This window comes from Phyllostomus discolor, chromosome 7 (genome assembly GCF_004126475.2).
Source record: "Phyllostomus discolor isolate MPI-MPIP mPhyDis1 chromosome 7, mPhyDis1.pri.v3, whole genome shotgun sequence".
NCBI lineage: Eukaryota > Metazoa > Chordata > Mammalia > Chiroptera > Phyllostomidae > Phyllostomus > Phyllostomus discolor.
In genome coordinates, this window is record NC_040909.2 from 13355823 (window position 1) to 13500001 (window position 144179).

Sequence of the window (144179 nt, forward strand, 5' to 3'; positions counted from 1 at the left end):
TGCGGGCCACTCGGAGAGCAGACGGGATGGAGCCGTTTTGAGTCAGGTAAGCAACAGAGCCCATTGGCGTGGTAGAACCTAGTTCGAAGCTGGACAGACCAAGTACAAATCTGTAATCAGCATCCCACACTTACCTCCCATGTTTCTAATTAGAACATGTTTTTCTGACTTTTTCCCAAATCTGGAAACCATCCTGATGGTATTTGTTTATTTATGGCAGCTCTAGGATCCCAACTGATAATGACACTCACACAAAGCTGGCTGGAATGTATATTGTAGCCTGGGACTGAGGAAGGATTCCCATTTCTATGTTTCTGTAATTGGCCAGCAAATGTGTAGGACCTGGGAATGTGACCCAAGGTCCTCATCTCAGGCTCGGCTCACAGAAAATGCCCCCGGAAACGGGATCAGACAAAAAGACGAAGCAAAGATGGAACCATGACCAGGAAAGAGATGCATTTGGCCAGGATCTCAGATGGTTTAATGAAAGCTGTGTGTTATTCAGCCCTGATATACACTGTAATACTCCTCTAAGTCTGTGGTTTAACTACTAGAAAACTGAAAATATTTCATTTGATATTTAAGTTCAAATTAATATATATGTTGCCTTTATAAACACCTGTGCTGAACTACAGGAGTGCATTCAGGTGTGCAGAGGGTCCTGGCTGGTCTGTGCAGAACATCCTGGCGTTCTGATGAGCTACGTCTGGTGGCTCGGGTCTGAAGGTGTGGTACCTTTGCAGGGGGCGCCCGTGGTTACCAAAGGTCCCTGTCAAAACAAGGTATGCCCCAAGGACACCTTTATTCTTAAGTTATAACAACACTTAATCTTATGAATTATTTGAGAAAGTATAAATAATTGCCATTTTCCAATACCAACTCCTAATTGCACACCCGACTGTGAATACTTTGAAAGGAAAGACATCCTCTCCTCTATATATGTTAATACTGAGAATCATTCAGAGCACATTTGAATTCCTGAAGAAAAACAGATGACGGACTGAAATTTTAAAAACTTCATGTATTTTACAAAATAAAGTTCAAGGAAAATGTTTTTGCCTCAGTAAAGCCTTATCGAATGGCCGGCAATGAACGTTGTAGAGATTGTTCAAAGGGGGACTTGCTTTTCCTCCATGAAAGCATTTCGCTAGAACATGTGAAGAGCCAAGTTCTGCAGCCGGCAGAATGTATGCAGACCCTGTGAACTTATCCCACACCGGAGCTCGCGTGGACACGAGTAATTTGGATAATGTAGTTAAAACTTGTTGATACAAGCCCTGACAAAAACAAGAGTATATTTGAAAAGCTACTTTCCCGTGTCATACTGAATAGTTGTGAGAAATTACTCAGAACAAGTCCAACTCATCATGCAGATTTCCTGGCAGTAGAAATAGATGTACAGCAGCCCGGAGATGCGGTTTCAACGGGACCTTCCCTGGATGCCCGCCGGACCGGATGCCCCAGTGACGGATGCTGCTGAGTGAAATCCGAATAATTTTTAGACAACTTGGCTTATGATTCTTTTGTCTTCACCCAATAGCTTGTGGTTTCTTACATTTTTTTGGAAAAAATTTTTGGGGATTTTGACAGCTATATTTCTTTGTCTTTTTCTTTCTCTGTCTTTCTTGGGCAGGGAGAGAGGGAAGAAAAATTACTATTCCAAATCCCATGAAACTACATTCGAAGAGAAAGAAAACAATAGTTCTCTTTCTCGCACAGCATTCTTAGACAAATTTGAGTTTTAGAGGTGCCCTCTGAGCTCTCTCCCTCGGTCATCAGAGGGTCTGCAGATGGTTCTATCTGCTTCATGCAGGAGTTTATGGCTAGCAAGACAAGACACTCTTAAATGTTCCATCAGGACTAGGGTACAGGATTAGTTTGCCAAGAGAAAAAGAAAGATGGCCTTTTAAAAATAAACGATGATTGTAAAATGACCCCATTGTGGAATTTGCAATTTAAGAAATGGGCTGAATACTGAAAGTTAAACTTCTGTCTTGACCTTTCCATTTCAGACTTTCTTTGCTCAAAAGAGTCCAACGGTATCCTTCATGCAATTCTTTCTGGACACACACACATATGTAAGTATGTGAAATGACTTAAGCTATCTCAGATGCAACAGAAATCCTCAAACCGTCAACTCTCTGCTCCCCCAGAATGCCACCATAGTCTGGTCCTCTATTAAGGTCAGGAACTACCCTCACCTGTACAAAGCCACCATCTGCTTCATTCCAAAGCCAAAACCTAATCATTGCAGTGGCCTGAGAGTCCCTTCAGATAGTTCAACAAACATACAGCTAGCAACAACAGTGAACAGATCAATAGAACAAGCTGTGTTCTAAGACCCAACCTTGGGTTTGGAAAAAAAGGAACATGAAAAGGAAGAAAATTGACATGTATGGAGTCTACTCCATGAGGCATTCTAATTAATCTTACTAATTTTATCATTCCAGATTTTCTATGTGGTAGGGACTATTTGCAGTTAATACATTGTTTGGGAACCACCCTGACTGGTATCAGAAGGTGAAACCCCCGCCTAGGCTAAGGCTAAGGGAATGCCCTTGGAACCGTAAGCCAGCAAGGAGACAAAAGCTTATCTCCCTGGCAGGGGCACTGCTTCATTCATAACTGAATCCCAAAGCTTGGTTGGTTAGCCAAAGACGGGTAAGATTCCCCAAGGGGGGAATGACCTAAGACAGGCACGATCACTTGGGAGGCCCCCCAAAAGAAGGACTTTGGCAAAGGGCTGCAGCAAAAGGGGGTGATGGACCCTTGCTCCTTGGCTTTGACCTAGCCTGAGTTCTCATCATCTGGGAGAAAATCTCCTTATTTCTTGGTTGCCTTAGTTCCCTTGCTCCACCTAAGCCTGAAACAATGACAGGGTGGTGCAGCTCTGTGCTGAAAAGGGCGGATTCCCTGGGTGATCAGGCCTAAGAAAGAACATGTAAATTACTGTGAAACCTTCTTTGTTTAGAATGCTCTCAGTTGAATGACAAGGGTCCTAGGAGGAAGTCTTACAGCTCTTTTACCCCGACTCAAAATAGACCCTCAGATTTCCTTGTTTTCTATGGTTCCTTACTTCCCCCTAATGAGTACTGTACTTTACCTGAATTATTATGCAAAATGAGCCCAATAAAAGCAGGTATGGACGGTAAATTGGCGCACTCCCCACTAGAGGGGGTGGCCATTCGGTCCCTACTTCTCCACAGAAACTAGTTTGTCTCTGTGCATGTTTTTTCTTGCACGTTCCGTTGAGCCTTCCGCAGCATTCCGTGATCACTGCTGGCCGGTGACCCACGCATCAATACATCATGGTGCTACTAAATGGCAAAGGCACTGTCTCCACATGAAAAGTAAAGTTCATTCAACCAAAGAAACATTTCTGCCTTTACTGTCAACTTGAACCAGAACAGGTGGCAGTTAAAAATGGGATTTTCCCTGAGGTTGCTACCGCGGAGCGGAGAACAAGGCATTGCTTTCCATAGATCACACTTGGGCTCGTTTCAGGCAAAACCATGAGACACGTGATGTTTGTCTTCATCTACTTGGCTTTTCCCACGTTCCCACTTTCTCTTTCTTGTTTCTTCTCTTGCCCTCCTCGAGGAAAGAATCTGCCATCATCATTTACTGCTTAAGGCTTTTTCAGTTCAGGTTTTTCTTAGGTGTGCCAAACAAGTTTTTTTAGCACTCGGAGACTTGCAGGCACCTTGGAGGGATAACTGGGGAGCAGAACTGCCTTTGTAATTACATAAAATGACACCTTGAGGCCAAGCGTGGGATGCTACAACCGAACCCTAGAAGGGCAGTGGCAGACCCAGAGGAAGGGACTGGACGAGTCCTAGCCTCTCCTGCTGCAAGCATTTGCTGGGCTCTTCCAGCAGTCTGTCACCAAAGCCCCTCCCACCCCCTTCAATCAACTGTGCAGACAGAAGGCCTCACTGTGGGCCAGACCGTGGTCCAGACCGTGGGCCAGATCTCTCTATTTCTCCAGTAGTAATCTCAGCAGACAGCAACTTCCATCAGCCTATGTTAATGTACACCCCGAATCCCATCACTCTCCCCTGTCTCCATCTTACCATCTGCTCCAGGCCTCCATTTCTCCCGGACAGCTCCAAGAACCTTCTAACTGACCCCCCAGCCTTCATTTTCCATTATTATAATCTGTTTCTTTATATGATCAGAGTTGAAACTAAAATCAGTCGTCTCACACTTCTGGTTTAAACCTTCAAATGACTTTCCTATTTCTTTTTCCTAAATTTCTCTGCACGGCCAGCATCGTGGCTACCCTTCCTGTCTGTTCTACCGCTGCCACTCCTGTGCAGCCGCTGACTGCCTCGCTGTACTCAATAACGCCAAGTATCTTTTCCCTCGGAGCCTCTTTACTTGCTGCTCCCTTCACCAGGGATGTGGTCCCTCTCGATTTTCATATCTCATCCTTATTTTACTACATTTCTGTTCAAAAATCACCAGATAAAAAAAGTGATTCTTAATTCCCAAGCTAAAATAGTTCCTTGTCTTCAGCCCCTCTGTAAACCTGCTTTATAAGATCTGCATTTTATTGTCTTTATAGCACTTATATTTTTAGGAAGTTATAATATGTATCAATTCACCTACCTGTTTTTGTTCTTTCTCTATTTTCTCAACTAAATGTAGATGCATTCATTGCATGGACGTTGTTTTAGTTACAGAGTATCTGGTACATAGTACACAGTCAATATACAATCTGAATGGATAAAATATTTTAATATAACATACATAAGAAATTCTTATGAGACATTTTATATAAAACTCTAAAGAAATAAGTAATCAACTCAAGTAAATGCCATCTAACAATTATTCTTCATAAATTAGATTGCATTTATATTTTAACTTCAGCTAACCTGAACCACCTGGAGAACATTTGGTAAGTTTGTTCTCTTTCAAATTAAACGGTGCCCCTGAGACAAGAAGGTGAATCTACACTTCCATCAGCCCTTTGCTTGCCCTGCTGGGAAACTTCACACACCAGAAAATGTGTCTCAATCAATGTTTTATTTATTTACAGTTCTCAGATGCATGAGAAGTTACTGCTCTATCTTCAGGGCCTAGAATAACTTTGGGCTCAAATTTACACACATAACTATAGAAGGAGTAAGTCACTGTCACATTTTGACCTGGATAAAATGCAGTGGGTAACAGCTACACAAGATAAGGCCATAATAATTATAATAACACAGCATTTTACAATATTTTGAAATTTAATATGTAACCTCATTTGATCAGAAGAGTCATGCCTTCTGTTTTCATATTTCCAATAAAGCAAATCAAGGCTCAGCAACTTCAAGTCTTAGGGACTTGCTTAAAAGTCCCTAAGAAAAGTCAGGTTTACTCCTAGGATTGAAATTGATGGACTCTTAATCATTCACCCCTCTCATTGAATAGCTGATCTCCAACATATTTTCAAAGACTTCTCATCCTCCCCTGCAGTTCACTATTTAGTTCCAAATTAAGACTCTCTGAAAGGTTCATCTGTGGAAGTGGAAAATGTGTGAAAATTCCAGGCATGTGGTCTCACTCCTAATGAAAGATTCCACTTAAATAAATATAACAACCAGTAATTACTTACACCTTCTTGATCATTTTCAACTTGACAAGTTTAAATAAGGGGAAAAGGTTGACCAGAGAAGAGAAAAAAAGATACGAAGCTCAGCAGTTTTTGAATCAAACAGCTACAAATGTGTCATAAACTATGGACCCTACTGCAAAGCTACAGCCTCACGCAGAAGACACCAAATTTAATAAGAGCGCTATCAACGGGCATGACTCAAGGACTTTCTTCAGGAGCTGATTCCATACAGGAAGTATCCCTTCAAAAAAACCCATTTTAGTAAACAGACACATGGTGAAATAATTATGCTACCTTACTCCATGTCATACAGTAGCTTCAGGCTTGTTCTGAAAGGAGCACGGAATTCTTTTACTGCAATACTTCATGCAGCTTACGCAGCCACACATGAATTGCATTGTTCTCCCATTGGAATGTTCAGAGCATCAGGAGAGTAGGAAGAGCACTTCGGTCTGACCTCTTAAATGCAAGCACTGCTAAACTATTGGGACTAATTTTCTTTAGCTTCTGCCAGAATGTCAGGTTTGTAGTAATGAGGTTCTGTGATATATATAGCTAATGCAGGATTCAAGCTAATTTCTCCTGCAGTTTTAAAGGAAGGATTAAAGTGCTTTTAAGCATATATCTTTACAGTGAAAAGATATTTGACATCTTTTAAAAATGAAAACAGGATAGACATTGAATTCTATTTACTTAAGTTTCCAAATAGCTTTCTTCATTGCTTGTAATTTCGCCTAGAGATTTAGGTAAATAGCTGTATAAGGTATTTGCCAAATTGCATTTTTACTTTCAACCAGGTGATTCCAGAGTATGGATCCTTCAAAATCATATTCCCAGGCTCCTTAGACACAGTAAGCAATAGTTTTAAATGAATATTAAATTTGAAACAATCCGATGTGTGAATAATATAACTGTGTTTTCTCCAGTTGCACAGCCCTAATTCCTACATTTTGATGCATGAATTTAAAGGTTCCTTGTTATTCTCACAAGAATATTCTTCCAGCTCCTGGCCCACACAACATACCCGAATCCAACGAGTTCAACAAGAAGTCACCTAGAATCCAGGTCCCTAGATTCCAGAGTAGTAGAGCCCTCCAAAATACCTTTTCCACTCCAAGCTCAGATTCCTGCACCTATTAAAACACAGGATCTTTCAGGGATCCTCCAAACTTCTCTCTCTGAATTCCTACAACTGGCCTCTGCTCAAAAAAAATGTTATTTGGGATTTGTGTGTATATGTGTCCTCCCGTTTTTATAAGCTTCGCCTTAATTACCTGCTTTCTCACCTCCCTCCCTTACTCCAGGAGTCCGTTCTCATGAAATCCCCTCCTTTCCCTACCACCATCCACCTAGGCCTGGCAATGGGCTGGGACAACTCCACTCCAGTGACAAGGAGCATGAACTTTAGATTCAAATTGCCTATGCCAATCCTGGCTTCCTTCCTTACTTGCTTACTGAACATCTTCATGCCTAAGTTTCCTCACTCTGAAATGGTAATGACGGTCCTGGCCAGTGTGGTTCAGTGGGTTGGGCATTGTGCCAAAAACCGAAAGGTTCCCAGTTCAATTCTCTGTCAGGGCGCACGCCTGGGTTGAAGACTGGTCCCAGTTGGGGCTCATGCAAGAGGCAACCAATCGATGTTTCTCTCTCACATAGATGCTTATCCACCTCTCTTTCTCCCTCCCATCCCTTCTCTCTAAAAATAAGTAAATAAAACTCATTTAAAAATAAATGAAAGATGTTTTTATGGATAAACAAATGGAGCAATAACTACAAAGAACATAAGATAATACTTGCCACAGAGTAAAGGCTTGACTTAAAAAAAAAAACAAAAAGAGCCCTGGCTGGCGTAGCTCAGTGGATTGAGCACAGGCTGCGGACCAAAGTGTTGCAGGTTCGATTCCCAGTCAGGGCACATGCCTGGGTTGCAGGCCATGACCCCCAGCAACTGCACATTGATGTTTCTCTCTCTCTCTTTATCTCCCTCCCTTCCCTCTCTAAAAATAAATAAATAAAATCTTTTTAAAAATTATAAAAAAAACAAAACAAAAAGGATGCTTAAATCTACTCCAAATACTCTTAATTCAGGAAGTCATCCCTTCTGATATTTATTAATCCTTCATTCTTTATTTTTAAATGTAAAATATCTACAGCATAATTTATTGAATGTCAAAGGAAAAAAATAAATTGTCTGAAATCCCATCAGTCCTACTAATAATCTTATATATCCTATACTTTTATACTTGCTTGTACTCTTTGTTTCTGTACTGCACAAAAAGTTTGCACCACTTGACCCCTGTTGTCAGAATTGGAGACAACTGGGCATTTTAGATACAGTTCAAAGTTTGTTTATGTTCGCTCCATGGAACCTTACCTGTAATATCATTTCAAGGGTATACTCCTTGTTCTTTCCACTAGATTATAAACTCATCAAAAATAACTGCTAAGTTCTTCAACTTCCCTAATATCTGTCTCCAGTGAGTTGGGTATCAATTATTCTTATGAGCTTCTCAAATTGGATTGTTGAAAAAGTTCAGTGAAGTGGAACTGGCTACTGCCAACGCTACATCTAATGAGAATATACAGCTGCAAACTTGAGACCTGTGAATGCCTTCTTCCTGAGCATTCAGATGGACTCAGCCTTGCCCGGAGTTCCCACTCCTTCAGTAAGATGTCCTCCGTCGCTCTACACATCTGTTCTGCCACAGGTGATTCTGCCTGTAGAAATAACATTATTCAGGGAACAGTGAGCCGTTCCAATAGCAAACAAACCCAAGTGAGAGTTGTATTTTTAGCTGATGATGGATCTAGAATACCATCCAGTCTCAAACATTTGAGCACCCATTTCTTGGCCATATGAAAGATATGTAAACAGAGGGAATTTGTCAAAAGAGACTATTTCCAACAATTGGGATTTACCAAGCATCTACAACTTGCCGTATGAGATTAGCCATTTGGCTAGAATAAAGAAAGGCTGGCAGATCTCTGCTTTCATGGAGGTCACAGTAGTGACATGGAGACAAACATAGTAGAGCGTGACAATCACTTGTCATTTTCTTTAATGTAGTTAACTAATTTTTATCTGCAAGGCCTTAGCTGGGTACTTTGGATGCAAAAACAATTAAGACTCAGTCCTCTCTTGTCAAGGAATTAGCAATTTAATGAAGAAAATAAAAAAAAAAGCAAGCAGACAACTTCTGTTCTGGGTGTACTGCTCTCTCTATTCCCTGGATGCTCAATCTGTGCTAGACACTCTGCTAAGTCTTTACCGAAAGACACTCATCTGTTCTGAGCCTGTCTTCTTGCTGCTCTGCTGCATGCACCTACAGCTACACTCTGAGCCCTGAGGGCCAATAACTGCTGAGACGTGGCTCACCATATTCAAAGGCCAAGAAAGGAAACAACAGTTTGCATATTGGCCTGGTCCCTACCACAGAAGTCTCAAGATCTTGTAATTCTCTAAAGAAACCCATTAATAAAACTGAGTCAAATAGAGTGCTGGAACTAATCTTTCTTATTTATTTTCCCTACCCTCTTCCTGCAGAGAGGAGATACCTTGATGAACAGTCTAGCCTGGCCTAAAGAAGGCTAACATAAAATAAAACCCAGGCGTTATCATGAACTCTTTTTGGTACCAGCTCGCCCAAAGCAATTGTAAGTAAGTTAATTAGGAATCACTCACTCTCTACCTCCCAAATCTTATCAGAAAGTTAAAACTAAAGGAATATTGGAACCTTCCAGTTTACTTTTATGGGTGTAGAGAGCTGGAAAGATGATCACTTCTTCCTCGACATCAACAGAAAAGCTGGGAAAACTGTAAGTTTATGACTTTCCTTATAACTATGAAATAACTGAAGTGATAGGACAAACAAAATCTAGGCAACCTGCAGGAGAACACAATGCAAAACATGAGTATTGTCTTTCCTGGGGTGGATGAAACCATTCACTGGCAAGAAGAGTTTAGCTAGAGTGCTTGGTGAATTGTTAGCAGCCACGTGTGTGAAGGGTGGAGAAACCCTTGGTGGCCACAGCAATTGGGGTGTCTACACCCTCTTGCAGATTCATTCTTCATGTTCACCAGTAGGTGCTTACCAAAGAGATTAGGAAAAGTCTTAAAAATATCCCCTTGTTGTACATACCTGGGAGAGGGGAGTAGCAGTCACTGCAGGAGGGACATGAATGTCCACCCAAGTGATTCTTCCCTATCTTTCCTATGAAAAGAAAACCTTAAGCTAATAAGCACTGTCTTCCTTGGTGTACTTACGAAACTGATTACAGCTGGAGAAAAAAAAAATAAACCTATCTCTGGTGGAGGGTCAACAATGCAAGCTGGGTCCAGATCAACAGTTGGAAGAGAAGCAGGAATACAGAGAAGACCACACCCCAAGACCAAAGGACACATGCCTAAGACCAAAGCTTTATTAGAACAAGAGAAAACACACCCTACCATTGCTTTCTAATGCTCAGCTAGTAAGCACTGAGTAGGAAAGAACAGCAGAATACAGCTGGGACAGGGTAAGGAGAGGAGTGACAGCTGGGAGAGAGCTGCTCTTTGAGGAACAGCACAAAGAAGAGACCTGAAGAAGGGGTGGAGCTGATGTTTGGCTAATCAGCCCCCACATCAGACACTACTAGTTATTACTAGAGAAGTCGGAACTCAATGATAGACTGTGTGACACATAACAGAAGCCCACTCCAAACCCTCCAAAGTAGCTCACCTCTTGACTAGATTTACTTTAAAATCCAAGTATTTGTGGTGAAATAAAAACAAGAAATATATTTCAAGCTATGTGAGAGTTGTATGAATTTTAAAGTTTAGCATCCTTAAGTAAAGTTTTTTGGGGACATACTCATGTTAATTTATGTATTATATATGGCTGCATTTATGCTATAACAGGAGAGTTGAATAGGTATGACTGAGACTATACAGACAGTGAAGTCTGAAACAGAGTATAAAAACATGAAGATATGGCTGAATGTTGTGATAAATTTATGAAGGACACACCAACCCAGAGATCCAAGATACAACACTCAGAGAATCCAAGCAGCATGAATATGAACACACACACATTCAAATTGCTAAAAAAAAATAAAAATCAGAGTTTTGAAGATAGCCAAAGATAAAAGCTACATTAGATAGAAAAGAACAAACAAGCAAAGAGAATTACAGTACATGTCTCATCAGGAACCATGAAAGGCAACGGAATAATATTTTTCTTTTTAACATAAAGGAAAAAAAAATGTCAGCCCAGAATTTACACCCAATAAAACTATCTTTAAAAAATTAAAGATATTTCCAAAACACACACCGGGGAAATTTATTGGCAGAGGGCTTATTATATATATATAATAATCATGAACTCTTTTTTGTACCAGCTCGCCCAAAGCAACTGTAAGTAAGTTAATTAGGAATCACTCTCTACCTCCTAAATCTTATCAGAAAGTTAAAACTAAAAGAATATTGGAACCTTCCAGTTTACATTTATGGGTGTATATATATATATATATATATATACACACACACACCCATATATATATATATGTATATATATATAAACAAGTTTAAATAGTATTAAGGCAAAGGCAGTATGATATCAAGAAAATTACACAAAAACTGGAAGAGTTCTTGAGGTACAATAAATGAATGAAAATCAAATATTTTTGCCAGCTAAAGTTTCTCTAACAGGTAACTCACTGTCTTAAAAAATAATAGCAATGTGTGCACATGTTTAGAGCATATGAAATAGTGAGGTGCATGATAAAAATAGCTCAGAGGATGAGAGGAATTATTTGAGAATGCATTCCTATAAGGTCTTTATACTACACATTAAGTAGTACAATCTTATTTGAAGATATTCTCTGATTAAAGGTGGATATTGTAAATCCTGCAAATATCAATATGAGGTATAAGTAAGTCAGTATAAAAGATAAGATTGAATTATGAATTACTGCTCAATTAATTCAAGAGAAGGTACAAAAAGTTAGAAAAGACACACAGAGAGAACAGCTGGTAAAATAGAAAATATTAATAATTAGATTAAATTTTAATGGTCTAAATTCTTAGTCATAGCTCAGACACTGTCAGATTGGATAAAAAAAGAAGAATCAACTATATGTTATTTATAAAAAATCAATTTAATTATAAATACATAGATGTGTTAAAAGTAAGTGGTTGGAAAATAAATAGATTGTATCACTAACAAAGAAATCTGGAGTGACTTATAAGTCTCAGAAAAGGCTAACTTTTAAAGTCTAAGAGTTGGACATTAGACTTGAGAAGGAGGTATTCAGAGATAAAAATGGACAATAACGATAAAGGTGTCAGTGAGCTGTAAGATAAAACTAGAGGAATTACCCAAACTGAATGACAGAGAAATAATACGGTGGCAAAAAAAAGAAATAAGTGAGCACAGCCTCCCTCGGTGACCGACAGAACTGTGACAAAAGATCTAACATTGATGTCATCAGAGTCCTAGAAAGAGGGGAGAACATGAATCTGAAAAAGACTGAAAAAAATTAGGCCTAAAAATAGCCCAAATTTTACAAAAGACTGAATCCTACAGACTCCAGCTGAATAAACTCCAGATGGAAGGCAAGAAAAAAAAATTCCACACCAAGTCACACAATAGTCAAACTTCTGAAAACGAGACAAAACAAAAAATGTTGAAAGCAATCATAGAGAAACAATGCTTTAACTATAAAAAGAACACATTTCTAGTGACAACATATTTTGTATCAGAGACCATACAGACCAGAGGGAAGTGGCACAATATTTTTCAAGTGATGAGAGAAAATAACTGTCAAATCAAAATTGTAAATCACGGTGGGGGTGGGAGAAAAGAAAGCAAAGGGTATCGACTACATGGTGACAGAAGACTAAACAGGCGATGCGCACAAAATAGAGTGTGCAGCTGCCATCTTATAAAGTTGGACAGTACTTGAAATGGATATAATGTTATTAACTAAAGTTGTCCCCCAAAAATTATTTTTAAAAATGGAAAAAGTAGTATCCCAGGTTCGATTCCCAGCCAGGGTACATTCCTGGGTTGCAGGCCATAATCCCCAGCAACCGCACATTGATGTTTCTCTCTCTCTCTCTGTCCCTCCCTTCCCTCTCTAAAAAATAAATAAATAAAATATTTTTAAAAAAATGGAAAAAGTTATAAATCTGTGAATACATCTTTCAGGAATTAAAGGCAAATCAAAATGTTCTTCAGTGAACAAAACTAAAAGAATCTATTACCAGCAGACCGCCACCAAAGGAATGACTGAAGGAAATCTTCTAAAACAGAAAGGACAGGATAAAAGAATCTTACAACATCAGAGGAGGAAGAATGATAAAAAGAGTAAAAATACTCCCTAACTTTGGAGAGGTGTGCTGCCCTGCTCAGTGTGGTTTTGTACAAATCTCTCAGTGAACGGAGAAGTCCAGGATCCTGTCACTGCACCGTAATCACTTGTCCAATGAGGGCTTCCCATACACGAGTGTTTTTGCCATGTTTGCCATTTTATCACCTCCTCCACACGTACATCACTTCATGCAGTGTCTGTTATTAATGTCTAGCCTCTTGGCAAAACCACAAGCTAAATGGAGCAGCTCCTAACATCTCTTAGCCTCTGATCCTTCTGGGAGAACCATTCAGGAAGTATTCTGATTACTTTTATGTGTTTCTCCTTATAATTAAGCTCATTTTTTTACTCCAGTCTAGAATTCCATAATTTTTTTTGTTTTATACAAACTTATAGTCTATGTAAACATAAAATCATTATCACAAACAAGTCAAATTAAAAAGGATTTGTATCCATGTTAAGCTTGCTTCCCTTCAAATGTGTTGCTAAGGTAGGTTACATTTGATGCAGACATTATAAAACCTAACAAAGCCTGTTCCCTTATCAAGAAAATTATAAGTCTAAACTAAAAGTTATTTAATATTAACTTGTTCTGGGCCATTCTTGTGATTCTGTTTTAACTTAACATTACTATAAATAATAGTAGTAACAAAAAAACAAAACACTTTCACTTATAAGGAAAACTCAGCTTTTATCCCTCAGTTGCCCTTACCACAATATGACTCTACAGAGCAGACAGCATGCTTCTACAAGAATTGGGCAAATCACCAGTGAATTGCATAAGATCAAATACTATTGATTCCTAGGTAGCCATATGGCAGAATCAGCTTCTTCAGCCATATCTGGAAAAAACTGGAAGATATAATTGTTTCATCACTGAACATGTATAACACAGGAATGACACTAGGAAGAACAACTCTGTTTTGGGCTTGCATGAATTCTGTGTCATCAAATAATTTATGCGTGGCTCCATGGTTTTGAGTTGAAGCTAGCCGTACAAGGAGTTAGAAGGAGGTAAAGCAATTCCTCAGTTTGGAATTTCCAAGCCAGACTTCCCCAAATAGTGTTTTACAGTGCACTTCAAGAAAAAAAATCCAAGGAAGATTCTGAAATGTTGTGCATAGGCCCCTCTGCAGTTCTGTGACTAATACAGGGTTTGGAAAAACCCTGAAGTGCAGAAGCCTGGTTCACATCTGTGCTTGGAAGGTGCATGAAGACAAGAATCCGTGTCAGGCTCTGGTAGCTATATATTATACCTAACTAAATAGTGGTATTCTCCCCTTTTTCCACTCACGCTTTCCTCACTTAAAGGAGAGTTGGCTTTTTCTGTTCTATGGTTCAGGTTCTTGATAACTCCAAGGGTCGGTTTTGTCTCTGTCTGTCCTGGGCTACCTTGGAGGGTGAGGTAACTGAGGTTGGCTGGAAGCACAGAGGGTGAATAAGTACCAATGCTACAGAAGAGCTTAAGCGAACAGGCAGAGAGGGTTGCTAATGGCTACATCAAGGACGGTGGACAAGGACAATGTAAGGCAGGATCCAGAAAGCAGGTGCTGCTTCTGCCCACCCAGAGGTGCAGCACTACCAAGCAAAAATAAAGTCCAGCTCTTGACAGGGATGGCAAGCTAACGCCCCATGAACCTCCAGAAAATCTGTTGGGTCACAGAAGCATAAGGGGTTCAGTAAAACCAACAGAAACAGGAATGATACTTTGAAAAATAACTGGAATTAGATTTCGTGCCAGTTTTAGCAGGTGAGAACCAAGGTGGATTTTAATTTCATATAGGACATTTTATTGGTAACCTTCCCTATACATATTGCAGGTACTCTTCCCCCTAAGTAGATATTTATTGGGGTTTTTTTGCCTTATTTCCTTTCTTGTTTTATTGTATTTTTCTCTCCATTCTAAGAGTCCCCTCACTCTTTTTTTTTAAGAGAAACTTTATATTTGAGCCAAGTCAAGAGTCCCCTCAAGCTTTGAAATTTATGTCATAGGTGTTTAGTACTAATGCTTGCCTATGCATGTGTCTAAAAAAATATACAGTGTTGTTTTGAAGATGTGTTTTAATTTTATGTGCATATTATTGCACTATAAATCTTAATTTTATTCATAACTTTTTTTACTCAAAAATATGCTTTTAGAATTGATTCTTATTATGGTGTCTACATATAACTTGCTTTTGACTGCTGCGGAATATTTCATGGATGCATCTACCATATTTCATATTTCCATTACTCTAGGCAGCCTCTGACTCCCACACTACCACAAATGATATAGTGAGAAAAATCCTTATACATGTTCCCAAAAGAACACGTATTTGATCTTGTCTGAGGTGGATTTCAGGGAGCAGGACATATGAGAACGTGAAGTTATTAAGCACTCACAACGTCACTAAGGAACTAACATCAGAAGTTTACTAGTTCTGTGAAGCCCTAAAAGTTCCTATTTCCCACCACTATCCATATTTGCAAAACTAGAGTATTTACTATTGACCAATGTGATAGATTTTTACTGCTTAATTTTTTTCTCTGATTAATAGTAAGAGAGAGCATGTCTTTATATGCGTACCTGCCATTCAGGTTTCGTTCCTTTCAAATTGCCTAGTACCATTTTGCATGTGGGAAGAGAGGGGAGGATTTGAGCATGGGTGTGTGTTGCATATTTGTTATAATTTTTTCAATATTTATTTGAGTATTCTATTTATTAATCAATAGTTTCTGAACGTTTTTGCATTTTTTAGTTTTATTTAAGAATTCACTTTCTACCCTAGGGTCCTAAGGATGTTCCTTATCATTAAGATGATCAACTCTTATATCTTCCTCCTACATAGAATTAGAAGCTTAGAACAATTCCTTCCAGTCCTTCCTACGTGATAATCCACTAGAAAATATTACTGGAATCCTGGGGTAAATGTACGGTGCTATTCTCTGATTTAGCTGGAAGTGAGCCTTCAGGGACACTGGCTACATACAACCAGCTGCTGCCACCTCTTCTGAAAGGCAGAAGATACCATCATCATAGACACATGTCAACCATTGGGCATACCAGTGGGCCACTCACTATTTCAGCACCCTCTCACCTCTGTCTCCTTCATCTCCAATCACTGCCACATTGGTAGCATCTGGAATTCTGGTTGCCTCAGGTCGCCAGTGCTGGGCTGGTACTGTTTCATTGTTTTGTGTGCAGCTGATGGGGTTAACAATGGCTCCCCTTGGGGCGGAGCAAGCACCAGCAGATAGGGAACAGGGAAAGTGCTCACATAAAGCCTGAACACTCCCGTCTGCTACCTGGGTCTTCAATGGACGTGTCCTTCTCCTCTGAGCAGCAGTTTCCTGCACACCTGGATCCCAAACCTCCTGCTGCCCCAGGGGCTTCTTGTCTCCCTCGTTTTTATGTTAGTTAGTATTGCACATCAAATGTTGAGTTCGGTCAAAATAATAATCCACTATTTTGCAAACTTTCAAAAACAGGAAACCTTTTCAAGGCCCATATGCTCTTTATACTTTATGAATCCCCACTCTTCCTAATGTCTCAGTAAAAATGTTTGCCTGATAAAGGTTTATTTATTGGCTTGATTTTCCTTGCTGCATCCTACTTCCATCCAAACCAATGGCTAGACAATCACTGTCTCCTGTGAAATTCATGGGTATTACAGCTTGTGCATAAGGGTCTGAGAAGAATTCAGTAAGGTAATAAGTAAAACGTGTGTTTGCTGACACACAGTAAGAGACCAATACAGTCATGCGATCCAGACATTTTTCTCCTTCTAGCACCTCATAAGACATCATAAATGTGAGGGTGTCTAATAAACATTTACTGAGAACAATTTCCCTCTGACTATTCATGTCAAAGCTATCCTCAATAGAAGACCAAATAAAATTAGAGCTAACATCACACATCAACTTTTAGATTCTTTGCTTATACCACCATCCCAAAGTGGGGGACAGTTGGATTTTTATTAGCATCCCCACTCATTCCTTTCCTGTTGAAAAAGAAAACATTATTCCTTTGATCTGACAAATGATAACCCAGCTTTTGGCTTCTTTTGGACAGTCTTAGCTATGATAGTCCGTGACCTTCATTAGATCACACTTCACCAAACTTGACATCTTTAATGTAACTTGTCATGTTTTCCTTCTATTAAAGGCATTTTTCCCATTTCCAAGGCCACTCCAGACAAAATGTGTACTAGTTTCTGCTAAGATGTTGGCTATTTCATATAGTGCCCCAATAAATGTACTAGTTATTTGACTCTTGATGCCCTGTCAAAGAGACTTGGCAGAATAATTGCATTCAGTGTAGAGTGAGACAAGCAGAGAATTCCAGAGGTCCACTGAGAGGCTATGGATGGAGTATAGATGGTAAATTACATGTAGAAGTGGATTCATTCTCATGGAAAAGGCGCACAGTATATGCTAAGTGAAAACAGTTGGTTTCAAGCAAAATCGTGAGAATCGAATCACATTTTCATTTCAATTCAAGCTCCTATAACAAGAATTTCATGTGCCGGGTGACTTAACAAACATTTATTTCTCACAGTTCTGGAGGCTGGATGTTCAAGATCAGGGTGCCAGTATGGCCGTGATTAGGAGGAAATGTTCTTCCTGGTTTCTGCACATGGCCAAGAGGGTGAGCTTAAGTCTCTTCATTTCCGTGGTAGGTTACCAACTGCATCATGGGTGGGGCTCTACCTCCATGACCTTACTCAAACCTAGTTACTTCCCAAAGCCCTCACCTCCACATTTCATCACATCTGTGGATTGTGAATTTGGAGGGCACAAACATTCAGTCCATGGCATTGTAAGTACATCAATGTGAAAGGACTTAATTGTACCAAAAGAGAGCTGATAGCTTAATTGAATGGGAGTATGGATAATTTTAATTATCTTTTTTCTTTTAATCTATATTTCAAAATTTTTCTATAGTATTTCTGTGTATAGTATTTCACTGTATTAGTTACCTATTGCTGTGTAACCACTATCCCAAAACTTAGTGACCTAAAACAATAACTATATATTACTGTTGTTCACAAGCATATAGGTCATGTTCTGGGAAGTTCTGGTAACCTGGGCAGGTGTGGCTGGTCTCAGCTGGCTCCCTAATAGTCTGCTGTTAGCTGGCTGGTTGTCTGCACCTGGCTTGTCTAAGATAACTTCACACATGTGTCTGGTAGTTCAATGGGTATCAGGCATGACCAGCCAACATATTTCTCATCGTTCAACAGGCTGGCCCATGCTTGTTCACGTGATGAAGGAGAATTCTGAGAAAGAGTGAACCTTAGTCTCAAAACTGGTATAAAACTAGCTTGCCCCACATTTTAGTGGTCCAAGCAAATCCCAGCCAGCCCAAATTCAAGAGGAAGAAAAATAGCATTCACCTCTTCACTAGAGAACCACAGTAACGCTTCAAAGGGTCACAGATATAAGGAGGTACATAATCATGGTCATTTTGCGAACAACCTGCCACAACTACCTACTTTATACAAATTGAAAACAGTAAGATAAAGCAGTGTTTCTTGCATCTCAACTGCCCACTTGCCTGCGGAGAATAGCTGCCCCACTATTTTGCTGGTCCATAAATATTTACAAATGCTATGTTGAGGGCGGCCGTAAATACCTGTAATACCCTTGTTTTGCTAGGATGGCCATCCTGCTCTCCTGTACAGCAAATATTTGCATGTATTAGGCAGTACTTGTGTGGATTTGGCATTCCAGTAGAGATAACCCCATAATAGATTTTCTGAACTCAAACCTGCTCCTCCATTTTTGTCCCACTGCCTATGAATGGCATCACTACAGGCAAAGATAGCCAGAGGTTCACAGTCAGGGACTTGCCCACTCTCTCTCTCACCCCACCACCTTGCTATCAATCTCACAGAGGATGCCTTGCAACTATTCTAGTGCCCATACTCTCATTTTGTTCCCCACTGACAGAACTCCAGCGGAAGTCCTTATCACTTCCCTTCATGAGCTACTGAAACAACATCTTGACTTCGCTCTCCAAGTACATTACAGCCCATTCTGGTCCGCCACATTCTTCTCTGCCTTACTATTTTCCCAGGAACAGCTCTAATGTTATTGCTCCACTTGAAACTTTTACTGGCTCTCTTGAGACTACTGAATGTAATTTAATTTCTTTAGCACAGCCATGCCATTCCTTTAGAGTGTTTTGGGGAATGTGAGCATATTATATAAGTTATATTAATCTCAGTTATCTCTTCAAATGGGGTTTTAATATGATCTACTCACTCTGAGTCTGTAAGGACTAAGTAGGGTAATGTATAGAAGGCACAGTGCCCGAGGAATAGAACGGGATCTCTACAAGTGCCATTTATTACCAGTGTTTATGGACTGTGCATTCTAGCCCCTAATGTATGTATTTCTTGAAAATGTCACATGTTCCCCTCTCATCCCTGTGTCACTTCAAAATGGTAGCTATTCTGTTTCATGTTTTAAAATTTGTATGGATGTGATTTCTTCTCTCTGTGATATATATGCCTTTCTCAGATCTCTCATCACATATTACTGTGAATGGTACTTAATAAAGTCTGCCACACTGCTGTATAGCTAAGGATAGATAGATCAGCTTGAAGAAATAAACTGGAAGAAGCCCAGAGTGAGCCCTTTTCTCTCAGGATGGCCATGCCTTGGAGAAGGCCTGATGGTCCCAGTGGTCAGTGTGGCCCCTACCCAACACTCTTTTTCTCATACATTAGATCACCCGCCTCTCCTAAGAAACTGATGATCTCAAACTCCATTAGGTTTCTCATGTAGCCAAGGTCATTTATTCTGCAGTCTGCCCATGAATGTCAATATGTCTGCTCCTAGCTCACCATATACTAACACTGACTGATCAAAGAATAAATGTCCAGGAGGACCAGAGAAGGTAGCTGGAGAAAATACACCTCTGTAACATTAGACCCACAGCTTACTCATCTTAGACAAAATCCCTGAATGTTAACCGAACTATTTAGAACTCCATTTGTCAAACCCAAACTACGGTTTCTCTTCCCAGTAGACCGACATTTCCCTGAGAAAAGGAAGCTTGTGTTCATCAAGAGGCAATGCTGCACAGTCTAGCACAATGCCCACACAAAGGTGCTCCAGGAACAAAGGGTGAATCACACGTGATTCCACAACTTATATTTTACTCCCCACCCCTCTATTTGGCGAGGAGGCTAACAGTACATTATTCTGCAATGTAAGCCAGGCAGCAGCCCCTCACAAGCATCACCATCAAGATCATATGGCACAAGTATTTGCCAATGAGAAAGAAACTTTTGCAATATTGGCCTGATTCCATGAAACCCTCCCATGGTTTTCAAATGCTCTTAGAGTAACTCTGAACTATACAGTTCAGTCTGATGAGGCTGACCTCACCTCTACTGTTCTCTGTTTTCTTTATTTCAGACTCATTGCTCTCCCTTCTGTTCCTCGAAATCATGCATCTGCATCCTATTGCTTTGATGTCTCCCATCGCTGGAGCTGCCGTCCCTGAGACCTTCAGAGGACTTCCTACTCTCATCATTCCGACCTTCCATAAGAAGTTCTAATGCTCCAGGATAGTCTTTTTAGAGAATCTGTTACAACTGTGTCTATTCATGGATTCCTTACCAGATTTCCTTTCCCTAAATCCCACAGCCCTCTCAGACACTTCCAGATTTTAACTTCATAAATACATGAACAATGTTCCCAGGGATTTATCATAATGCTTAGCACATACTGGGGACTAAATAAATAATTGATGAGTGAATATATAAATGACCTCTAAAATTTTCATAAGTTGACATTTTCCTCTAGAGTAATGGTAACTGTGATATATTTTTGATTGCCCAAAAGTCAAGACTGGGAAGAAAATTATAAACACAAATATGAAAATAAGATAATTTCACCAACAGGAAGAAGGCTCTTTATTTTGAGATCATATTGAACCATCTTTTGCACTCTGTTTAGGTGACAGCTTTTGACATCAGCTGTGTTTCATAACTACAGTTTCAAAACCTATTTTCACTGCTACTGTTACCAGAGAGAGACCCAAAGACAGGGGGATCCCCCAAGCTTCTTCCTCAGTTCTTGCCTTGCTTGATCCCAAGAGATGAATTCAAGCGAGAGACAACATGTGGAAATGAGATAGCAAGTTTATTTATGAAACACACACAAGTGTTTCTCTATGATACACTTGAGCCGAGGCTACAAATGGGCACTCAGCTAATCTGGATGTGCCGACTATTGGGGTTCAAGGGTTATTTGCCTTAGTTAGCTCCTAGGTTCCCCTCCTTCCCTCCTTCTAAACCTTGGGAATAATGTACAGCTACAGAGGCTTTCTTTTTCAGCTAGTAAAGGTTCTTTATCTTAGAGAAATTGCTACAGAGGCTCCCTTTCCCAGGACAGAGTTTCAAGGACCCCCCTCCTCCTGCACTATCTTTGCTTGTGATGTTCGGAACACCCAGCAATCTTATCCAACCAGGCTCGGGGCTGCTGAGTCAATGGGTGAGACATGTCTCCCTTCCTCCCTGCCTTGGTTTACTACCTATTCTGCCTAACACTGCCCACCCAGAAAAATCCCTACAGATCAGTTCTCTTACCTGTATGGAGTCCATAAAAACCTATGGCAGAGGTGAGATCCAAGGGTAAAGCCCTAGGGTATGAATTTCAATCATCAACCAAAAGTCAAGCTACAAAGATGGACTATTCTCTCTCTATAGCACATCTGCACAGAAAAACTTGTGTGACTTGTAGACCCAGGCACAGTTATTAGCATTCATATCACACACAGATATGCTCATAGATTCACATCCTTACTCACACGTGTTTACATTTTGTTCATCTTCAGATCACACAACATGACACTCAAAAGTAGAGCACAGTTTCACTTGAGATCACATATGTAAGTATATTCGTTTATTAGGGCTTCACCACAGCCTGTGCGGCCTACGCAACAGAAACTTATTTCTCACAGTGCTAGAAGCCTAACCTATCCAGTGGGCAGTTCTGGATTCTGGTGATGCCTCTCTGCTTACCTTCTCCCTGTGTCCTCACGTGGTCTTCCCTCTCCGCACAGCATCCTCGGTGTCGGTCTGTCCTAATCGCCTCTGCTTATAAGGACACCAGTCAGATTGAGTTAGGGTCCCCACTAACTACCTCATTTTGACTTAGTTACTACTTTGAAGGTCCTATCTCCAAAAACGGTCACATTCCGAGGTTCTAGGAGTTAAGGCCTCAGCGTAAGAATTCTGAGAGGATACAGTGCACTTAATCTCTTCACCTCAGTGTGCAGAACAGGACCGTGTTGGTTCCGTTCCCTCCCTTCTGTTCTCTGCTGCCACGCCGCCCTTCCTAGTGGCCCACACCCCGTTAAGCTCATCAAGTAGAGAAACTCTCGTGGATTTCAAAGTGGGCCTTCTCCTTAGAAGACCGCTACAAGATCTGAGGAAAACACAGATGGACCGACTTACTGAGGAGTGCAAACAGAGGCTCTAGCACCCTCACAGATGAAGTTCCTTCAAGCGCTGCACTCACCAGTCCTCATGAGAAAAATCCTGACCGCTTTGGTTGAAACCCTGCACATCCAGCCTGTAGCATGGTCATTATTCATGGCCATACGCAAGAGCCTTATTTGTGAGGCACCCCTTTGTGATTTTAATAAGAACCTTGAGGAAACGCTGCTTATAATAGGCCAGCAGGAAGCTCTGGTTCAAAAATTTCAGGTTCCCAGGGGACCCAGACCCTCTGCACCCTAAAAGTGGCAAAAGCTTTGACAGACTCTCAGACGCTGTGCTCACGGGTGACGAGTAGGCCTCTGGGAGCTCTGGCCCATCAAAGGAGCGGGCTCCAGCGACAGATTTTCCTGCATTTTAAACCACGTAGCCCCCTCCCTGGCATCAGCACTGAGACAGTGCGTCATGAGCGTCAGCAAAGACACTGTTCCTCCGTCAGCAGAAGTGGGAGATGACTTTATTAAAACGTATTATCATCATTAAGACTTATGGGCTGTGGTACAATGTCAAGTCAAGGGCCAGGGATACTTTGGCTGAAGAAAATGTTTTTTGAAGTAAACATCCTCTCTTTATATTGAACAAAAATCATTTTTAAAAAAGCAAGAAAATTGAATAGCCTTTGTTAAAAAATATGAAATGTTATTAAAGCTAAGATCCTATCAGAGGAGGCGCTTGTACATTTGGCCTTGCACTGAAATAAGTTAGCATGCCGTATGGGTGTATGTCACGAGACGGGGAGCTTTGGAAAATACTCCACTGTCTTCCAAACTCCAAATTAGTCAAGAGAATTCTGGAACAGGGCTTTTCAAACTGAGTGATGATGGGTACTATCTGCTGATGGTATTGTTGCTTTGTTTTGTTTTACTCCCAATCCACCGCGGACTGATATTTGAGCAAAATGCAATATAAATGAGCTATTAGAAAACTGAAATAAATCCAAAGATAAACAAAATGACATCCACACTTAGTTTTATTCCTAGATGAAATAGACATTCAATTACTTTGCCACCAAGTTTCCAACTGCTTACTCCTGATTTCTGTATTTATCTCCTTATGGACTGGTGACAAATAATTCACATAGTTGGGAAAATGTGACAGTTATTATTTGTGAATAGATGCCCTCGGCCCAGCCAGCTGAGTATCATCACTTTGAGAAAACACGCTTTGACAGCCACTGTTCAAGTACTAAAATGTATGTTACACGGGTAAAGAGTCCTTAAAGTAATTCTCTTTAAAACACACTTGGTTTTGCAATGATGGTCTTTAGTATTGTTTTATGTTTTTGTTTTGGGTTGTTTTTGCTTTTCAAGGCAAACACATTTAAGGCATCATTAAGTAATTTTGTCTGACTTTTATAAACTATTTACTATGAAAGAATACATTGATGAAAGCCTGGATGGATGGATGGATGGATGGACAGATGGACGGATGGATGCTGTGTCTAGACCGTCTAATTTCCCTGAAAGTAAGAAATTGCTCCTCCTCATATTTCTTTGAATTTAAAGAGAAGACCTTGACTGAGAATTCTCTACATCCTATCTCGTTTTGACCTTAAATCCCAGCTGACACTTGAGGGTGGAGAGTGAATTACAGGGAACTTCGCAACCCATGACCATTACACCAGTACAATACGCATTTGCCTCAGAACATTCTGAGAATGTGCCTCTTTTCTAACATACCTAATAAAAAATTGTGCTAAATCATCAGAGCTTTTAGCTCTGCAAAATGCTAGACGCAGTTTTCATAAGTTAGATGAAACTGAAATAGATGAGAATGCACCATACCACTTACTGTGAATGTTTTTCTACAAAAAGTGTACGCAGCATTGCACTTCCAGGATAAAGCAACTGTGTGAAGGTTATACAATGACAGAGACTGTGCACTGCATTGCTTGAATGAATCTTTCCAGTGCCTCTGATCACATTAAATCCTGTGCATATACACCAGCACATCAATACTGCAAAGCCACTGTAAAGTTCCAAAACCAGATGAATGGGATGAATGGCATTAGTACCATGGAAGGTGGTATACTTTCTGGCTCTTCGTTTAAATGCCAGAATGAGCTTTCTGCCCAAATCTTCGCTTGGAAACTGATGGGGACAAGTAACAACAGCTTCAGGGCGTCAGATAATTTCCCTGTGTTTTAGTTATCTTCATTCCATCTCTCTCAAGCAGTGTTTTCTCTTAAGGGGCTGTTATTTACATTCCAATTGTATCTTTGTGACTGATGCACTAAGAGGGAAGTCAGAAGAATGAAAAAAAAAAAAAAGGAAGAATTGTCTCTGGCAGGGATCTAGAAAGGTAGTGTGATCTGGCTTCTGTTTCAGTTTTGTAAGATGCCAGCAAAATGTCCTTCTGAGCAGACAGAGGCCTTCCTCCTGTCCCCTAGGCCTGCTGTTGTTCCTTTATAGGGCTTCTTGATCCTGGACACACACTTCCAGGGACTGTGTACCATCATGTGGCAGGTGCAGTAAGAGCAATAACGGGCCATAAATAAAAGTAAACATAGCCTCTTTTCCTATCCTTTTGGAGCACCAATTATATCCCTTGGTAAATAAACTAAAATGGTATTTCATGTAAAAATTAATACATGTAGGGTAGAATGCAAATTGCATATGCATACTAGGATGAAAACCTCCATGTTGAATAAGCTACTTATGCTTCTAGCGTTTCCCCCAGGACCCTTGGGCTGCGTCTTCCTTTTTCTCTGCTGGTAGGAGTATGTGATGAAAAGATCTGGGCATTCCTGCTGGGGAAAGGGTCCCTGCAGCCCTGGGAAGATGACTGTGAATAATGGTCCCCTGAAACCAGGGTCTGTGAACTTTAATTCCTGAGGCGGTTCTATTAGTTAGTACCATGGGAACACAGTGCTGTTTTCAGACTTCTTGTCCGGGGTCCCAGCTCCACTGTGCCGCTGCCAATACTGGCCTGGCCTCATCTGCTCTACTTCATCTACTTCATCGACTTCATGTCCCATGAGTTCCTCCAGGACTTTTTTCACACCTGATGTCTTCATCTGCATGGGTTGCCGTAACATAATACATAGACTAGGTGGCTTAAACAATAAAATGCATTTTCTCATTGTTATGGAGGCAGGAAAGGTGAAGTTCAAGGTTCTGGCCGAATCAGTTCCTGGTAAAAGTTCTCTCTCTGACTTGTGGATGGCCACCTTCTTGTTATGACTTTACACAGTGGAGAGAGAGAGACAGACACCGAGACAGACACTGAGACAGACACGCAGACGGACAAGGTCAGGTAGGAACTTCTTCCTTTTCTTTTTGGGGAGCCCTTTATTTTGTTTGATATTTATTAATTATGTTATTACAATTGTCCCAATTTTCCCCCTTTGCCCACTCCACCCAGACCCATCACTCCCTCAGGCAATCAGCACACCATCATTCATGTCTATGGGTCATGCCTAAAACTTCTTTGGCTACTCCATTTCCTATACTGTACTTTACATCCCCATGGCTATTCTGTAACTACCTATTTGTACCTCTTAATCCCTTCATCTCTTCCCCCATTCCCCCACACTCCCCTTCCATCTGGCAACCATCAAAACATTCTTTGTATCCACAGTTCTGTCTCTGTTCTTCTTATTTGCTTAGTTTGTTTCTTAGACTCATTTGTTGATAGATATTCATTTTTTTACCATTTTATTGTTCATAGTTTTGATCTTCTTTTTCTTAAATAGTCCCTTTAACATTTTATATAATAATGGTTTGGTGATGATGAACTCTTTTAGTTTTTTTCTTGTCTGGGAAGCTCTTTATGTACCCCTCTAATCTAAATGATAGCTTTGCTGGGTAGAGCCATCTTGACTGTAAGCCCTTCTAGCCTGCAAAGTTTCTTTTTTCTTTTAAAATATTTTATGTATTTATTCTTAGAGAGAGCAAAAGAGAGGGAGAAAGATAGGGAGAGAAACATCAATGTGTGGTTGCCTCTTTCACACTCCCTACTGGGGACCTGGCCCACAACCCAGGCATGTGCCCTGACTGGGAATCAAACCTGTGACCCTTTAGTTTGCAGGCCGGCACTCAATCCACTGAGACACACCAGCCAGGGATAGCCTGCAAAGTTTCTTTTGAGCATCAGCTGATAGCCTTATGGGAACTCCCCTGTAGATAACTAACTTCTTTTCTCTTGCTTCCTGTAAGGTTCTCTATTTTTAACCTTTGGCCTTTTAACCACAATGTCTCTTGGAGTGGGCCTCTTTGTATCCATCTTGTTTGGGACTCTGTGCTTCCTGGACTTGCATGTCTATTTACCTTCACCAAGTTAGGGAAGTTTTCTTTCATTATTTTTTTTTTCCGGATAGATTTCCAATTTCTTATTCTTCCTTTTTTCCTTTTGGTACCCTTATGATGCTAATGTTGGATGTTTGAAGTTGTCCCAGAGAGTGCTTATACTATCCTCATTTTGGGGGATTCTTTTTCCTTCTTGTTTTTTCTGATTGGTTGTTTTTTGCTTCCTTGTGTTCCAAATCATTGATATGATTGTTGGTTTCATCCATTCTACTCTTGTTTCCCTGCAAATTGTTCTTTATTTCAATGAGTACATCCTTTGTTCTGATTGGATCTTTCCTATGCTGTTGAAGTCCTTACTAAGTTCCATAAGCATCTTTATAACCAGTGTTTTAACTCTGCCTCTGATAGATTGCTTATTTCATTTTGTTTAATTATTTTTCTGGAGCTTTCATTTGTTCTTTCATTTGGATCATGATTCTTTGTCTCCTCATTTTGACAGCCTCCCTGTGTTTGTTTTCATGTATTAGGTAGAGCTGTTATGACTCACTGTCTTGGTAGTATGGCCTAATGTAGTAGGTGTCCTGTAGACTTCTGGTCAAGATGGAGGCATAGGTAAACACAGCTCACCTCTTTGCACAACCACATCAAAATTACAACTAAAATATAAAACATCCATCAGAAATTGAGTTGAATGGAAGCCTGACAACCACAAAATTAAAGAAACCACATCCATCCAGACTAGGAGGAGGAGTGGAGATGTGGAACAGTCTAGTCCCACATCCACATGTGGCGGATAAAAATTAGGGAGGGATATTTTGGGAGGGAAGAGTCTTAGACCCACACAAGGTCCAACAGCCCAGGGTTCTAGTATCAGGAAAATAAATCCCCATAACTTCTGGCTGCAAAAACCTGCAGGGATTGAGTTGGTGGAAAACACTGTTGGAGTCCCTAGCAGTTCCTTTTAAAGAACCTACACATGGACTTACTCGGACTCAGTCCCTCTGAGCTCCAGCACTAGGGTAACAGCTTGAAAGGCACCAGTGGCATATAGGGAGGAACTGAAACATCTGGCATCAAGGTGAGAGCTGGGGGACAGCTTTCTCCTAGACAGAAAGGCAGGCAGAGGCCATTGTCCCTTTTCTGAACCTTCCCTCCACAGATCCACAGAGCCAGCCGGTGGGTGCCAAATCTGGGACTCCAGCAACCTGACAAACACCATTTGCCCAGTCTCGAAGATCCCCTGAGACTCTGTCCCACCCAACTTACAGGCCCACCCAATCTGTTAACAGTGATTCTCCCTCTTCTTATATGGCCACCAACATCCTAGATTAGGACTCTAGCCATATAAGGTCATTCACGTACTTCCTAAAAACTCTTATCTCTGGATTACATCACGGGGGTTAAGGGCTTCAACTTGTAAATTATAAATTGAATTCAAGTTCATAGCACCTTGTAGTAGCTCCTCCACCAGAAAAGTCCACCCAATAACTCAACACTCCTGCTTATATTAAACCATCAGTACAAGAAATAGGAACTTGCCATGGAGGGGCTAAGAACACTCCTCTCGGATACAAAGTGCACAGAGATGACTTCAGAAACTGATCCTTCTGATGAGAATAAGGATGACCAAAGCCAGAGCAAGCCAGCTACAACAGGGATTGGATACTGACCTCACAAACACTGACCAACATGAAAAGATTTTCACGATGTACTAAGTAAAAAAATAGGGTGACAAAACAGCATTCAGCATATGACCTCTTTTATATAAATAGTATGTACTAAATATACTCACACTAACCACACACACGGACAGAAAGGTAAGACAAATAGATGCACAGACAGACAGAACTTCTAAAAGGATATATCAGAAATTGTTAACCATAACTAAACTGGGAGGAGGGTGAGAATGATTGATGTGAAGACCAAGGCTTTTATTTTCCATTTCATATGTTCGTGTTCTGTATGAATGGTCTTTGCATGGACTAATAATAAATAGGTTAGTAGGTCTCTTGGTAGTAGATTTAGAGATTTGAAAAACTTTATATCATAAAAAAAATTTTATAGAGTTAAAAATAAAAGTTTAAAGAAGTTGAACACCCTTAAAACTCTTTAACATGAAGGTTCACGTGGGAACATCGCTGAGGACATGGGAGATGCCCCCAGGAAACACTGCTCCCCACCTCCAACCTCACAGCCCCCACCCCACCACCCCCACCCTCTATGCCATGAGGGTCCCTTTGTGAAACAGCATGGGAGAGAGATGGACCACAGGACCTGGAGTGAAACCCCAGGGCTGGAGCCCTGCTTCTAACACTAGTAACAGTATGAACGTACTCATTTTAAAACACGGAACATTACTTTTCCCATTTGTTAAAGATGTATGATATCTGCCTCACAGAGCTCTTTGAATTTAAATGATAAAATGTATATGAAAATGTCTTTCAAGCCATAAAACAATACATAAATATTATTTAAAATTAGTGAAACCACATTATAAGAAGCAGCTTGTAATAGTAGTAATTAGGATTATCTTCTTGGTTGTAGTTAACAGGGAACTTCTTTAAACTCAGTTTTTCCCTTTGATACATAATAGCTTTAGGTTATCTGTGCTTTGTAAAAGTATAGGGAAGAAAAAAAAGGAAAGGAAGAAAGGAATGAAGTTAGGGAGTAAGGAAGTTGGAGGAAGGGAAGGAAGAGTAAAATTCCTTCTAAAGAAGATGTTGGCCTTGCTCTTGTCAATGGAAAATTGGGCTCCTTTGGTCCCCTTATAAACACACACACACACACACACACACACACACACACAAATGCTAGCAGATTCTTTAGCAGTATCTAACATGTAATATGCATTCAGTACAATTATTTTTTCAATGAATGGGTATAATCAACTTCAGATGATAATAATTTGACTAGCAAAAACCCCCTTGTGCATGACATAAATTGTCCTGAGCTTGCAAAAATTATATACGAATGGAAATTCAAAACTAAAGTAAAGAAAAGTGAACTAAACCCCTGGCTGAGTCTCCTTTATATTACATACTCCAGCTGGGGCCAGGACATGAAGGTGAACGGTCTAAGGTATGGTGCCTCTGAACAGAACGTATAATTAGTCATCAAACCAGTTAGAAAAGCCATTCATGATAAATACAATACAACATGCCAGAGTAAAAAAAAAAAAATTCTTTCTCCTCAATAGAAACAAAAGTGAATAGAATAAAAGTTATTAAAAGTGATTTTTCCACTGCAAAATGAAAACTGTCTTGAAATCTACTATTCTGTCAGGTCACCTCCCTCGTGTCTCTTTCTAACCTCACACAGAAACATTCCTTTCATTCAGGATCGTATATTTGATGTTTCCATTTTTTTTCTTAGTTCTTTTGAAAAAAAGAACAAGGAAAAAAATTTAAGCTATCTTCCTTTGTTCACTTAAGATTTTTTATGAAACACATTATATATTAAAATACAAAAAAGAATAAAATAGGCACATATAAAACTCACATATCAAAATATGGCAACACTTTACCTGAGGTTTTTCATTCTTACGATTTTAAGAAAAAATTAACAAATGTATTTTTTTCTTTATCCTCTTAATTTATCATTTTTCTATTTTATTAATTTGTACCTTTATACTTTATTATCCTTCAATCTACTTTCTTTGGCTTTATTAACTTATTGATCAGTAAATGATTAAAATAAAATTTTTAAAAAATTTACTGATCAATAACTTAGCTCATTAATTTATTTTCCTTCAGCTTTTTCCCTAGTATATGCCTTTAGGTTTACACAGTTCCATAACATTGTTTATATATTGACATATATTGTTTTCATTGAGATTTTGCTCTAAAAATTTTGTAAATTTCAATATGAGTTCCTCAGCCTATAAATTATTTAGGAATAGAGAAGTATTTTAAATATATGAGAGTTTTTGTTATTTTTTGAATATTATTTGATCTTTAATTTTAGTCAAGTCTACTTAGAATATTTCATTTGTATGTTGCTGAATCATTTATATTTACTTTCCTAATTTCTTCCACATGAATATGAAAAGATGTATGTGAACATCGAAGCCAAAGCACTAATCAGAATATCCTCACTTGCAGAGACCTTTGACATCAGCTTGCTGATCATGGCATCCTTAGAAAAAAAACAGATGGGAAATCTACTGATTCTTACTTCCTCTATAAAAGTGGAAGAGCTCTTGAACAGATATATAACTTGAATAACCAAAATGGAGAACCCTGGGCCCTCAATCAATTCCCTGACTTGAGCCACTTTGCAAATCCAAGTCCTCCTGAATTAAGAAGGAACAAAGTCCACTTGAGGAAGGACCTTGGAACACCAACAAAAATGCATATTGTTAATCTTTCTCTTTGCTTGCCCATAAGAACCTAAGACCACTAACCAGGGTGACCGTGCTTTATTAATCAGGCATTTTGGTGATTATTAGACAATCTCTGAACTGTAATCCCAGGAGACCCAAAACATCACTGTGGTCCACCAATCAGAGCAGAAGCATAAGAAGTGAGACCACCAATGGAGGTTTAGCTCAGATTCATCTCACAGCAAGCCCAGTGTGTTCCCGACCCCATTCTGTGCTTATTTCCCGAGTTCTGGGATGTATAGTTAGAATATACACATTCAGCAACTGACAGAATCCCCACATTGGTTCTCTGAGCTGTGGAGTGAAGGCTGCTGTGTTGGGAAAGGCCAAGTGGCAGCCACTAGAACTGCCCTGACCTACAACAATAGTTCAAACAAAAGCAAGACCATCATGCTGGAGAGACTGCACAGATTAGCCCCATCACCACTGACTTGAAGATGCTGGAGTGGGGATCCCCATCACATCCTCATTCAAACTCACCCATGTGACCTGTGAGAAAACAGACAGGCCTTGGGCTCAGGGCTTTTTTTTATTTCTTTCTCTGTAAAATGCAGCTAGTTATAGCATCTCACATGGTTGTTACAAAAAATTAAAATGTTACAGAATTGTCAATTAATGTTAATCAACTTCCTCCTTGAAGATGCTGGTGGGTGACCGATTTTGCATTCTCTATTTCTTCTACTCTTTTTTTCTCTCCTGCGCTGTTGTTCACCTATTCATCATCTCATCCAACATGTCTAACCACTATATGTCAGACAGCATGAAAGGCACCCAGAAAACAATGAATGGCAAACCCTACTTAGCATCTATAACCTTATAGTGTACAACTAGCAAGGAAAGAGGCCAGGAGATGCCAGGCAGATGAAACATGCAGAGGGCCACAGAATGGAGGTGATCTGGGGTGTTCAGGACCAAAGGAAGACCACTGTGACTGAACTATAGTGAATGATGGAGAAAGATGGCCATGTTCACCCTACAGAAGCTGGTGGGGCCAGTTAAGCCCCGCCTTCCAAATTTCTCTTAGGATTCTGATTTATTTCTCTTGAGCAAAACAAGACACCATTGAAATAAATGAAGTCAGCATTTTCCTCATTGCCTCAATAACAGGAAAATGAGTTATTTTACAAGTTAAGGGTAAATTGATTAGATATTATTTGACACCTCTGTTTTCAGAATAAGAAGTCAAAGTGTGGATAGCTAAGTGCTATTCCCCCAAATCACACATGCCTGCCTCGTACAATTACCACCTGAACCAGAAGTACTGAGGGCAATGGTAAAAGAGAAAAGTTCAAGTATGTCACCGTGTTATTTCGTGTCTCCCTGCTGCTTGTGTTGTCATCCAGGACAAAACATAATCAGACAAGTCGCTCAGAGTTTTGTCTGACCCAGAAAATCATGTAAGTGATACACTGAGAGATTAGCAAAATCACAGAACGGCAGCTTCATTTATTAATGGTCTGCCTTTAGTAAAAAAAACAAGGTTCCCACCCTGGCTGGCATAGCTCAGTGGATTGAGTGTGGGCTGCGAACCAAAGTGTTGCAGGTTCGATTCCCAGTCAGGGCACATACCTGGGTTGCAGGCCATGGCCCCCAGCAACTGCACATTGATGTTTCTCTCTCTCTCTATCTCCCTCCCTTCCTTCTCTAAAGCTAAATAAAATTAAAAAAAAAAAAAAAAAAAAAAAACAAGGTTCCCCTATTTTGAAAAGGTTCTGTACTCACTGTCTCTAAGTCTTCCTGGCAGATGTGCATGACTGAAAATCTGTATAACCAAATGAAGAATTAAAAATAAAGGCAGATCCATAAGGATATGCACTTGTTCAATAAAAAAAAATATATACACGAAACAAGGTGGATTGCAGAGAACCAAGGACTTATAGCTGCAAGATTTAATTTCCAACTTTAGCTTTGCCACTTTCTATTTATGCCACTATAAAATCTCCTGGCTATTTCATTTTTATCAAGTCTCTTCTGCAAAGTACTTTTAATCATATTTAAGTTACCATATATTTATGGAAACTTATCACTAGAAAGTTCCCAACAGAGCATGAAGTCACTGACTCTCAATCCCTCCTGTGTAAGCATGGAGAGCGTGAGGTCACAAAGCGTGAAAGGATTTGTCTACAATATACCCACAACTTCAGGCTTTGAGTTTCATCATGTTTCCAATGTATCACACACTTATTAAATGCAAATCGGACAATGTGACAGGTCTGGGGGCCTTACTAATATCACATCATTCTCAACATAACCCAATGATCCTTCTACTGTGAATAAAGAAATGGAGGATTATAAAGGTAAGAAAGTTGCCCCAAATGATATAGCTAGTCAATTTACTTGTAATCTGAACCCAGGTTTTTATTTTATCTCTTGCTTCTCAAGTTCCGAAGCATCGGATTGCCCACCCTGCACTCAGTTCTTCCTCATCTTTGCCTTTGTGGCCCAGCCTCCCTGCACACAGAGGGAAGTGTTTTTGGAAGAACGATATGGCTGTTCCTGGTCCCTGCACTGCTCTCAGGGAGGTCTCGGGCTTCATTCATATGGAATGTGCTCCAATTAATGTCTCAAGTTTGTGCTAGTCAGCTCCACAGTCACATTAAAACACAGAAAATTCTCTGGAAAATTAACAAGTAGGTGTTTTGTTCAAGCATGCATTCTGAAATTTCATGTCAGAGGACAGAGGGCAATGACAAAAGTTAGCATCTGCCTAGGACTCTTCGATACTTTCACATGCATTAAACTGCCAGGGAGCCCCACAGAGTGTGTACCATTTGAAGGCTGCTGGGAGAACTGAGGAGTTTGAAATGGCAAAAGGCGAGCAGGACCTGAGACAGCTTCACCTAGCATCCCACTAATATACCATGAAGGCACATAAGGAAAGCAACATTTGCAGGAGTGAAACTAAAGTCAAAAAGATCACCCGTTGCCAAAACATTATTTCACCAATGGTAACAATAGAATGGGGTTACAGGAAAAAGAAATAGTGATCTAAACATACATTTGGCTCCAGAAATAAAACAACTCTCACCCGTTGAAAGATGGTAAAAACATATTCTTAAGTCAGGCTTTCCTGAATGGAAATTTCCATGCAGTAGCTCTACTGGGAAGAGCCTTTAGGAGCGACACCTGTGAGGCAAAAAGGTTTAGACTGGGGGTGTTTACTTGTCATGTATTTATCAGCTCTGGAGCCCAAATGGCTCCACGGAGATGGTCCAACTGGGAACAGGGCTTCTGCACACCCACGCTAATCAGCCACTGTATCCTGGCTGCCCTGGGAAGCATACTTGACCTTTAAAGGCCGAGCTTCACTCAGTGATGGCAAATTCACGGCTAGGGACCTTGAGTCATCAGCAGTCAGTACTCCCAGCAGCTGGGAGAATATGGGCCTCTGTCCTGAAGGGGACATCTGGGATGTGCCCACAGCTTTCACTGCCGGAACACCTTCTCTTTCCATTTCTCACCGAGAGCTCCCTGTCTCAGGCTGTACCCAATGGAAAAATTTGGAACTGGATATTATTTTTGAGGCCTTTATCCCATCTACCTACATGTATTCGGAGATGACAACTTCTTGAAAATAACAAATGACAGGGCACTTTCAGAGAAATGAAAGTTAGTGTTAAGTCTTTGGAGGCAAAATCTTCAGGAATGAAATATTTCATGATTATGTGGAATGTGGGAGATTCCTAGAAACAATGCATGATGGTGCTGATATTTTTACATGTACCCACTAGTTTACAGTTTAGACGACATCAAGATGGGAGACAATTCCTCCAGTGTCCAGAGCCCTACTAGAAAACTGATGCTAAACCTTGGTAGCTGGACCAGCAACTATGCACAACAATACTCCCAAGATCAGAAAGTGAAATGACCAGAGTCCTAGTCAAACATCGTGAAGCCACAGCCAATACCTCCATCTGCATGTAGTGCTGGAAACACTGCGTCTGGGAAGATGCACCCTCATTTCACATGAAGGACGAGCTATGCAGGAAAAGACACTGAAACAGGAAACTGGGAGCTCTGTCCTGGACAGTAGAATAATAGCTCAGTATCATCACCTGTAGTATGGGAAGAAACTTGGTAAAGGAAATGGAAATCCACTATAAAAGAAGTAGGTAAACAGGTAAAATAAAGACATTGGGAACCACAAATAGTATTAAAAAGAAACAATATTTTTTTTTATTTAAAAATTTTGTTACTGCCCTGGCTGGTGTGACTCAGTGGATTGAGTGCGGGCTGCAAACCAGGAATCACAGGTTTGATTCCCAGTCAGGACACATGCCTGGGTTGCAGGCCATGGCCCCCAGCAACCGCACACTGATGTTTCTCTCTCTTTCTCTCTCTCCCCCCCCACCTCTCCCTTCCCTCTCTAAAAATAAATAAATAAAATGTTTAAAAAGTTTTTGTTAACTGACTTTTGTTAAAGATTTTAATTATTTATTTATTTTTTAGAGAGAGAAGAAGGGAGGAAGAAACGGAGAGAAACATCAATGTGTGCTTGCCTCTAGCACAGCCCCTACTGGGGGACCTGGTCCGCAACCCAGGCATGTGCCCTGACTGGGAATCAAACTGGCAACACTTTGGTTCAGAGGCCCATGCTCAACCCACTGAGCTACACCAGCCAGGGCTAAAAAAGAAACGGTATTTTAAAATATAGGCTAAATATTTTATAAAAAGCAGCAATATGGCATACACAATTGGGTGATAAAAGAGTGTGGCTGAGATAAGGAATGTGCCCACAAAACTAAGCTCACAGCAAAAGAATTAATATGCACACACAGGTGCACGGGAATCCTTAAAGAAGCAAACACACACGGACACTAAGGCCACACATGTGCAACTCAAATCCGAGGATTTCTTCAAGCTGCAGAACTGATGGTTCTAATATGCCGGGGAGCCAATGGCATCACTTTCCCTTCACCCAAAAGCAAACTCTTTCGGCAGCTGCACCTCCATTTCCCCTTGCCCTGACCCTAGACACCGCCAATCTGCTTCCCCTTTTCATGGACGTACTTATTATGCATATTTCATGTAAATGGAATCACACAGTATGTGTGACCTTTCGTGTCTGGCTTCTGTCACTTAGCATAATGTTAAGTTTCATCCATGCGGTAGCATCTGTCAGTACCGTATTCCCCTTTTTGGCTGAATAATATCCTATTGTATATATACTATATTCAATCACTCATCAACTAATGGACGTTTGGGTTGTTTTGGCCTTCTGATTATTGTAATGCTATAACCATACATGCACAAGTATTTGTTCAAATGCCTGGTCTGTTTTCAATTTTTTGGTATATATACCAAGAGTGGACTTGCTTCATCATGTGGTAATTCTGTTCAGTTTTTGAGGGACCTCCAGCTATACTGCATCCATTTTTGTGACCGACAATTACAAAGAGATCAGGGAGATGCATAGCAGAAGTTGCCTACCTGTTCTACAGACTCAGGGGAGAGTTACAAGAAATAGTGATACCCGAAGTGGAATACTAAGGATGAGGAAAAATTAGCCAGAGTGTTACAGAACAGAGAGGGGTGGGAGGGCACTGAATGATATGAAAGACTAAAAGATCCCCCCTTTTTCTCCAGGGGTTTCTCCCCACCTACTGGGTTTGGTTTGCACGCCACCTGAGGAAAGATGTTTCTCAATGCCAGAGATCAGTGAGAAGGAAAGGAATTTATTATTCATTTGAAATAACACAAACTAAAGTTCCCCACAAATGCACACAGTCCTCCCAGCACCTCCATGTGGCAAAAGGGAGCACCTCCAAAGCTTCGTGGTCCTGACTCTCACCCAAGCCTCATGGTCCCAACCAAGACACCAAAGCTGCGTGGTCCTAAACAGACGCGTGGTCCCAAAAAGAGAGATGCCCAATGGCTGTCGTGCCTCCGATTAAATCCCAGCGCTAATCTTCCTCTGCAGCCCCATTTCCGGCTCCTCCCACAATTGGCCACAGCTGCCAGCATTCTGGGCAGGTGTGGCCCTGTGGTGTGGAGCCAATTATCTCCAAGCTCTTCTGGACCCTATTACAGATCCCTATCTGGGGCTCCCCACTTGGCTGCACCCTGTTACAAGAAGAAATTATGGGAAGATGGGTGACAAAAAATATTCCAATTAGTATGAATCATTTCAAAAGCCTAGCTCATCTTTTCTTGAAAAGAAAAACTAGACCCTGCCTTGAGCTGTCAGAACTCTGTAAGCTATGAAATCTCTCCTTTCAGGAAGAGATTTTTGTCCACCTACAAATGACCCAAATGCCTCGTGTATAGTACTGAACAGATCCTCCTAATAAATATTCTAGGTAAGCTGGTCTTCACACTCCTATGATGAAGGGAGAGTGTTTGGAAGGCTGGTTGGTTGCTTGCTTGCTTTCTGTTCCTCTGAGTCTATTTATTGTAGATGAATACTTGTGAAAAATATAATTAAAATGTCCAGCAGTGTCCAATTGCTAAAATAAGATTCTTTTTTTAGAGATTTTTAAAATTTATTTTTAGAGAGGGAAGGGAGGGAGAGAGAGAGAGAGAAATATCAATGCGCAGTTGCTGGGGGCCATGGCCTGCAACCCAGGCATGTGCCCTGACTGGGAATTGAACCTGCGATGCTTTGGTTCACAGCCTGCACTCTATCCACTGAGCTATGCCAGCCAGGACTTAAAATAAGGTTCTTAATGTAAACTCACTTTCTTTATCTTATTGCGGATAAGTAACAAATTCACCCACCCTTCGTCAAGTAGCACTGTTCTAGGCAGTAACTTGGATTGCTTGTCTGGCACCATCTGAGCATCTACCTGGACCAGGCCCATCACAGCCTGCTCACCCCCTCATACGAGCACCACTAATCTAAGCCACCCCAGTTATCTACCCTCATCCATGCATGCACGTTGCTGGCCGCTTCTCTCACCCCTTTCCATTTCCCCCAGCCTCTCCAGAGTGCTTTCTGAAGCTCAAGATGTAAAAGAGCAGTAGGACCCCCTATGGTTGTGTGGCGCACACATGGTTCCTATTCCATCTCTTCCTCGGAATTAAATGCTGATTTTGCTCAGTACAGCAATGAATCATTACTAGTCTAAGTCAGCCATGCCATTCACCTTCACCTTTGACAGATAAGGGATTTCCTGGCATTTTTTTTCAGTAAGCTGTGTCCATCTGACACAATTCTAACCACTGAGTCAGTAAGGGAGGCCTCCTGAGAGACTTTCGGGGAATTCATTTCACTGATGAAAAGCAAGACCATTTGGGAAAGGCCACCCCACAGCCACCCCCAGCTTCCTACATGTGAATGTTCTTTTAATGTTGAAACATGCAGTAGAAAGCTTAAAAACCAAAGCCAAGCGACCTAGGATGGCAGAGGAGAAAGGCAGAACATATTCTGGGTCACGATGATGCTGGTGGATGCCTGACCCTGTGTCAGTAGCTCTTTAACATCACGTTTTGCTATGTGGACAGAACTCCAACTGATACAACCCCCAGTCTCCACCTTGAACTTTCTCTAATAAAGAGTCGGAGGCACTCTCTGGAAGCTGCCTTCCTTCCCTGTAGATCTCGCAAAGAAAAAGAGTTTCCCCCTCCACACCCCGCGTGTCTTGGAGCTCAAGTGTGCAGTAGATACTCCTGGTAGTACTTTTTGATCAGAGGTTAGCAGGTGTTTTCTGCCATGACACAACGAGCAAACGTTTTCAGCTTTGCCAGGGATAAGGGCTGTGGCCACGGCTCAGCTCTGCCGTGGTGGCTCCAGACCAGCCGCTGACGGTGCGTAAATGAAGGTGCCTGACGGTGTTCCAGTAAGCCGTGATTTCAAACACAGCTGGCGAGCAGGATTTGGCTCACAGTCCTTCGTCTTCCAAGGTCATTCTGTTCTGGATAATTGTTCTGCCTCGTTCCTTCAAATGGTCGTATCTTCTGAAACAGAAGTCGGTCTGACAGCCGGCCTGCCGATGTTTGCACCCTCCGATCAGTCCCCCTCCGCCCCTGCAGTCCCTGCACAGCTCTCCTTGCCATCCACTGCTCCTTCTGCCATTTTTTTTTTTTGATCACTGCAGAAGGCCTAGCTTTTCCCCTTGATCTCCTCAAAAGAAGTGTTTTTCTTTAGAAATTCCTCTGTAAGTCCCACTAATAGTCCAAACCTACAATGGATGTAGTTACCGACGTCAGCAGCACCTCTTTCAAGCCTTGCAATCTAGACTTCTAATTTCAGATCCCTATTTCTGGCCGCGCCAGCTCACTTCCTCTAGTCCCCCATTCCAGGAGGTCTCTATCTCCACTGGAACCATGCACACCTCGCCATGTCCTCACCTACCCAGGGCACAGTCCATCACCCAGAACTATAACCAGCACCTGGCACACACTCTTAATTCCCCCTCCCCTGTTTCCATTATGACATACCCCTCAGACAGTAGCCAATCATGAATAAAAATCAAATGGCTAATGTAATGGTTAACTGTATGTGTTTAATTGCTTTGGCTAAGGGAGACCAAGACACCTGGTAAAACTTTATTTCTGGATGTGTTTCTGAGGGTGTCTCCAAAAGAGATTAGCATTTCAATCAGTAGACCAAGTAATGAAGGTCCCCTCCACCTCCACACTATTGCTGGTGGGCATCCTCCAACCCCCTGAGGGCCCGAATAGAACAAAAAAGGCAGAGGAAGAGCAAATTCACTGGCTTCTGCTGAAACATTTACCTTCTCCTGCTCCTAGCATTGATACTCCTGGTTGTCCAGCTTTGGGACTCAGACCCTGAGCACACCACTAGCCCCTAGATTCTCTGGCCTCCAGACTTGAACTAGAATTTCATCACCTGCTTTCCCTGTTCTCTTACTTGCAGATGGAAGATCCTGGGACTTCTTGGCCTCCATAATCATGTGAGCAAATTCTTATTTTAAAAATCTTTCTCTCTCTTTATATGTATAAATAGATATAGATATGGATATGGATATAGCATATATCTATATCCTATATCAATATAAGATATAGACATAGGATATAGAATATAGATATAGGATATAGAACATGGATAGAATATGGATAGAAATATGCATAGAATATTTGCATATAGAATATATCCATATGGATATATGGATATCTATATGCATAAAATATGGATAGAATATATTTCTCTGTCCATATTTCTCAGTAGGACAGAGAAATATGTCCTACTAGATCTATTTCTCTGAAGAACCCTGATGAATATAACTGCCTAGGATAGATACTGAAGGAGCTGAAAGTGGTTGCAGAAAATCTCCAAATAGCGCTGATGGATAGTTCTCATTTTTTCACATGTATAGTCATGGATCTAGAATGAGCACTGCCCCAAATCCTACCATGTTTCCTGAGTAAGCCCACTTTTTCCCTTTCTCCAAGGCGACTACAGTGTATCTATCTCCTCCTCGCCCCTGACATTGACCTGACATCACTTTCGTCAGAAGTCAAATTATTTATTTATTTAAACAGTCAAATTCATAAAACAGTGGGGTTGTTACCATTTCTTCCCCCCAAACCTGTGACTCTTCCCCATCTTTGCCCTTACAGTGTGTCTTCCCCTTACAGTGTGTCTTCCCCTTACTCTCCGAGGGCAGTTTCTTGTGGGGGATGAAAATACAGCGGGGCCTCTTGGCTTTAAACCCCAGCTCTTCCACCCAATGGCTGTGTGAGCAACAAGAAGGCACTTAACTTTTTTACACCTCTATCTTGCCTTCATTTTGTTCAAAAGCAGTGATAGAATCTCTCTCAAAGTATTTCTGGAGACTGAGTGAACATTATTCAAGTGCTTAGAACAATTCCCATTGCACGGTAAGTGCTTAGTAAACATTAGATATACTTCTAATTCACTACTACAATGAAAGAGACGCACTTACTCTTATACAGAGTGAACTTTTCTTGTGTTCCAGATCTATTTCTAACTAGTCCACTCAGGGAGACCACAATAAAAGCTGAAATGTATACAGGCTACAGCAAGAGCTATATAAAAGATGCTTTTAGCCCTGGCTGGCATAGCTCAGTGGATTGAGCGCGGGCTGCGAACCAAAGTGTCGCAGGTTCAATTCCCAGTCAGGGCACATACCTGGGTTGCAGGCCATGGCCCCCAGCAACTGCACATTGATGTTTCTCTCTCTCTCTCTTTCTCTCTCCCTTCCCTCTCTAAAAATAAATACATAAAATCTTTAAAAAAAGAAAGAAGATATGTTTAAAAAAAAAGATGCTTTATACATATACACACATACACACAGAGATTGTGATGCAATTGGAACAAATGGATATAATTTCTGTTATGATGTTAGATTTCTAAATAACATCTTTCTTCCTTTATTCTTTGTGTGCTTTTATGTTATTTTAGATGGGTTTAAAAACTATGTCATTTCTTGCTCTAATTATCTTGTATTCTCCTAGTATCTGATCTTAAATGTTGAGTTTTAAGATGAGTAATCCTGAAACAAGTATGGGTCCAGCCCAGGTTGGTGTAGCTCAGTGGATTGAACACCGGACTGCGAAGCAAACAGTTGTTGGTTCAATTCCCAGTCAGGGCACATGCCTGGGTTGCAGGCCAGGTCCCCAGCAAGGGGCAAACGAGAGGCAACCACACATTGACATTTCCCTCCCTCTCTTTCTCCCTCCCTTCCCCTCTCTCTAAAAATAAATAAATAAGATCTGTAAAGAATTAAACAAAGGAAAATATCCATCTTTATTTTTTTAAAAAGTGTGGGTCCAAATTTTATTGGGTCTGAAATGTGTATGTGTAAAATGTACAATATGCACAATGTTAAAGGTAAAGTGAGTTCTAAGGCCCATGCAAGCAAGAGGCCAGGGAGCTTACGCTGTACTGGCCTCTCTGTGAAAATCCTCAAGAGCCCTAAACCCAGGGCGTCATGATCTGGCACATGCTGATGAAGGAACACAGCTCACTCGAGGCTGCGTAAACTATGAGTGGCCGAGCGGGCTCTGTCCCCAACCTCCTGGCCCTAAGACCAGCGTTCTTTGCCTCCATTTTCCAGCTCCCACTGTCCTTATAGGCAGAAGGAAGTTGACCTCTTTTTTTCAGCTGCCTCTTTCCCAATATTTACACACCTCAGAGGTACGATTTTCCAGTAGCTGCTGCCACTAGAGGTCACATGGGAAGGCTCTCATTCTCACTGAGTTAAGAATTCCTAGGGAATTAATAAGAATTACTGTGCTGAGCACTGAAACGCGCAACTCAAGTGAGGGGGTGATGATTCCTGGGCAGGGCAACCATGCAATCCGCAAAGCCGTAACAGCAGGTGCCTTCAGATCTCCTCCATCCATCTCTGTCCGACCACCCCACTCACATAAGGAAGGGTAGTCAGCAGTTCTAAGAAGGTAAGAGAATAGCTCAGTGGATTGAGCTTGGGCTGCGAACCAAAGTGTCGCAGGTTCAATTCCCAGTCAGGGCACATGCCTGGGTTGCAGGCCATGACCCCCAGCAACCGCACATTGATATTTCTCTCTCTCCCTCCATTCCCTCTCTAAAAATAAATAAATAAAATCTCTTAAAAAAAAAGAAGGTAAGAGAAGCAAGCATGGGGCACGTTAACACATGCTGGCACGTGTCGCCACTTCCCCGGCAGCACAGGGAAGATTGCTGCCGCAGGGCAGGAGGCAAAGAGCAGTGGAGCTTAGAGTCCTGAACGGAGTGGTGGTAAGAAGTTGAGGGGACTGGAAATAAGAGAATGTTTCTAAAAATAAGTCCAGGGTTACAAAAAAACAAGACCAGGCCTCTAGTGGATGGATGCACAATAATAGTGGAATAATAGATGGACTCACAATAATAGCATCCTGTTTACAGAGGAAGGAACCACAGGCACGGCAGGGATGCCCTTCAGGAGACCCTGCGGCCGAGAATGTCTAAAGGGTGGGCACGTCGTGCTAACCTGGGACGCTTCTCTCCCGAACAGACGGACCCCCTATGTTCTTCTGACCCAGCTGTGACTATCATGGCACCATGAAACACTCATTCATCATAATCCACACCGTCATGGTACAAACACGGTTGAATAAAACAGTACCTATTCTCAAGCTGCCAACTATCCGATGGGAGAAATGTGAAAGAGCAGGATGGCTGATTTCAGAGACCATTTTGTTTCAGGACCCTGCAGCCATTAATGATTCGCACTGCTCTTTGTTATGCTTTTATGTAAATGTAAATCCCTGAAGAGAAGAGTAATATCTATTCCTTAATGTGTGCCCAAATATAATTTATGGAAGTGGCTCTTCTGGGATTCAGAGTGAGTCAAATCCTCTCTAATCCCCTCATTGGCTGTGGGCTATGAGTTACTTACTTTCTCGGCTCCTTTGTTTTCTCACCTACAAATTTAAACTAAGGTGTAAGGCTTAAGGAACTATCCTGTGCGACAAGCTTCAGGTACAACTTGCTGCAGAGATTTCTTAGAAATGTGACGCCCTTCCTCCTGTCTCACCTTAGGCCCCATCCCATCCTTGACCATCCTTGGCCTGTCCTTCCTTCCATTTTTTTCAAGCTTCTCGGATATACTTGCTTTCTCAAATGATGAAATGATGCCTTTCATAAAAATGATGAAAATGTTTGTTGCAGCTCATTTATTCAAATATTTCTAATTGAAAGAAAAGCTCCAACTATTTAAATACTCCATTAACCCAAAAATGTTCCACTCAGAGGGCACAGATTTTAAAAACATATCGTGGCAGCATTTGCATCAGCAAATGTTACTGTGCACCTACTATGTGCAAGGTGGTACACTAGAAACTGGGGAGAGGAATATTGTCATTAAATACAATATCTGCTTTCCAAAAATTTATAATCAATAAAGGGAAGCTTTATATTATAAATGTAAAAAGAGGCCACAAATAAGGACAGGCTGAAGGGGCAAGGAGTCAGTCCGTGTGGTGCTGAGTCACACCGAAGCCCAAGGCAAAAGAAAAAGATCAGTAAACAGAATCTGTCTTCGTTTAAAATTTTGATATATTTATCATTGATTTTTTGTATCAGTTTGACTTTTTAAAAATATTGCACTAAAACATTATTTATCTTGGTTACCGAGTTCTTTGTTCCTCTTACATTTTGTACATCTGGGCAAGGCTATTTTGGATTTAATTGTACCCCCATCGAAATGTACAAACTGTAGTCCTAAAACCCAATGTGACAGTGTTTGGAGAGAGGGCCTTTGAGTGCGTAATTAAGGTTAAATGAGGTCATAGGATGGAGTCCTCAACCAATAGGCCTAGTGTCCTCAGGAGAAAAGGATGAGACACCAGGAAAAAGACCGTGTGAGGACATAGTGAGGAGATGGTCCTCTGTAAGCCAAGAAGAAAGGCCTCGGGAGAAACTAACTCTGCTGACACCTTGACCTTGGACTCCCAGCCTCCAGAACTATGAACAACAAGTTTCTGGGGTTTAACCCCCACAGTCCATGGCATTTGTTACAACAGCCTAGCAAACTAACACAGAGGGTAAGAAGAAATTTCAGAAAAGAAGTTGCATTAAGTTTAGTTTTAAAGATAAAAAGAATCTGGATAGTGAACAAATGAAAGATTATTCTGGGAATTCTAAGCTTGGAATAGAAATTGGGAAAGATATCACTGAACATAGACAGTATCTTTGAGGAAAATGTTGTGTCCCGAGTTTATAAGCATGAAACCACACAGACATCAGAGCTGAACTAGCCTGTGGCAGGTCACTAAGTGCCTATTTTTGTAAGGCCTGCGAGCTAAGAAATGTTTACATTTTTAAATTGTTGGGGAAAAATCAAAGGAGAGTATTTGTAACATGTGAAAGTTATATGGAATTCAAATTTCTGTGTTCATAAATAAAGCTTTATTGAAACAAAGCCATGAACATTCATGGGAAGAAGGGAGGGGAAGAATGGGAGAGGATGAAAAGAGGAGAGGAGGGAAGAAAGGGGAGGGGAGGGAAGAAAGAGACAAAAAGGAAAGGAAGAGAGAGAAAAAGGAAGGGCATGAAGAGAAGGAGGAGGAAGGAAAGAAAAGATATCAAACTAAAAGGCTTCTATACAGCAAAGCAAACTGACAACAAAATAAAAAGGCAACCACACAAATGGGGAATGATATTTGCAAACAGCTCTGACAAAATATATAAAGAACTCATACAACTCAACACCAAACGAACAATCCTATTTAAAAAAAAAAAAGAGCAGAGGACCTGAACAGACACCTCTCCCAAGAAGACATACTAAAGGCCAACAGGTACATGTAAAGATGTTCATCTTCACTAGCTCTTAGGGAGATGTATCTCTTTTTTTCTCTGACATCCCATAAGAACGACAGCAAAAGTCCTTAGTTTAGCATTGACAAAGGTGAGTCTGGTGCCAGGCTGCTCTGAAGGCTTGTCATACTGCAGCACCAGCAGCCCCGCTGCATAGGCTGCTGTGGTCAGCCATCAACGCTGGCGTGGGCGACACGTGCTCATGTTGTCACGACACAGAGCTCATTATACTGAGCACACACAGTACACAGTCTTGGACAAAGTGCCTCATTTGCCCACTATAATGGATGGTGATCTGGCATTTCAGTGCTCATTAAATCCCCATGTCCCAGTTGACACCCCAGAGCTGAAGTCACCCATAAACAAATTTCTAGGCGGATCATTAAGAGTGAATGAGTTATCACTTTGGAAGGATGTTTGAGAGAAGTGAAAGCACCACTAGGTCCAAACTTGAAGTGGTAACGAACCTGGTATCTAAGTAGAGCCATCTTGCCAAAAGAATAATCATGACAAACATTGATGCTGTGAGTCTCTTAGAGCAATCATTTGCATAACTCCAGGATGCCCAATCAGGTAGTGAGAGCATTACTTCGTAGACCTTGAGGGCAATGGCTTCTGCTCTCCTCAGCCCCAAGCTGCATTGATGAAGGTGGTCTAGGCTTAGCAGCATCTTTCCACCCTGGACCGAGCCTCCCAGAACCACCCCAGACTCTGCCAGTTTTATTTTTATGCAACCCACCACCAGATGCATTTTCTGACATTGTGATCTGCAAAGAATCTTTGGTCTCTCTAATGAAAAGGTAAGGTTTGACTAAAGTAAAGATGATAGAATCAGAAAAGTCTGGATGACACTCTGTTTTGCCAGGCACTACTTTGAAGGTTTCTGGGAAGTTACCTAAATGTCTGGGCCTGCTTTTCTGTAAATAAAATAGGGTTGAAAATAGCAGCCTCCCCAATTTGCTGTGGAGATGAAATAAAATAAGGTAGGCAATCCTCTGAGCTCAGAGCCTGGCACAACTTCGGCATGTACACATTTGGTATTTTTCACACAGTTCTGGAAATTTTAGGAACAACAAAAAAATGGAGGATCCCTGGATCAGACTGTATATTGTGGAGATACAGCATAGCTTCTGTGACTTTTAGAAAATGTCCTTCTGTGACTGTCTTAGCAATGTGAACATGTTTAATATTTTGAAATGGAAAAGGCAGGAAATAATTTATATTATTTTAAGTATATACACATATATACTGTTAAAATAGAGAAATATGGAGTATTTACAATTCATCAGTATGTGATCAGTTCTCTGGGTGGTAGAATGTTACAAGGCTTTTTGCTAGGAATGAAGAAAAGAATGAAGTGTTGGAACAACTAGGCACACTCCCTGCCTTCTCAGAAGCTGCAGCCCCTGCATCCAGGGCTACATGTTCCATCTGAGGACGGGGTGATGGACCAACAGTGTGCGGCCTGGGCATTCTGCTTTCGGGAGAGGAGCTGATTTGGGGTGTGTTCGTTTTCTAGCAACCCGCTGCAAAGCTCTCTAGCTCATTTCTTCACAATGGAGAGCCCACCCGGCATCTCTGCCCCACTCAGATCCTCTCCCTGCAGCCTCAGGGGAAGTTCAAGGGTGGAACTGAGTTCAGCATGGCAGCACATATTTTCACACAGCAGTGAGCCAGCGGACCGTCCAAGACCACTCAGTCCTTTCATCATTCAAAAGAAACTGAGATATCACCAAGGTCAACACTGTACCCTGTGACAAAAGTAACGCCCCTCTCCCAGGACCAACTCATACAGGTACAAAAACCCTAGCTTTGGCACAAATCTTAAACAGTTCACGGAACTCCCGATGTCCATCCGTGAGTCCCCGGCATGGCTCACGGACCTTGGGTGAAGAGCTACCTCCATGGAGAATGTTCAGTAAGAATGGGAGGAGAAACAGAAGTCTTTTTTGATCAGCAAATTTCTCAAAATCTTTTAGCAAGGAAAAAAATCTGCTGAAAAATTTACCATATTTTCAGCAACTCCTTTTGCTTAGTTCATATTTTCAGAGATCCAGGCAGGTGAGTAATTTACTTCCAGGTAAAATCCATCATTTCCACACACCAAGCACTTTGTTAGTGCCCCTGGGGCTCTGTGCTATCTGTTTGATATACCGCATGTATTCCAGCTGGAAGATACTTCGAACACTTGGTAATTTAATAATTGCTCCATGCTGGTAAGACCAACTAAAATATAAACGTTCTGTCTCAAAGAAGTGATATAATAACATCCTTAATAATACCCACTTATAGTATATAAAACAACTCATTTTTAATATATACCTAAGGGTAACTGTCACAAGTACATCTGTTTTAAATAAGTTTTTGAAATTTCAAAAATAATTTTTCAAAAAATTAATTATATGTTTGATATGAAGTTTGCTGTGGGTATTAAAAGTTCATGGTTATAAAACAATTTGGAAAACAGTATGAAAAAAAGGATGTCAAACTGTGTGTGCAGAATGATTACCAAGATAAAATGAAATAGCATGTGATAAAGAAGAAAGACCAGAAGAAATACCCTAAAAGTTACTATGTGTTACAGAATGCATAAGAGTAAGCTGTTTTTTGTATTATTTTACTAGTTTTCCTGTGACACAGTTTTGCCACTTTTACAACGACACAAAGATGTTTTAAAAAAATAGCCACGTTGGGCAGTGACCCTCAGCTTTCATCTAGACCTTGAGTCCAGCAGCAGCGATTACAGTTCCTCTGTGCCAGGCCCTGGGGTGAGCATGCTTAAATGCTTTACCTCCTTCATTTTCAAGAAGTTCTTTAGATTTAAAAAAAAATGTTGCAAATGACAAGACTTAGACTCTAAGAGAGAAAATGGACAAAAATCCATGCTTCTTTTTTCTTCACCATATTTGTCAAGTTTTCGAAAACTGATATAATGCTGCCTCAAAGTTGAGAAAAGTACAGGTCCTCAGTGTGGGCTGCATCCCCTACAGGGCCACGACGACCGTGACCTGTGTGGGGAGGCGTGGCAGAGGGTAGAGCGCAGCCGCTGAGACTCCTGAACACTTGGCTCTTCTAACACGTCATTTCTCCTAACATCATGAATGAACTGAAGACACAGAGAAACCTGACGTCACAAGCACAACCACAAAAGATCATACAAAGTTGACATTGTGGTAATAATGTAATGCTTGTCTCAGAGGAGTATTTTTGTTTGTTTGTTTGTTTGTTTGTCTGTTTCCTGTTCCTAAGATGGGGAGAGGGATGAGAATAAACAAAGTCAGGATTATTGAGCAGCTCAGATGTGCCAAGAAAGTTAAGGGTTTCAATGTGTAGATAGGTTTGTGCAGGGATGAGATAGATTGGTAATTATATTATAACATCTAAAGAGGAATTTTTAAAAATTCATTTCTAAAGAAAGGCCCATGTAATACCAAGGCTAAAACCCCATTTACATAATGTAATATAAAATGCATAACTTTATCCATAAATCAACATATTTATAGTATAATTGTGGCGCACCAGATATTCTGACTCATTTAAACACCAAAGCATATTTGTAACGGGCAGTGAGCATGAGAGTACATAACCTTAGAAGGGAAACAACATTCAAAATTTTTAAATGTCATCATTTGACTCATTCTTTATTTGTCATTCTTTTTCTCTGGCTATATGTACTTTATAGGAGAGTATTTCAAGGCCAAGTTTGAGAGACTCTGAAATGATTCTGTGCAGAACGGAGCAGACACCATCTTGCAGAGCACTGTACCTCATGCCCTGCTCTTTGTAGGACTAAAAAAATATGGGAAAAGCTTAAAATATCTGACATTCAACACTAATGCTACCTACCTCTCTCCTATGTTCCTGAGGGAGGAAAAATTAAAAAATACATGAACAAAAGCATCAGGGAATATTTTACCATAGGATAGATATATGATTGAGAACGATAGCCTGTTTGTGTAAATTCCATGGATAATTAACATACCAACTTGTTGCGCTTCATTCTTTTCTCATCACTTGACACACTGAAGCATCTGTGTCTGGTTCAAATGTAGGTGCCCACAACTTTCATTTCCATTTGAAAATAGTTTCTCTCTTACTAGTTTCTCCATTGTAACAAACTGCACAAGTGCATTCTCTCAATGACTGTTCTGCCATGTAGTCTGGAAGGCCTCGCTCTTTCTCCTTGGTGTCTGCTGGCAGTGTTCTGTCTGGCCTTGTTCGCTTCTCCATATGTCATCCCATTAATCATTTTATCACTGACTTTCTGGTGGTTCTGGCTACAAGACCTTAACTTCTGCTCCCCCTCCTGGCCCCGCGTTTACTTTGCAGCTGCAAAGCGGAGCTGCATGAAGCGTGTGGGCCAATGGCATGTAGAGGAATTGGCATCGTGGATGAAAACATAAGGAGGCCAAGGCCAAGAGAGCTGTTCCCTAATGTCTAAAGGTTTTTCATGTAACTTCTGCCTTCTCCGTTCAGGATCTTTCTATGAGTTTATTCTGAGTTATTTTGAGAACTGGTGTGAAATATGATAGAATCGATATTTCCTGGTTTTCTTTCTACCCTGTTTTGCAAATACAGCAAGATAAATTCGACATGAACTTGCTTTCCTAAAAAATTCTCGATGGCGCACTCAGAGAAGAAACCGTGCATAGGTGTCCTGTGCGTCAGATTCTATGTTCTCATTCAACGGTCATAGCCAGAGAAAGCTATGGTGCAAATAGTTAAAAGAATACAAAATTCAAAGGTCGTTTCTGCTTGCCTTAAGTAGCTGTTTCTTGATCTCGTTTGTTTGTTTAAATAAAAAGGCTCCCAGTGTGGCCACAGCGTTACGCCGGTTGCCCAGTCCGTCTGCACTTGGACCTGTGCTCCCACCAGGCACACCCCAAGATCACCCACGGAATACGTGTCCATCAGGGGGATCTGTCCAGTGAGCGAGCACAGACCCCAAAGGCTTTATTTGGCATGTATGTTGAATGCTATATATCTTTCTGAAAGATTAATAGAAATATTATAAATATATATTAAAATGTTGATATAGTATCTATAATGTCCTACAAAACTAGTGTTTAAAGAAACACTTCTTGGTTACTGCTACCTATTGTTTTAGGTCCAAAATCAAAGTTCTGTCCTTTGTTCTAAGAGTAATTAAGTCACAGTGACAGTTATCAAGCATGTGTCTCCAGGGACTGATGTCTCATTCACGTCTGCATCGCCGCACCATGCCTGCCCTGTAGCTTGGAGTCAGTGGTCACCTAACGCTGAATGCCGCAATGGGCACGTGCATGAGCCACTGACTAGAGCTTGGAGACACATGTTTTATGTGGGGAGAAAAAAGAATGTCTTCAGTTATTGGACTTAACATATTAAACTTTTGCACATATTAAAAAAAACAAATGCACAGGAGAAAAAGGTCAACAGCATATTATCACATATTCAGATGACTTGGCACCACTTCTGCCCATAAGGCACACCGAATTCTCAACTATGTTTCAAAGAGTTTGTGTATCTCTCCCAAGCGCACGTGTCCTAACCAAGCACGTGGACCTGCCGTATGTTTCGAGTTGCAAAGTTACGAACCCTCTGAGTAAGAAGGAACACTGCAGAGTTAAGACAGACCAACGAGCGCCTCTGTGTTATAGATGAAGTAGCTGCGTCTCAGATGGTCCACAGGGTTTGCCCAATGACACCCAGGAGAAATTTTCAAAGCGGTGTTTTGTTCTTTTTCCTGCATATCCAAGAGTCCCTAGCACATTTAATAAGAAATGTGATACATTAATTAATTATATTGACACCAATACCATTCTTACAAGCTACTTTCTAAGTCAACCAAGCTTAAAAAGTCTATTATCTGAAGACAATAGAAAGAAAACATTTCCTCAGAAATTAACTGGACTACTATGTAACTTCCTAAGAAATGATACACGGCAGGGGTAGCTTGCAAAAGGAAACCAGGCGGAGTGCATGTCCGTGAGAGCACAACCCTGAGAGTGGGCCACTGGCCAATGGCAGCAGGCTCCTCAGCTCCAGGAGACCCTGCTGCGACAGACGAACTCCACTCTGGGTTACTTAGCAACCCAGAGCCTCATCCGACCCTCAATGTTTAAATTTAAAGAATCAGAAAAACTTAAGATCAAGTGGTTTCAATATTAATATCAAAATGTAAACTTTGCGTAAATATATTATTATATGAAACAAGAGTAGTTATTTACTTTGATAAAAGGTAGAGTGCATTGTATTTACATGACAGTTTGAAAATAACATGTAAGAAAAATAAAGACATGGGAGAAGTAGCCACATTTATCATAATTGCAACTTTTCACATGAATCTCAAGCTTTCAAAACAGTTTAAAATGATGTAAATATAGGAAGTTTTATAAGGGAGTCAGTAATACTCATTCAATGGTTAAATAGGACTTTCTACATGCACAGTAAAATTATTGTGAAATTTTCTTAGAACATAAATATAAAGTTAAGTGAAACTTAATGGCAAATCTCAGTGAATGCCAAGAGCTAGAATATGTGAAGGCCGTGTTCTCTGTCACAAGGCAATAAAACTGAGAAAGAATAGCAAAATTTCAACCAAAGAGCTAGAGAAGAAAAAGAGAGACAACTTTGAGGACTTTTATTTTATTCTGAGAATGTGAAAGAGAAAAGATCCATGTATTTATAAAGCCAAGGAAGATAGTTAAAAATAATTTGCTGTCAGAAATATGTACGAGGAAAAGAAAAATCTGAGAACTGAAGTTGAAGTGCAGCTTCGGGTAGAGCAGTAGACTTGATGCTGAAAAAAAAATTGCGTCACCGAAACAGAAGGCAAACAGGGACAGCATCTTAGCATGAGATGGAGAAAGCTAAAAAAATATGCATTAGAGAAGAGGTGAGAGTTATGGAGGACAGAAGACAGAGCCAAATGATCCAGTCTAGGTAGGCGAAAATTACATCCATTGCCAATGAAGCACCTGGTGGTGAGGGTACAGTGTCCCTCACGGAAAGAAGAAATATTCTGTTTATACTGACATGCAAGTTAAAGGGCACAATGCTGAAAGCATTAGCAACCACCTCAGGAATAAATGGAAAAGGTTTGACTTCGAAACCATATGTGAGAATATTCAAGATGTTGGGAGCATTGAAGGAAAAAGCCAGTATTTGCTCAAAAAGGAACATGTTAATTTTATGTAGGAAAATTGCTTCTGTGTCATTGAAATTCCTACAGTCCCATGAATAGGAGACTAGGTATATGAAATGGAAATGCTTCCTGCCCAGGCACTTCTAGGCCTCCGCTTACGTACGGATAAAATGACGGGTGTTAGCCCAGGGATCTTCAATTCCTCCCCAGCAGTCACTGTCAAGGCGTTGGAGACCACAGACATAGATATCCACATCCACCCAAAATGAAAGACTGGCAATGACAATGCCACTTCTTTCTTTTCTCCAACAATAGCTAATATTGATTGAGTGCTTATGTGCCAGATATTATTCCCATAATTTAGTTCTCACAACAATTCTCTGAATTGAGTATGAGGTCAGCCGCACTCAGTTTTCAAAGTGGAAACTGAGGCTCAAAGGGCTTGAATAACTTGGCAGAGGTCACGGCAAGAAGGTACAGAGACATGTCTTTAACTTTTAACACGGTGGGCCCCTGCTCTGAGCCACCAGGCAAGACTGCTGCTCTACGCTGTTATTTCTTAGGATTTTAAAACATCATTGTACCCCTCTCCATATCACCATGATGCCCACTAGCTCTCTTTGCATGGAGCCCTGAGTCTCCCGTGATCTAGGTTTCTGTAGCTTTCTTCTAGAACTATTTGCTGCCAAGTGCACATGAGAGCTGCTTCAGCGTGATTGAGTCAATGACGTGGAGATGCTTCTTTTATGACTTGGTCCTCTCTCGTGGGGGCTGGTGTGGGTTCAAGAAAAGGGGAAAAGGGAAAAAAATAGAGCTCAGGAATTCCCAAATTGTGTTCTGGGGAACATCAAGTAACATAAACTTTAAACTGATACTTTACGGAAAACATAGAGTTCCACAGTCAATAAAATATATGTAAAATGCTGGATTACATAATATTTAACCAATTTCTTTAATAAGAAATTTCTCAAAACTCTTACCATGCTGTTATGTATTAGGCAGGATTCCTCTACAGTAGAAACTAATCAGAACACTTTGGAGAGTGTTGAGTAATCCAATTATTAATTTATTCAAATAATAATTTCATGACGATCTGCATGAAAATTGATAATACTATCCTTAAACTGGAAGCTTGAATTCTCTGGGTACAGTAGCAGAGCGGTAAATCGTCAGAGAAATGGAACTACTCTCCCTGTTTCAACTGCGACAGGAGATGCACTATATATAAACAGCTAAGCTACCTCTTTATTTTCTAAAACAAAGAAGGAGCTGTTTTGGGCCACTGAGTTCAGCCCTACACATTTGTTTCATCCTTCCTGACACAGACTGTTTATACGAGTCCCGGCTGCGTGTGAACAGGCAGGATGGGAACAGGAACTCCATTACGGGGAAATCGCTGGAGCATGGGTGAGCCTGACTCAGGTGTGTGTGTGCGTCAGCTTCTGAATCCCACCGCGAAACGCGCCTTCTCGCCAGAGCCAGGGAGCAGCCTCTGCTTATCTGCAGAATCAGGCATGGTTCGGGCCCTTCCATTTAGGCTGTATTGAAATGTCTCTTTCTCCCTTAGAGCAGGGAGCTATTTATCATAATACTGCCTGTCTAAGAGCACAGAACATCCTGGCTCCTTCGTAACACTTGAGTAATCCTGGTGATCAAGCTTCTGAAAGCAGTCTGCAGTAGGTCATGTCATCACCGACAAGTCACCATGGGGAGTAGGGGAAAAAAAAAAGGACCAAAAGACTGAAATAAAGTAACTGCACATTTTTCCCAAATGGAATATATATTGTACAATAGAAAGGGCATGTATGTGCATATATATACATATTATACATGTATATTTATATGTATAGACTATATGTGGTATATGTGTATTGTATATAAGTACCTATATAAATATATATGCACATACTATATACATGTACATAGATAAATTCCCATTCACAAACCAAAGCCCAGCTGACGCATCACATCCCCATAGGCCCCCCTTACCCACACCCAGATAAAGTTAATGACTCCTTGTTTTTCACGCCCTCAGGACCTTCCACATCCTTCCTCAGCAAACTCAGCACAATGGCCCACAGCTTAGGACAATGTTTATATGTCTTACTGACACTGAATTCCTGATAAGAGAAACAATGGTTTCCTCATTTTGCTGTCTTCCCACATCTAGCACTGTGTCTGGTGGGCCTTTGATAAATATTAATTTGTAATACAATTTTATGCATTTCCTTTTACATCTTTGGGCCTCAGTACATTCTTTCCAAACCACAATGCCTCGGTTTTGAAGCTTTTCCACCTCCGCCATTCTAGCTGTGTGATTGTGGACAACCTAGCTTAAGTTTCCATGCTTTGTGACTCATGTCCTACAAAACAGACATAGTAATAATATTTTGACTTTATAGGATCGTGCTAAAAAGCAAATGAGTTTGGTTATGGGTGGCGCTTAGCACAGTCCCTGACAAGGTAACAAACCCTGACACCAGGTGAATGGCACCATCATCATCGTCACCACACCATGCCTGTGCTCTCATTAGCAGCATGCCCACCTCCCCCTAGTCCTTTCAGCACTGTGCTGTCTGTTCACGTGTCTGTCACCCTCACACTGTGTCCCCACCCTGACATAGCCTCAAGGTCAAGGACTTTGCCTGTCCTTATGTATTTCCCCAACCCCAAGATTAATGACTAAACACTTCTCAGTTAATGTTTATTAAACCAATGACTGAATGAGTGGAAAATATATACTTTAAAGCATTAGAAGGCATAGAGGAAAATATTTGGCCCCTTTAACAATTTCTTCAAGGGTGAATTCATACTATAAAAGTACTGTCTGTCTGTACTGACATCTGTCCTCTGCACTCACTGAATATGGGACCAATGTAAGACCAGGGTTAATATGGCCAGTAACTTAGAAAATCTGTGGTTGACCTAATGAACTCCTCTCCAGACCAACAGCCTATAAAATACAGTATTATTATCAACTATGTCAACTTTTACATGTCAGAGCCCCTGTTACTGTTGCTTTTCAGTAGGACGAGGGTTTCAATCTACTGAAGCTGCCTTATGCGCCCTATTCTCCTTATGCAGAAGACGAATTAGGGAATTTGTTCACATGATTACATCATCCTCGCCACTTCAATCCCACACTCCACGCATCTCCTCCCCATGATCTTGGAGCGAGGTGATGCAAATTTGCCTAAGACGTGGCAGTCAATCTGCCTCCCACTCCTATGTGACAGGTGGCCCCCAGACAGGTAGGCTGGTAGAGCTGGGCATCCTTTCGTGCTGTCAAGGAGCAACAGCCTCCTGCTGCTTGATCGCCACAGCGGCGCCATCGGGTTGCAAGTCTCTCTTCCTTTTCATCCCCCTCGCCGAGAATCTTTCAGGGATTTGCTCCTGTTGTGAACAAGGCTGTTGCGGGTTGGCAGAGCGCAGCCGTGGTCTGCTTATCCCAGCGAAGTGTGTTTCCATCTGTGTGGGGCATCTGCCTGCATTCTGTCACCTGACTTGTCTTACACCAGACACCCAGACTTCCCTGAGGGAAGGCAGGAAAGAAGCTCAGGATGAACCTCTGCTTTACAGGGGGCCTGGTTCTATTGTTTCTGTCAATAGAGCGTTTCTCAAACTTGAATGTGCTTACAGATCACCTGGGCTTCTTCTGAAAATGCAGATTCTAATCCGTAAGTTCAGGTGCAGGCCTGTGATGCTGCATGTGGAACAAGCTCCCAGGTGGTGCTGATGCTGCTGGCCTAAGCCGGACAGTCTCAGGAGCCAGGCTCAGGTCAGCACATCTCAGAGCCCACCTGGGCTCCTATCTCTGGGCTCCATGACATGCCGGCTGTGATTTCCTCAGTGTACTTGGTAGTGCTTTCCTGGCATTCCAACCAGCTATGCACGCATCACCTGAAACTGGGCCCTTGTTACCCTAAGCTTCGGTACCTCCAACGCTGAAACATACGTGCTGAGCTAAATCGATGAAAAGGAACAGAAACAAAACTCAGTGCAATTTGCTTAATTATTACTAAGTCAATACATCGATTAACAGATAAACTGTTAGCCCTGTTTTATTTCCTTCCTGATTTAATATTTTGTGATCCTTGGAGCTTCCAGTAAAGGAATAAAAAAGATGATTAATCCCACTAAATCCAATTTATTTCAACCTAGCATATCGATTATTGAACTAAGTAGTTTGGAGTCACCGAGATGAACGGGTGAGGCTTTTCTTTCGAGGGCTTTAAGACCCCACAGTGCAGTGGAGGCTGACACGGGCGGGACAGGTGGGAGCTACTCTCACAGTCGTGTTACTGCAGCACAGAGGGGCGCAAAACAACTTCAATTACATCCACTACGTGCTACCGGATAGGCAAGAGGAAAAAGAGCTTTAGGGTCTTGCCACCCCAAGGGTAGCCCATGCCCCCGTAGTATTGATACCACTTGGAAATTCAGGAATAGCAATTCTGGGACCCTCCCCCAGGGCTACTCAACCACAGTCCAAGAATAGGCCAGCAGTCTGTCTTTCCAGGCCTACTGGGGGGGGCTGTGATGGACAGTCAAGTTGGAGAACCACTGGTACAGAATACGTAAGGTATTGTCTGTAGTCAATGAAATGGAAATGCAAGCGAAGTAGAGTAGTTCTATGGGACACACCTATAATATGAGCCATATATGCATTTAAGTTTCCTAGCACTGCATTAAAAAAATTAAAGAGAAACAAATGTAATTAACCCAACATAACCAAACTATTATCAATATGTAATTAATATATATTTTCTAATGAGAAATATTACACTCATGCTCTTTTGTAATGAGTCTTTTGCCAGTAAATTCTATAAGTGCATTTTGCACTTACAGAACACCTGCATTTGGACTAGTCACATCAAGGGCTTAGTGGTTACATGTGACAAGTAGCCACCATACTGGACAGCGTGGCTTCAGATGCCACTAGTTCAAGTGCGATCCCTGGACCACCAGCATCAGAATCACCTAGGATATGAATCAGAGCCTGCATTTTAGCAAAGTCTCCTGGTAATTTGTGTGCACTCTGCAATTTGATGAACACTGCCTTTGAATGTAATGAAGTCTCCACTATAGAAAGGTATTCCCCGTCTTCTTGCACAGCAAAGGCTTACTGAAGTAAGCACATGCAGTGCCTCTCTGCACTTCCAACACTCTGCTGAGTACACCCAGTCCTGGGCTCTAAGACCACGCCAACATCTAGGAGTTCGAGACATCGTAGAGGGAAGACCAACATTCCAGCCGGGAAATGCACAGACTGTTTGAGAAATCCCTCAGAGTCCAAAAATACCTGAATTTCCACATTTGTAAGTGTGCAACCCCCTCACCTTCTTCCTGCGTATTTGCTCAGGATTCCATGAAAATGTAACTGTCACACTCAACACTAACTGTTTTGGACAGACATTCACAGTGTAGAAATTTCTTCTCCTGAGAAGAGTTGGTCTTAGATAGAAAAGGATAAGGCAGAGTTCTGGAAAGATCCATTAAAAAAAAGGAATCAGTTATGCAGCTGCCCACAGGAAAGACAGATCACATTGTAAAAATAAGCAGCAGTCGAGGTAGGTGAAAGGTGTTATCTCAGCATCTGGACTGTGGGAGGAAGGAAAACGATACACCGCTACTGTCAGCCCCCAAGGTTTGTTGGTCGAGAAGTGACGCCCTAAAGGGAGACGATGGGAGTTTTCAGTCGACTCCGCCCTCCTGTAGCTTGAACCAGAGCAGTCAGATAACACCGTTTCTCAGCGATCCAGGGGCTTTTGCTAAAGGACTCAGTAAAAGTCTTAATTTTTATACCACCTGTTGGTGTACAGTTCAAAGACAGTTGAGTTAACATGTCTGAAAGGACCTGTTCTTGGTAGAAAATGAGGGAGTGAAGGGATAAGGAGTTATTCCTAGGGAAGGGTCACCAAAGAAACATTTTGTAGGGTTCATTCGCTATAGTATATTTCCACTCTCCGTTTAATGCCCAGACTAGGTTCTCTGGGAAATGCTAAAAGACTGTGCTTCTTGGAATTTGGATACATTCACTTAGCCATAAAGGGCTGAGCACAAAGACACGAGTTCAGCTACAGATGCATCTTTGTGGCTAGCCCCGTGAAGAACAGACACATTTGGGGAAATTAGTAAATGCAAGTTTCTGCTTTTTGCTGGTTCATTCAAACAACAGGTAGCAAATCCCTTTTAAAACTCCCATAGAACTTTTTAGAAGTCACCACAGGCTTCCGTTTTCAAGAAGTTTTCCTGTTGATGTCGTTACAGGCAATGCCTTTTTAGGAAACAAGTGGTGTCTCTTATTACTGCTCAACACATTCCCAAAGCGCCAGCTCTCATTTATGCAGCAGAAGTCAAATTAAATTATTTCTCTTTTTTTTTCTCCCTTAAAGGGCCCAAAGTTGTATATAACCAAACCACGTAGAACAGAACGCCCTGTAAGTGCTGGATGAGAAATCAGAAACACAAAACAACTTCAATTACAACCACTGAGACCAATTTGGGCCTCTGGCAGGCAGGCATACTTATTGGTCACGTACAAATTGCCGTGTTTAAAATGCAATTCAGTGATTCCTCATGTGCACAATCTCACTGAGACCATCAAACAAGCCCGTCCCATCAGGGCAGTCTTCACTGTGACTTGCCTCTGGTCCAGGCCCTTAGGCACCCCGGCCAACTTATACCCATGCCTTACACCCTTGCTGCGTCCACGGACATGGGTTTCAAGCACTACCTGTCACTGTAGACCCTGACCCAGAATGTCCCCCAGGACACCAACACACACAGACACATAGCAGCAGCTCACACAGATCCTGACTACCGGAGGGGCCTCAAGCTTGCTGTGCAGGCCTCCACCCCACTGGTGCGAGGCTGGGTTTGGCTTTCTCCCTCATTCTTCCTCTCCAAGCCAGACTTGAGTTTTCTCAGGCACCTTCAGACTAAGCCATGTTCTCTGGACCCTGAACGTCCTTCTGTCATTAGGAATGTATTTATGTTGTAAATAGTGGCAAACTTCTCCATGGACAAGAAATCGTCCTTCTTAAAGGGATAAAGAGAAAATTACAGAATATCAGAACTCCATGCTTAAATGGCACCCTTTGGTCAAATGTAAGAATCGCCATAAACTCCCAAACACCTACCAGGTAAATGAATCTTCTATATAACATGTTGGAAGAATCAATATATATCAGTACGTGCAGCATTACATTTTTCTCAAAGGACTTGGCTTTCTTTTTTAAAAAAAATATTTTATTTGTTTTTATTTTTAGACGGAGGGCAAGGCAGGGAGAAAGAGAGAGAGATAGACATCAGTGTGTGGTTGCCTCTTGTGCATTCCCTGAGGGGGACCTGGCCCGCAACCCAGGCATGTGCCCTGACTGGGAATCCAACCAGTGACCCTCTGGTTTACAAGCCAGCACTCAGTCCACTGAGCCACACCAGCCAGGGCTCCAAGGACTTGGCTTCCAAGTATGTAGGGAAGGGTGACATAGAACAATGACAGAGGATACTTTTTTAAGCTGTAACCCTCTTTTACATTTCTACAACATGCCCCCAGGGTGAGATTGGAGAGGAGGAGTTCTTTCTAGAAGGCAGTCTGGTCTCCTGGCCCCAAGAAAAATGAGTTACATCCTTCAAGCGTGTTGTGAGTTTCCTTGGGTCTGACTTGGAACGATTCATGTGAAAAAATGAGAGTGGCTGCCAGCAGCATAAACCATGAGAGCAGCATGGAGAAGACAGAGACCGCGACCCAACCTGGAGACAGAAGGGAGAGACAAAGGCTTGCGGCTGCTGACTGCCCTTGGGCCAATCTCATGCACTGCAGAGTCTCAGCTCCCCATCTATATCACGGGCATGCATCCGCCTCCAGGACAGACTCTGGGTTGCAGTAGATAGATGACCCCTCTCCAGGCACTGTAATAACTGCAAAGCCCAGGCTGAGTAGTAGTTATAGCTGCGAGTGGATGGAGCTATTCTTTTGATATTGGAGTTGTGGACAGAGGCAACCTGGTCCCGTTCTCCCAAGGCCCAGACATCAGGAAATGAAGCTTTAATTCTCAGAAAGCTCTGTCCTGCTCAAAAAGGATGTAGATCATGAGCTCAGAGAGCTTGCCTTGACTTTGTGATCACCATCTGTAACTTCTTACAGCCAGAACTGATCATAACACTGCTGTGCACAGCCAACTGAGAGCCAGGAGGGGACGGGGAGGCGTGAGCCCCGCGCTGGGCCACGATGGAGAGAGCAGCCAACCCAGTGGCAAAATAGCAGCATGTCCTTCCTGGGGGGTAAATTCATAAAGAGGGACACGTGTACTTCGGCACAATCTAAAGGCACAGTAGGAACAGCATCTAACATATTATTTACAGTTTCTCAAATGTAAAATATAATACTACACTTAACAGAAAAGTATCATCTAAATGAAACAATTCGTTCACAACAGTGAAAGGGAAGAAAGATGTTAGTGTCAGGCAATTGATGTACATTTTCATTCTTTTTTTAAGATTTTATTTATTTTTATTTTTAGAGAGGGAAGGGAGGGAGAAAGAGAGAGAGAGAAACATCAATATGTGGTTGCTGGGGGCTGTGGCCTGCAACCCAGGCATGTGCCCTGGCTGGAAATCGAACCTGCAACACTTTGGTTCGCAGCCCGCGCTCAGTCCACTGAGCTACACCAGCCAGGGCTTCATTCTTAATCTTTACTGCAACTTGGAAAGGAGAGTATGATTGTCTCCATTTTACAGATGAGGAAACGGAGACAGCAAATAAGTGGACCAAGTTTGAACACGGACCTGTCTCTGAAGCATGTGTTGTCCTAGCAACACCACCACTGGCACCACCACCACTGTCATTCTCTCCATGTAAAGCACAGAGAAATAAGCACCCAAAAGACTGTAAAGAGCACATTAGGAGAGTAAGACTGGGAGAGATTAAGTCTTTCTTGATTTATAGAAGGTTTTAAATAGAAATGATGGGATTCAAGCAGGGCCTTAAAGAAAGCAGACAACTGACTATCTGGCTAAATATTCAGCGAGATAAGGACCTCTCCTTGGTTCGGGCTTGAGGAATTACCCAAACCTCTCAGAACCGGTGAGAGTGGCAGTGCTGCTCAGGGATTGCTCAAAACAGGTGTTCCGGGTCTGCCTTCCCCACAGACAGCTCTGCAGCCCTCTGTGCAGGATCTCTGCACAAGGGAAAAAAAAATGACATAGCTTCCGCCCTCCACTAGAAAACAGGTGACAGAAGCTGGACACCCCTGACAAGCGAAAGCCTGGGAAACGGGTGTCCGTCTGGCTGACCCCAGGTCTCGGCCTCCAGGAAAGCAATACGGACCTCCCTCAATCCCACCAGGACTGGGCCGCAGAAGGCCAGAGCCCTGCCTGTCATCACTGCAGTTCACAGGACGTGGAGGTGCCGGCGCCATCCGAGCAGGGCCTCTGTGGTCAGAGAAGGTCCTCTGCGGAAATCGGGTCATGTTGCTTGCAGGAACTGTGTGTCTGCCAGCCAGGCTGTCGTTTAATGAGAACCATGCTGTCATAAATATGCATGAGCTGCTAAATCGTGTCCAGATGCGGAGAACACCCTATGGACACTGGCTGTCAATTTCGCCCAGGCCACCCAATATACCTACCTAACAGTGAGTATAAAAGCCCTTAGCTATGTGAACTTTGCTCCCCATTTGTTAACTTTTTCCCCAGCATCTAACATATTCTTTGCTTCTCTAAATGCTTCTACAGACATTACAACGGTATTATTCCAGTCCAATCTCCATTGTTCCCTGTGATAGTGACTCTGTATCACATAATACGTTAAAATCCTCAAATCGCCCCCACGCTAAATTTGAAAATTCCACAGTTTGGTTAAGAAATAAGATATTTAAATTAAGGGCTTGAAATTCATCTCCTTCTTTCCTCTATGTATTTATTATATAAAGTTGCCAAAAATTAGGCCTGGGAGATGGGGAGAGAAAGGGATGCAAGAGTCTGTAAGGAAGAAGCCTGAACAATTTGCCTGGGGAATCTTGGGTGTGTTAATTAAACTCCCTGGGTGGAGGTCTTTCCATCTGTCAAATGTGAATGATAGAATAATATCCCAAGGATTTTCATATGAAGAAAATATAATAGTGCTTCCGAACGTGTGCTTCTCAAACTGTAAAGGATCAAAGGAATGTAAAACATTCTATGTACGAAGAAAGCACATGAGTTGTAAAAAAAAATAATGTGTTTTTGCAAAAAAAAGAGTACATGCTGAAAGACAGCGAGAAACAGAAAAGATTCCTATGAAACATGGCAGACGACCTGTTTGTGTGTCTTTTTTTTTTGCAACAACCTCTAATAAAATAACACCAGAGGAATTTCACAAGGCAACAAGACCAAGAAGAAATGAGGAAATGGCAATGGTAGAGAAGGGGTTGGACAAAATGTTTGGAAGTTAGAAAGCAAAGGGAAGGTTGGTACGAGAGGTAACCTAGTAAATAGCTCTAAGTCCTTTAGCCTTTGGACGGGAACATCGCTGAGAAAGAAGAGCCCAACCTTCAGTCCTGAGAACGGCGTAGCACTTGGAGGGGACAGGCCACAAGGAAGGTGTGAGTGAGGCGTGCGTGCGACCACAACTGAATTATTGTGACAATGTGCAAAGTGAACCCTGAGGCCATCACCCACTCACACTCCACGTGAAGAGAAAATGAGGAAATTCTTCCCTATGAGGTCAAAGTGCGTCCACAGGAAATTCCCCCGACAATGACATTTGGTGATGACTCTCCAGCAAAAAGTCATCGCTGCTTCACATCCCTTTACAAGGAAGCCCCAAGGCTCATGAGTCGTGTGCCTGAACACGGGGCTTTGGGTGAGCATTTCTGCGCCTCTTTCTTAAAAAGGAAGTGGGCAGCCAGAGTATTAACAATTGAATAAAGTTGGCAACATAAAGAAATGGAAACCAAAACAAAGAAAAATAGAAACCCAAAAGAAACAGGGAAAATGTCAGCATGAATTGGATAAATAAAAATAAAACAAATTTCAAACAATGACTATGAGGGATAAGAAGATATTACAAGAGCAGAATGCTGTAAAAACCGAAAGTAATGGTTAAAAAAAAAACCTCATAAATGTTGAAATCTTCTATCGGGAACATTTTTACAAGGCAGAAAGCTCTGCATCTCAAAAGTTTAAGGACACTTCCAGAAAAGGAGAATAAGAGAGAGAAAGACTGAAAAAAGGAGAGGCATGATAGGAAAATGAAGTCAAAGGAACACACTCTACACCTGGAACTTTCACAGTGCTGTACATCCCATATAGTCAACTGAAAAAATTAAAGGACAAATGACAACATTTCAACTAAATAATAATAATCCCAAAAGGGGAGAATAGATATGGAATGATCAGAAGGGAGGAAATTATTGCAGATAGAGTACAAAAAAATTCCCAGTACTGAAGGACGGGAGTAATCGAAAGAACAGGACTAACTGAGGTTCCAAGGCAACACACACACACACACACACACACACACACAAACACACCATGCGCATCAGTGGTATTTCAGAACAGTGAGGACACGGAGAAGACTCAGAAAGCGTTTAAAGGCGAAAAGGTGGGTCACACAGAATGCGGCAGGATTCAGAACGGCGTAGGACTGTTAGCGGCATACAGGAAGCTAAAAGAGAATGAAGCATCCTTTCCAAAATTCTGATCTTTCAACTTGGAATTCTTACTCAACCAAACAACCTAACAATTAAGAGTAAAGTAAGGAAAACTTGAAACGAACAACAGCAACAACCCCTTTCTTTCCCTAGCCTCTCTGAAGGACTTACTGGAGGCCACGGCTGCCCAGACTGAGCGAGCCTGTGTAGGAAGAGACACATGCAGGGAGTGCCACATTGGCCACAGGACTGTGGCGACAGGGAGCCAGTCTCTCTTGGAACAGAAAGGGGGTGATTTCTGGGAGCAGGTGATATAACTACAGGTCCTCTCAGACAAGCCGGTGTTTGATAGATCTATGAGCACATTTGAGGAAAAACTTGTAGGAGGTACATAGCTTAATTGGTAAGCAAAGTAATCAGATAAATATTGACTCCAACATATATGTAAAGTTATATAAAAACAGAAAATCACTCCGTTTGGCAGAAGACAGAATTTATATAGATATAATGATGTAAACTCTGTGATTGGGAGAATGAACGGGGGAGAATCAGACTAGGGACAAATGCAGATAAAATACATTTATATAAACCATAACAGGAAGTTCATAAGGTCTGAACTTGATGAGTACAAACACCCAGCACAGTCACACTTTTTAGGAACGCGGAGATACAAATCAGGAAAAAAAATTAAAAACAGTAAAAAATGTGTCTCCATCCTGTATGAGTCAAGAGTGGGCAAAGGTTTTTCACTTGAAGTGCTTCCGTGCCTATTGATGTTAATCACTGTTATATAATTTGATAAAAAGATAAACACTTTTATCAGAGCTGGGTTTGATTCCCGGATGACTCAGCAGTGGTGACCTTGGAGAACATTTTTAACTTCTCTGTGCTTCAAGGTCTTCATCTGTAAAATGGAGATGATGATAACGCCTAACTCCAAGAACAGTGACAAGAGACTGCCTATGAAAATGCATAAAAGCGTAACGGGATGCCTGGCATTCTGTAAATTATCAAACAAAAAGCAATGTTATCATCATTTGTACCTCCTCCTCTTTGTCTTCCGGCTCCTTTCTCTGAACTAAGAGCTTTAATTGAACAACACCGGCCAATCAGGTTCACAGTGGGCAGAACTCAGCACACTGTCTCAGCTACCACTTCAGAGCCATTTGGAAAATATATAGCTGTTTTAATCCTAGAAGCTTAGCTGTGTACTAGGTCTACCTAATGCAATAAAATGAAGACAGAGTAAGACGCTCAAAGAAAATGTTAAGACACCAAATAGTGTCTACAGGCTATAAATTATTTCCTAAGGAAAGTAATTTTCCAAAGGTCAGGGCTATGACACATATTCTGTCAACAAACTCCACAATGCAAAAGTTAGATTAAATGTTACCTAAGCTACTTCTTAAAAGATATACACAGAAATAGCTAAAACGAGTAAAGAAACCACTTAACATTTAATGTTCCTTTGGAGTATTGAGGCCATAATGTTATGTGGGCTAACTGTAATTGCTCCAAAGTACAGTGGTGCTGCTCAGTGCAGGAAGAAATGAAATGGAAGATTCCAAAGCACTGCTTTAACTGTTATAATGAGAGAAGTTAAGAGTCTGGTTATGCTGTCCACACGCTAGTCTCTTTCTGTATTTTCCGGCTCAGTTTAGGCAGTGTCAGCCTACTAATGTTGCCTGCACAGACCCACTCCAGCCCCAGGAGGAGGCCCAGGGGGAAGCTTCTCCCTGTCACCGGATTGCTGATCAGGGCCCTATTTTACACTGAATGACAGCATGAGAGGAGCAGAAATCCCTGGAGAAAGCTGCTATGTTTGTCTCCACTGCAAACACAGTGACTCTTCTTTGCAGCTTACACAACACATCATTTGAGATTTCTCTCCTATTCGAATCCACTGATGTATCCCTGGCATGAGAGAGAGAGGTCTGAAGGTAATGGCTCTCACCCCCAGTCCTCAGACACTGGCAAGTGAGAGACGATGCTTGGCCACTAAGCTTACCCTTTGTCCACCATAGCTTCCATACACCATATTTAGGGTCTCTTTACAGCATGCTCTTGTGTTAGCACAAATCCCTGTTTGATGGCAAGAGGAGCTGCTGCTGTCACTGTACCAGCCTAGACAGAGCTTCTTCTGAAACTTGCAAAGCAGCCAAAACTAACTTCTTTTCCAAGCTTTGAAAGTTCCAGAAACTTTCTTTGGAATGCACATACACAGCCCCCTGTATCTTCTGACTTTCTCTGTGAAGCCTATAGCACCATCATCCCCCAGGGAAGGAAGGTACTTGTGTTATTTTTAGCCTTGTTCAAAGCAAGAAGTTTCAGGAGCCTCAAGAGAGATTGAAGTTTCCAGGAGCGGTGAGTCTATGTTGCAGAATTATTCAGATATTCAAAGAAGTGGCCAAAAATGGAGACAACTGTACTCGAACAATAAAAAAAAAAAAAGGCCCTAAAATGAAGGTCATTTTCAAAACAGCAATTCTCCCTTTACACAAATTGAAGTATATTGCCCAAGATTTATCTAATCATATGTACATAAATGTATATGCCATGTTACAGATATCCTACTGTGCATATGGATTCACATCTATCATTTATTGAGCACCTACTATGCACCTGGCTCTTTGCTCTAATCCTCATGACAGCCCAGTTCAGCAGTTGCATTAATAGTCTCATTTATTGAGACAGGATGATATGCCCAAGGCCATGAGACACATATATGACAGCACATATTCAAACTTTGGAAAGCCCGTATTAACCTTTCTTTTTTTGTTGTTACTTATTTATTTTTAGAGAGAGAGGAAGGGAGGGAGAAAAAGGAAACATCAATGTGTGGTTGCCTCTCATGTACCCCCTACTGGGGACCTGGCCTGCAACCCAGCCATGTTCCCTGACTGGGAATCGAACCAACAACTGTTTGCTTCACAGTCCAGCACTCAATCCACTGAGCCACACCAGCCTGGGCATTAACCTATCTTTCTGTTCTTGTGCTTTAATATCTTGGGGTCTTGCTGGCCTGGGGAGACTGCCCCCCAACCTCGGCGTTAGCTAATCCCTAAAGAGAGCAAAGGACTGGCCAATAAGCAAACCTTCCATGTGCAAACCAACCAGTCTAGAGCCCTTACCCCACCCACCTTATTTGTCTTAGCTCTTACATTCACGGCCACCGTTTCCCTGCCCTACTCAGCCCAGGACCCGGTAACAACTAGAACAGCCCCCACACGCAAGAGTCCACTGAAACCAGCCAATGCTAAACCCGCTTACCCTGCCTCACCAATTCCTTCCCACAGAAACCACAGTTAAGGCTTTTGCCCATATTTTCCCCTAGTTCCTTCTGCCTCTTGACTGTCCTGTGCTTCCCCCATGGGGCCCTGCATGATACGGTGTGCTCCTGCTCATGGGACCTGTAACAAACTTTCTTTCCAATGTCAGTCACCTCTGATCTATTATTTAGGCCTCACCATACCAAAATAATAACAAAACCTGCATTTAAAAATAAAGCTGACTCCAAGTTCAGTACTTACTCATGGCACTGGCTTTGCCCAAGGCTTATTATGTGCTAATCACGCTACCCAATAGGATGTGGACCAGAAGGGGGCAAGCAGGGCACCTAGGGCATGAAGTCTAAGGGGCCTCCCACTCTCAGGTCCCTGACCCTGCACTGACAAACCTGAGAGCGAGTTCTGCTTCACCTGGGCACCTCACGTGTCTCTCTTTGGTCTCAGCCCTGATGCCCCTGGGTAACAGAGATGAAAGAGCCAGGTTTTGCCCTCAGTCTCATGGAGGAGAGAGATGAGGAAAGCAACAATCACAGAACAGTGTGCTGGCTACTGTGCTCGAGGTTTGCACTGGAGCTGTGGGAGCCCCACGGAGGGGCTGCAGACTCTGTGTGTGGGTGGGAAGGCAGGAAGCACCACTGTGGATTCTTGGCAGAGAAATCCCTTAACTGGCAACTCCAGGCATGGCTCCCAATACTGCAGGGGCTGTGGGGGCAGATGCGTTAGTATACGTATAAATAAAATGTTCTTTATTGGCAGTGGAATTTTTATTTCCAAGTTCCCTGAGACAAATTAGTTAAATTACAACTCCCTCTGTGAGCTTTCAAACATTTCGAAAGGTCAATTTTTTTAATAAAGTGATATTTCATTATGACTTTGAAGGCTATCAAAATTGTCCTGGCTCGGATGATAAATTATACCATTTTCCCATCTGTGAATGGCTTTAAGAACATGGAGGGACAAAACAGAATAGCACAGCATAGCACAACACAACACAGAATAGAACACTTCCGTTAAAACTTCTGGAAGTCTTAGGTGTTATTTAGTCAACGCTCTCAACGGGTAAGTGTGAACACTCAGGATCTGGGAGCTTACATAATTTATATACCATCACTAATTAAAGAGTTGAGAATTGAATAAAGCTGTCTTGACTCCACGTTGCCCCAGATGCACTGGAAAACTTTCCCAAACAACCTCTTGAATTAATTGGGCTTTTTCAATTCCATCTACACCTCATCACAGCTTCACTGATGTTAAAGCCAAAGACGAGGTGCCTATACTACCAACGACTAATTTTAAATCATGATTAACATCAGAGGCAGACTGAGTAGTAAAATTAAAACATCTCCATGACTCTTATATTATTAAGGTGAGAAAATGTTCCTATATAAAGATCATTTGCTCTCTCTCTCTTTCTTGCCCATCTCTTTCTCCTTTCCTCCCCCAGCTGCATCCTTCCTATATGAATGGTTAAGAAACCACCCAACCCCCTCTGCTATTTCTCTCTAACCGGCAGAGAATGATAGTTTCCATTTTGTCATGGGTCCATGACTTAAGTTTTGAATTACTCTGTTGAAGTCCCAGCCAGCTGGAAGCCTCGCTCTCTGATTCCGAGGAAGTACATTGCAAGTCTTCAACACACCAACAATTACAAAAACAATTTCGTGTTGAATTTCCCCCAGCTGCAGCTTGGAGGACACCTCAGGTGGCGTGAAAGAAATTAGACTGTCAAATTGCTTTGTGCCTGGGTCAAGCCAACCTTTAAATGGTCAAATCGCAAAAGTCAGGATGCCGAAAGTTAAGCAAACCACACGGGGCGCTGGGAACTATAATAAACAGCTTGAGAGCTAATACAAAACCTGAGGTTGAGACTTAATATGAAATCTCTATGTGGCTGTCCCCACAGTCACTTTATTACCAGGGGCATCTTCCCCAGCAGCTCCACCCACGTGTCAAGCATGTTTGAGGTCTGGCCCTGTACTATTATTTACTGAATCAAGGAAACCTCTACATTGGCCAACTGATGTAAGTGAAATGGAAACAAAAAGTAAGTGCTGGGTTTTGAGGTCGAAGATACTCTGGGAAAGGGACAGAGTGATTAAATTCATACATTGTATTGTGTGGACCAGAATTCAAGATAATCTCTCTTGTGGATGGTGTGATCCAACTTCAAACACTCACTTAAAGAGTGAATGGAGGGAAAGAAATATGTTGGGACAAATCTATTGGGATTAATCAGAGGGTTGGGTCATAAAGCAAGAGAATAGTTTCTACATCTACCCTTAGGCAGCTGGGTCTATGAGCAAGGCACATACTCACATTAAGTAGTTTGTATGGACTGAATGTTTGTGTCTCCCCAAATTCATGTGTTGAACTCCTAAACACTATGTGATGCTATTTAGAAATGGAGCCTTTGGGAGCTAAGTGGGTTGAGGACACAGTAGGAAAGCAGGTCCCTGCAAGCCGGGAAGAGAGCCCGTAGCAGAAACGGAATCAGATGGCACCCTGACCTTGGACTTACAAGCCTGCAGAACTGGAATAAAATAAATTCTCATCGTGTGAGTCACCCAGTATATCGCACGTTGGTATGGCATCCTGAGCACAGTAAGACAGCTTTTGGTACTGAGAGGTGGGTGCGGCTATAACAAATACCTAATGGAAGTGACGTAGATGCGGGTAAGGGAAGTGCTTTGAGGTTGCTGCTGGAAATGTGGAAGATAAAGGAGATTTGGGCAAAATCTTGGCTGGAAATGGGGAACACGTTATTGAAAACTAAAAGAAAGGAGATCCTTGTTATAAAGTGATGAAGGACTTGGTTGACATGTGTCGAGGGTTTTATGGAAGATCAAAACTGTAAGCAATGAAATTGGAGATTTAACAGAGAAGAATTCTGAGCAAAGTATTGAAGGTGGGGCGTGGGTCCTCCTTGCCACTCACAGACCAATGCAAAAGGAGAGAGACCAACTGAAGGCAAAACAGTTAAGCAAAAAAGGAACCAGAACCTGAAGATTTAAAAAAAAATTATAAGCCTACCTGTATTGCTAGGTTTCGGACTTTCTTGGGGCCTGTCGCCCCTCACCTATTTCCCATCTCTCCCTGTTGACAGAGAAAGTCCGTTCTGTGCCTTTCCCGCCGCTGTGTTTGGGGAGCATAGAACTTGTCTTGTCTGAGGTTCCCAGCAGCAGAGAAATTTTGCCTGAGGATGAATTATACCTTCAGTGTCACTCATGTCTTATTTGGGTGAGATCTTAGACTTAAGACTTTAGAGTTGATTGGAGGCTCTTGGGATGGAATTAATGCATTTTGTATGCAGGAAAGATAAATTTTTGGAGTCCAGGGACATGATATTGTGAACTCAATATTTGTTCCACCCCAACCACCTCCAAGCCAAATCATATATTAAAGCCTTAATCTCAAATATAATGGTAGCTAGATATGGGTCTTTGAGTGGTAAATAGGGTTGGATTAGGTCAGGAAGGTGGGATCCTTGTTATGTCATTGGTGGCCTTATAAGAAAGGGAAGATGGACCACTATCTCTTCTTCCATACACACATGCTAAGGAAAGGTCATGTGACAACACAGTGAAAAAGTGACCATATGCAAGCCAGGAAGAGAGATCTTACCAGAAATCAATCAATGGACACATTGGCCTTGAACTTCCCAGGCACCAGAAATGTTAAAAAATTAAAATGTGGTATTCATGGCACCCAGTCTGTGGTATTTTGTTACGGCAGCCTGAGCAGGCCAAGATAGTAGGCATGGCTTTGTGTAACCAGTTTTGACGTAAGGTTAGACACCTGTGGTAATTCTTGACATCATGCCCAAGCCATAATCCTAAAATAAAGCGGGGGGGTGGGGGTTCTGGAAGAAAGAGCCACACTCGATAGAAAGGATCTATAGAAACTGAAGGGAGTGAGGAGATCAGGTTCCTCACTCTCCGTTAGCCATGAAGAGCTAGCTTGCAGCTCCCATGGGAATTGCTGGCAAGAAGCTGGTGTTGGAGACACAGAAACATGCCCATTGGCTGGGGAGATTGGGAGCCTGAAGTGAACTCAGGTAGGAAGGATACAATCCTGAGGATAAACATTTCTCTCTCTAGGCCCATCAGGCACAGAAAAACGATCAACTAGACTGCCTCCAGAATTAATTTCTATAGGGAATAAAAGCAAAGAAAATTGCTTTTTTAAAATTTTTATTTCTTTTGCCCAGGTAGGGCCTGGATGAAGAGAATCCTGTACCATTTTAGGCCACAGAGACACAATGGCTTTTTCGGGAAATCCAATGCATGGATCATACTCAAGGATGCGAAATAACTCAGGATGAAATTTTATGAAATGAGACCTGAAAATGGAGATGTTAAAGCTAATTAGAAGAAGCACGTAAGAATAAACTCATCACATGCTTGCTTTGGCAGCACACATACTCAAACTGGAATGCCGCATAATAAATTCATCATCGCAGCTAGGACCCTATCTGACCCTATCAGTCATGTTCCGCTGCACCACATTTGTATTCCACTTACCTCTTCGCAGGCGTACACTTGGAGAGTGAGCTTCTGCAGATCAGAGCTGGGTTTACCAGTCTGACTGTGCTGGGCAAGCTCTTTCTATACACCTGCTGGCTGGTTGGGGCCCAGCCTTCACTTCGGTCTTCCCAGTCTTCTCTCAAGCCCATGAGCCTCATGCCCAGCTGGGCTTGCCTTGTTATGGTCTGTGTCCTCATTACACTACGAGGGCGGTCGTTCAGTATCTGTGCAGCAGCTCTTCAGCTGGTCAGCTGCCCGTCCTCAGCCCGTACACACAGCTGGATGTCCATGATTCTCAACACTTCACTTAAAAATGGACTTTAAGCCCTGGATGGCATAGCTCAGTGGATTGAGTGCGGGCTGCGAACCAAAGTGTCGCAGGTTCAATTCCCAGTCAGGGCACATGCCTGGGTTGCAGGCCACAGCCCTCAGCAACCACACATTCATGTTTCTCTCTCTTTCTCCCTCCCTTCCCTCTCTAAAAATAAATAGATAAAACCTTTTAAAAATGGACTTTAATTGCCATAACCTGGGCATCTCTACCTCGTTTCCCCTAGTTCTCATATGAGAGCTCCTTCTTGGATCTGATTTCAATCTCTGCCTGTGTGACAAACAGCCAGACTGGACGATGTACAGGAACGCTTGCCTGGGGCATTCCAATACGCTATACCTGCGTTGACATTCGCTATTCTTCAGAATGTGTTAGAAACTCGGTTTGAGTTTGTGGGCTGTGCAGCCTGGTTTCTCTTATTTTGACTGCACTGAATAATTATTTAGAAGATCTAACTTAATTCAGCCAGGGACAGAGATTGCCAGACAAAAAACACCGGGTTTGAGTATCAGACAATAAAATGATTCTGTGGGTACACATTTCTGTAAATCTGGCTAAGCACGTGGAGAAAAGCAATGATGGTCTGAATTGTGCCTGAAGTGTTGTTTCCCCGCATCCCTCTATTAAAAAGTACATATTTCTGATAACTTTATTTTCTGTCTAGTTCCAAACCCATGAAGCACATAAAAATTGATTTTACTTATTTAAAAATAAAAAACATGAACGTAGCCCAAAGTAATACATGTAGACAGGTATTAACTCCCTGTGTGTCTACTGAGCACCCCTCACTCATGGGCCCACTTCACAGAGACAAAAGCTTTAACCTTTTCTCCTCGAAGATGATTTTGTTTGTTTGTGCTTAGATTGTTCTTTAATGTGCCCATTTTGGGGATAGTATTGATAACCCCTCTGCTCAACGTAAATTTAGCATTCTTGTACCTATGCCATCTTGTCTTTCTTGTCCCCCACCTCCTGATCTTTATGATTCTATAAATATTTTAACTTCGATTTCAGCTGTCTCCATAATTTTTTTCTCTTTCTATTTTTTTATTTTAATCATTGTTCAAGTACAATTTTCTCCCTTTTACTCCCATTTCAGCCCACCCTCCCAACCCTCCCCACTTCCCTCTCATTACCACCCTCCCCCTGGTTTTTGTCCATGTGTCCTTTAAATTTGTTCCCGTAAACCCTTCCCATTCTCTCCTGAAATTCCTTCTTCTCTCCCCTCTGGTCACTGTCAGCCTGTCCTCTATTTCAGTGTCTTTGGTTATATTTTGCTTGTTTCTTTGTTTTGTTGTTTAGGTTCCTGTTAAATGTGAGATCATATGATATTTGTCTTTCACTGCCTGCCTTGTTTCCCTTAGCATAATGCTTTCCAGCTCCCAATGTCGTCTTTTCATCCATTGGAGCGTTGTATCTGGAAGACCCACGTCATACAGTGATAAAGAGAGAGCATTCCTCTCCCGCTCCAGGCTCTGACAGCCCCGCTCTGCTTCGTCAGGGCCCAGGCGGCTGCCTTCTCTTCCCTGACCTTAATTACATTCTGTGCTCAGTCTCTTGATTTACTCCAGCATTTGAACACCAATAAAGCTCCCTGGAACTGAGTTAAAGTCCTGAGCCATCAGGCAAGTTCTTACCCTTAGGAGCTGTGTCACACTGGGCATATCACAAGACCTTTCCGGACCTCCACTGTCCTCTATGCATAGGTGACTATTTGAATTTAAAGTAAAATTGAAGTTGAATAAAATTTAGAATGAAGTTCCTCTGTCACACTAACTGCATTTCATATGCACATTTACTACACGTGGCTAGTGGCTACCACGTCAGACAGTGCAGACAGGGAAAATTTCCATTTCCACGGAAATTTCCACTTCTGCATTGCCGGATGGAGGGCTGTCAGTAGGTGAGACGAGGAAGATGAACTGGATGATCTCTAAGCTGCCTCCTGCCTCTAAGCTTCTAAGGCTCTGTAACTGAATGAAATCTTCCCCAGAGTTGCTGAGAAAACCCTGCCGAAAGCCAAAGTTGGTTATAGGTGCAGAAAACAAGTACCAGGTGAAGAAGAAAAGATGTGTTTGCAGGGAAAGAAGGCTCAGGCTACAGGGAAAAAAAAAGGGATAGCATCCTATCAGAGATCTGCTTCAGAATAACGGGAGGGGCAAAGATACCAAGTGTTTAGGCACAGTTCACACGCTGCCTGGGTATCACCGTTGACGGCGGTCTCACTCAAGGCTGGTCTAGCACACATCATGCCGTGTCTCGTGTTACCTCTTCAGGGGCTTTCCCCTACTTAGCCATTTTTGCTTTATACTAGACTCACACATTGGTACTTTAAAACAAATGAGAACTGTGTGGACCCGAGCAGACTGTGACTAGTGCCATCAAAGTTGAAAATCGGGATGACTCAATTTTTGCTCGCTTCACTATATTGGTCATTTTGGTGGCAGCGGCCAATATAAGCAAAGAAATGATGTATGCAAATAAACTCCACAAATAAGAACAAGTTCAAGGAGACTGGTTCTGTGTGTAACATGCTTGTTCCCATGTCAGACACCTGGGGATGCTTGGTGGAACCAGCTATCGCAAGTTCTACCCAGGGGACCAATGTGTCACAGAGCGAAAGGGTGTGTGAATCCCTGTGTCAGGGAGTAGCCTTCTCCTGCGCAGTCATCCTCGAGTGGGGCCGTGCTGACCCTCCAGCTCTCAGCTCTCACATATGTGGGGAGGCAGATGGGTGGGGACAGGAAAGAAGAGATGGAGAAAAAGAAGGAGTTAAAAAGATATCGTAAAAGAAGTAATATGTAGAAGGAAGAGGATTACTGATGAAATGAATAACCTCTAGTTTTCCACTATGACAAAAATAGGCAAAACGCCATTGTCGGCACGGCAGCAATATGCCCGTGGTGGGCACTTCAAGCAGGTCTCTAGAAAGATTGACATTTCTACTTCCATGCTATCTTATTTGCCATTGCACCCCTCCTAAGCACCTAGCACAGTGCCTGGCACCTGTTAGGTGGCCAGTATACGTGGAATGTAATCAGTCCCATGGCATTCACCAAGTGTAATGTAAGTACAGAGGTGTGCTGACGGTCAGGAAGTTCCATAACCCCAGCATCAGGCCCCCCTGTGCCCCCACGCCAGCATACGGACTGGTCTCAGCCTCTGCAGGCTCTCCAAGCTTCCCTCCCAACGAAATGGAGATCACATCACATTTCAGTACACGCGGATTTGGTTTGGGGTTTCGGTTTCTGTTTTCTCTTTTAGCAATGCAAACAACAAATCTCTAAGATCCTAGACCAAGACATTATTAAAATGCTATGAATATATTTATGAAATGTTTTACCTCTACCGCCTCGGCTTTGATAAGTAGGAGACGGTTAAAGGCAATGAGGGTAATTTATTTGAAAAGCAAAATTCAGAAATAACAGACCAAACAGTTTTCCGTAGTCTTGATCGTGTCACACAGTTTTGCATTATTCTTCACTTGTGCTCATTCACAGCCATCCCCTGCCTTCTCTGCCAGGCTCTGGGGCCCCCAAGGTCTAAGCCAAGGTCCCCTTACCCTCGGAGTGCCCACTGGGTCCACCAAGGGGAAGTCCCAGCAGGAGTCTGGGGCAGAGCCAGGTCAAGGCATTTACCTCCTGGGTCTCTCCCCTTCTCTTGGTTGTAGTGGAGACCCTGCACCTGTACAATCACAGTTCTGCCCGTTGGTCTCAATTTCTTGGCCCCAGCCCTCACCAGCCTTCTTTTCCTTTCCTTGCCTGTTTAGGCCTGTGAGTGGTAGTGATTTTCCACTTCTGCTAATACCTGGGAGCTTCAGCATCACCTCTGCCCCACCCCCAACTTCATCTCTAGAGTCCATTAAGTTCTCTTTGAAATCCCAGCTTTCTGTTGTATTTCAAGGCCGTGTTAGATAGATATGTGCAGTTCTCAGGTTGGAAATAGGCCCACGGAGCAGGTCTTAGTTTGCTCTCAGTACTAGGAGTTGGTGTCCAGATGGTCTCTACCAGAGGTGGATGTGGACGAGTGAGAAGGCCCACGTGTGCAGAGCTATTTCTGCCCAATGAATGCGTGCAGTAGGGCTGGAGGTCAGGGCCGTGCAACTCAGCATCAAAGCAGAGAACGACAGGGTGATGACGTGCTTAATTCAGTTTTAACCTTCTACCCCCAGCCTGGTGCATGTGTTTAGGCCTGGTTTTTGAGCCAGGTCCTAATCTTGTTCCCCAATAGATGCCCACCCTTTCACCACATATCTCTGTGAGTCTGCAGATGCCCCGTTCCTACTTCCCATTACAGTCCCCTACCCCCTGGTAGTTGAAGCACAGGGACACCTCCTGCATGACTTTCCTAAGGTCCTGGATGGGTGGCTCAGCCGCTCTGTGAGCCATACCCTCTGCTCCCTGCTACTGGCCTTCCTCCGGCACATCCGGAGTCACACGCTGAAAGTGTATATGAACCTACGCCCACACCTAAACTTTAGGAGAACAACTCCGGATTTAACCAGGTCGCAAGATGCTCTAGCTAGTCTCACAAAAGATGCACAAAAATTGCTGAGTCTTTCTGACTTCTTCTTTTGTACATTTCCAGTGACAGAAGCTGTCACTGATGGATTCCAGAAGGGTTTGTGACATTGTCACTGGGGCTAGACACAGAGATCTATACAATGCCTGTCCTCCAAAAGCACGGGAAGAGGCTGTTCTGAGCCTGAAGCTAGTAAAGGCAGTCGTGTACCCAAGACAAGACTCCATCCTACAGCTACATGTCCAAACATGGAAAGGAAATGGGGGCAGGCAGCAGCCCACCAGAAGCAGCTGTCACGTAGCATTTGCCGACCAACGTCTGACTCCTCCGCTAATGAAATATTGCAATTTAAAGGCAGGTTAAATGAACACTTATAGTCGAAACTCTCCATAGATTTGAACGTTTTAATTCTGAGCAGAATGTAATGAGTCCTTACATATTAATAAAGTCATCTGTTGCTCTTTTTCTGTGCATGAAAAGTTTTCTGGGAAATGAACCTTAAAAGTAGGACCATTAAGAACCTTGGATTCTCAAAATCAACAAAAAACAATTATTTTCCTTGTACCTCCTGGAAAATAATTGCTGTATATCCTTAATTGTTATACAGTGGCACACAAGGGCCTAAAATGAAATAAAACAATACAGAATCTTATAACTGAGTCTCCCAGTCTCAGGAAGAAGCCCCCTTGAATATCAGAAGAGGATATTTCGGATGTGGGCACTCTGAAGGGGATGAATGGGAGAGTGAGCGGATGGGACAGTGTAGGGAGAAGGATGAGGCTTTGCGGAGCCCTGGGTCAGCTACTTTAAATTTGCATATTGGGGACTTGCACATGCTTTTCCTCTTTCAATTCGCATGATGCCATGTGGTAGGAAAAACGCAATTTGACAAAAGAAGAAATTAAGAGTCAGATTATAAAGAAATGACTGATTTCACACCATTAGTGGGAGGTGTGGAATTTTAAATGTGGCTCTCCATCCTCTCTACAGTCACACCTTTGGCCACTAGCAGTGCAGTGTTCTCGCACTGCGGGGAACAGGGCATACCTCTTGTGGATTCTCCGGTAGCGCCCGCTTGGCCAGTAGAACTCAATGGGAGCGATGGTGTGTCCGTCCTGACCCTGCCCTCAGCAGGCCTGTGCATTTCTACCTGTGAGTGGCAGCCCTGCTGTCGTGATGAAGGAGCGTGGCCAGGCTAGTCCACTAGACCCAGGAGGAGAGGGAGGAGAGAAACAGGAGCAGACAGACAGGGTCCCAAACCAAGTTCAGCCTAGAACTCTAGACAGCATCAGACATGTAAGCCTACCCAAGACCACTCAAGCCTGTATCAGTTGAACTACACAGTCACAGGTATTGTTGTATGTCACCGAAGTTTTATGGTGGCCCATTTTGCACTAAAAGCTAACTGATGCATTGTCTTGCAGCTAGCTTACTGGTCTGCAATAGATGATAAACAGAAGCCATTCATCAGATCAATGTTAACTAACAAGCCTGAAATGAGAAGCATATAAAAGCAAGCCAGTTGCTGCTATAGTTGTGACCCATGGAGGCTTTCTTCCTTTCAGCCAGTGAAACGTGCTCTACCACAGCCCCTTTCCTTTGTGTTGATATGATGGACAGCATCGCGAACCCTCCACACCACAGCAGGTGGTTAAGGATGCTCATTTCTCTCCTATCCTAGGAGGGAAAACTCTGGGGATTACAGGATGCTGAGTAAGTCAGTCTCTGATAGACCTTCCTGCCCTCGGCAACGTTACTGAAAAATTGTTTCACACTGTATTGATCGTGCTTGTGTTTGAGCCATATTGGTGAGACCCACCAAGGCTTGGGAATTTAGTTACAGGCATGATCATAGCCTCTACAGTCTCTCATCTGAAATAGAACCAATAAATTTTCCCAGGAGAGAAAGAATGTAGATTCGTGAGTAAGATCACGGGCATCTGAGCTGAGAATGAGTCCTTCAGCTTCCCTAAGCTGTGTGCCTCTGGACAAAGCATCTACCATCTCTACACCTTGGTTTTCTCACCTGCAAAATAGAGGTAATAACAGAAGCAGACCTCATCTCACATGAGGGAACGTGAGGAGAGTAATTACCATGGTCCCTGACACACAGCAAAGGCTCGGGAGTGCAGCAAACACGGGAAGCGACAATGTGCTAGCTCAGGGCGGCGAGGAGGGCCCACGGTCCCAGCTCCTCCACAGCGGGGGCGCTCTGCTGCCATCAGCCCGTGAGGTCTGGCTCTGAGAGCTCTTTATCCAGGCTGCGTCTCATTAGACTTCTGTCACTTTGGTCTGTCTATGCCACCTCCCCGGTTACCAAAGAGACAACCATGCTTAAAATATGCAAGCTTAGTTAGCTGTGGACTCAGTGTATTTAGGGGAGGTGAGCATGCTAAAAATAGAGAGCATAGATGGCGTGGGCCAAAGTAGGCTCACAGTTGTTTGTCTGGAAAATACAACAATTAATAAACAATAATATAAGAATAAACGGTTTCACATACTCACAACTATAAACCTACTTTTTGCCCATCCCTGTATTTGTACCTCACAAATAAATTAAAATGATATTTTGACTATATTCAGGTTCTAGATTTTTTTTGTAATGCTTGTATTAATCGGCTGGGATTAAGGAAACAGCTGCATAAATTCTCTTGTTTGTTCCCTACTTATCTCTTTCCTTCTGTGTCTTCTCCACCCACCCCCACCCCAACCTCTCTCTCTTTCTCTCTCCTTCTCTCTCCCATAACTGTACAGCAACGTGTGACCGGGAACCTGAAATTAAATGAAACTGACATCAAATTCCACTACAGGCTACAAGGAAAAAACATCTCTGTGCATGTAATGCTTCCCATTTAAAGCTAGAAGCTGAAATATAGTTTAATAACCAAGAAATTGAAAGAAAATGCTCAACACTTGCTCACATCACATGCCTCGCTCCATTATTCCTGGCCTTACACACCGGGGAAGCAGTTAGACTCATAAGGGAGACACACAAGAGGTAAGTAAAGAACACGGTAACAGAGCTAATAAATTCATTTCATTTAGTAGATTTCCAGCTGGCAGGCCCTTTTTAATGGGAAGAGGGAAGTGGGAGAAAAGTCAGACAGAGTGACTCATCAGATCCCGCAATGTGGGAGAATTAGATTTAAGTGAAAAAGGATGTTTCCTAGGAAACTACATGATCTGCTTGTGGAACACCAAACAAGTGCAATTTCCTAACAACACCCATGACTAAATTGATCTACCTCAGACAGCTTTATCAGTAGGGGGGAGATTAGCCGCCTTTTGTGTGTTCGTAGTTACTATCATCAAATTGTCTATTAGGTGACAGCTTCAGTGGCTGCATTTCTGACCTTCTGTAAGGACAGCGGTGCTATTGGCTGTTACATAATTGGAAAACAATTTTCCCTATTTCCCATCCCTCCCCCACATCCCCCCAAACCCTTGCAACATATACTTCTCCATCACCCCTTTTCTAACTTTAATAGAAGCTTCTAATACTGTCTTTGCAGAAAAGCACAAGATTCAGTCATTAGGGCCACTAAAAATATCCTTCCAGCATGAGTCATCCAGGGATCTAAATTGACTTACTCCCTTTTAACCACGACAGTGAAGAATCTGTAATTCACACTAATAGGGCAGAGGAGGTTGATCTGGATTAGAAAATGGTTTGAAAATAGGTGGAAAACATTTTTTAAAATAGAGTTTATTACCCCAATTTGAGTATTTAATGCAAATATGTTAACTATATGGAGTCTATTCAAAATCTTTAGTTTAAAAAGGTTTGTAATTAGCATGCTAACTGGTCACAAAGCAGAGCTGTGTCATTCAAAGAAGTGGACTGTTTAATTCTAAAGATTTTCTGGGGTCACAGATTGGAATCCTGTGGCTTGGAGAAGGAACTGCACCCTCCTCACCTCACCTCACCTCACCATGGCTGCAAGCCACACGGAGACAGAGCTCTGACAATCTCTGCCCCTTGTAGGACAAGGATTGTTACTGTTACAAGAACAGTCGCTGGAAATGTAATCCACGTATTTATTCAACTAAAATGTATTTAGCCTCTAGTATGTGTTAGACCCTGATCTAATTGTTGATACAAAGAGAGATAAGAGTTCCCCTCCAAAAGATTACCTTCTAGCAGAAGGAGACAACATAGACAATAAAAATTCAACAAAGATGTTAATTTCAGATAGTGGTAATTTCTACACATAAAATAAAGTAGGGCAATCTGATAGATCGATTGGAGTAGGGACTTACTTTCCTTCTCAAGGCTTTTGTGGTCTACCTATGATAAGGAGCCACTACTCTCTCCCCACCCCAAATCCATTTTGGACAAAAACTTTTGTAAAATACATACAAATAATTTACAAGAAAAATAAGATTAAAATGCAAGTCTAATTTTTGTAATTATTACATTCAATAGACAAAATTACTCCATCATATTGTTGTAAAACTTTCTGAATGTTAACTCTCAGTTACTGTTCTATCTAATCACCAACCAGTGACAACAGACTGCAGAGGCCCCTGTCCCCATGCCACACTTTGAGAGTAACTTGCACACGGGCAGATCAGGGGGCCCTTTCTCTCAAGTGCCAAACTGTCTCATATGAAAAATTAGAGGCACCTGCTACAGAACATAGCAGGTTCTTAACAAATGCTAGTCGACGGGCAATGGTTAATTTAGGGAATCTAATTTTATACTTCAGATCATTTGCAGGTTTAAACTGTCTTTTTTATCTAGCCTAGATATCTAGCCATTCCATTTTTAATAGTGTTTCTTAGGCAAAAAATATGTTTAGAATTCTAACCAACCATCTTCAAAAGAAATTTTTGCAGCCAATTCATTCAGCATAGCTACTATATACTGAGTATTTTACCCTATACCAGGTGTTGTGGTGAGCATCTTACATATATAAACTCATCATGATTTTTATATGATTATATATATATATATATATATATATATCTCACAACTTCTTTATCCAGTCATCCATTAGTGAACAATTAGGTTGTTTCCGTGTCTTGGCTATTATAAATAATACTGCTATAAATAAGAAGGTGCATATATCTTTTTGAGTTAGTATTTTCGTTACCTTTGGATATAATCCCAGAAGTGGAGATGCTGGACCATATGGTAGTTCTATTTTTAATTTCTTGAGGATCTGTCATACTGCTTTCCATAGTGGCTGTACCAATTTACAACCCCACCAACATGGTACAAGGGTATTTTTATTTTTTAGGTTTCCTTCTGCCTTCTGCATTATCTCTATTTCCTCTTTCTTATTTTCATTGTTTGTTTTGGTCTCTAACTGTGATATTTTCCTCAACTGTGTGGCAGTTCTTGCCTCAGTGTTTATATATTTTAAGAAACTGTTTGACCACCCATGTATGAAGACAGATTTCCAGGGGTTGCTTCACTGGATGGTAGTTTGGCTCCTCCATTTCGGGGGAAATCCACAACTTTCTGCAACTCTTTACTTGTTTTTGTGCACTTGGTTTCTCCAGAGACAACTCCTAGGTCTAAAGGCACTCAGACAGTTACTTGGGAAGGGAAGAGAACAAGCACAAACAGCACCACTGCTGACGGTGCAACCAGACGAAAGCCAGAAAGAGGTCCAGAGGCTAGGGTGCGCGAGGTGAAAGGCACGTGCGGTGCCGCACGACACATTGGAACGTGGAATGGAAGACGCATGGAGCATCTAAGCACCGCAGTGCTTGGTGCTGAAGAACTCAAATGCACTGGAACTGAACATCTCAGTCAGGCAACTATAAAACATGCCACTCTAGAAATGTCAAAAGAAATGATGTGGCTTTCATACTGACGCAAGATGTAGCACAGGCAGTTGGGGGCTACCATGCAGGGTCTAACTGAATATCAAAAAGACTTCCAGGAAGACCTGAACATAACCATCATTCAGGTCTGTGTCCCAACTACAGAGGCTGAAGGAGATGAAACTGAAAGCAAGTATCCAAGAAGAAACTGATCACACACCGAAACACGGCATGCTGATAATCACAGGCGACTGGAATGTAAAAGTAGGAAATAAAGCAGACTCAAATGCCGATGAAAAATTTGGGCTTGGGGTCAGAAATGAAGCAACAATAGGCCTGTGGACTTCTGCAAGGTCAACAACTTGTCCATCACAAGCACATGCTTCAAACAATCAGATGACTGTATGTATGGATATCACCAGATGGCCACCACAGAAATCAAACAGACTATGTAACTGGAAGCAGGAGATAGAGAACCCTTCTTCTCTCCACTGCATCAAGACCAGGAGCAGATTGCAGTGCTGACCACGCACTGTTAATATCAAATGTTAGCATAAAACTGAGAAGTGCACTAAAAAACAATCTTAGTGCTAAAATATAATGTAACATTCCTGATGGACTGAAACTCCACATAAAAACCAGATTTGCGCTGTGAAACTAAGTTGACCGAGAACCAGAAGAACTGTAGATGTAAGCTAGAAATCTCATTAGAGAGGAATGCAAAAGGAGAATGCCAGCGGTAAAAAGAAAAGAAAAACCAAAATGCATGATGAGAGAGGCAAAAGTAAACGGTAACAAAAGCAGAGTTTGAGTCCCGAACGCAGTTTTCAATGGCTGTCATGCGAGGATAAAGAGAACTACTACAGGAATCAATAAAGGGGGTCGAAGAGAACAAGGACAAGGAAAAACAAAATATGTCTGTCTGAAGATTCAAGAAATAAAGGGAAAATCAAACCTTGACTCTCATCTGGACAGATGTGATCAGGAAAAACAAAGGGAAGATGGAAACAGTATACTGAAAATGAGTACAGGAGACAAAAGAATAACAGGTAACTTTGAAGATGATGCCTACGAGAAAGACCTAAACTTCTACAAGGAAAGTAAAAGCTACCCTAAAAATACTGGAAAGGAAAAAAAACCCACCGGGAATAGGTAGGATATTAATAGAATTATTTCAAGCCACAGAGACTGAATCTTTCAAAATCGTAACAAGAGTGTGTCGACAAATATGAAAGCCCAAACAATGGCCTACAGACTGAAAACGTACAATAGATATCCCAGTTTCCAAGCAAAGGGAGGCCAAGGAGTTCAGTGACAACAGCACCGCTGGTCTCATTTCTCACTCAAGTAAAGTGATACTCAGGTGGTGTGGCAAAGGCTTCTACCTCACGTAGAGCAAGAAATGCTGGGTGTTGCAGCTGAATAAAAAAAAAAAAAAAAGGAAGAGGCACTCGAGACTTAATTGTGAACATCTGTTGGATACTGGAGTGCTCTGAAGAATTTCAGGAGATTTAGGAGATCAGTCTGTATTTTCATGGACTACAGTAAATTCGCTGACTGTATAGATCATGAAAAACGACGAGAAAATCTGAAAGAAATGGGTGTGCCTTTGCTCTCGACTATCCTAATGAGTAACCCATACGGTAGACAGGAAGCCACTGTCAGAACAGAGTGTGGAGAGACAGAATGGTTTCCGACAGGCAAAGGTGTCAGATAAGGGTGCATTTTATCTCCCTGTTTAGTCAAGTCAGTATGCAGAACATATCATACAAAAAAAACTGGGCTAGACCCAGAGAAAGGAGTGAAAATTGGTGGAAGGAACATCAGTAACCTAAGATATGCACAGGACACCATCTTCCTGGCAGAAAATAGCAACGATGTGAAACAACACCTGATGGAAACGAAAGAAGAAAGTGCCAAAGCAGGATGGCCACTGAACATCAAGGAGACAAAATTCATGACCACAGAACGAATATATAACGTTAACATAGATAATGAAGGCAACAAAACCGTAACTGGTGCCCTTAAGTAATAGCCATGGGGAGAATGCCATGTGAAGGGAGGCAGAGATCGGAATGATGCACCTGCAAGTGAAGGAACACCAAGAACTGTGAGGCACCATCAACAGACGGGAGACAGGCACTGAGCGGGTTCTTCCTGGAACCCCTAGGAAGGAATCTACCCTATTGACCCTTTGATTTTGAGATTTTATTTATTATTTATTTATTTATTTATTTATTTATTTATTTATTGAAGGGAGAGAGAGAGAGAGAGAGAGAGAGAGAGAGAAACATCAATGTGCAGTTGCTGGGGGTTATGGCCTGCAACCCAGGCATGTACCCTGGTTGGGAATCAAACCTGGGACGCTTTGGTTCGCAGCCTGCGCTCAATCCACTGAGCTACGCCAGCCAGGGCAACACTTTGAGTTTGGACTGCTAGCCTCCAAAATTGTGAGCCGATACATTTCCATTGTTCTAAGGCACATAAAACAAACAGTGTGTGGTACCCTTTTAGGGCAGCCCTCGGAAATGCCCACGCTCAGCCCATTTATACTATTTAGCAAGAAAAGACTAAACTGTTGTTCTGATTTTTTCCGTTGACTTTAGAACATAACCTTAGGTATAGTTGAAGGTCAGTATGCATGAACTTTTTCCTCCAGAGACTGTTTTTGTAAGTGGAAAGAATATGTAGTGATAAAAAATACATCTTACTCTTCTTCAAAACAGTACTCATGAGGGATAGAATGTTTTCTCTCATAATTCATAATAAAATATAAATGGCTATTAGTATTAGACACACGCCATAGAATTTAATATATAGGTCAAAAGAAAAAGGAAAAGGAAGACTGACAGAAAAACAATAGAGCTGAAAATTTTATACAGCTCATTGTGGGGTTCTTTTGTATATTTTTTTCAGGTTTATTGAGGAATAATTAACATATAACACTGTGTAAGTCCAAGAGATACAATGTGTTGATTTGATACACTTACATGTTGCAGAATGATTACCCCTACAGCATTGGCTAACCACATAATTACATAATGCCACATAATTACCATTTCTCTTATGTGGTGAGAAAATTTAAGATGTATTCTCTTAGCAACTCTCAAGTACACAATGCAGTATTATGAACTATAATCACTGCACCATATACTGGATCCTCATGTCCTTTCCACGTATTTGTGAACTCTCCAGTTATCTTCTAATTGATTTCTAATTCCGTACCATTAATGTTTGGAGAAGATGCTTGATATGATCTGAATCTTCTTAAAGCTATCTGTGGCCTAACATTATTTATCCTAGAGAATTTTTTCACGTGAACTGGAAGAACAGTATTCTGCTGCTACTGGACAGAACATTCTGCAAATGTCTGTGAAGCCCATCTGATCTAACACGTAGTTCGAGTCCAATATTTCCATATTGATTTTCTATCTGGATGATCTATCCATTGTTGAAAGTGGAATATTGAAGTCCCCAACTATTATTTATTGCTGTTTAATTCTATTTTCAGTGTTTTTCCTAGTGTTTATAGCACATTTATAAAAGTTTTCATGTATTAGGCAACAAAGAATTTTCTTCCGTATTCAACACAGCATCCTGTTACCTGAAATCGTTTTATCTGAACATATATCAGTGACCTATTTCCACAATGGTGCAGCATAACAACCAACCATAATATTTCAGTGCCGTGCAACGATACAAACTTACTTAGTTCACGTGGTTCTTATTCTGCTGGGATTGGCTGATATAGGCTGGACTCTTTGATGCTTCTACTAATGCAGCCAGATAACGGATGTCTCTGCAGATTGGCGGGCAGCTGATGGACTTTGGAGGGTCCAAAGAGGGCAACTCATCTGACCCAGCTCCATCTTATATCTGTTTTTCCTGCTTATACGTGTACTGGCCTGAGCATGCTCTTCACACAGCAGTAACAGAAACACAAGCAGGCATGGAGAAATATACAAGGCCTCTCTGGGCCTGGGTACAAGCCTCCAGTTATAAAATAGATAAGTAATGGGGCTGTAACGTAGAGCATGGTGACGACAGTTGATAATACTGCATTGCAGATTTGAAAGTTGCTGAGTTTCATTAAAAGATGCCTTAAAAAGATATCATCCCAGGAAAAAGACTGCAATTATGCATGTTAACTAGAATGCTTTGCAACATATATGAACATTAAATCATTTTGTTGTACACCTGCAACAATGTTATATGCCAATTTTACCTCAATATAATATTAGTGACAGACAACAAACTGACCTTAACACACATATCCACGTCATTCACTGTGTCAGTTCATGGAGCTGGCCAGCCATCCACTCACTCACCACCACCGAATGGTAGAAAGGCTTTATCTAAACTCAGCTAAAAACTGCTTAGTAAACAAAAAGCAAAGTGGTACTTTTAATAAACTACAAAGAAAAAGATTTTCCCATACCCTAATAAAAAATAACTAAGTCAAATTAATAACCAACATTATACCAATGAAACATTAGAAACAGCTGATTAAAATATTGATATATCTTTATAGTTTCAAGATTTCCTAAATGATCAAAGAATATTTTAAAATCCAACCCCCCCCCCCAGAAAAAGAAACAGTAAATAAGATACCAGAGTTGCCCCCACCAAATCCCCAGAATTTATTTATAAAAATTGTGTATTTACCCTGGCTGGCGTAGCTCAGTGGATTGAGCACGGGCTGCGAACCAAAGCATCGTAGGTTCGATTCCCAGTCAGGGCACATGCCTGGGTTGCAGGCCATGACCCCCAGCAACCGCACATGGATGTTTCTCTCTCTCTCTCTTCCTCCCTCCCTTCCCTCTCTAAAAATAAATACAAAAATAAAAATAAAATAAAAATAATTGTGTATTTATTCTTCCATATTTAAACTTTAGTCACCTTCAAAGTACTCTCCATTTGATGCAATACATGTATCAAACCATTTTTCCCTCTGCTCAAAAGAGTTTTTGAACTCATCGATTTCGATGTCTTTCAGTGCTTCTGCCATTTTTTGTTTCACCGCTTCCACATCCACAAAATGTTTCCCTTTGAAGACTTTTTTTTTCCATCGGGAAAACAAGAAAAAAAGTTGCTTGATCAGGCGAACGGGGAGGTGAGGCACGGGGGTCAAATACTGCTGAGCACCCAGCCGGCGTGGGCAGGTGAGGTGCGCTCGTAAATCTCCCATCGTGAAGTGGGCAAAAGTGCCGGAAAAGTCTCAAAAAAATTCACTGAAGCCAAGTGCAGCCTCTCACAACACCACCACCAACACTGATCTGGAAGGGTCCCTAGAACACTCACCCAGCAAGGGAAGCCTGCAGGACAAGGGGCCCACCCTCCAAAAGATAATTCCATTTGCGGGGGGCGGGGGGGATGGCAGGGAGGTCATGTCTTGTATTTAAAATACCTAAAAAATATTTTTAAATGTGCAAATGCCTACTTTCACTTAAACAGAAAAAAAAAAGTGTAGCGTAAAGGTTTTCTTTGTTTTGTATTGAATATATTTTCATTTTTTGTAATATTTTCCCTGATTTAAATTGATGGGTAATAACACTTATGAGGGGTTCGGGTGTATGCATAATATGATAAAAAATGCTTTGAAGAAAGATTTTTCAGAACAAGCTTTCACAATGTTTTGCTAGTAAGTATAAAAATCATTTTTCAATTGTTATGATAATATCCCGTGTATTCTTCCCCTTGGTTTCTTTCCCCAGCTGTCTGTCTTACCGCTTAGGAATAATTTTCACAAGGTTACCCACTCTAAGTGTGCCAATAAATGTAATTATATTTATTTCAGAAGGCATGGTTAAATTGATGGAGGCAAAAACACTATTTTTATTTATGACCACGGTAAATTTTAACAGAGTTTACTGGAGCAGCGCATACTGCGGTAGCTGAGGTATTTCCCACGATTACGAGCCGATGCGAACCCCAGGGAATCCCTCAGGGACCCTCTCCCTCCAGTGTTTCTGCCTATACTTTAGAGAGAGAGCCCTGAGTCAGAAATCAAAGGACTTAGGCAAATTCTCAGCCAGGAGGCCACACCTCCCCTGAGCATCCCTTGTCCCTGTGAATGACCTTTGTCACAGCGCTTCCCAGGCTGTTCCGCATACTCTACATTGTTTTTCAGACTTCCCACAGCACAGTTAGCACCTTAAATGGAGAGCCTGGCTTATTTATCTTCATGACAATGGCACCTGGCAAGGCGCGCAATAGCTTTTTTTTTTAAATGAGTGAGTGAGGAAACAATACGTAAGATGCTGAACAATGCTACGGATTTGTTTGCTCAGTGGGAAGGGGGCGCCTTAGAACTACCAATTCGGCTGTATTGTTTTATATGTTTATATATGTTTCATGTGCCATGAGACGAAAGGGACTGTTCCATTCACCTGGTTCGGGTCACTTACCGTAACAATCTGCTATTTCTATCCACTTTCATGACAGAAAAGGCACAGAATAATTGTCATTAATCTTGGTATCTCTAACCCCTGAAACAGTGTTCACTTCAACAGGTGAGTAACAGGATAAACGAATGTCTAGAAGTAACACATACTGGCGTTATACTACTCAGATCTTCCTTTATCTGGCGGGTGTACCCACCCCTAGTGCTGTTAGTGTCAGTTCCTAACTGCTCACAGCCAACCTTTCCCCAGGTAATTGTCCTTGGTATCTACAGGCCACCTTGCCGAAGAGGCAGTCATTGCTCAGGGACAACGGAATCTAATGAATGACTGGCCTGTCTCAGGCAGGGGCCAGATCCGTGGAGAAAACCACGTTCTGGGGCTCTCGTGGGGTCAAGCGGAAGCTGGCGCCAGCTGGGACCGCGCAGCTGTGTTTAGCGCCTTCACCCGCCCCTTCTCCTGTCTTCGCTCCTCTTCTCCGGGCAGCCCCCTCGAGGAATCGCTTGCAAAGAACTAATATAAGATACTGTTTCGATGCATGTTTTCCTTTTCATTACACTTAAAAAAATGTTGAGTAACTGTAGTTGTAAGAAATGATACAGAGAAGAGTCCCACTTCGGGCAGGACAACATAAGAAGCTCTGCTGAGCCTCTGCCCCGTGAAGCTGATAACAAATACATTTTCTTAAATTAAGTCTCTTATCATGGCCCTATGGGCAAATGAAGAAACATTTATTTAGGAAAATATACTGAAACTCAAAACTGTGAGAGTCTGTGGAATCAAAAGCCAGACCTGTTCCCCTCCCCACTCCCAGACCAGTGGGACAGAAACTCGACTCAGCCTGCTACAGCGCAGAGCCCAGGGGTCCCTCGTGCAGCTCAGCTCGGTCAGAGCACTATCCGCCTGCAGAGGGCGGAGGGTGAGCATCCCTTACGCTGCCCCAGCTACCTGTTGCTGGGGTTAAGTTCTAGGTAAGTGCAACTGGACAGGCTACAGCTCCCTCCTTCTGCCCACCTGCTGGCATGGGCAGGGGTGAGAACCACGCTTTTTTCCTGGGTTGTTTGTCGGCAGTGGAAAGATTACTGTCATTATTTAGCTGATTAGTAGTAAAGGAACAGGGAGTAAAGGGGATTAGACATTGAGTTTAATAAACTGGGAGTATAAGCCTGCTTGCCTCACAGGAAGCTGCAGCTTCACACTCCAAGGAATCGTAGGGTTGTTCCTCCACCAAGGGACTAACACCCCTCCCTTATGTCCTCCCTCCGGTGCAGGGCTATTGGGGGCACAGGGGAAGGCGCTGGTCCATTGAGGCCTGTCTGTCTAACTAGAGGGTGTGAACCTATCAAAAGCCCACGGAGGCTATTCCCATATCTGTGAAGTGGGGATAATAACTGTCTCATAAAATTATTAGGAAGATTAAACTAACTTACACAATGTGAAAGAGTTTTAGAACCGACAGTCTATGTGCAACTGTAGGAGACGGTTGCCAGCAGGGTGAGTGCACTTCCCACAGCCCATCAGCAGGCCCTGCAATCGGAAGTGCTTGTCCAGGCATGGCCCCCAGTGTGCAGGGGAGCCCTGGAGTTCAAAACACGCATGTGAACTGGAGCAGATTGCCCAGACTCTAACTCTGGCTACAACTTACTGGATGTTTGCCCTTGGACAAATCATGTAAATTCTTAGAGACTCGATGTCCTTATCTGTAAAATAAAGGTAATATATTATCCATGTCATCTGGTTGTTATAAAGATTAAATTGGTTAATACATCTTGCACAGTACCTGCTTCATGATTAGTGCTTACTAAATTCACTACTAGTGTTAATTAATCATCTAGCCAGTTTGTTTTGCCCGTCAACTCCTCTAGAAATGATGACTCTGGTTTCTCAGTCATCCTACAAGGGTCAGAGGGCAGCTGGGTCTGAGGACAGAGTATGAGCAGTTCCTAGAGCCATCTCCCATCTGGAAGGAAAGAACTAGAAAGAGTTCCAAACTAAGTTAAAATCCAGCAAAGGGCAAGGAAGTATTAAGCCTTTGCATAATCCTTTAGCGCTGCTTACTTACATGGGGCGGCTGATTTAAATACTGTGGAGAAGATATCTTTGGAACAGTTTTCACAGCATTCCATTTGATTCACTGCTTCTGCCACATGGAGCTACAATGCAATTGGCTCCCAAATAAGCATATCTACCTTCTATGTCTGTGCCCATCATGTTCTTTTATTAAGATGCTCTTGCCGGGTTAATAAAGTGTTTGTATTTAAATTGTTACATGTCAATCAAATGTACACTCCAGTCAATCATATATCTAGCTTAAGATGGAAGGGAGGCAAAAAAGCAGCTACAGTGACTCGGCTGACACAAACGCATGAAATCTATGCAGGGAACAGGTTAAAAATATATTTGTTCTACTTGATTAAGTTTGGAACAGAAAGTCTGTCCTCTTAAACCACCTCCAGCTAACTCCGATGACTTCACCATTTTCCCTCTTCCCTCTAGGACTTACATAAATACATACATTATGACATCTCTCCCCCTCGGGTCAGTGCAGTGGAAGGGTGCAAATATAAAGTATCCGCACTATAAAACAACAGTATTATATCCTCACCTTCAATATCATCCACAGCACTTATGATGTGAGTTTACAACAGGCAATTTAAGAAATTATCAGGTGAATACAACCACGTTAAAGAAGTATTAGGATGCAGGGTTGTTTATGTCACATTCACCTTTTAATGACTGACTTGGGTAAATTACATCCGTCCTCTGAGTCCTCACCTGCTTCATCTGGAATGTGGCATCTCTGCCCTCACGCTTCTCGTCCTCCAACCAACACTCATCACACAACCACCGGTGTGACTTTTGCAAACATGCATCCGGTCATCCCACCCACATGACTTAACATCCTTGAGGAACTCCTCGTCACCACTAAGATGAAGTTGCAATTCCCTAGATTAATCTTACAATAATACTTTGTGATCTGTAATCTGCCATTTCATGGTCCATATTCTCAACACTGTGGTCCAGCTGTAATAATCAGAGTTTTCTAACTACACCATTCTTTTTCTCTACGTGAGCATTTGCAAATGAACCATATATCTCAACGTGTCACTTAAAAATCTTTCTCACCCTTCCTTTCCAAACCAACCCTGTGTTTGGGTGCTTTCTTGAACATACTTGTACACACTTCCGTTTTGACACATCACGGTACATAGTTCGTATACTACACTTCCCCATTAAAGCCTGAGCCCTTTCAGGACAAAAACAGTGTTCCATCCATTTGAATTGCACCTGCTGTCAGCAATAATAGATTAGTCACTATTTTCTGTGAGTAATTCATGATTAAGAAATGGCTATTATAAGTTAACTCCCAACCACTGAGCTAAACATTAAAAAAAAAAAACAAACAAAAAACAAGTTAACCCAAAGGAAGATAAGAATGAAGCAGGAAAAAAAAATGGTGATGAGACTGGTTACTCCTCACCTGAAGCTGGCCTCTTTGGAAATATTTATACTGCACACTGAACTAAGAACACACCATTTGGGAAAAAAGGATAAATCAACAGGACACAGATGAGTTTGAGGTTTGCTTTTAAGAGGAAAGTTGCAAGGAATCTCAAACTTTATCTCTAATTACTCTCAGTAACTGACGGGCATAACGTGTGAGAATTTAGACTACAAGTGGAAAGAAAAACTAGATCCCAGAAACTTAAAAAAAAAAACACCAGAATTCTTTATAAAAGTACATGAAATTAACTCTCATTCCATGCACTCTGCAACACTGAAAGCAGTGAAACATTTTCATCATGCTGCGCAATAAGGAACTGAGAAAAACCATACGGGATCCTTTGTCCGAACCTCAGCTGTGGACAGGGAGGGTCTGTGCATCGTGTAACTGACAAAGACTGGGATGCGGACTGTCTCAAGAACTCTCAAAACGAAACAGGTAAAAAAAATATCCAGTTCCAATAGAGTATTTGCAAAAGACGATGTGACATTTTGCCAAAGAAGATATACAAATGGAAGACAAGCAATGAAAAGATGTTCAACATAATTAGCCATTAGGGAAATGCAAATAATGGATCAGTCCACACCGATCAGACAACGCTAAATGCTGATGAGGATGTGAAGGACCTGAATCATTTATGCACATTGTTGGGTGAAATATAAAATAGTACTTTCACTCCGGGAAACACTTTGGAATGTTCTTTACACCACCAACTACACTCCTCAGCATGTATTCCGGAGAAATGAGGACAATGTCCGCATGAAACCTGTTCGCAAATCAACCCAGAGTTCTTCCAGTGGGTAAATGATTTAACAAACTGCAATTTCATGAACACTACTCAGAACTGAAAAGGAAATATCTACTGATACTTGCAACAGCCTGAATAAATCTCCAGTAAAGACTATATACTCTTTGATTACCACTTATGTGACATTCTTGAAATGACAAAATTACAGAAATGGAAAACAGACCAGTAATTGTCGTGAGCTTAGGAAAGGCTGGGGCAGGAGAGAAGTGGGTGTGGATATAAAAAGGCAATTAAATCATTGTGTCTTGATTGTATCAATGTCGATATCTTGGTTGTGATATTTATTATACTATAGTTTGACAAGAGGTCATCATTGGAGGGAACCTTGTCCATTGCGACTTGCCCTCTCTTGCTGCTCCTGGTGCCCTGTCACTCTCATCTGGAGAAGCATCCTAGGCTAACCTGCCAAAACAGGAATGACACAAGGTGCTATCACCGCATCATCCTGGATGAGAGCTGGCCAGTTGCCACACATGGGAATGAGGCTATCCTGAATTATTCAGCAGCCAGCTCACTTGCCAAGTGATGGCAAACGCTTGGGGATTCCCAGTAAAAATAAATACATACATTCATTCATTCATTCATTCACTCAACCTAATCCTGAAAAACCACCCAACTAACTGATCCACAGCATTTTAAGCTAAATAAAGGCTGGTCATTTAAACTCTTAAGTTTTGTGATAATGTCTAATGCAGCATGAGTGTCTAATATAGAGGCTGAGCTGGTTCCCTGGTTCCCCACCGTCCCTGAGCACCAGCACCCCTCCGGGCTTCCAGCCCAGGACACAGGGACGGTCTGTGTGTCCGGAGAGCTGTGAGACCTCTTGCTGTCTGGGGACACCAGGTCTGATACCACATCATCCTCCGAGAACTCTTGTCACACAGATCTCCGGCCTCTGTCGCTCTTAGCTGCGTGCCAGGGAGAGCCTCTGATACCTCCTTTGATGGGAGTTAATTTTAAGACACCTGTTTCTTCTCCTGACTGGATCCTGAGTCCGAGGAAAACAAAAACACTCCATCCCTTCTCATTTGACTCAAAGTTGCCTGTTAATTTCCAGGAAGTAGAACAAAAATTCGTGCTGGGGCACTTGTTCCCATCACCCTCTGCTTTTGAGCAGGATATTGTTGTTAGAAAATCATGGCTTTGAAATCAGACATTGAGAGGCTCCTATTTAGATATTGGCCCCACCGTGAAGTAACATGTTGTTTTGGGCAAGTCACATAACCTCTCTGAGCTCCATTATGTTCATCACTAAATTTTAATGGCAATTATATAATATAATGTATGTGGTCGGTCTGGGAAAAGCCCAGCCATTATTAATATAACGAGAATGGTTTTCATGACATTGATGTAACCTGGCAGCCAAGGACAGTGGACTGGAATGTGCATGTGTGAACAACGATGACTTTACTGTACTAGTCAGTACAGTAGATGCTGTTGAGTGAGCATGTGTTACTGTCCGGCCATTGCATTCAAACTGACTGAGCAAGAAGAGCAATGAATCTGCATCAGATTTTGTGTTAAGCTTGAACATTTCTCCCTGGACACTCTTCGGATGACTCAGAAGGCCAGCAACCATGGGCAACTGGTGAATGGCAGCTTCATCACACAACGTGCCTGCTCGAGCATCACGTCTCAGGCAGAGTTGTTTGGTGAAATATTGAATCATCTAGGTGACTCAGCCCCCCTACAGCCCAGATTTGGAGCCCTGCTAAAAACTAAAATTACCTTTGAAAGGGAAGAGATTTCAGACCATCAGTGAGATTTAGGAAAATACGACAGGGCATTTGATGGCGATCGGGAGAACTGTGTGAGGTCCCAGGATGCCTACTTGGAAGGGCACTGAGGCATTGTCCTGTGTACAATGTTTCTTATATCTTGTATCTTCTTCAATGAATGTCTATATGTTTCACAGTACATGGCTGGATACCTTCTGGACAGACCTGCATATGAATCTGAAGCTTTGCATGACATAAGGTAGGTGCTTAAGAAACATTAATTCTCTTCCTCAGAACTTTATTTCTGCCATGTGCCTGTGCTTAACTCGAATCATTGACAATGAAACTATTGTTCCAAAAATCTCTTTAAGCAATTAATATCTTGGAGACCTGCTCGTTCCTTTCTCTCAGAGAGTACTTTTCTCATATTGTGCTATTTCATACTGATCTCAGGAGCCATTGATGAGAAATAAGATTACCAGTGACGACCACGGAGGGTTGTTACCCAGAGAGAAGGGGAACACAGAACATCAGGGGCCCTCTGGCCCGGCCCACGATCATTAGATCACAGAGAGTGGCCATGAGAGCTTGGCCAAAGATGCAAAATGCTCGGTAATTCAAGTTAAAACTGGAAAGAGTTGCCTTGCTTATCCTAGTGTGCTTGTTACTGAATAGGAGGAGAGTGAACTTGCAATCCTTGCCTTGCTAGCAATGGCTGTGCCCCCATCAGGCCCAGTGACCTGAGCCCTTGCTGCCGAAATGAGATGACAAAGAGACACAAATCTGTGACTTTTTCCTCCAGGTGTGTGAGAGAGGCAAGACCTGAACTCATCTTCTGGCTGACAGAAAATGCAAATTAAAAATTAGAGCTGGCACATTCTCTACCACTACTCAAGTCAATGCTGCAATAATCAGCAAAAAACCAGAACTACTATTTATATAAAAGGGCACTAGAGACGGTCTAATCTCCATTTAAGTTGTATCTGCTGTCTTAGTTTAAGTTCTTCCAGAAACAACTACTGAGATCATAATTGTGCCAAAGTCTCCTTAGGAAGCAACGGCAACTCTGGTAGGGAGATGAGGAAATGAAGAGAAGGGGAACGCGTAAGGGGCACTGACGTCATTCAATCAGTTACCACACTGCGCAACCGCAACTTAATCACACGGGGAAATTAATCACCATGGTCAAGGGATAAGGGAGCTGTGGTATCTATACCCCACACTTAGCAGTCACTGCCTGAGACCTTCCCCTGGAAGACATTACCCCCCAGGCCTCTCTACCCTGCCAAGCACATGGGAAAAGTAGGTTCTGCAAACCCAGGGGCAGCCCTTCAACAAAAAATGCGGGGACAGCTATTAGAACGCGCACCAGTGGGTATACATGGATCAGAGAGGATGTGGGCAAAGCACAGGCCATTTCTGCTGCACCCTCTACACATTTCACAGGTGATCTTCTCGGATTGCCTTTGTCCTTTAAGGTTTTAGGTCTAACGCTGCACACTGAAATGCAATGTCCATTAAATTTATTTTATGACTTACATTAAAATATTTCACAATAAAATAAACGTTAAAACTACATAAAATACAAAATTAAAACTAGACCCAAGTTGCTATATCCAGGACAATTTTAAGTTAGTTGCCGCCGAATCATAAAGGCCTGCTCGTAAGTATGTGAGTTTAAATGGCAGGTTCTATTCCTGCTGATGACCCTGCGGTTACCTGTGAGACCTTAGAGAATTGATTTAAACACCAAGTCTCAGTTTCTGTACTCTTACGATTTCCAAACATGTTTCACGTTCAAAACTATTATCACTATGTGGTTGTGAAATTGTCATGAGCCCTTTAGAAAATGGGGAAATAGTTACTCAAAATGTTACCATTTACAACCATAAACGACTCCTCGTTGCCCATAAACTAAAGTCCAAACTCATCAAAATCTAGGGACCCTCTGCAGCATAGCCCTAACCTTCCTTTTGAACGTCACTTGCTTTTGTAAATAAATGATAATAACATTATCCGCTGTAGTCAAACTAGTCTAGATATTGTTTATCGGCCTGCTCAAGTTTCTTCTTAACTCCACGTCTTTACCTACAAAAAGTGGCACAGGATGAACCCATCAAGAAGACGTGTTCTGGAGTCGTATTGCCCAAGATACAAAATTGGTGTAATCTCAAGCAAAAATCCCACCCAAGTCTGTTTCCTTACCTGTAACGAGGGACAATTAATATTATCTGTAGCATAGACTTTTAAGAAGATTATATTTATAAATATTTAACACATATATATATTTTTTAAAAAAAACAGTGCCCGGCACTTGGAAGCATTTTTCAGCATTTGCTAACAATGAGTCTTTCTCATGTAAAACACGTTCCTCTCCCCCAGTGACGGCCCCACCCTAAATCAGATTCTCTCCATAACACTTCCTCCACTTCTTTCTAACCTTAACAATCACTCTTTCTTATGGGCTCCTGTGGGACGCATGGTGAATGCCAGTGGTTGTCATGCACGATGGGTGTATATACACAACTGCTGGTCTCCCTCTTTCTGTGCGAAACATGTTCTTTACGTGAATGCCACGACAGTATCCTCTCTCCCAGCTGTGTCCCGTGTCCCTCTTCTTTCGCATCTTCTTTGCTAACGCAGTCTCATGTTCCCAGCCCCTTCCTATCTCTGGGTCCCAGAATTCACCATACATGGTGACCCGTTTTCCACTCTCCTGATGCGCTCATTGGACAGTCTCACCTTTTGGTGACCAAAAGAATAAAATAATTAAAAAATAACACCTTGATTTCAGTATCTCCCAAGTGTACCTATAAACCATGGACCTCTCTGCTGACCTACATTAATATAGGGCATCTGAAATTTATCATAATTCCACCCCACGCCTGCTCCCCTCCCCATTTTCACCGGCTCAGTAAATGTCCACTCTATACTTACACTTGTTCGGGCCTGAAACCTCTGAGCCACTCTTAAGTTCTCCTTTCCCCTCAAACCCTATAACAATTCCATCAACAAATCCTATTGTCTCTATCTTTAACGTGCATCTAAAATATGGCCTCTTCCCTTATTACCATCCTGGTCCTATCCACCAGCATCTCTTGCCTGGATTATTGCAATTTCTTATCTGGTCTCTCTGCTTATCTACCACCCTACCATTTATTCTTCAAAAAGATCCAGAGTATAAACATCCTCCTATTGAAGCCAGATGATGCCATAGCTCTGCTGAATCCCCCCAGTACTTTCCGAAGCATTCAGAGTAACAGTGAAGGTCCCGATGATGCTTCCAGGCCCTGCTTGCTCTGGCCTCTCTGCTGCAGCACACTCTCCTCTCCGCTCTCGTGTTCACTCCCCTCTGCCCACACCCAGTCCTTACTGGACCTTGACCCCCAGGACACCCTTCCTTCATTCCCTGTCCACTTGCTTTCTCCGCCTAAAGCACCTTTTACCCCAGAGCCAAATGGCTTTCTCCTTACTCTCCTTCTGAGTCTCAAATGTCTTTTAACCAAGAAGTCTTCCTTGACCAATCAGTTCAATATAAAAGAATGCTCGCAACCTTATACTCCACACTTTGTATTTTTCTTTTTCTGTCTTATTTTTCTTTATCCTATCACATGCTGGCTTCTATCACACTACATATTTTATGTGTTTATTGGTCTACAAATATCTTCGTTAGAAATTGAAAAACAACGACTCTTTTACATTCAGTAATGATCCCTACCTTGAAGAATTTAGCTAATCAATACATATGGGTTGAGTGAAGAAATAAATACAAAACGCTCTCTATGTCTATATCACAGAAATGTCTAGTTAGGCTGCAAGGCCCCCAACAAATGCTGAGTTATCTCTTTCCTCACATTTACGGTTCCTGGCCCAGAGTAGGTCATTAAATGTTGGCATTAGGGGTTAGAGTTCAGCAATTGATAAAGTTGCTTGGAGCCGAGCTACACAATTTCTGGAAATGGCCTGGTTCAGTGGCAGGATCCTGCAGGGAGGCACATGGATTATGCTTCCTACTGTGTATTTGCTTTGACATTATGTGGCAACATGGAACAGTGCTTATTTTTCTTAATAACCGTAAGCAAAAGATACCCTGTGAATGACAACAGACTGTTAGGCAGCCTTTCACTTGGCTGAACGGTTTTTATCAGTTGAGACTATTCTTATTCTCTCTCTGATCAGAATGCCAATCCCTTTCCTATTGCTCAGCAGCTCTCTCAGGAGGGAGTGGAGACAGGAAGGATGTCTTGCTTGGATTGAACAATCCTGACCAGTCAGCCTGGGCAACTCTCCAAGTGAAGCCAGCCACAACTCTGATTTGCTGTGAATCCGTGACCTTTCTGCCTCCAAGGAGAGACGTGTGGCAAAAGATGACACACTACAGCCCTTCTCCAGTGGGCAGCCTCCAGCCTCCGAAGGAGGAGTCTGGGTATTTATTTATTCCACTCTTTGGCTTTTCCAACCGCCTGATAGGGAGAATCAGTCACCTTTACCCAAATCAGAGAGCTGGCTGTTCAGATGCAACGTTACTGTTTTCTCTCTTGAGAGAAGGAACTAGATTGTGGATTTACCTATGCATCAGAAGACTTAGTTCCCAGATCACAAGGGAAAATAATGTGTTCGGAATCTGTGCTTTGGCATTAGGGTACAACAAAACAACTCTGATTAGGATTGTAAAAAATCTCTTATGATGCTTTGGAAGAAACGTGCTTGGTCCAATTGCAGGTTCTGAAAGGGTTAACCCCAGTGCTTTCATTTAGACTCAGAAGCCAAAATTACTTGCTGTACTATTGATGGGAAAAAAAAAACACAAAAACCAGAAAGTGTGATGTAGTGGAAACAGCTCTGTGCGGAGAGTCAAGAAATGAAACTCCTCAAGTTCAGCTCCAGCCTACAAAAACAACAGTCTCCGAAGGAGGGCAAGGAGCAGCTCTGGGCTTCCTTTGGATCTGAGTTTGCTCTCAACGTCATGAACTGGAGAAGCAGAGTCAGGCCTCTGTACTCAAGGCCTGTGTGGGATTCCTCTCCCAGGGCCTTCCTGAGCGTGCAACGTACCCTCCTAATCTGTCTGTGACCCAATCACTGCAGCCCAGCTCTTTCCTAAACCGGATTGAGAGATACCTGAGGGAAGGGCTGCTGTCATGTTCTTCTTTGCGTCACACCCCTTGGCTCAGTGGAGAACTTAACAGATAATACACACTCATTAAGCAGATGCAATTTTTTAAGTCTGGTCTGTAGCTGGCAGAATACTAACTATATGTCTGCAAAAGATCTCATTTACTTTTCCCAATAACCCTGAACCATGGGCATTGTTGTACCTTTTCTGCAGAAGAGGAAAGAGGATGTTCATACTTGCTTAAAACCCGACAACTAATAAATGGTCTCATTAATAAGATTCAGCCCTGGCTGGCATAGCTCAGTGGATTGAGTGCGGGCTACAAACCAAAGCATCACAGGTTCTATTCCCAGTCAGGGTACATGCCTGGGTTGCAGGCCATGACCCCCAGCAACCACACATTGATGTTTCTCTCTCTCTCTATCTCCCTCCCTTCCCTCTCTAAAAATAAATAAATAAAATCTAAAAAAAAAAACACCACAGTGTGAGAAAGTAACAGTATATAAAAAAAAATAAGATTCATATTTGTTCTTCTGCCTCCAAATCCAATATCCTCCTGGTGGTAGCAGAGGCCCGCAGGCAGGCTGAGACTAAGGCTTGGAGAGGCACTGAACCGGCCAAGAAATGATCCCAGCCCTGCATTCAGGTCCCTTCACAGTGTCTGACCCTGCCACCTTCCGTGGCATCCACCAACCCGGGAGGCCTGAGGGCCCTGATCCCTACATTTCTGGCTCTGCCTGCAAAATGGCGCAGTGCTGTATGGGTCTTGGACTACTGAAACACACAGCACTGTGCTCGGGACAGTCTTTCCCCCCGTCTGGATGGAGAAGTGAGATTTCAGTCCTTACACATACCTTGCTGACTAGAACAAACTTTTTAAGGTTGTTTACAGAGCGTATGAGAAATTGTATCTCCGAGCTCCTTTGCATGCACTTATCAAACTCTTCCTTTCCTTCTCCCAGGTGTGGGGCCAGCGGCTGCAGCGGAAGCGCCAGCTGGCTGAGGCAGAGTACGCCTCTTCATCAGGCCTGGACTCACCTGTCCCTGCACCTGCAGGGTTCTCACAGGTCTGTCTGCACCTACCCGCTAACAAGCTCTAGCCTCCCTCTCAAGAGCTGTTCCTGGGGTGATTCTGGGCCCCCCCATCACTTTTGGTCCATCCAGCAGGCCTCTGATAGGTACCTAAACTTGTCAGCCAGCTTGGTCAAGAGCTTCTTAGTCTGAGGCTCTAGGCCTAGGTGTGAGAAGCACCTACAGGTTCAGGGTCATGGCACTGCGGGTTAAGGGGAGCTCCTTAGTCCCAGGGTTACATATCCCCTCCCGTAGGGACTTCCACCATGACTCCATACAGCGGACTCATATACTCCGGTCTCCATTCAGGCCTGCAAACAAGGTTCCCTGCTCTTGAGGGTGCCCACCCCCTGCACGCGCCTCTGCACAGTCACCTGGCATGTGCAGACTCTCTCGGGGCACAGTGGGACTCGGGAGTGTGTTAGCTGCTGCCCACGGGCCCGAGGGCCCCGGCTCTGGCACCTGTGGGGCTGACCTTCTCCTAGCAGCCTGCTCAATGAGCCCGGCGGCAGCAGATCTCCTCGAGTCTCAGGACTTCGGAGGCCTGGAAGATTCTCACGGGGTGTTACCAAGACAGCCTGGCACCCTAGCAACGTTACAGCCAGCTCCACAACGGATAACATCCTCATTTGTTTGTGTGGTTTGTTGGTGTGACTACGCAGAGAATTCGGCAAAGATGCTTGATGTTCATGAGGATGGCCTAAAGCCATCCCCCCACCTTCAGTCTTATTTGGGGACGTGCTGGGTTCCCATGATAATCTGTTTCCTTCCAGCACTATACCCCCCTCCCCCATGAGACAGAGTCTTGGAGACACTACTTCTAGACAGACCTAGTGTCATGGCTGTAACACTAGGCATTCCTGCCACCCTCAGGCAGCGTGAAGTAGGCAGTGGGTGGGGAGTGGAGTGCGCTCACAGACAGGAAGCAGTGCAAAGAAAATGCCACCGTTGGGTACACAACATTCCCTTGCCTCATCCTCTCAAGCTAGGGCATTTACAGGGCAGTCGATAAAAGTCAGAGCCAACCTCATGATACGCTGCGATATGCCAATGGGAGAGAGCGATGCAAACACCACGCAAGCCCGAGTGAAGCAGATACTGGATCAGCACGGGACTCGGGGGGCGGGGGGGGAGAGGCAGGCCTAGCAGGAAGCACGTGCTGAGACAGTGACATGAGGACCGAGCCCTAAAGCATGAGCAGAGTGCTCTGGAAGAGAACACCTTCTTGAGCATGGACAATGGCCCAGTGTACTAAGTTCCTGCTGTATTCTGGCGGATCCAGTCACTGAATGCCTTTTGTGGGGTGTGGTATAAGAGATGCCACTTCCCGTGCTAGAGAGTCTGTTCTCCATGAGGCTGGCAGACCTCATGTCCAACACACTGTCCTGACTCAGCTGGGTTTCTAAAAGGACCTGAGACGGAGATCCTCATTAAATGACTTATTGAGGGGGGATACTGAGGCAAACCATGTCAAGAAGTAGCGATAACACAACGGCCCAGGGAAGGAGCTGAGCAGGGGTGTGGTTTCAGCTGCACATGAACTTCGGCCGGATCCCATAGGGAGCTTCGGAGCGGAAGTCACAGCACAGGGTCAGTCTCGAGTTGAGGCAAAGGGGCTGACATTCCATACCCTGTGTTAGTTAATCATGGATCAAGTCCTGACTCAAGGAGTAGGTAACGTGTCGGGCAAGGGAGCTTCTTCTAGGCCAAGGGCAATTCCTGGGAGAAAGGAGTGCCTGTGGGATGCGAACGGCCAGCAGTCTCACTAGCTGGGAATGGGTGTACATTCTGGTAACATGGATCCGAACGGGGCCCTGAGAGCATCCATGAAATTTCTCTGCCTCAGCAAGACACAGAAGAGAGTTAGAGGTGCCCAGTGATCCCACTAAACCTGCCAGACTCATCTACACACCTGTACGCCCCCAAGAAGAATATTCAAAAATGTGAACTGACTTAAAACAATGCTCACAGTTTGCTCTTTGGCAAGCTTTTTTCCCCCTATTTTTTCCTAATCTTTTCTCCTGCACTTGCCATGCTCTGCCTCTTTCATCCCAAGCTTGGTCCTCATTTCTAAATGGGCTCCAGGCTGACTCCTCCGGGCTGTGATTGGGCTGGTTCCGCAAGCTCCCAGTGCCCACCTTAAGGGCCGGCAGCCTCCACCGCAGGCCCTAAGACCTCTCTCCAGCAACAGTGACAGATCGGGTTACTCATCTGAGGTTTACAAGAAGGATTTCTTGCAACATTCTTTGCTGTCATGGCTGTGAATTAGTACTTTACAGGCTTTTATTTCGTGGACACCGAACAGAATGTATTGTTTTTACGTTAAAAGGGAAAACTATTTTTAGCTCGCAGAGGGAACAGGATGATATACGCTGCCGCAGTTGTCAACTGTCTCAAAAATGTATGTAGCACGCTGGAGCTCATAAATATTTAAAAGGCCTAAATAATTGTCTAAAGCTGCCCTAGCCTGCTTTTTAAAATCATCATTTCCACAGGGAGCAAGGGAGCATTTGTTCTTTGCCAACTGTCCAGACAGAATTATCGTATTTGAAAACTTGTCCCTCCTGTTTGTTGCTGTTTCTGTCATTTTTGACTCACTACCCAGCCCTCCCTTCTCCGTCTCCCCACTGGTTTCAATGCCACGGATTGGGCGTGTGCACCAAATTGCCTCCATCACAGGCTCTTCCAGATAGAGGATCCGGCCACCCTGGGAACCTGCTAGAAAGAGGTCATAAACCAGGGACAAAGGACAGACACTAAATACACGCTGTCTCTTTCAGAACTGTCAGGGACTTCCCTCTCAAAGAAGTGTCATGATGCTTCAGCTATGTGAGGCATTCTTAGAACATGTCTATAGGGTAAGAGATTTTTCAGGATGGAGAAGAATGGCATTAGGGTGACAGGCAAATAGCACAGAAATGTTCATTCTGTCCTGGCCACTTAACAATAATGCGACTTGAATGTACTTATAATAAGGCAAAGTTCGTAATAGTTATCCTGCAGTTTTGTTGATGAAATTAAGTTAATGTCTTAAGAATTAGGTAAAATGTAGAGCCCAGTAGAAGATACCTATTTGGAACTCAATAACTGGTAATGATTATAATTTTTACCTTATTGTTATCTACTCTAAAGGAGTAACATAACATTTAAAGTCATTTCAGGAGAAAAAATACTTTACAATATATTGTATATAGTGTTCCCATCTTCAACACGGTCAATATCTTTAAAATATTGCACTTCCTTGATGTCAACACCATTAACATTAATTATAATTTAGATCTAGGATATGGGTGCCCCTCAGGTTTATTGAAATATGTAGAGGTGACTGTCCCCACACTATTATTGGACTGCAGTGCATACTATTTTGATCTATATCTATTTTTTCTGCATTTTCTCATTCCTTGTTATTTCCCAGGAAAGGCATGTAGTTGCTAGCAGTAAACTCTTCTCTGGAATTGCTACTTTCAAGCTGATGTGCTTTTATAAACCAGATCACCAAGCCTGGTGAAATTGCAAATATCCAGTGCTTCTGTTTCTGAGAATATGGCAGATAATATAACATAAAAGTTCTATCACTAAAAGCATCTAGAAGATTTGGATGAGAGAGAATAAACATACTTTCAATGTGTAGTAGAGCTCCAAAGAATGTAAGGGAAATATCGAAGGACCACAAGTGAAGAAGAATCTGAAATCAGACACGGCTAGGCACTGAGGTTTCAGCCACTTGGAGGGAAAGTGAGCTCAATAACAGAGTTAAAATTTTAGCAGCCATATATGGTTAGGGGAAAAGTAGTTGGGCAAATACTAAGATCCCACATAAATCTGTGATGCTGAAAATGTTTCATCTTCAGTAATAAGATAGACAGAGTTTTGTTTTGTTTGTTACTGACACCTCAGAGACACAAGAAAGGGAAAATTTTTTTTCTACTTTGCTGTGAATTCTGAATAAGGGAAAAGAAACAAAATATCCCCTAAGAATTAGTCAACATGAGCCTCTGCTCCTAAGAACTTAGGTTTGAAATTTGCAATGCCTGGGTGGTCCAGGACACCCCCAGGTTTCTAGACAGAAGGTGGTCTCAGGCTGTTAATATCATGGGAGCATCAGGCAGAAACAATTAACTTAGTCTGGATTCCTTAGTAGGCAGAGCCTGTGGCAAAGAGCTTATGGGTAAAACATAGTAATTATTTTAAGATGAGCGAGAGACAAAAGAAGCCCAGCTGGGAATGAAGGAGCCTCCAATACAAAGAATCCATGGAGACTGTCCTTCAAGTAATCACATACTAACCACATCTCAGCAGTCTTTCCAGATAAAGCAAGGGGTGAATTCCATCTCCGGGCTCTGATATTTTACTTGCCAAACATTTGCACCGTGAGGCATTAATTTCCCCAATGTCCCACAGTTTACTGACCCAGGTCTTTGAGGTTCCAAACTTTGGCATCAAAGGGAAGCCCTGGGCAAGAGGCAAAAGGTAAGTGGTGTGAGCATGAGGCTGGGTGACGTGGGGTTGTGTCTGCGTGTAGTCACAGGAACCCAGGAAGAGCTGGTGATTACAATGGCAATGGGAACAAAAGGCAATTTAGGTTGAGAGGCTCTGAAGTGGAGCATAAGGGGAGTCTTTTATGCTAGGCTATATATAATTATCACAGATAAAATTCCATCATCAGTGCACTTGTAATGTAAAGTTACAAAACACACAAAGAAGCGAAACACCATGAGTGAAGCAAATAAATCAACACGAACCCAAGAACATTTATAAAATCACTACATACAGTGAGGAGAAGGGAGACAACCCTAAAAGTAGACTTTTGAATAATTTATGTATGTAGTACTCTCTGCAGATAAATGCCCTTCTTCTATCCTTGACTGTGGGCTGGGATTAGTGATGTGCCTTCCAAACAGCCCAAGGTGGAAAGGGCTGGAAAAGTGACTTTACAGTGGAGAACCTGGCACACACCACATGGTCAGCAGATCAAGATTAGTGCCATCAGTGATGGATCATGTCGGCAGGATGCACCTTGACATGATGTGATGAGAATGGCTCTTTACCTCTGTCATCTCCTTCCCAAAGCCCATAATCCCAGTCCAACCTTGAGAAAGCAATCAAACAAACCCAAAATAAGGGAGATTCTAAAAATACGCCTTTCCAGGGTTCTTCAAAATTGTCATGGTCATCAAAAGCTGTCACAGTCTAGAGAATACCAATGAAACATAACGACTAAATGTAATGTCTCCTGAATGGTACCCTAGAACAGCAGAAGGACACTGGATGAAAGAAAAAAAAAACCAACTTGTGAAACCCAAATGAAGCGTGGCATTTACTTAATAGTAATTTACTATTACTATTACTTACTATTACTATTATTACTAGCATTGGTTCCCTTGTTGTGGCAAATACACTATGAGTGGAAAAACATCATAATATGTGACATTGGGTAGTGTCTTCAGAAGATTATTGCTTTAGTAGTGGAACTGAGTTAGCCCTAGGATAAAGATGGGACTCATAATACTGCTTCAAAGCAAGCCTGGAAATAAATATACCCTAAGTAATGACATGACAGAACAAAGCCCAACAATATTTCAAGGAATACAAACATTTCTAGCACCCCCAAAATATAAAATTCAAAATGTCCAGAACTCGATCAAAAATTATCAGGCACGTTAATTAGCAATACATGTCTATATCTTGGGTGGGGGGAGGTGAATTAATCAAAGAAATGGACCTAGAATTGACAGAGATTATAGAACTAGAATGTATATATTAATAAAACAGCTATTATAAATGGGCATGACATATTCAAGAAGGTAGAGAAAAGCATTAAGATACTGAGTATTGATTAGATGAAATTAACTGATTCCTGGAAAATGCAACTTATTAAAGTTAACTCAAACAATAATGAAATATACAATAGTTCTATAAGTAGTAAAGAAAATCAATTCTGTGATTAAAAAATAGATTCCCACAAAATATACCTGGCATAGATTATTTTACTAGTAAATTCCACCAACTATGTCAAAAAGAAACAAAAACCAATCTTATGGGTGCACTTCCAAGTAGAGAGACAAGTAAGAAATACTTCCCAGGCATTTATTTGTCTGAGGCCTGTGTGAACCTGATACAACAGCCTTACAAAGGCGTTCAGAGAAAAGACAATTCTCCTTTTACAAATATGGCTACAAAGAACATTAAAACATAATTTAATGACAGCAAAAAAAAACCCATATCAATTTATCTCTATATCTATATTTAGAACTCTATCTATGGGCTGGCATAGCTCAGTGGATTGAGTGCAGGCTTCGAACCAAAGCATCACAGGTTCAATTCCCAGTCAGGGCACATTCCTGGGTTGCAGGCCAGGTCCCCAGTGGGGGCCACATGAGAAGCAACCATGCACTGAAAAAAAAAATTCAAAACAAATTTTAGGCCTGGCTGGCATAGCTCAGTGGATTGAGTGTGGGCTGTGAACCAAAGCATCTCAGGTTCGATTCCCAGTCAGGGTACATGCCTGGGTTGCAGGCCATGACCCCCAGAAACCCCACATTGATGTTTCTCTCTCTCTTTCTCCCTCCCTTCCCTCTCTAAAAAATAAAATAAAATAAAACCTTTAAAAATAAAAGAACTCCATCTATGGATATATCATGACCAAATTTAAAATAGTCTAGGAATGAAAGTTTGCCTTAACACACAAAAATATGTCAACGTTATTTTTCATGTTAACGAAATAAGTTTAAAGTATTATATAAGCAATCAAAAGTTGCAGAAAAAGTACTATAAAAGTCACCGTCCTAGCAAGGTGAAAATAGAAGGAAACTTGTAAAGTTTCTATACAAGTGTAAAAGGTCACTTGTATAGAACATTTTTTTAATATCACAGAAAATAAGGCATTTATATCCACCCACCCACATCACTTTTATTCAACATTCTATTGGGCCAGAAGGACCAGGATATTGTATGGAAGAAGTACAAGTGGAACAAATATGAAAGTGAAAGGACTTAACCTCCTAATTTCCAAGAGGTATTATATAATAAATCTTGTCAGAAAAAAACAGTTATTATAAAATAAATATTTGACAGAAAAATAGAGCCTGTGGAAAGAAAGAGAGTAGAGAAACAGACGCACAAGTATGACCACTCGATTCGACAATGGCAGCACTCAACCATGAGGGGAAGGGCAGCTTTCAATGCGGGCGCTGGGAGGGCTGAGTACGCACGGGGAGACAAAGAAGTCTTGCTCCCTATTTCACCATAATATCGAGTGGGCCTCAGCTCTAAACGCAAAAGATGAAAAGTAAATTGGGGAATATTTCTGTGAAAACAGAGACCAACCACAGGAAAAGACAAACCACAGGAAAAAAATCTGATATTTGAACTGTCAACTTTCGTTCATCATGAGATTCCAGTCAAACAATTAAAAAATAATCCACAAAGTAGGAAAGGGTGTTTGAAATATACATAAAGAAGGGCTCCTAGAAAGGTACACAAAGAATGATTTCAAGTCAATACAAAATGTAGGTTTTAACCAATTACAAACAGGAAGATGATTGAATTAAAAAATATGAAAAAACTGAAATGGTACCTCGCAAAATGAATAATAATTATGTGAAGTTATATTCATATCAGAAAAATGAAAAATAAAATAATTATAAGACACCACTTCGCATTCACCAAAATGCCTAAAAATAAAAATTTTGAGAACTTAAGTTGGTAAGAATGTGATCAATGGCATCCTTCTCAATCCTGAGCATTTGCTTCAAACATTTCATAAAACATATCAGCATTATCAATTAAATTTGAACATATTATGTGGCAATATCTAGCAGAAATGCATTAGTGCACATGAGAATATGGACAAGAATGTTTGTTTATAACATTATTAACCACAATAGCCACACACTAGTAACCGTACAAACATCAATCAACTCCAAATAATTAGTCAATGTAACATTGTACAACAACAACAATGTTAAACCACAGCGACTTGTTAAAAAACAAATGAGCCCAACAATTTGGATCAAATAACATAAACATGCAATGATTTATTGGGTTATCCCATTTATGCAAGGTTTAAACTAGAAGAACTAATATAAAATGTTAGAAACCATAATACTTATAAACTTCAGAGGAGAGAGAGGAATGCTTGGGAGGGAATAGGAGGGAAAACTTCCAAGATTCTCAATATTCTGTTCCTTGGACTATTTACCTAGTTAATAACTTATTGAACTCCACATACATTAATGTACTTTAGTGTATGGGATCTCTATATTGATACGATGAAATATTTAAAAGGACGACTGATGCAGTTCAGAATAAAAACTGAAACACATGTAAATGTCCTTCGGTATGTTGGCGATGGATAAATTTATGGTACCTCGCAAATACGGAATAATATCCAGTCATTTAGAACACTGTCACGACCGAGACAGGGCACCGAACCGCAACACAGGAAAAGGCGTACACTGTTTATCATGCAATTCCTCGCCCTCCTCCCACCCCACCCCCACGAAAAGTGTAAAACCATTACTCCTTCTCAAATTACTTTCAGATAAATAAAGGTAACTTTTTCCCCTACCTCGAGTAGCTTCTGTTGGTTTGCAAACTTGAAAATACCCGGCGGGGACCCTGAAACTCACCCCGGTATTGTGGGGGCGAGGGAGACCGGGGTCACCCCAGACTGGCAGGTGGCAGGTTTAAAAGGCAGGGGACTTACGAGATTTTTGTCTCCTGGGCACGCAGCAGGGACAGAATGGAATATCCACGCCGCCTGGCAGAATCTTCAGAGTTTACAGAGAGGCCTTGACGTGGTTCAGTCACGTATTCGGTCCAGATGGTCTCAGCAGCACTTACTCTCCCAAGGTTCCGACATTGAAAATGGTTCCCACCGTGAGAAGGGCGGGTGCAATCTCCATCCCAAGGAAGGGGGAGAAGACGTGGGGCCTCTGATTGCGGGGATCCAGCTCCGAGTGGACTGGAGGTCACATCTTCTAAGTGACCTCCTCCCATGGCCTCCTCAGAAAGGATTCAGCTGTGTGAGTCAGCTCAGAATTGTGTCTTGCCTTGTTTTCAGTAAGTTGCTTATGTGAAATAAACTACTGACCTTTTTGGCCAGAAAACCTTCCCTTTCTTTATTTAACCTGGGAAAATGGTCTGTCACAGAATAACTATAACATTCTGTAGCATTCCTGTGATTTAAGATACTTTAAAACCTTCTTTTATTTATCTGATTTATTTACCGTGATTTTATAACACAGACAAAACAGACCCAACAAAGAATCTGATCTCAGATATACCCTGGTGGTTGATTCTTATAATGTTATAAAAATAAAACCTTTGTTCACAGACCAATTATCAGTATTTCCTGGTCAGGTTCTATTTTATTTTAGTGGAGATCATAGAGGTTTCTCTTAAGTATTATTAAGAGGAGAAAGAGACTTGCAAATATATATATGTAATATATAATAATCTTTGCACAGAATAAAATTATATAGCTAAATACATACATGCACTTTCATGTATGTGAGTACAAATATGCAGTGAAATCACTCTAAAAGCTGCTGCAGGTCAATGCACAGCCCTGCTTGGAAATTAGATGGAGGGGGAGGGGGAGTGTGCAGTATATAGTCACCTGGCCGCCTTCCCGTAGCTCTGGGGTTTGGTATCAGCAGTGTTCCTACACCACCCAAGGCTACAGCTACAGCTCTCTCTTCCTTCTGGTAACCACTGTCTCCCCAGCCTTTACCCTTCCCCAATGGCAGAGAACCTGCCAGGATGAAAAAGGCCAGCCTGAGCCCCGGAGTGATTTAGAAAGACTCCAGGTTTGCAGACCAGTAGACAAGCAACTCCCCACATCAATTTCCCTTTCTTGTGTGATCACAGCCACTGTGCAACGACGAAGATCGTACTGAAGGACAAATAACAGTGGATTGCGTGCGTGTTCCCTGTGAAGTGTACAATATAGAGAAATAGAGAGTTTAAATAAAGGCTGAAGGTGATTTCCATGTTGACCTAAGTCAATACAAATGAATCAAGTTTTAAAAATACTCTGTGGGTTACTTTTGAGAGAAGAGGAGAGAAAGAGGAAAGGAGAGGATTAGTATGTATTGTTTGTAGATAGCAATTAACCTGTAGTTCACAAGAGCCAGGCTCACGGCTCGAGTCCCTCGGGAGAGAAGGAAGGCAGAAGGACACAGATCGGTAAAGGAAGGCATTCCATGTATCTTTGAACCCTTACTTTTCCCTTTCCCAGGTCACAGAGCCACAGAACCAGAGCTCACGGACGAGCAAATGGATGAAAGAAAAGACAGCACTCAGTGGGATATAGGAGCAAGTTCTGCTTTTTTCTTCTCCCATGAACACCCTTGTCTCATCAAAAAAAATACCACATCATAAAATAAATCCTATTATATTTCGATTTTATGTCTTGGTTTTTATTTAATTATTTGTTTATTTAACTTCTCTGCATTTTTTTATCAGCATCCATCCCTGTCGCCCTGGGCTATTTGTTCCCCAGTCCTCTGAGTCTTGGGGAGTGAAGTGGGCCAAGAACTCCCAAAGTTTGCATTTGGCCAGAGCACCTGTCTCTGCCCTGGTCTCCCAGAGGCTGTTCTGTATCACTAACAGTTTTTCTTGGTATTCCAAATCGGTTTCAACACTGTGTTACTCTAAATAGTGCCTCCTAGCCCCAGGCTTCCCAGGGAGAACGGGTCAAATTGCCTGTGAGGCTGCCACGTTCAGGGGGCTCCAGCCTGCCAATCAGTTGAGCAGTGAGGGATCTAAACTGTTCTCCGCTGGATGGCCAGGGACTGCCGTCGGATGCAAAGACAGCAGCACCAGAAAACCTGGTTGTTCTCATCTGTTCCCTAGAAAATCCCCTCATGTACTTGCCTTCCACTTTTCAAACACAAGTTTAAAAGAAAACAGTTAAGTAATTTTTCCTGCTTTTAAAATATAACATGTTGATCATAGAAAAGTGAGTAAATAAAGGTTAATGTAAGAAAATAAACATTGCCCATAAACCTAACACCCAGATAGATCCACTGTTTATGCATGAACATATTTATTTTGGTCTTTCATCTATTTCTCTCTACATATATTTTAAAGCTGCTGCTATTTATCTAAGATATAAGCTATGACTATTTAAAGAAATCAGCCTTCCTTTCTTCTCTATTTCCATCTCATACGTATATATGCGTGTCTGTGTGTGTTTGTGACTTATTCATGACTCTGTTATTTTATCCTTGTGAATTTTTAACTACTGCTGCTACAGTTGCTTCTTTTTAAAATGTATTTATTTCTTTTTAGAGAAAGGGGAAGGGAGAGAAACATTAATATGTGGTTGCCTCTTGCGTGCCCCACAGAGGGGACCTAGCCCACGACCCAACCATGTGCCCTTGACTGGGAATCGAACCGGCAACCCTTTGCTTTGCAGGGCCACACTCAGTCCACTGAGCTACACCAGCCAGGGCTACAGTTCCCTCTTTATAGCTCTTTTATAGGTGCCCCACACCTTGCTATTATTTATTTACTTAAGTTTTGAAATCTTTCTCAAAATCCTTACGAAAGACTACATAACTTAAAAATAAAATCAGCTCCCTTTTCAAACACCCTTCTCCCTGGCCTTCCTTTTTTGGTCTTAGTCTGGGGGAATAATTCTCAATTTAAGGTCACATTAAGCCTCCAGGTAGCAGTCCTATCAGATATCATGGATCTCCAGTCCTTGTGCAGGAACTTGGGGCTGCCCACGACACTACCCCCTCACAGTACTCACACACACCTTGACTAACCCCGTTTCACAATCCAAATGATACCATCATCCACCTTACTACCTGAAATAGAGATCTGTGAGTCATCTCAGACTCAACCCTCGCTTTCATTCTCAACATAGAACCACATCTACCTCCTGAATCACTCTGAATTCATCTCTTCCTACCCTCCCCCTTTGATATCACCCTCATTCAAACTCTGCTCCTGGTTCCCGTGAATTACAACAAAAGCCTCCTCTTTGGATGGCTTCCCTCTGGCCCAGCTCCTCTCCTACAGCCTCCAGTCTCTTTCAAAACACAACTTGGCTTCGTCCTCACTGCCTCTGGGACCTATAAGTCTATCCTTTAGAAATCTCCCAATAACTATCTCTTCCTCTTTCAGGTTTTCTTTCAACCTGCATTCCTTACGTGCCCAGGGAGCATACTAAGGGTATAGCTCTCAAAGTGCGGCCATCAGGCCTGCAGCTCAGCATCCCCTAAGAACAGGTAAGAGATGAAAACTCCTAGACCCCAGCCAAGACCTCTAGGGGTGGGACCTAGAAGGTTTATATTTCTACAAATCTTCCTGGTGACTCTCATGCCCACTAAAGTTCCCTGTGCAAACATATATTTCACTGGTTCTTAAGATAATGGAATTTTACATCTATAAAGGACTCTTGAGCATTCTCGCCTTCTCAAATGAGGACTAAAGCTCCCAAAAGATACATGGGATGGCCAAGATGACGAACTGATTAAAGGAAATCTTGGACCCAGTAGCCCCATCGGTGAGAGTTTTCACCTCTGCCTGCTGTTCAATGTGCAGTCCTCCTGCAGAGTCCCCGGGAATACCTCTGACTTTGCAGGGGTCACGCACATCCCCAGGAGACAACTGGTTTCTGTAGACATGGTGGCCAGCGAACAGAGGCTGCAACCAAGGTCAGAAAGTCATCCAAACCTTTATGACCATTACCCTCTTTTTTGTTGTTGTTCTGGAAAGTTTACCAATGTCTTTATTTCTTAACTACCTCCTTGTATACCTTATATTCCTATCAATGACTGAGATGTTGCTTGAAAGCTCCTGTAGGACAAGAGTTATGTCTTCTATGCATCGGTGTAATAGAAATAATAATGTAATCACTAGCCAAGAGAAACACAGACTCAAAACAAAACACTATGTAATCAGGTATTTGTGAAGTGTGTCAGGCACTTTTGTAATGTTGCTTATAGGTGTCAAGATTGGGTCAACCGTGTTTGAGGTAAATTTTAAGACATGTAATTATTATACTTTTAAACAGATCTAGTAAGTTCATTTCTTAGAATTTTTCTGAGAAAAAAATACAAACGTGCACTCAGAGACATAGATCAAGGCTATTCCATGCTGGCATTTTTATAATAGCAACAAATAAGTGGGATAAGTGTTAAGTAAACTGAAGCACATTTATCTTAAGGAATGCTTTCCAGCTAATACAACTGAATGACATTTGTTTATTTAAGAGGAAAAACTCTCCAATACATACTATTGCATGAAAAAAGAAAGCTATAGAATCCTTAAAATTTATTTCAACTTTTAGTTGAAATAACTACCAAAATAATTATGTCTATATTACATGTTATATACAATATTTGTAGGTAGATCCACATGTATGTTAGTGCAAGCACATGATAGGGATACATATCAAAAATAAAAATAATGGTTACCTCACCGGAGAGAACTTGGATTTGTCAGGGGGACTTTGTTTTATTAGTAATATTATTTTTCTAGCTTGATGTTTTTATGCTGTATTTAGAGAAATAAAATAAGCATTAAAAATAATGCCCCTCAGGAAAACTATGTTATAGCAACCTCAGAGAGAAAGAGAGCAAATGAAATGTCCAAACCTGTTCTCTTAGATGTCAGATTGTTTCTCTGTCTCATCAAGAACGTCCCCGTGTTCCAGCTGAGCATCTCTTATACGCAAACACCTCTGTATATTTCTCGCACTCTTGTACTGACTCTTCAGCTGAGCAGAGAACGTTCTACGTGATCTCAAATGGAGAGGACGTGGTCCGCCTCTGCCAAAGTGGACGGGATGTTCATGCAGTGCCAGAAGTGGCCCTGTGCTCAAGGAATTTCCATCCTCACCTTAGACCAGTTACAGAAAACGTAGCTAGACACATGCATTGCAAAGCCCTCCAATCTTCCTTTTGAATATGAAGTACCGACATCTTTTCCTCGCTTCCACTTTCAGGACTCCATGGGCGGGCTTGTCCCACCTCACCTTACTTGAGGACCTCAGGGGACAAACGCAGCACAGGGCAAAACACCTGGGTGTTGGAACCCAAAAGCCCAGCTCCCATTGTGATCAGGGTACGACCCAGGGCGAGTCAGCTTCTCTGAGCTTCTATCCCATCATCTGGCAAATGATGAAAATGCCAGCCAGGCACACAGTAAAGCCCTTAACATTTCCTTTTCCTTCAGTCTACCTTCCCCCAGCCCAGACCTCATACCACTGACACACCTCCCTCCCAAAACGTCACTTATTCACCCCCGTCAAGACCTCACCCAAACCCAGATGTCTTTCCAGACCACAGAGAACCCCATGGCTACATTCCTCCTTTAATCCCCCACTGCCAGTAACGACAATGGCTTCTGTTTAGAACTATCGCATCCCTGAGTCACGTGCTATGTTAAGCTATTGTGTTTCCTGAGACAGAGCTCCCCAAACCAGATGAAAAGTTAAACCAAAGGTCTTTCCTATGTCTCCCTACATGCACCGTAGATTTGAGCGTTGCATAACTGGTATTTGTTAAATATATTAATCTCAAGGTCATATAAGCTTCATAATTGCTCAATAGCATCATAATGTTAACAAATTTCATTAACAACAACTCATGTACTGCGAGTCAGATGCTCACACCTGAATTCCATTGCCACCTTTACCTCTAGCTAGTTAGGTTTATTGGACATGTTGTTACATTGTTACCCAAAGTCTCAGTTGCAGTGTCTGTAAGATGAGAATATTTGTTCTCATTTATATGCAGTTTATTTAAGGCATAGTGTTTTGCATACTGCCAGGAAACCGGAATGTGCTGAGTAAATGCCAGTCATTATTGTTTCATTTACTTTTCATTAATTTCATTAAATTTCACTTAATTCCGCAGGTCTGACAGTATTTCCAACCTTATCCTCTGTCCTGTTCATTATACCACTATTACCACATGGCAGCCAGTTACTAACTTGCTTGCTTTCTGCCTTTCCTCATTAACATGCAAGCTCCCTGAGAGCAAAGACTGTGCCTCTGTTGTTAATCATTCTATGCCCATCCCTAGCAGAAATGCCTCCCAAACAGTGGATTCCCAATAAGTATTTATTGAGTATGTAAATGTATAAGTATTATACCCACCACTTCAGGGGTGAGGAATTGAGTCTTATGTGATTAGCAAGTTTCATGGCTCTGAAGTAGACCCTACTGTCACCTTCCCGTAAGCTGCCTCTCCGCCTGAATCTGACTGGGGGTGGAGATCCCACTACTCAGTCAAGCAGTCTACCTGGTGACTGGTAGTTCTGATTTGGGGGAAGTTCTTTTTCATCTTGAGCTGATAGCTCTCTCTCCCTGTGCAAAATTACAGTGTCTCTGAGTTGAACAGGACCTCAGGTAAAGATCCTAATGCCTGAGCACCCAGCAGTTCCTGTTTGCCTGAGATGTCATGCTAGAGGCAGCATTTAATTCAGATGAGAAGTGACACCCACGTCCCGATGCCTCAGCTGCCTGCAAAGGGCTGGTGACAACTTCCATTACACACAAGGGTGAGCCAGGTGTCCTAGAAAAACTCCAGCTTCTCAAATCCCATCTACCTAATTAGATTCTCTCTGCAGAGTTAGCTGGATCCTGTCCTGTGTCAAGTCCTAAATTCCGCTTGAAAATGTGGGCTGCCTCATTGCTGCAGTCCTCTAAAGAGAGAGGCACAGCTGGGGACCAGGAACTGAGTGACAAGAAGGACAAAAGGAAGGGGGTTGGGGAAAGGAACAAATATTGAAATATACTCATTCTCACATTTAGTGCAGGCTATTTGTTTTAAGGTATTGATTTGTGGGAATTGTTCAACTTCATTAAGTTCACAGTTTTGGGATTGGGGAGAAAGAAGTTCTCTTCATCCTGTCTTGGGTTCTGTAAGATGCTCAAATATTTGACTTTAGAAAACCTTTAAATGAAACTGTTATTATTAGTTGTAGTCACTTTCACCCTCTTTCTTTTTCTGGTTCTCAGAATTATATGCCAGGCATTGGAAAGGTTTGTTCCCTACGGACTAGAGACAGGCGTTAGAGAAAGAACTACAGCACTCTTGATGAGACGTAATGGCAGCAAAGAGCTTTGAGATGGTCAAGGGAGAAGCTGGGTTTATTTCAAAGTCTTTTTCATGGAAGATACAACACTGACATCAAAATTGTGTTTTTATGCATTTGTGTGTTTCCATACATGTGAGTTGTAGTGGCTACAAATCAAGAACAATTCAGCAGGTGGATCACATTGTGTTGAGTTGAGTAGAAATGATAATCCCATGTTGAGCATTATGTTTCACATGTAGAGAAATGGAATACACTAACGTCACTATATTTTTAAAAAGATTTTATTTATTTATTTTTAGAGAGGGAAGGGAGGGAGAAAGAGAGAGAGAAATAAACATCAATGTGCGGTTGCTGGGGGTCATGGCCTGCAACCCAGGCATGTACCCTGACTGGGAATCGAACCTGCGACACTTTGGTTCACAGCCTGCACTCAATCCACTGAGCTACAACAGCCAGGGCTTAACGTCACTATATTTTTAATCCAGAAGTTAAAACATGTGATGTGACAATGAGACATCATTTTTGAAATTGAAAAAAGTGTCAGAAAATGAGGGTCTTAGGTGAATGTCTTCTGTTTGCAGAAGTCCATGATATGGCCCTCAGTAAACACAGGGAGCTTCTGTATTTCCTATCAGTCACTTCCAAGGAACAAATATTCTCTTTAGCCATGTGCAGGGCCCTGGTAGAAGGGGAGTGGAATTTACACACGAATCAGATAGGAACCTGCAGTGCGTTAGGAGAGAAATGACATTTTGCAGTTACCATGGGACATGGTCTCTAGTGATAAGCACATAGTGACCCACCACGGAGAGACTGGACTGCAGCATCCCAAGGGGAGAGATTGGACATTATCACCAAGTGATTGCTGATGACTCATGCAGATTTATAGAATCAATTTAATGTAACTAATTTAGGAGGAAGAAAACAGAAGAGGCCCTGCGGGATGTGTGAGTTGCCTGGTGCAGGAGGCATTTCTATGCACTTGGGTGTTAGAGGGGTCAGCGTGAGGTGGGAGGACGAGACAGCATGTTAGAGGGACCTGGTGCTAAAGGGCCAGCAAAGGCCTACCTGGAGAGGGCCTTGATGGTCAAGTAGAGGAATCCAGCCTAGACCTAGGAGGTGTTATAGAAGGCACTGCAGGGTTTTGAGCAAGAGGGCACAGGAAGAGCCCTGTGTTGGGAAGGTCACTGGAATGGGAATTTACAGAGAACAGCTCCAGTCCCCTCTTCCTGCTCCTGCCAGGTGAGGCAGGGGCCTCTTGGAAGAGGCGGTATTAGATGATGCTGTGGGAGAGGGAAGAGAAAATAAAGATGAGACTGAGGGGCAGAGAGACACGTAGGGCAAGAAATATCTAGTCTATGTGATGATTCGTGACATTGAGCCTCTTTACATATGTCTATTGGCCACCTGTATGTAGTCTTTTTTTTTTTAGAGAGAGAGGGAAGGGAGACAGAAAGAGAGGAAGAGAAACATCAATGTGTGGTTGCCTCTCCCGCACCCCCTACTGGGGAGCTGGTCTGCAACCTAAGCCTATGCCCTAGTTTGGGAATCAAACCAGCGACCCTTTGATTCGCAGGCCCGCATTCAACCACTGAGCCACACCAGCCAGGGCTGTATGTCCTCTTTGTTAAATTGTCTATTCAGGTCCTTTGCCCACTTTTTAATTGTATTGTTTGTTTTCTTGGTGTTGAGTTGTATGAGTTCTTCATAAATTTTGAGTATTAACCCCCTATCAAATGTGTCATTGGTGAATATCTTCTTCCATTCAGTTTGAAACATTTTAGTTTGTTGTAGCCCCACATTTATTTTTTCCTTTTCTTTGCCTTACCCAAAGAGATGTATCAGAAAAAAATACAGCTAGGAGAACTGTCCAAGATTTCACCGCCTAGGTCTTCTTCTAGGAGTTTTGTGGTTTCAAGTCTGACACTGAAGTCTTTACTCCATTTTGAGTTTATCCTTGTATACAAAATAATATTGAATGCAAACTGTAATTTAAGATTTTTTAAATTATTTTTAAAAAGAAATATCTGGCCTCCACCCTCTTTCACAGTCTTTCAGTCAAGCCTGGTTTTATCCCCCAGTATCCATCCTGGGGCTACAATAAGCTTGAAATGAAAACAACTGCTCATTAGACAGAAGCAAGCTGTGGAGTCTCATGGCCTCAGCCCACACAACGGCCTTGGCTCCAGGTCCAAGCAAGAACTCCTCATCCTCATCCTTTTCCTGAAGTTCTTTTGGTGGGGGAGAAGAGAATGTTCTAAAATACAAATAAACCCTTCCACAGAATTCTAATGTAGGCTCAGATGAAACCATCACTCTAATCCTACACACAGGAGTTGCTAATCACTCTGGTCCTACCTTGACCACTGCTCCTTGCAAAGACTGTGCAAGTAGAGAGATTAATGAAAAAGAAACAAAGAGGTAGGACAGGGTCCTTGGAAAGGGAGGAAGAAAAGCAGGTGATAACGTCAGAGGGCTGTTAACTTTTCCTTCAGACTAGGATCTATCCTCTATTTCTATTTTTGGAAAATAAAGCTCTTCAACCCTTAAGGAAGCTGTAATAGGTGACAACACAAGGTCTTCTCTTTTCCTTTTTCTCCCTTTAGAGTGTCAAGTTCATCTTCCTGAACTTGTGCATAGCAAGTCGTTGACAAGGAGACATCACACACCTCCTCATGCTCTACCCGTGGATAATTCTTTCTGGCTAATGCATTGTCCTTTTAGGCATGCTATCTGTCATTTTTATTCATGGACAAAAATTAACCACTCATTCATTCTTGGAACTGAAATACCTCTTAACATTAGAAATGTATTGCTTATTGTTTAAAGGAAATATATTTTCATGGATAATAGGAAGTGAAAGATAAGCGAAAGGACCAAAACATGAGAATAGACTGTGTGTGTTGAAACCTTTCCTCCTTCTCTGACTTTGTGGGTCACGTTAGCAAAGCCCCGTTGGCTTTTCTGTTTGGGAATCTTCACACACAGAGTGGGAGCATCAGCCTCACATGAGTCACTCCACTGTGGCTCAGGGTAAAGAGAGAGTTCTCAGAACCTGTTCGATGATCGCCTAGAAAGGCTGGATGCTTCTGGCCCTCTGTGCACATTAACGAGGCTCTTTAAACTGTGTATAAAATAAAAAGGAAGGCAAAACTGCCTGTAATCTCACATTTCAAAGAATCATCATGGATACACTTTCTAAAGAAAACTTGTCATGGTCAACAGTGGAAAATTCAAATAATATAGAAAAATAAATGTAGTGAAACAGTGTCCGTCCCACATTTCAAGTCCTCTAGTCCAAGGTCACCAAGATAACAGGCTCATGTAATTCCTTCAAGATAATTTTTTGTATGTATCCGTTTATACTTGTTTATGAATATATAGAGAAGTGTTTATATTTATATAAGAGATAATAGTGTGTTTAATGATGTTTGTTTATTGTACTTCATAACATGTTAGAGATCTTTCTATAAAAACATATATATGTACACATATCTCCTTGTCATAGATTTTAATGGTAATAAAATAGTCTATTGTAATATTTACTTAGATTCTGAAGTATATTGCTTGTTCTCTGTTATTATATCATAAACAAAACTGTGGTGAGCATTCTAGTTCCAATAACTTGGCCAACTTTTTCAGGCATAAATCAAGAGATTGGAATTGCTGACTCTCAATCTGAACTTTTTTATTTTCCTCTGAAGAGAATATATTATGTATCATTTTGGTATGGGTATCACCAAATATAAGATTTTTGCCATTTGAGTAGGGGGAAAAGTTTATCTCATTTTTACTTTAATTTAAATGTCTTTCATTAGGAGTATATTTTTAGCATATATTCATTTACTTTTTCTTTTTTATTTATTTGGTTCTAAAGTAGTTAAGATGCTTTTTGGTTTATTAATTGTACTAGATATTTTAGTAGCATTTTGTAGTCTAAATAAAATGTTATCAATATTTACCCTCCAATTTCTCATTTACATTTTAATTTTGTGATGTTTTTAACATGAGCTCAAAGTTTTTACAATATGTGCTTACTTTTACTATTATTTTAATTTACATCTTATCAATTCTGCATCCTATAAAGACTATTTTGTCTATTTCAAAATAATATGTAAATTCAAGATAATATATAAATTATAATGTTAACACTTTCGTGGTTTATTTTGGGGGGTTAAAATGTGACCAGACTGGAAGTTATTTGGCATAAGAAACAAAGCAGAAATCCAACTTTAACATATACTACTATAATCAGAAAACTCAGGAGCACTTTCAGGGAAAAATAAATAATGATAATTCTTATGCAAGTACAATGGTTTTCTATTTATATAATCTGTGGGCATAAGCGTGTGCATCGGTAAGTATGTCTGTGTATTTACTTCAGCAGGATTTTAAACTTTTCTTCATATAATGCTTTTTGTTAATTGTATACAAAAGCATTGTTTATATACTTGACTGCTAAATCCATAATTTGTGTTTATTTTCTCTACCTGATTATTGCTCACACATAGGAATTTTTTAAACAAAATGCCTTTTTAGCATTTTGTAGACAATATGTTCTTTTCTCTTATGATACATACACATGGTAAATTATATTTATTTGCGTCTTCACCAGAATAGAGCTGCAGATAACAGAAACCAATGTTGTGATTTGAAGAGGAAAGTCATCAAAACCAGGAGTCCAGTTCCAGGTTGGATCTCCAGATCCTTCCAGAACAACTGTGAGGAAATGACCCTCCAAAGGAGCTGCTACCTCAGCCATCCTAGGAAGCAGGACAACCAGGAAAATTCTGAGTCTGTCCGTGGTTTCCAGATGACACTCAGGAAGCTCCTGAGGAGGCTGTAGAAATACTTGCACTCTTGGAGACCTGAGGAAATTCCCATTTAAGCGGAAGTCTGAATACAAGACCAGCACCTTCATAACTGTTGGTCTTACCAGCTAACATCTAGTGTTAGTTGTGCTCTCTGTCTGCTATGGAGAACGTGTACATGTACTACACATTTGCTGTTCAGCTTCCTCAGTGTAGACAAGCTCAGTCTGAGGGAGCTGGCATACGATTTGAATGAACCGACCTACCCTATTTGTTATTATGCTAACAGTCAAGTACACATGCACACCTACCATTTGGGTCATGGTACATTGTATTTATAAAATACACTAAATTATATTTTCTTAAGTGTAATTTTTAGAGCTGCAACTTTTTATTCATAAGTAAGGTTGGTCTATACCTTTCCATAATTGTTGCACTCTTTCTAAATTTTTAAGTATAGTTAAAACAATTGTAGAAGTATCATCTAATATGAATGACTTAAAGACTCCCCCTATCCTTAGGTTGATGTCAATTTCTCTAATCATCCTCATACGTTTGCTGTGTCATTATGGGTTCTTGTCTGTGTTTTTGTATGTAACCTTCTGAGTCACATTGTTTTAGTTATGTTTCTTGTATGTAATACGTATTGGACATTGCTTTGTAATGCAATTTGAACCTTCGGTGTTTTCAGTAGATTAAAATTTACACTATTTTTCTATTGAACGAACAGAATTGGTCTCTCTAGTGTCTTATTATATAACTTTCTTAATGTTTTCTGTCTTTTTGCTCTGTGGATATGCAACGTTTAGGACATTTGGGGTGTGTATGTTTGTGTGTGATTTCCTTTTTATATTGTAGTGGATCCATAGTCTCCTGCTGATTTCTCAGTGGCTAACTTTACTTTTTACTGTACAATAAACTCCCTGAGTCATCTTTGTGCAACTTATAAGCACAGGTAAAAAAAATAAGAACCTTCTTACATCTCCTATTATCTCTCTATTTCTTCTTGCTTTTTGTATTTATTGTTGTTGCTGTTATTACCATATTCTTTTTATTACTTTTCCACTGATATGCTCTGTATCTTGGCTTTTCCCTTTTTAAGTGTATCTACATGAAGCAGAAGCTATTAGCTGACTATTTAAAAATATATAAGGATATTTACGCTGTCTTTCCCACATTCCCTTTATCATCCACATCCAGGTTCTGTTTGTGTCACATTTACTTTTATGCTGTCAGAGTTCCTGATATTTACTTTCTGCAAGTGTATCCCCAAAAGGCGTGTGTCCCGGTTCTGTGCATTCACCTTTCATATACATTTTTGTCGTCAAGTTCTTTTCACAAGAGTGCCTCATGTTCCTTTTCAATCAAATAAATGGCCAAAAGCCATGTTTGAGCAATGCACAAAAGAAATTCAGATGTTCACCAAACATGAAAAAAAAAAGCTTCACATCATTAATAATCCAATGACTATCAGATAACACGCTGTAATAACAGTATTGTATTTCCTCTTGTGACAGAGTCAGCTAGTTGTCTAACCTGAATATCTATTCTCCTCTTCATCTAGTCCAGTAAAATCTTGCTTTTTACTTGAGCATATTGCCATTGAGAAAAAAATTGCAATTCCCATTCTCACTTGCAACTAACTACATTCATGTGGTGCTCCTGCCAATGGGATTGGACGTTTAACAGGGAATTTCTGGGTGGGGATGGCTGGGAGTGGGGGGGGGGGTACTGGGGGAAAGTGGAGACAACTGTACTTAAGCAACAATAAAAAAATAAACAATTAAAAAACAATAAAAATAAAAAATAAATTAAATTTAAAAAATAAAATCAGATAAAAGACGGTGAAATCATCTAGAAACGGCTCTTTTCTGCCTCTCCATTTTCCCTCCTTCCAATTTTCATTGTCAAGGTGATGGCTGGAGGAGACTGTTTTGCGCTGTACTTCACCTTGGAGGACAAAGCCGTGTGCTAGGGTTGTGAAGATGAGCACTAGGAGTTGTGAACCACTAGACAATCAACACATAGTGGACTATCTCCAAATTTCTTGGCTAGAGAGATAAATAAAATTTTATACTGTTTTAACCAATATTAGTTGGCTATTTCTGTTATGTGCAACTGAATGTCTTTTAATTGACAGGCTTATTATGCTGAAAAAGATTTTTTAAATGTGTAGGCAAGAGTGTCGGGAAATAGGCAAACTCCTACATGGTGAGTAAGAGTCAGTGAGAAATTCTGTGCTACACATAAAAGTCTCACAGATGCAATGGCTTTGCTCCTAGGAAAGTGATGTGGCAAATTATGACATTTCCATACAATTAAATAATCTGAGGACCTGTTTAGTGTATACCAATTTTTAAAAATGCCCTGGAATGAACATTCCAAACAGTATTTTATATGGTAGATAATGACTCTGCTTCAAAAAAAAAATAATAATGAATTAAGAATGAGAGAGAAAGATCATAAGATAAAATATAAGAAAAAGGTCTAAGGGGAAAGCGACAAGAGCTACAAGTGACAAAACACAGGCAATAGTGAGGAATGCTGAGGACCAGCTACTATAGTCATCAGGAGCAAGATCCCAGTTATCTGGCTTTAGGTGCCAAGTTTTCTTAACACAAGGGGATGGCTCCCCTCCAACAGGAAGTGGTCCACAGCGTCCACAGCATCACTCATTCTTTTGTTTCCTCGCTCTGACCACTGACATCCACTGTGAGTACAAAAGTGGATGGACACATTGTAAAAGTGCTGGACACGGGCAAGTCATCCGTGTTGTGACAATCTGTGAAGATTGTTCTCTGACGTTTCTCACACCGGTGGCAACACTGAAAACAGGCCACAATGTATATCCAAAGACAGGGCTGAAAGAAACGTAACCTGAATTCAGGTACAGAAAAGTTGCATGAAAGAAAAGTGTGGTTTCTGACAGCAGGCTCCAAGAGGCTGTGTTCCTTATTCGTTCTGCTTTTCAGTGTGGCTGTCGTATGGGTGAAGGAATTGTCAAGGAGCCCAGGACCCAGCGTCTGGGCCATAGCCGAGGCTGTCATTTTTAAGGAATGTGCCTTAGGCGAAGGGCCACATGAAACTGTAGAGAAGATGGAATCCAATTCTATGACTTCCAGGTTTCTGGTTATCTTTGCGAGAGAAGAGAGAATCACAAGTGTGTGATTATCCCCATGAGAGAAGAGCCATTCATACTCAAAGGGCTAAAGTTCAAACACAGGGCAAGTGCCCACACAGTAAATCACAAATCCTGAGGACCCTCACACCGCACTCTCTGGTAGTGGCTCAAGAATCAATGTACCCCTTCCCGCTACCCCTCCACACCCTTTCCCTTCTCTCTTCTGTACTGTGTGATTTTAACATACTTGACCTCCTTCTTGATGGCTAGCACTATTTGTAGACACAAGGCTATTTCCTGCCGGCTTCAATGGAACAAACACCAAATAAACATCATCTTCCTCATGTTAAGCACAAACTTCAAACATATAATTTTAATGTGTTCCTAGGAGTATGAAGGACATAAAAAATGACACTTGATACATATTTCAAAATTACTACCTATGAATAATACATATATTTAAAATTATCTCTCTCCATATATTTATATTTAATATATTATAGTATTTATTACATATATGTAATGTGGTATGTATAATATATGCATGTCATATAATGTATATAATACACTGTTATATATATTATATATACTATACTTACATTCCCACTGAATCTACATAAATGTGTAAGTTTACTTTCAGCAATAGAAGTTAGACATATTTTTAAAATTTTACCCATGTGACAAGACAAGGGCATATGATATACACTTATTTAGTTAGAAATGAAGTTTAAATTTTTATCATCAATCACTTATAGTTTTTCTCTTGTGATTTATCTCTTCATGTCTTTAAAGCATTTTTCATATTTGTGTTTCTTTCTTCTTAATGCATTTGCAATTGCACTTTGAATAGGAAACATATTAACTCTGGATCATAATTGATAATAGAAAATGATTTCTCAGGTCTTATTTTGAAGTTCTTTTTAAGCCATTTGTAATAAAGCTCCAGGGTCTCTCAGATATCATTTACAGGCTATCACTGACTGGACATGGGAGTGTGGTCTTTTATGGAAAGATTCCTTACAGTATTCTAGGCATCCTGTAACAACGCCACCAGCTTGCAGGAGGGAGCATACAATTCCAGGGGTTAAAGTTCATGATTCTGGGTGTTCCAAAAATGAAAGTCAGAGATAACATTGCCCACATTTGTGTATATGAGGATGCATTCTGTCTCTCATTTAGGCAAAGTTCTCACTCATTTCTTTTTTTTTAAAGATTTTATTTATTTATTTTTAGAGAGGGAAGGGAGGGAGAAAGAGAGAGAGAGAAACATCAATGTGCGGTTGCTGGGGCCTGTGGCCTGCAACCCAGGCATGTGCCCTGACTGGGAATCAAACCTGCAATGCTTTGGTTCACAGCCCGCGCTCAATCCACTGAGCTACGCCAGCCAGAGCCCTCACTCATTTCTTCACTTTGCCGTAAGATTATGTATGTTTAAGTAAAATATTTAAATGCATGAATGAATAAAATAAGTCAATAAGTAGGTATTAAATCTTTCTCTCTGACAACTTCTAAGGAAGTACGATCATTTCCTTCCTAAGTATTTTTGCCTTCTATGACAGCAAAATTTAGTACTGCATTAAAAAAATTTTGTGCCTCACAGTTTCGGTAAAACAATTTGGATCCTAGAAAGATGAAATCCTCACTTTTGAGAGAAAAATGTTTGCATTATTAAACGCATTGTTGTTTTATTGCTCACTTACCATAAGTTTGTAGGACATATACATAAACAGAAATCTGACTCCACTGCCTGACTCTAAAATGCAAGCAAAAATAATAATCCCCTCAGGAAAAAATGGAATTATCTTATTGAGTATAAACTTTACCAATGGGTAATTTTCAGTGTCAATGTTATTGAATGTAGCAAGTATGGTATCATTGGGGGAAAAGACATTTGTAGGTTTTCAGGAGGACGCCCCTGGGACACTTGGATAGCATTGCGATAGACTCAGAATGGGGCAGGCAGAAGAAACATGCTGGGCTGAGATGAGCTGGGGAGAGGATGTGCAGAACCCCAAATATTTAGTCGTGCACCTCATGAACCAAAGAATTGCAAATACAAGTAGGACATTGATGTCAAGAAGGGTCGGCAGGAGAGAGCACACCACGACCTCCGGGGCGAAGTTTATGGAACTAAGGGACGATCTGCGTGATGACACTGAAAAAGCACAGTCTCTGCCATCTGACATATGCAGGTTACGTTCCTAACTGTAATACCCTGGGCGACCGTAAGTGACTCACTTATCTTCTAGGGTCCTCGCTTCTTGTTTCTGAAATTATAATAGTGAAGCGAATCTCATAGCATTGTTGAAAAGTTCAAGAAGACACCCTGGTTGGCATAGCTCAGTGAATTGAGTGCGGGCTGTGAACCAAAGCATCACAGGTCCAATTCCCAGTCAGGGCACGTGCCTGGGTTGCAGGCCACAGCCCCCAGCAACCACACATTGATGTTTCTCTCTCTGTCTTTCTCCCTCCCTTCCCTCTCTAAAATAAATAAATAAATACAATCTTTAAAAAAAAAGTTCAACAAGACACCTTTGTGAGGTACAGTGACTGACTCCAGGGCAAATATCATGATTTATTCACCTCTGCAGGCCAACACTCAGGCGCGTGCCTGGGAAGTGATAGCAATCAAAATGCCGTGTTGACTTGACATCAGGATTTCATAGGAGCTCTCTTGAAGTTCTTCCACTTAAGTGTGCATCCCTCCGCTTACCTCCTTAATGGTTCACATCACATAGAAGATGATCTTTCAAAACTGGACATCTACTCATAATTATCTTCCTGCTTAAAATCCTTCAATGCTCCCCATGATAAAATTTAAAACTTTTAACACGGCTTATGATATTTATTCTGATGTAGACTTTGACTCCTGCTATTTCTCCCCAAACCCCCTCTCTGTGTCAAACACAGAAGTGTCTCATAAAAGTGCTATCAGAGTAGCTATTGTTGTCTTTTCTGAAACAGGAGTGGGTGCGGTCACTTATATAAGATAATAATAGAACAGAATACAAGAAGGGAAAATTATATTGGCCAGGCCCTTTGAAGGAAATTCTGACGTTAAGCCAATAGGCAGAGAAAGTCACAATAGGATATAGAACAAAAGAACAAGATCTGAAGTTCTTGGCAACAATGGCCGGGGATAAGGTGGTGGCGGGGAACTAGACATTTAGATCCAATGGGCATCATGGAAGGGTTAATAGAACATGGAGGTAGTTTGGGTTGGGAATGCCTGGTTGGTCAGTAAAACATGTCAATTTAGCTCTGAATACTTTCGAGGATATGAGTAATACTACTTCACAACACCAGCGAGTGTTTGTATGTGCCTACCCAGTGTTACCGTAATTCTAAAAACTTGGGAAATGAATAATAAGATAGAGCCCTTATTATTGAGAACTTTGGAATTCTCTGAGCCACAATTCTCTCCTTGTGCGCTAGATGTTTTCTGTGCATTGATTCCCTTCAGTTTACTAAACAAGCTATGAGTTGAACCGTGTCTGTTTTGTCTTAATTTGTGAGCTTCCTTTCAAGGAGTTTCGTCTTAAATGTCAGAGGAAGCAGTCAACGTGAGCGACGTAACCACAGGAGCATATATCTGGAAATGATTCCAAAGCGCTGGTTGTGCCCACCCACTAGCCTTCATCTCAAACGTCCTCTACACCCTAGGTTCTGTCATTCAGGTCTTATCGCAGTCTCTCCTGACGCCACCAAAGCAACCAAGGGTCTCCTTTGGAAGCCTCACATTGCCCAGTTTGTCTGTCTCATGTCTTGTCGTGTTTTTTCAATTTTGGTTATCTATAAGTTTGAGTATCTATCTGAGAGTTAATAAGTTCCCTGGAAGAGCTTTGCAGCCCTTGTCATAACCCGACTTTGCATCTTGCATAAGGTTTTCAGGGAGGCTGGGATGGCTGGGGTGAGCAGAAAATGAAGACAACTATACTTGAACAACAATAAAAAATATGAAAAATAAAACATTTTTTTAAGAAAGAGGTTTTCAGATAATATGTGATCCAATGAATGGAATCGAACTTATCTGCATCAGACTATTGAAGGTGTGGCAACATCTATTTACTAGTTTGATTTGTTTTATTACAGTTTGATAATAAAGACAATAGCATCTTTCCAAGAAGTACACTTTGCAGTGACAGAAGATGATGCTGCATGAAATTTAATAATTAGCAGCTTTGTTTCAGTTTCCAACGCTAACTGCATTGTTGACAGTGACAGTAGATGAAGCAGCATCAAATCCTATATATTCAGTCATATCACACTTGCTGTTTCCAGTGTGAATGCAAACTAAATATCAGTGACACATTTGTTAGAGGTGCAATGATTTTCTTTCACCCAATAGCACATCACAGCTTTTGAAATCTGGCTGGTATTACGTTCCTTTTTCTTTTTTTCAGAAGTGTGTTTCGCATATATCTCATAGAATCTGACAGAATGGGAAAATGTTCCAGAGATTAACATATCTTTAGCCGTTGTGACCCAATCCGTTTCACCACTTGCCCTTTATTTAGGGGACCAAACGATGTTTGAGATAGGAAGAAAAAACATTGTTCTGTTCAAAGCTTAATAATGACCTACAGTGCGACGTTTTGTTTGAACGATTTTGGGACTATTTTAGTGAGCCCACCCATGCGGCAGAACACATCCCCTGGTTCATTTCTTTCTTTTTTTTTAGATTTTATTTATTTATTTTTAGAGAGAGAAGGGAGGGAGAAAGGGAGAGAGAGAGAGAAACATCAATGTGTGGTTGCTGGGGGCCGTGGCCTGCAACCCAGGCATGTGCCCTGGCTGGGAATCAAACCTGTGACACTTTGGTTCACAGCCCGTGCTCAGTCCACTGAGCTATACCAGCCAGGTCCCTGGTTCATTTCCTAGCATAGTCCAAAGCACCTTCCTTCTTTTTAATGTTTCAGTGTAAACCACTACAAAGAATCCACACAACAAATGCTAAGGAAGATTGGCCCCATTTTATTAAAAAGTTTGTTGTCAGGGAAGCCTGCCCCGGACCCTGGGGTAGTCAGTAGCGATGTCCGCTGCCAATCCTTCTACCCAATATGGTGGGAACACCACACATGCCCATCTGCCACCATAGAATGGTCACAAGTCTGGGACACAAGTAGAGCAATTTTTTTTGTTACTTTCCCATATGTTTTTACCCTTCCTCCTTTCTCAAATTCATTTTTCTCTATCTTCCAATTTTCAACCTAACTTTTCTCTTTTCTATGTTCCACCTCCTACTCTAAGTCTGCTCCCAATTATAAATTCCATTATTCATCTTTCCAGTTTTTTTTTTTTCCGTTCCTTGATGCTTTCTTCCAGTCAATGAGATGGCCCTGGTCTAACAGAAATGACTTGAACCAGCTCACACATGGGGAGAGGAGCCATCTTTGTGGTCTGTAGACTGGCAGCTGCCTGAGGGCATGGGCTAAGCAGTGTTATCTCACTGTTTCTATATTTTGAAAGCAGACTGGCAAGAACCGTATTAGGAATGTCTCATAAGTGGTAAGGAAGCCAGTGAATTTGGTTTAAACAATCTGGTGGCATGAGCAAACGTATATTTAGAACTCTCATTACATTAGCAATGTCCAAAAAATTAGAGGTATTACAGTGACAAACACGGAGATATACGAGCACTATTTTAAATATTTTTACATTAAAGAAGTAGGAAGAGTCAAGTTTCTTTTTTTAAGATTTATTTATTTACTTTTTAGAAAGGGAAGGGAGGGAGAAAGAGAGAGAGAGAAACACCAATGTGCAGTTGCTGGGGGCTGTGGCCTGCAACCCAGGCATGTACCCTGACTGGGAATCGAACCTGTGACACTTTGGTTCGCAGCCCGAGCTCAATCCACTGAGCTACGCCAGCCAGGGCAAGAGTCAAGTTTCTAAACTGAGGAAATAGTGGTTAGGATGAGGAGGTAGGAGGCTCGATTTGCCATTTGTTGGTTTGGGTAGGTGGGAATGAAAGAGAGAGCCAGAGACTCAGAAGTAGAGAGAGATTTCTAGTTTGCCATGGAAGCAAGGATGAAACAGACACCTAAGCCATAATTCCCCAAGCAAGCATATACTATGCTCACACCATATAAACAGTCATTAGACAAAACCACTCTGGGGCCATGTCTAAGACCAGGCAAAGTCAAGGTGACTCTACAACCACAAAAATACTAAACACTGCCCTGCCCCAAGTAATGGGAGTGCCAGCTCTTTACCAATGGTGACTTGAACTTCCCTTTAATGATCCTGTTTCCCAGGTGAAAATTTCCAGGATACATCATCTCCGACTTGCTTTCTGACAGCACGCTGTTCAGAACTGTTTCCCACGGTGCCTCCGGTATGCATTCTCCCCCGCCACAGCAAACTGAATAAGTCTAATTGTGTTTGGCTATAGGTGTATTCTTTGTGGCCTGGTCTTTGTCTGCTAAGCATCAAGAAGAACATCCAGGTGGAGATCCTGAATAAGTTTCAGGATACGTGTGGGAAGGAACTCATCAAAGAGAACTCAATATATGGTTGATCTTTGACACTGAAGAATCTAATGAGATTTCCCACAGAGAGGATGTAGAGAGAAGGGGCCTGCCAGGATCCTATGGGTTCCATATATTTTAGGGATAGATAGGAGAGAGGTGATCAAAAAGAATTTTAAAAGATTCTCAATGTCAGATGTGTAAGAAGAAAGAGTGTTCTGAGGAGGAAGGAGTTCTACACAAAGTGTCAAATGATACAGAAGTCGTTGAGGGTAATAGGAACTGAAATATATCCAATCAGTAAGCCAATTAGAAGATCAGTTCAGTAGCATGAAGAAATGATTATGATCAACTGGGTCATTTAAAGGTTCTATGAGGATTGTCATAACACCGTGCGAGAAACAAACAAGTGCGACTGTCCCTATTACCTGAAGGAACAGTCAGATCTGTGAAAAGGACTGGCTGAAGCAGTCATGATTTAATAATGCTCCAGATTTCAAACTCAAAGTCTTCTAAGGGGCTTGGCAGCTACACTACTTAATTCTGCTGTCACAAACGCTGTGACTTCACAAGGCAATTACGTAAACGCAAGCAGGTTATTTGTGACACGTAACCACCTAATCCCTTATCATAGTAGTAGGAGTAGGTCCAGGCAGACCCTGTAGCATTTTACAAGAACAAAAGTATTTACAGCAATAATTAGAGCCTCTGAACTGTGCCCAGGGTTGTGACAAGTGTTTTGCACAGATTATCTTTAATCTTCAGAAAATCCAACAAAGTGGGGCTCTTTTTCTAGTTCTCAGAGTAGGGCATGGAACGCTATAGAAGTTAAGTAACTGGCCCAAGTTAGACAGCTGGATTCTGCCCCCAAAGCCTACGCTTTTTCCTTTGTGCCTTGCTGCCAGGGGAAGGGAGGTGTGGATGGACCTTACAGTGAGATAGCGGGCTACCAGTGCAGGGGCCCTGACTTACAGTGTGTAGAGTGTCTTCCTATGAGGAATGACAGCAGGATGGCAACAAAAGAAGTCATACTATGCGATAGCATTTTAAGTGGCCTGAGCACATGACCCATGTCCTATTCATTCTTATGTCATCACACCAGATACAGTGTCTGACACAGAGTAGATACTCAGTTTATACATTAATCTAATGTAGCCCAGGGTTCCACCTGGTTGCAACACTGGGAATAAATTTTACGTATGTTTAATCCCATCTTGTCATCTATTTCTTGGGGGACCTGGACTAGCGCACGGAGCATCCCTGACACCTAGAGCTTGTCTTGCCCCTTTGTCTTCCCAGGTACATTGTCACCGACCCTCTCTTAAGGCATCATCACAGCAACTCACACCACGGTGAAGGAGCGGTATTCCATCGCTGCACCCATCTCAGCGTCCCAACACTGCTCTCCATACATAGTAAGTCCAGAGGACCTCCTCTCTCTAACTTCTACTTATTGGCTATATAATTTTATCCCCTCTTTCGCATGTATTTCTCTGTTTGGACAATGGATTGGGTCCCACCAGGTGCCCTGACCAGGGCCGGCATTTTACATATAGTATCTCTTCTCATATCCGTCCTGTGCATTCAGGGTGGTACATCTGTGTTACAGGTGAGAAAAAAAGGAAACAAGCTTACAAAGCTTTAAAGCTCACAACTTTTAGGGATTTGGTCACAGAGCACATAGTTTGTAAGTGGCAGAATGCAAATTCAAGTCCACATATGTCTCTCTCAAAGACTGTGTTTAGCCTTGCATCTAGATTGAGTCCTGATCCCCGGTGCTAAAGCTCCGAGTACCCACAGAGCCAGGGTTCCCGGAGAGCCTGTGCTTTCTGTCCCTTGCGGAGATGTCATAAGTTCCCACAGGAGACCAGTCATAACGTCATTGAATGGTAATGTCACACAGTAAAATAACTTGGAATCTGCCTGCTGCTGCTAGCCACGCTCATAAGCCAGGACAAGTTCCTTCCTCGGGATATTTACAGTCTAGTCGCAAAAAGGCGGGTGTGCAAATAAAGGACAAACTCATAGTAATTATAAAAATAACATTAGAGTAATAGTAACAGTTAACACGTGTGAAATATTTATTGTGTCCTAGGTACTCTTCAGATTGCTCTGCATGTTTTATCTTATTGAGTCTTTGCACAGTAACCTCATGAGGTTGGGACTGTATCATCTCCACTTTATTAACAAATAAACCAAACCACAGAGTGGGGAAGGAATTCGTCCAAGATTGCATAGCCTGGAAGTAGAAGAGCTGACATCCACTCTTGGGCCATGTGACTCCACAGGCTGCCCGCCCCGCCACCACTCCGAGGTGCCTCCCACGGCGAGGAGAGCTACAACACACACGTCCTGGAGATGTGTGCAGAACGCATGGGAGGGGCACCTAATCCAGACTGGCATCCACCTGCATGAAAGGCAGATACTGAGGGAAGCACTAGGCTGCCCTCCTATTATCCTTTTACACATGAAAAAAGCCGTGATTTCTTATGACACTAAAAATCTCCCCTGTAATGAAGAACTTGGCTTGGTTGACTTTTCTTATTTAAATGACAGGTCAAACCCTTTCCGTGCGAGCTAATGGAGGCAGATTCGGCAGACCCAAGGGTTTCTGGAGGATAATGATGAGGCGCCGGGCTCTGTTCGCCGGAGTCATCGCCTGGAGGTTTTAACTGCCAGGCCATCGTTTAATAACTGGGACGGCAGGGGCATTTCAGTTATTTTTAACCTGCCATCTTGACTCACTTTAAACCTTCTTAATCAGGAGAAGTTCCCCTAAGTGTTACGGCCCTCTAAAAAACGCAAGCAGAGAGGCTGGAGCGGGGGTGGGCTGGGGCATCAGTGGACAAACTGTTTCCAGCGGAGAAGTAAACTGACCCAAGTGAGGGCAACAAACTGTTAGAACTTGCGGACTTCAAACAGGCAAAAGGGCCAGCCAAGAGCTGCTTCGCTTCCCCATGATGTCTGCAGGGCTAATGAGATGGGGAAAAGAGAAGGTCGTTGCAAATATGTGCAGGTGGATGTGGAGATGGACAGTGTGAGCTGGTCTCCCTGAGTCTTTCCGGGGGACCCCTTTTATATCTATTTCTCTTGGATGTGAAGACCTAGCACTAAGTGTTTCTGCTTTCTGAGCTTTTACCTGCAGCCAGTCTGAATAACAGGCCAAGCATTTCCCCATACACAAAACACAAAGATCATTCTCTAGAAAGGGGCATGTACAAAATAATGCAGGCAAAGACCTGCTTCGGTGACTCATTCGTTTGTTCACTCACTAATCCATTTGAACATTTCGTGAATGTCTACACTGTGCAGAGCACTGGAACACAGGGATCCGTGAACCCTCCTACCCTGTCTCCAGGAAGGAAACAGTCAGAGGAGGAAGAAAAATGTGCAAACAGGTGATTACAGGGCCAGGGGGCTGGTAGAAGGTGCAGGGAATAGGAGAGCACAGGGCAGAAGTCACAAAACCAGCCTTGCTATGTTAGCTCTCCCCAGAGAAAGAGGGCTTTGATTTATCGTTCAGATTGGAAACAGCTGGCTGAAGAAAGGGAGGAAACTATCCCAGAAAGAGAAAGACACTTTCAGGGAAATTCCAGTAGTTTGGTAAAATGCAAGGATGGACGATGGGAGATTTTTTTTTCCTTACCAAGGGTCATACTAGTGAGTAATTATGCTAAATGAATTAATTGCCTCAGTATCATTCACTTCACCTTTGGTGACTTCTGTGCATCTAGTCGGCTGCTCCTTCCCATGCAAATGAGCTCTTACCTACTTTCCCCAAAGCAAGCATTTCTCTAGGATATCTTTTAGGCTTTTCTACAACATTGTATGTGTGTGTTTAACTAAAACACTGACTTTAAGAAAGAAGAAAATAGAAAAACAGAGACTAACATTTATGTACACCTAATGTGGACTATGACTCTGAAGGTTTATACAATTATCAAATACTCATGGCTCTATTAACTAATTCGCTCACGTGCCACACTTACCAGGATCTAGATACAGAATGCAAAAACGGGTATATGTAAAACCCATTTGATTTAGCATAATAAACATAACAATAGAAAACATTTGCACTATAAAGATTATTCAGAGGAATGAGGGATGGTTAAGAAGAGATGTTGAAGCTGAGTTTCATAGAGAAATATAAAGTAATGAAAATAAGGAAATGCCACATAGAATTCTCAGGCCTAGGGATACGCATGTACAAAACGATTAGTTCAATTGACAAGGTTAGAATGAAATGAACGTAAATAGGGAGAAAATCAGAGTTGCAAGCAATAGCCAGACTGTGAAAAAGTGTGCATATCATACAAAGCCACCTAGACTCTATTGTAAGTGTTACAGTTACAGTGAGGGGGCGGGAACCACATCAAACACGCAGCTGGGAGGAACACAGTCTTGAATGGGTGTGAAACAAATTGGAAAGGGCTGTGAGGCCAGCTGAAAGGAAACCAACCGGAAGGTCATTCCATTTTTTCGGGTGAAATGTAGCGAGAGTCTGGTCTAAGGAAATGGTATAAAAAATGAGCAAACAACAGCCTCCAAAGAAATGTAGTGGATAGAGTTGCAAAAGTCTTACTGACCAGTTAGATGTGAGGGTTGGAAAACAGGATGAAGACCAGGATGACTTCTGAGTTTTGAGCTTCAGAGATGAATTGGAACCAAACTGGCATCATCACTTCTCACCTACTCTCCCTTTTATCACAAAACAGGGAGATGCAGAGAAGTCAATAAGTTCGCCTAATGCAGGGGCGTCAAACTCATTTTCACCGGGGGCCACATCAGCCTCGCCGTTGCCTTCAAAGGGCCGAAATAATTTTAGGACTGTATACATGGAACTGCTCCTTAACCGTTAAGGAGCTGAAATTACGACCGGCCCTTTGAAGGCAACCTCAAGACGGATGTGGCCCCTGGTGAAAATGAGTTTGACCTGGCGTCACGTAACTATTTAGTGGCTAATTTGGGATTCAGACTAGATCTTGCTGACTAAAACCACGCTTCCCCCAAAGAGTTCACTGAGACAGGTGTTCTAGAATTAGGGAGTAGGCACAGAGTGAGGGAAGAAAGGCTAAACCACCAACCCCCTCAGGCCACCTGAAGCATAAAGGGCAGCATAAAAAAAAAATAAAAAGTGTCATGGGAAGAGAAGAAGTACCTGGAGCCGCCCCATTACTTTCATCACCTATATTTACAGTCTGGGTTCCTCTGAATTACCCACTCGCAATCTAACAAAGCTTTTCTGTTTTGAACCCTCCTCATTCTTAGTCTCTCAATGCAGCATTAACCCATCCTACCTGGAATCTAAAATATAAGCGGAAGTAACCCACTAATTATAACTGCCTCAAATACATTGAATAACGCAAGTGGTACCGTCTTTTCCCTGCTACGAGAACCTTCTGTCCTCTCCTATTCGCCCTCCCCTTCTCACGTCCAGAAATTTTCAACCCATCACCAAAGCCCTGCTGCTCAGCTAAAAGTCATTGGAGAATTCTTTCTATCAAAATACGAAAATGAGATAAGAGGAAAGTGTAAGTTATAAATGAAGACCCTTTAAAGCTCACACATATGTCTAGGTAACAAAATGAAGTCATTAATCCACAAGGACCTCATCCATTTATCTCTCTCTCTCTTCTGCTCTCATTTCATAAACACAAATTTTCTGTTCCACTCCCAATGCATTCGTTGGAAGGGGGAGGAGAGAGATGAATTAAAAGAACACCCACTCGATAGTTCCTGACCTTTCCTTTAGCATGACAGTTTTATCAGTCAAGCAGAGAGATAATATGATGAGGATAAAAAGCTAATATTCTCTCCCAGTGAAAAAGAATCAATGACACTTTCACCCACAGCTTTATTGAAAAATAGATGATAATGGCTCAAGCACATCTACCAGAGTGAGCTGCTTGAAGCTACATTTAGCAAACTTCTTAGAAGATGAAATATAACGGAAACTGTTGGGAAGCCCACAAGAGTGGTATGGGAATATTTCTCGAAATGAATGCAATAAACCCATTTCCCCCCAGCCCAAAGAGGAGCGATGAAGTGCCGTTTATGGAAAGGGAGAATGAAAACTGTAAATTGCTTGAGCTCACTGCATTTCACAGCAAACACTCTGGATTTGGTGATCCTAGCAGTTTTAGCCCTTGGGGAGACCAGCTCCAACTTCTGGACTACACCTATTAAACCGGGGAGAGAAGAGAAACACAGTCACCTATGAAACTTTTATTATTGATAACAACTGGAGCTTTTAAAGATGATGGGTATTAGAATAGGATATTCTGGTCTCCACAGGAGAGATTCAAAAACATTCTTCCCTTGAGGTGCTCAATTAATTTACCTCATTCTCATTGGTCAGGATGCAAAATACGGATTGGATTACATTCTTGAATGAGTTGTAAATAAAACTGCTTTGTCATATTTCTTTTGATACTGACAAATGAGGAAGTTCTCCAAAGTGAAACACTCAGGTTGAGTCTGGGTTATGGGGAGGGAAATTGTTAACCAGAACTTGTGCTATTCCAGATTGACAGAGATTTGCACTGGAGTTTGGTCTAAAGATTCGGTAATACTAGACATTTAGACTAATCTCACTATTTTCTTATGCATGCTTGGAGACTTGAATGGGCTAAGGAGGATTCAAGAGTCTTACTTTAGGATGTCTGAAATGTTTCTCATTTTCTTTATTTTGTTAATTGTTAAAAGGGTTTTATTGTTTTATTTTTATTTTTTTAGAGAGAGAGAGAGGGGAAGGGAAGGCGAAAGAGAGGGAGAGAAACATCAATGTGTAGTTGCCTCTCACACACACCCTACCGAGGACCTGGCCCACAACCCAGGCATGTGCTGGGAATCAAACCTGTGACCCTTTGGTTCACAGGCCTACACTCAATCCACTGAGCCACAGCAGCCAAGACAGGTTCTCATTTTCTGATCAGTTATTCTTCCTGCGCTTGTTTTCCCTTCCCATTGGATTTCTCTATCTTGAAGAAAGGTGCCTGGCCTCTTTCATCATCCCAAGTTCATGAGAATAGGAAAAACCCCAAAGCCTGATCTTCAATAAAGAATATATAAAAAGAAGGCTCAAAGAAGTCTCAAGAACTTCTAATTCCCCTAAGCACATAAAGAAAGTGCACTGGTAACATCACGGTCAGGACCAGCTACATAATTTTCAGCATCCAGTGCAAAATGAAAATGCAATTTACCCTGTTCAAATATGGTTAAGAGTTCCAAGATAGTGATAGCAGAGCATTAAACCAAGCTCTCATATGTCACATACCCATGAAGCATGGCTTAATAACACCTAGGCCTTGACCTTCACCAACAAGTCTCTGTGGGGTGTGGGCTAAGGGGTGGAAGAACTTTGCACATATCATGACATTTGGAACATGTCACTTAACAACGCACTGCCCTGGGTTTTCAGATAAACGAGAGCTCTACCAGTGATCATCCAGAATTGAGGCTGTTTGGGAAAGGGGGAATGCCAGCAGGTTATCATATCAAGTGAGTACCTTCATTCAATGGATTCTCACATCCTTCACCCTGTTCCTATGCATCTGGCTGGCCCTGATGATCTGCACAGTGCAAATCCTCAATAAATTCACAAATATCACTCTGATGTTGACTCCTAATACTTGTGAAATGCATCGGCACATGTTTCTATTGGATTCGGTACATAGTCACACTGGAAGTCAAAAATCACCTTCTATTCCATTTTTGTCTCAAATTGATTTATGCTGTGCAGTCATGTTCTTTATGTTATTATTTACATACTCAAGCTACACAGACTATCACTAAAACAAAATGCAGTGCTTTCGTTGCCACATTATAATATTCACTACAGTAAGGGCCATCTTGGTATCAGTTCAATCAATTATTTGATAGAAAAAAATAGCATTGTACTCTATGTTCAGACCACCTTATTCTGTCCACTTGATCCAAGCCAGCCCTGCGCCCACCCATGTTCTTGCTCAGATCACACACCTCGTCTTCAGAAAGTACCATGGAAGGCTCCTCCCTCTGAAACTAATGCTGCTCCTTCAGCCTCACCCAGAGTGCTCTGCTCCACCGTTTCCATATTTCTCATGTTTTCAAAGATCCAGTGAGTTATAACGCCAATCCCTGTCCACCCATCCATACCCATAAGGTCTCTTCTTATGTGGGTATTCTCGCAGGGGTGTCCAACCTTTTGGCATCTCTAGGCCACACTGGAAGAAGAAGAGCTGTCTTGGGCCACACATTAAATACACAAACACTAAGGAAAACTGATGAGCAAAAAAGGTTTTAAGAAAACGTATGATTTTGTGTTGGGCCACATTCATAGCCATCCTGGGCCTCGTGCAGCCCGCAGGTTGCAGGTTGGACACCCCTATACCCAAACCAAGGCGCCCCCAAAATGAGATTATTGCAGGACCTAACAATCTAAATACAGATTTTTTTAAATATGATCGACACTTCCTGAGCCCTAATAGTGTTTCCAGAACATAAATTACAATCTAGACCTGTACTTCCTTAAATGTCCACCAGAGTTCTAACATTCCTTAAACCCCTCCGTGAGAAAGTGAGCTGCTGCAAAGTCAAGGTCCTGAAATGCATGTCTCTTCACTGCAGACATTGTGTCAGGAACATGTGCAACAATTTAAAAAAGTGGACAAAAAAAGGAATTGTCAACATGTTCATGTTCATTTTGAACCTCAAGAAAAGGTCTCTTGTAGATCATATTTCCAAGGCAATTTTTTTATCAGCTTCCCCAATCCTCCCCCTTATACACAACAACATACCTGATTACATTCCTCATAACCCACTTTAGAAATGCAAACTGGGCCCTGGCTGGTGTAGCTCAGTGGATTGAGCGCAGGCTGCGAACCAAAGTGTCCCAGGTTCAATTCCCAGTCAGGATACATGTCTGGGTTGCAGGCCATGACCCCCAGCAACCACACAGTGATGTTTCTCTCTCTCTCTTTCTCCCTCCCTTCCCTCTCTAAAAATAAATAAATAAAATCTTAAAAGAAAAATGCTGACTGGGATGCACACTGGTGTCCTTGGCTACAGAACGGATCCCTAGGAAAAAACAGATGTAAACAAAGGACATGCTTCATTTTTTACATGATTCCGTGTTTCCAGTTGTGCAGCCGTCTGTTACCTAGAAACTTAAAATCCATTGGGGAGAAATCCCCTGGCAAGAGCTTGCGACACTCTTAAGCAGGCTGTCTTATATCTTGAAATGGGGTATCTGAACAATGCTTGTCTTTTTACCAAACATAGATATTTGCAATGGATGCATAGATGGCGTACCTGCGCTTCCTGAAAACTCTTGTCTACCCTTCGGGTCCATTTTAAGCCCTCTCCGTTTTTCACCAGCTATAATTTTTTCCCTCCCATTCCTCGCATCATCATCATCCAGCAGCCAGCCTCTGATCCTGCTAGTTTATGGCCATAGCAGGCTCCCGAGTAGCTGTCATAGACTTGCTCTCACTCCGGCCTCCCATTTGCTCATATGTTTTTCTCCAACCAGAGGGGAACTTCAAAGAACATTTGGCCTTGTGTGGATTTAAAAAAAATATTTCCAAAGCTCAGAAACCCAAAGAGCGTAAAACATCCTTTGTCATGTGCTTCTTCTAACTTTGCTTTCTTTAGCTTTTTACTCCTCTGGGTTGTGGGGAATTGTTATGCCTCCATTAGTAGGAGCCATTTCTATCACTTATTTTCTGTTGATTCTATTTAGGAGACATCCACACACGGCCCAGAAAAATCAATCCTTTGTGACTTTCTGCTGCTCCGAACACATAACCTTCATGAATTTCCTTCTATGTTTTGCTCATAGCCAGTGTCCCTGTTTTAAGTAAATCATTTGCTTTTCACAGTGAATTTTAGAAGTTCTTTTAAAATCAAGGATACTAAATAATATTTTTGGTTGTATATGCTACAAAGATCCTGTATAGCTTGTGAAGTCCTGCTTAGCCTTATTTTACAATGTCTTTTTGAGACAAATTTCAGGCAATAGTAATAGGATATACCATCCTTTTCCTTTGCAGTCCAGCATAAGTGTGTGTGTTTGTGTGTGTGTGTGTGTGTGTGTGTGTCCGGTTAAAGATACCTTTTCCACCTCAGGACTATCCAAATATTCTCCTATAGTTTCTGCAAATAATTGAATCTGTGCTTTACTGGAATTTATTTGGGCACAGAGCATAAAGTGAGGATGCATATGTGGGCTACAGAGACAGCCAGTGTTCACAGACAATGTATGCAGGGGTGGTATATTCTGTGTAACATCCCATCTGTCACACATCAACCCTTCACATCTCACCGAGTCTGTTTCTGGGTGCTCTGTTCTATTGCCCTCTATGCAATACTCACCGTGTTAATTAATATGCAATTAAATCAGTTCTTAATATCTAGCAGAAATAAGTCCTATGGTTTTATGTTTTTTTTAAGTTCAAAATGTAAAAGCTACTGATCTTTGTTTTTCATATTATTTTTAACATGATTTTGTCAAGGGCCAGAAAAAAAGAAACTCATCAGTTTTTATATATGACTCTCAGGAAGAAGCTGTAAACTAGAAGTTCCAACACACATTAAAAAAGAGAGTCAAAAATGCCAACAATCTAAACATAAATTAAGTTTGAATGAACTTAATTTTGTTGAAATAGCTGACAAAGTTTAATATAAGTATATCCCAGTGCTTGCAGAGAAGTGAATAAATGTTTTCATTAGAAAATAAAAGAGGATAAACAAGTCCAGATGAATATGAAAAAGGCTTAATGAAACAGCTAGATGTATAAAATATTACTACAGAAAAAGTTAAAAGTTAAAATTTCCAATATATAAAATTTCTAGCCAGGAATCAATAACAATTTATCATAGTGAAAAATGTAACTGAGAAATACATACAAAAATGTATTACAGGAAAACAGATTTAGAAAATATGAAAGTGAAGAGTTGTAATAGATAAACCAGGAATCTCCAATCTATAAGTAATTGGAATTCTAGAAGAATAAAAAAAGGGAAGAAGTTTAACAATGTTTAAAATGTCCTATCATTGAATAGAGGTATATGTTCTTAAATAAAAAGTGTCCTATTTGTACATGTGGGGATGGGTGGGGTCAGAGAGAGTGGTGGTGTGGAAGTAGAGACAACTGTACTTGAACCACAATAAAAAAAAAAAACCAGTCCATACCCCAAACATCTCGGTGAAATTGTGTAATATCATCTCACAGAGAAAATCTTAAGCATTCAAAGAGAGAAGGTCATATTAAAAGCACATAAATGATAGTTGGAGTAAAAACAGATTACTCATTAGCAATAACAGATGTCAGGAGTAACTAACTGTCCTAAGAGAAAATAACTCTTAAGGGAGAATCTTACATTCAGCTAAACTGTTTTTCAAGTGCAAAATAAAGATAGAAAACTAAGACAGAGATTTTTCCAGCCATAATGGAAAAACATCTTGAAAGATAGACTTTAACAAAAAGATGGACCCCAGAAGGAGGTATGGGATGTATATGGTACTCACCCCAGTCCTAGATTCTGAGCTCTCTGGCCTTGATTCCCCCATATTTGGTTGCCAGGAGACTAATGATACTACAGTTACAAAGAACTAGCAGTTAACCATCAAATACCTATGATTTTATTACTTTTTTCCCTACTTCTCTCTAGCATTTTACATATTTGATCATTTTCTCCTAATATAAACTCCCTCCTATCTTGGAATAGCATTATCCAAAGTGACAATGTGGCATAACAGAAAAAGCACACATTTTGAACTCAAACACATCTATTTTCAATTGCTAAATACCAGCTACTAGTCATTTGATAATAAAGTTAATTAAACATCTTTAGACTCAGTCCTACATAAGGTTCTAGTTCAATGCTTGGTTCATAGTAAGTGTTTAATACATTTTACATATTGTGCTCCTTCCAAGTTCTCTTTCAACTGTGAATTTTCACAATGTTCAATACAACTTTTGGAGATGCTTTCTCTGTATATTCTACCTGAGAAATCTTAATCCATGCTTATGCCTTTAACCATCACTTCTATACTAAGTGACTCTGTCCCGTATGCAAGTTTTAGACCACATTTCTATTTATCTACTATAAATATCCACATAGATGAGTACTTAATACATCGAACTCAAAATTCCTAAAATACAGATATCTCTCCAGGAGAAGTACATTATGTAAACTATTTATGCAGTGCCTGAAAAGACAGGCACCAGATTGTGTTCATTCCATTCACCGGTGTTACTTTATTTTTTATCATCTACATCAAAAGTTACACTTAGTTTCCCTATTTGTCATCGGCACCACTGTCGCAGAGGTATAACTTGGAGCCATAAGTGAGGCCCTTTCCCTTTTGTCATAAGCATCAGTCGCCAGGATCTACTACTGCCTCTGTTGCCACCAGACTCCCCTGAATTTATAATCTTCTCTTTGATTTCAACTGGCAGCTTTATGTGTGACTTACTGAATTTACCCCCTGACTTGCTCTTCTTTTAGTCCCTTCCCCTCCCTCTCTATCCCGCATACTGCAATCACTTTAATTTTTCCAAACATCTGCTTTTCACCATGTGAGTCCCTTGCTCAAACTCATTCACATTTCATCAACGGGTCAAGTACATTTCAAACTCTTT